This window comes from Daphnia pulex, chromosome 8 (genome assembly GCF_021134715.1).
Source record: "Daphnia pulex isolate KAP4 chromosome 8, ASM2113471v1".
NCBI lineage: Eukaryota > Metazoa > Arthropoda > Branchiopoda > Diplostraca > Daphniidae > Daphnia > Daphnia pulex.
In genome coordinates this window covers 3,836,582-3,974,718 of record NC_060024.1, presented here as the reverse complement: position 1 = coordinate 3,974,718, position 138,137 = coordinate 3,836,582, and the positions used below count along the sequence as shown (strand labels likewise).

Genomic DNA, 138,137 nt, shown 5'->3' with positions numbered 1-138,137 from the left:
ACAATTCAATTATGCTAAAGGAAAATCTTGTTCTTGAAATGATGCAGTTGTGGAAATGCAAAATTGCTGGAGTGAAAGCGGTGTTGGTAGATAAATGGGCTCAAGCTAACTTTTCTTCGGCTATTATGGGAAAAGGGCAAATAGCTGTAACTTGTGAAAGTATTGTCGCAGGTAATTTCATCTAAGTATTTTGTAAATCTTCTGAAGTTTAATTTATTTTTTATTTGAAAGGAGTCCATCACATCTCCTTTGACATGTCTTCAACGGAAAACGTGGCTAGTCACCTAGTCAGGAATTACTTGGCTGTTGTCGGAACATAGGTAATGCAAAAGACTATTTCATCTTAACTAGGTTTTTATCTCGATCGTTTTTCAATTTTATTTAGATCCGCAGTTAATTCAACTTGGAGAAATAATTTTTTTTTGTTATTTACTGTACGTCTCGCTTCTATTGCTTCGGAGAAGTGTTTTTTTTTGTTATTGGATGTTTACGTGTCGAATTTCAATACCACATATTTCAATATTATTCAAATAAAAATGATTTATTTGAATAATTGATAGGAAATTCCTACCTGGACCCAAATTTACCCTATACAAAAGAAAAATTGAAAAAGGATTTAAGCCAATGCAAATGCAACCCAAACAACAGCGAAAGTGGTTTGGTTTCATTTCGTAGCCATTGATCTTTTTTCGTTAATTTGTTTGTTGGAGTTGAAAGTGTCAAGTTGAATTCCCCTGAATTCTGGAATCCAGATGTAAGCAGCTGCTCAAGTTAAACGAGCAAAACGAGTCATATTGTTCTCAGGTCGTATGAGAAGTATATTTAAATCGAATCCTTTCGCTGAATTTCACCGTGGAAGGAGGAAGGAGGAACATCGACTAGTTATAAGAGAAGACTCTAGTGTATCCTTTCTAAAAACTAAAAAGTTATCAGATTTCGGGAACGGCACTTAAGAACCAGCATTGCCAGTTCTAGAAAAAAACAGCTGTTTAGAAACCATATAATCAGCTATGTTTTGGTTTTCTCTGCCCCTTTTTTGTTTTCATCAGCTGTCAGTTTCCCTTGTTTCTAAACAGCATTCCTTCAATTAGTGCCTCGAACGTCGACATTTCAATTTTAAATTTCTACATTATGACTTGGAGAATATCTTTCCATGATAATTTTAAAATGTGGCCCTATAAATAAACTGTGTTTCAAATACCCTTACATGTAAATGTGCCATAAGAGCTCTTGAAACCGAGAGAACCGACGGTGGCGCCGTAGTGGCCTGCCTCAGCATACGCTTCAGTTTCATTGTATTGCGTGACTCCACCATTCTTCTTATCCACCATGGCCAAACTATGCATGTAAATTAAGTTTATGATTGACTTAGTTTATGTAGTAAAAAAAAAATCTAAATATTGCAGTAATTCCCACGATAAAAATGATTATAAACTATACCCAATTTAAGCGCCTTAAAAACTTTGGAAGCATGTACTACGGGGACGAATTATTTATTTTAAAAAAATTTTTGATACTAACTACTACAGTATATATTTACAATAAAACATAAAAAAATCGAAAATCGGCGAGATGGCCGTAATTGTCATTGGTTGATTTCATATGGAATGACCCATTATTGAACGAGCTAATGACATATGTGGGATCATCTATGCAGGACCCAAATTCACGTACGCGACAATTAGCTTAAAAAAGCCTTTTTATTTTTTCCCCGTTTCCCAAGCTTAAGTTAGCTTACATTAGCTTATATTTCATATAGTAGCCCAAGAGTAAGGCTTGTTTTGCTTGAAGTAGCTAGATTTTTTTATTCCGTCGATGATATTTTCTTTCAAGCTTTATTAAGTTGAAAATTACTGATATTTTCCAAGCAGCCTCCATTCTTTTTTTTAGTAAGCTTGAACTTACTTTTACGTTTTCTTCCTTGGTTTTGATTCACCTTAAAGTTACTTGAAATAATAAAAGTAATGAAAATAAAAGCTTGGGAAAGCTTTCGTTTTATCATCTAGGGAAAAAATAAGCTGAAAACAGCTAACATTTTCTTTTTGATTTTATACTTTATAATTCTGAATAAATGTTATGTTAAAGTAAGATTATTCTATGCTATGATTAGAAAAGTAACGATTATATAAGCTGAAAACAGCTAACTTTTTTCCTAATTAATAAGTAATTTGACCCTCCAGGACTTGTGGTTTGAAGCAGTATTCATATTACCAACGGCAACAGTATTTTCGCTTGATTGCACAACCTCCCCTGTGGAACGTCTCTGCCACTCGCATCCAGCTCTTTAAATACTTTTTCCTTCACGCCAATGTCGAGTAGCTGGATATTCATCAAAACGATCTCAGCGAACTGGGCAAGCGGCAACTACTTCCAGTTCCCGTTGGCCAATTTTCATGCTATTGGCGCCAGCTCCAACCAGCTGGTGGAATTTACAGGTTAAAGCCACCAAATGTAATGTAACAGAATTAAATAGACATCATTCTTTTTTAATCACATTTTTAGGCTAGGTTTGTCATTTCTGATTCCTCCTGAAGCCAAACGTAGCGATCCGCTCTGCCAGATATGTAAACCACCGGGAATCGGTCTCAAATCAAAAGGAGGGTAGCATGGTTCAATTGATATCCTACGTTGTTTAATCATATTTGTGTGTGGGTAGGTTGCAGTTATCATACATGTCATTTCATACTTATCGTGGATCACTGGAGTCGTGGGATCTAGAGTCTGGATATCAGTCATGCTCTGGAGAGTCAAGACGATCAATAATGTCAAAAAATTTTACATTGCTCATATTGTGTTTTATTTTTTATTTAATTAAATTTTGTATTTTGTATCGGTGTAAAAAAAATACAATTGTTTCAATCAATATTTCGTCCAATCTCCGTTTACTTCAGTCAAGCAAAGTTCAAGTTGAAGCCGGTTATCCATAGAATTGCAAAGTGTTTGCCAATAATTCGTCTCCCGAGTTGACGCCAAATTTCCGTAACGTTTTCTCGTAGTATTATGTGTGTGGCAACATGCTGAGAACCCATGGATGTCACCATCTCGGCCCATAAATTTTCAATTAAGCTTAGTTAAACTCCTTTTGGAACCAGGATAAAACGTCAAATTTCCCCAATTGAAATTCAAATCCCTCTTCTTCGAACCAGGCTTGCACCAAATAAGTGGTATGAATTGGTGATCTATCCTGGACAAATGAATAGGATTCTCTTCCGTTGGTCTAAAAACGAGCCCAGGCATAAGGGAACAAATGTTCTACAAGAATGTTTACGTATTTTCCGCAGTGAGTCGGCTCTGAATGTGGTAAAGGGATCCAGCAACTGAAAACCAGCCCCATACAATCCGGTAGATTTTTTGCCACTTTTTTCAGTTAGATGGGTATGGCCAGGATGGTATCTTGTTCCATTAGTGCAGTTTACGAACGAATTTTTAGATTCCTTTTACCTAGAAAAAACGAATATTGTTTTTAATAAAATATAAAGTGAATTTAAGACATCAAATTTCACCCAAATGTCTTTTCGTCGCTAAATATAACTGAGTTCCAGCATCGCTGATTTCTGAAAGCATACTCTTCTGTGAATGCCAACATTATTTGTTTTTGACCGGTGGTGAGATATTCTTTTCGGTCACGGAGCTCTTCCGTATAGACTCCTGCTTTATTTAATCTCTGGGAAACAATAGGGAGAGAAATCGGCAATTGGTTTACATGTATAACAAAAATAATGCTACAAATATGGGAATCACTATATTGCTATATTGTCATATATGGCTACAGTGCAGTCATTATAACTAGTAACAGTTAATGAATTATATTTATCTTTAATTTCTTGCAATAATGTGATAGGCCGCTCTCTTACAGCTTGGAATATGGGCCTGTCTTGAACGGGAGTGGTGTGGAAGTGGCCATCAGCGGGTAGTTGAAACATATTTCTTTTATGAATCCTAAGAGATAACTGTCTTTTCTTCCACTTCTATTCTAAGATCCTTGGTCTATAGACTATGAAAACTTTAAAATCATGATAGTTGCATATTATAACGAATGTTACCATTCCCACCCCGAAAATTCATAATTCAAAAATTAAATAAACCATTCCTCTTTTGGTCAAGCGCTGAGCCCAGAAAACCCTTACCCAGCCCTGCGTTACATGAGCGCTATAAGGATATCTTGGCGACCGTCACCAATCTTTTTTCTCCGAACCTCACCCAGCCTTTTTTTCTGCAGACAATTTATCATTTCTATAAGGCACATAACCCCCGGAAATTTCGTAAGTAATCGAAAAAAGATCATTTCTGCCTGAACAGGAATCCTGCGAAGACATCTTCTTAGAAGAAATGGCAACATTTTCAACAGGTACGAATAAGCGAAGTGCTTTTCTTTCGCCACGGAACATTCCTGTCGTTCTTGGGACGACGCAATTTTCTCCGACATCTTAACATTCAGGTAAAAGTTGTTTTATTTATTTTTTTTACTCTCCCCATTTTATTTCCCATCGCTATTCACCAGGCTAATAAATAATGTATTTCTCGGGTTCATTAAGCGCATGACTTAACCCAACACAACATTCGGGAGCATACACGTTTTGGCCTGGTTTTCCATTCATGACACATCCACCACAGGTTCGTTGCCAACAGTGTTTGTGCCTTTACAACATCGTCGTTGAGTGTTAAAAAAATGGAAAGCAACTTCAACATTAAAGAAATAAGGGGGTCCTACAAATCCAGCCATCTTTCCCCGTTCCTCACTGTATGGCGAAACATGGAGGCAACAACTACATTTCAATGCATCCAACAATGAGATCTGTAAGAGCTGTGGAACCTAGTTGAGATGGTGTGGAAGACTAGGAGCGAAATACCCCACTATTTGAGATGTGCAATCTTAAATCTGAAGAGAAAAATGCCGGCCATCGTTGCTATAAGTGGCAAAAAACGGAAAATTACTACAATCAGGTTCCTCATTACTAAAATTTGTGTTTGTCGTATTTTTTAGATTGAAGGCGCATTCCGTTTTATGTTTTTTTTATTTCAGTAGATCGTAGATACATTTTGAAAATTACACATTTGTATTACAAGAAAACAAGAAATACCATGTAATTAGTGAGTAAAATATTAGAGGATTTTTAATATAACAAAATATTTGATTCAGATCAGCAATATAGGAATCGGTCGCGGATCTTGCCGATGGGTCGGATGAAACCGATTATTCTCCGATCAGCGTAATGGCCATAGTTAAACCACTGAAATCTTGAGAGGCTATGTATATGATCCTGCCATTTTCTCTATGTTATTAAAATAATCAACCGATAGAGATACGGGTGTTGAGCACTTCATGAAGCCGACCATTGATTCACGCTACCATGGGGATGGAACATAACTTCAACGTGGCAAAATAGAAATTGATTACTAAGATAAATGCATTCTAGATTGGCGATAAAGTAAGATGTCCACCTCAAAGATTTAAGTTATTTGGGTCCTCTATAGATGATCATAGATAGATCATGAGCTCGTTCAATTAACAACCGTAATTAGAGTCATGTATGAAAATTTTCAATATATTTAACAATAAAAAGGTTGAAAGAAATGTAGATGAATTTTTATTCAATAATGTGTCCTTACTTTAGGATAAAAAAAGGAGACCAATAGTCACTTTATCCAACAAAATATTTTGGAGGTAATAATTGAGGGAGGTCATGAATACCCATATCCACTAAAACATTGCTTATTTTTTATGGCCTTTTCGAAGAGCCCGTCCAATACTTGACCCTATTTTCGGGAAATTGACCTTATCTTCAACTTGTCAAAAATGATATGACTTAAAAATGTAGGTATGTAGTTTTATAATGTGACTTTACATTGGCACATGTAAAGTTAGATAGATACCCAATTGATGTTGTCCAAATAAAGATTGGTTCTGCATAACAAGTTCAACTCCAAGTGTGAGCAATACTGTTGTTCACTTCATGAGCTCGACCAATATTTCAGCCTACTACTGTGTCATTGATCATAGCTCAATCTAGCAAAGAGAAAATTGGTTAAACAAATGTCGAGGGAGTATTACTGAGTAATCCAGCCTCACATTTGCAGTTAGAGTGAAATTGATCCCCATATGATGTTGTCCTCCTGAAGACTTAACTAATGTGGGTCCTGCAAAGGCACTTGGCACAGACACTTTTTGTGATAAAGTCGGGTCTTGAAAGCCAGCACTGTCCATAGTTGTTTCAGATTTGAATTTTGGTTTAAGATTCAATCTGCAGTCTTGAAATCTGCTATCCACATCTTCCAATAACTTTTTTTAGTTTCTAGTAGCACACACATTAGATATTATGGCAGAAACTTTAATAAAGCTTTCTCAAAATTCTCAGGGTTCACTTAAAACTGAAAACAAAACAATCGAAGCGGGCAACACACCACAAACTGACTACAATCAAACACTATGTCCGGTTGGGTTCACATCATGGCTTACATGAGGCTGCCAACGCCTACACGAAACGGAAAAAGATCCCACTTAGGATCATCGAAACCCACAGCAAAATGTGCCATAAGGGTCCGTGAGGGAGTTTACGTGAGGGTCAGCTGTAACACTTCTCGCAATGCAATCTGCCATTCCAAATCATTTAATAATGTTTGCAATATATTTCTCCTGTGACAGATGAATTGATTTCTTCTCGTGGTTTTTTTTCTGACACCAATGCCAATGTAACAATTCACGTCACCAGATTCAGGCTAAGAACGGAGGAAGAGATGAAAGAGAGACAATTAACGCCTTGTTAAAAAAATGACTGAAAGGTCATTCTGCCATGGCCTACTTAACTTCTAGGCCAGCGGTAGAGCTATATTCCCTTAGTCTAACTGACCCCCCTCCATCCCTTTCTGTCAACCTAGACGTTGCACAGCACAGCTAGTGGTGAGATCACCTACTGCATGATTTTGTTCTTCATGTAAACAATGCTTCAACAATGAAAGACCGTTAGCTATTGGATAGTTGTCATTTAAAGTCATGTGTGTCAGTGTAGGGAATTTATTGTGGATTATACCTAAAATGTGGGTAAAAAAAACGTTTTCACTCAAATCTTGTAATGTTTACTTTTTTTGCATAGTTATTGAAACAACAAAAAAGAAAGAACTTTAAAGATGTGTTCAAGCACGAAGGGTTTTCATCCTTTGATTTTTATTTGATCGATGAACATCTGCAGGTCTGAAATCCCCCTCTTCAATTAAACATTGACTGAGGGGTAAAAATGTGAGAAATTTATCAAAAATGCATTCAATAAACTCGTCGTTTGTTTCCCCGGGTTATGCAAGCTCACACAGGTGTTAATCACGGCCTTCGCTTCGGAAAAAGAAACTTATTTAAGTCAACTTTTACTTGAGAACATTTGACAAGCATCGGTGGCAATGATTTTTAAAATTTGTAAACTGTCTACAGTCGACATGAATTGAATATATTATGAATTCATCTCTTGGGTAGATCAGGCCTCCTCGATATAATATTGCAAATATTTAATATTATTGGTTAATGTTATATGTTACCTTGATTTCTGATTAGGGCAAGGAATGGTGACATGGATTAAGGTTTCCCTTATCGATCCCTGCATTCTTTAAAAAAACCATATTCCTTCAAAATATAAGGAAGAAGCCAATAAAGTATGCTACTGATGATGCCTCCAACTCAAAGTCAGGCAATCCTAATAAAGTTTAAATACGGGTATCAATAATATTTTAAATGTTTGTTATAGGCATATAACATTATAACTTAGTTGCCAGTAAAAGCAATTCGTCCAAAACCAGCATATAAGAAGACGGTAAAAAAAAATAATAGTAAACTTGCTCGTTTTTTAGTAATTCTGTTTTCCATCAACAGTTTGTATGCTTTTGGTTTTTCTCGTTCAAGCAAGACGTTGCCTTCTATGGAGCAATAGGTAATTACGGTCATTATTATTCGCTCGAAGCTGGTAATCACACTGTATGCATCACCTTGAAAGTTACCACCCATCATTTAACGCATTTCACCAAAAAGCATCCCGATTGCATCATTTTTAAATTTCCTGGTGAGTATATACTCAAATCCTTGCCTCTGTAAATGCTTTACTGTCGCTACCATCGAAAAAGTTGTGAATCTAAAAGCCTCGTATTTTCCTTAGTGTATCTTTTTTTCTTTAACTGTTTCACTTTAGCTTTTCCTTCTTTCGTTTTCTTTTTCGGAATGACCGCTTTTTCTTTATCTAATGCGTCATTCCAGTTACTTGGATAGGTTAGAAATGTATTCTCAAGAAAGTCAAATTTAGGGTCTTCTTAAAAACGTTTTTTTTCCAATCACTTCATCACTCCTTATTTAAGATTGCAGGTGTCATGGGCTTTCTAATAATTTCAAAATTCCGTGAACATTCTCAAATTTTTTACTTCAAATAATTTCGTGTGCGAGACATCTTACGCATAATTCAAGGAAATCCACGCGCGACACCATCAACAACAAAAGTTTTCGTTCTCCAGAACGTGTTGCACACGTTGTCTGGGCTCAAAATAAACGAAATAGCCAAATCAGCAGTCGTGTGGTTAAAACGCCCATTAACTCGTGGAAGGCACTGTCCACTCGTCACTTTCTGAAATTATTTCACTCCCTGCTGAAATGTGCGAGTGTCCACTGTGAATTCGCCGTCCAAATCTTTTAGTTACACGATTTATTCTCTTCGGTGTGAGCCGCAAAGTTACGCCCTCGCCGTACGCTGCTCCGTCTTTGACTTTTTGGAACCCACAATTGTGTGAATCAGTGGAAGAGTGAGAACATGTTGTGATTGGTCAGTTAAAGCAATTCATTTAGTAATCGACACTTGTGCTGCTGGTCCAAAGATCAGAACAGCTTTTTTTTCAAATGAAGAATTTGTATATCTTAGCAACTCTAATTTTCATGAGTTTATTTTCTTTTCACTCTTCTTCCCAGTTAATTATGTTGGATCTTAGATCAGCTGCAGATAACACTTTCCCAAGGACGAACTTTTATTGAGTTGAAATGCAGCAAACAAATCACCTAAGGAAGTTATTTCTCTCATTGGGCTAGCTGTTTCCGCATCATTCATGTCATCCACTTTAAGTTCTTCTTTGCCGAACAGAAAAACGGGATTTTGGCGGCGCGGAATTTATATGACGGTAAAATTCTTCTTTTCTTTCTTGGTGGATCGGAGCTGCCATCTTTAGTTCTGAATCCGCCTCTTTCACAACTAATTTTTTCTTCAATAGATAGCCCATCGTGGTCACAATGGCACCTCAAACAACGGTTGCATGTGGAACATGGCTTTACGCGACACCGGCACATAGACATAAGTCGTGCCTGTAAGTTTCTTGAGCAGGCAAATTGCTCTACATCATTGTATTTTAAATTGACGGAAGGTATACCAAAAAGCACGCCTTTCCCCCTTTTTACATTACTTTTGCGCTTTTTCATTCTCTTCTTCCCTTACTTTCTCTCTTTCATTTTTCCCACCAGAATGAACCAAAATTTGAGGAACAGTGTGCTTCCTAAGCTATACCTTCCATCAAGTTTAATTAAAATGACATAAAGAAGTTTGCCTGATTAAGAAACTTACAGGCATGACTGTATGTTATAGCGAGACTTATCAAGGTAGTGTACTGAACCTTCTGCACCTTTTTTACATCCATTTAAAAACCAAGTTCATTGTTGACATCAAATTAAATCAACGTCACATAAGAGATTATCAGTATCTAATTTACAAAGAATTAAAACTTTTCTCTCCCCCCTCCAGGTAAAGAGATTACAGCACTTTCAACTTTTTCAACCCGTCTGTTGTAAAGGCAACCGGCTATCCATATTGTTGACCCAGTTTCTCTGTAGGCGAAAATGTTTGCAATTGCTGTAGATGTTCCTGAAATAAATTGTGGTTCAAACTCAAAATGTGTCCTTCTCGGTTGACTGCCCAATGGTCACTGCTTCTGTTGATTTCATCTATTATTATTGTAATATGTAAATAAAGAATTGGCTAATGGTTAGATGTGGATGAATAGAAGTCTCAACAATAACATTTACAAAATTCATTTGAAATGTATTCTTCTTAGTTGACAGCCAACGGCCTCTACTGTTGTTTCTGTAATCTATTTTAGACAATGGGAATAAAGAATTAGCCTACTGATTACACAAATAGAGGTGAAGGAATAGAAAATTTAAACACAAAATTTACATGAAAAATGCATTGGAAAATAAGTGTAAGTGTAAGTAAGTAAGTAAGCTAGCTAACTTATTACCAACATTTTCCATAAATGGACTGTCCCATTCATTTCGTATTATCCATTTCCGGGTACTTTCTTGTTGCCAACTTAACAGCAGAAGAGCTGTGTCAATGATCGAAACACGTTTCATCAAAGAAGTTGAGTCCGTCCAGTATTCCATCGAAGGAGTAGTGGCAGACAACGGTAAAATGCAAATCCACACAAAAATGTTTTAAATACTAAACCCCGACGGTAATCTTAGAAAAAAAGGTTAAAATGCTAAACTCTGACGGTAATCAAAGTCATTGTCCCATCCCGTCAGTGGGCGAACAAAAATTGTTCGCTAATAAGAAGGTTAAATCCGAAAGTTAACTTGACGATTTCAATCAAACTTCCCTTTTTGCTCTGACAAATATCTTCCAGATCTGTAAATATAAACCTGTATACATTATTATAAAACAGAAAACATTTATCCAAATGTGGTTAAATACTTTGGTTTGTTTTTAAAGATTTCTTTTTCCTTTGATTTGGTAAATTTCGTTGGAGTGCGATCCATTTTGATTTCTACCCAGATTTTAAATATCAGTTATTAACTAATAAGGTGTTTCCAATGTAAAACTGTAGTAATGAAATTCGCAAATATATAACAGTGGCCAAAAAATGCGTAAGTCATACAATAGCAACGTACGTAAACTTGCGTAACGTACGTAAATGTGAACACTCAACGTAAGAAATACGCATAAAAACGTAACACAACGTAACGAAAACGCATGTTTGTAATAAAGTAACGTTAGGTAATAAGCAGAAAAACGGCTTAGTGTGAACGAAGCTTTAAGGTGCGTTCACACTGGCAGGAACGCAATTTTACGGAGCAAATACCACTTGGTGTGACGAAGAAATCTGCAACACAACATCAGGTGGTTGAAACCCTCAAAGCAATTCCTTTTTTGTAGCAATGCAGTTTATTTCGTTGCGGGCTTTATTCCAAAAACTCTTCATAGGAAAAACTTGTTTTACAGGAAGCAACGGAATAGGAGTGAAAACAAAGTCAATCGTTTGAAGCAAGAAACGCAAGATTTAGAATCAATGTACGTGTTTTTCAGAGATTCTTTTGTTAAAGAGTTATATATGGAATTTTCTGACTGTTGACTTGACTGGCTAATTATGTAAAAACTTGCCTGTTAAAAAAATAGCAATAATTTGTTTGAAATATACAAATTATAGCCAAATTTAAAAGAAGGTTATTTTGAATTGTTGCAATATTGAAGATATCGAAGCGTAATACAATGCTCTCGCTTGCAACATTCGTAAAAAATAGAAGGAAGGATTCCAGTTGTAGAGGAGTTAGGTCGCCTATCTCAAACAAAATAGTTCTCTGTTCACTAGACACTTCAGGATCTGCCAAACAAAATGAGGAGTTTATTCACAGAGGCTTAGTAATGAAAATTACTTACTAATTATCAGTTTTAAAAGAGACTTTTCTCTTTTGGAAACCGTTTATCCTTAAAAACTGATGCCTTTTTTATGCAAATATTTTCTACTCGATATACTGACAAATAAGTACTTTCTCTATCTTTCTGATTTTTAGAGGAATAAATGGTTCGGTAAAAATGGTTAATACACCTACCAGTACGATTAGCGGAAGACCAAAATTACAAGTGTAAGTACACATTAGTAAGTGGACTGGCACACCTGTGTACACTAAAATCTTCTATATCTGCTTTTTTTTACAGGAATACACAGTAAGACATGTTTTTGTAAACTTTAGCCAATTGTAATCAAAATTTAAGCCAATCTTAAATCAGCTTTTTTAGAAACTCTCATTCATCGGAAGAAATTCCAATTTCTTAATCGAGCCTTCGGTCAATAAAAACATTTAGAATTACTTGCACAATATTTCAGAATAGGTCTGGCACAGTTTTTCAATTCCTTTGCATACCTCGGTATCATTGAATTCATTTGCTTACATTTCATTAATTGTACACCCGTGGAAGCTCTCGGGCGACTTTACCGCTTGCAGTGATTTTCGGCAGAAACAGTCGAGCTTCTTTTGGAGGGATTGCGGCCCAACACTGAGTAAACTTATGAATTCGATGCGTTTGTGCATGGAATTGTAAAAATCTCTTGTCAGCGGATTTAATGAAAATTTCGAAATTGTTATCGAATTTGTTGGTCGCTAGGAAAGCGTATAGTTCTATTAACTAAAATTTAATCCATGACTGTTGAATCTGTAGAGGGGGTGACGATCGAAGAGCACCTATTTTTGGTGATGAGATTAATCAAAGGTTAAAGTAATAATAAAAAACTTCATCTATCTGTAAAGTATCTAGTAATGTGGAATCCCGAATGGTTTTTTTTTCCTTGTTGGGTGAAAATAATTTATTTCCACTTCTGGAGCTTGCAAAGAAATTGACCACGATTGAGTGCGTCTTGAAATTGATTTTCTTCGTACGTGCGGTCCATTTTTCGTACTAACTACGCCCCTCAAAATACAATGTGCCAGCCTTTAAGAGCCCTTTTCGGGAAAAAACATTGAAAATCCACTACTGTGTCCAGAAGAATTCATTAAGAGTTTTGTGAGGGCAAGAGCAGAGACTTTGGGTGAGCCCAAAGACGCCACACAAGCCAGTAGCAGCTAACACGATTACGAGATGGATTAAAATGGATACAACAGAGTCCAGGATTGACATGAATTCCCTTTCAGCCCAATGCACGAGGAGTGCGGCAGCGTTTCAAGCGGCCCGGGATGGATGGCCAATAGAGAACATTTTAAATTAATTCGAAGTTGTGCAGAATCAACCTTTAAGCGATTTATAATATTAGCGTTACTTGACGGCTTTTGCACTAGCTGACGACTTCTCGAGCTGCCAAGCAGCACGAGAAGTTGTATTGCGTTGAAAAAAAACCCCGTCCCAGTCCAAGTACCAGTCACGCCTGTCCCAGTTTTTACAGCACATGTGAATGAGGTATTTTTTTTCCAATATTTAAATCCAAGATGTTAATTTGTAATTTTTTTATTATTAATTGTTTAATAACACACCCAACTGTGTGTGTATATATTCAAAAGTGTCTATTTTAGTTGGGATTCACATTGTTTTGTTACATAGACCTTGGCTCCTAGGTCCCGAAACAGCTGTTCCTTTCTTCTTCTTCTTTCTAGTTGATACAAAGAAAATTGGCCGAGCTTCGAGTACACTATACACCTTCTTTATAGACTTTATAGACGAACACGTAAAGGAATGGGACGTGGAGCGTAACAAAGTGATCGATCAAGCCTTCAGTCAATTTCTATTGCCGCAGCTGGAGAAAGAATTGAGAGTCAAGCTGTTGAACGAAGCCCGAGAAATTTGTTGTCAGAGCTTGCTGCCAACAATTAAACAACAGGCTCAAGGTAAGTTTTATCCTGAAACAAATATTCTTTATATTTCATTAACAAAGTTTTTACAATTATTTTATAGGTGGCCCCTTACTGGTAATTTTGGCAATTTTCAGCTACCAAGATTAGATCTATCTGAAAGGCAGGTCCTTTTTGTTTCTGAGGCGTTTAATCCTGGTAAATTCTTCGGGCAATTTTCAACTATCGGCACAGAAGAACCACTTTCTGGTGGTCTTCAGGGGATGGGAGGTGAGCTAAACGACGCGTATTCAAAACTGGAAAAGCCACCAAAGTTGTATCAGACAAACGAACAAAGGCTGCTGGGCTACTACGGAGATGATGATGGTGGTAAGTTAAAAAAACCTCTTAGCGTAAGATTTTTATTATTAATTAACAATTGTCATTTTACATAGATCAATACTATCGTGTCCGGATAGTCCAAGAAGCTGGACCCGTAGTCAAGATTTTATTAGTTGACTACGGGTCAACAGAGTTGGTAAAGCGCGACACCATTATCGCACCGTTATCATCTTTGATTCGCTTTAACCAGCCTCCATTTAGGAATCCATATGAATCCATATGAATGGAATCCATATGGCATTCCATGTATCCTCAAAGATGTCACAAATGTTCCAGTACAGAGATGGAAACTTATAATCGAAGGCAGTTGGTTGACGTTCAATATTGGACAACTTCAAAATGGTAGATATCCTGCCAATTTCGATGGTACAAGTGCAAATGGAAAGGTTGCCAAGATTGGTGAGATTTGATTGAGACTACGATTGATTGAGAGGTTACTGACATCTTCTTTATTTTATTTTCTCCTTCATTATGTTTTACGGCTGCCACAGTTGACTTGGTTTCGGCGTGCGACATGGTAGCCAGTTGTTCATCATCACCAGCGCCCAAGAGGCCCGTTAGGAAATGTACAATTAAATCATGCTCCCCCACCAGTGCTGCAACCGCGCCTTGGTGGAGAAATTGTAAACGTCAGGGAGCGAAAGACGTATTTTTCAATCATTACCTGCAAGTGGCACCCAAGTATTCAAATACACACGATGGATAAAACTCCTTTCTCCATCGTTCGTCGTTTACCATACCAAGTAATTCATGTTTTATTAACCTTTCCTTCCTAAATAACTTGTTTTAATTTTATTTTTTTTTCAAGGTTTGCCGGCACTTGATTTCAGCATCGTATGCCGTGAAATTTCGTATGGAAAAGATAGGTGTGCCTCTATGGTTTACCAGAGACTAATTAAACTTGGCTGGATGACAGAAAAAGGAGGGTAAGTTTTTTAAAGCTAAATTTTTCTTCGTCATTATTAATATTTTTTTTTTGTTTTTATTCAGTTGTGGGCCAAAATTCATTGTTGCCAAAAACGCCATGGAGTGTGAACGGATGCTTTCCCTTGGCGGCTTCCAATATGCAATCTCAAAGTCTTATGTAGTGCAGGAATGCAAAAAAAAATTAGAATTTCTGAAAGCGAAATATCTTGGAGAAACCATAACGAAGACTTTTTCAAGTGTCAACTTTATGCTAAATGTGGTAAGTTATTCATTAGAATTGAGTATTTGATAAATAAATTTAAAAAAAAATTATTTACAGTTGGTTCAATTGAGGCCACCAGTATGAATTCGAAAGTTGATGCCAACCTTTTGGCCTACCTGAAATTGGCACAAGAGCTTTTCCGCAAAAAAACTATGCATCATTTCAATCATTACTTGGCAGAGGCTGCTCGTAAAAAAGCAATTCGGATGAATCTCCAAGTGAAGCAGAATGCTGCTACACTTGGAGATGGTTAGTAAAGTTTTTTTTTTTTAGTTTTTTTTTTGTTTCAAAATACCTCCTTGAATTAACCATGAAGAGAACATCTCAATTTTTTTTAGTTAATATCCCATTAACTGTGAACAATGTTTGTTTGTGAGTGCGGAAGCTAGGGCGACAATTGATGATATAGAATGTTAAAACCAAAACCCCCGGAATAATTCGAGGCAACCTCTTAATAACCTTAATACTAGTCCTATTCCGACAAAAAGTCAAAAATATAATGAAGGTTACAAATTGGGGAAAGAACTAAAAAAAAGCAGAAAAAGAAGAAAGAGTCGAAAAGGCATCCCCAAAAAAATCAACCTAACCGTAGTCAGTAGGAGGAATTCCGGCGCGGCAGGCAGAGGGAGAGGTACAGAGCCAGCCACACCGTCGATACTTTTCCATACCTTTCCACCAATAAGGGGTTTAAAGGCGAGAACAAAATCGTGCTACCTTTCATCTTTGATGTCAGTGTCTCGAATGACTGCGATGAAAGGGGTAATGGTAGAAAGGGTTATTATTTTCAAAGAGACAAAGACTTAAAACCAATTTGGCAACTATACCTCCTTTGTGTGAAAATACAAAGGCGCCATAATATTCAAACAATAACAAAGGAGGATAAAACAGTTTCTCTCTTTTTTGTCTTCCAGTGGAATTTTGAACATAAACAAAATAAAAGTATGGCAACCCTGAAAATCGTGCGACGCTGATTTGCGTTGTCATTTAACGAACCCCAGCCGTTATTGTATAACGAGCTTCTCTGACGACTACTAGATGGCGCCACCGCTTGGATTTGCCCGGACATCCTTGAGCCCGTCCCGTAAAAAAATGCCACACTTTTGGGGTTTTTAGTTTTTACGCTTCAACCCGGGCATCAGTGACCCGGGATTTCATGTCCCGGGTTAAAGCCGTAGTTTATGACTTTTGGAAGTGAGTGAAGTACGTGTATAGCCACCATATTCGATCTATACCATGCTTTCTTAATCTCAATACTTTTTGTTTTGTTCATCGAATAAATGGACATTTAGTCGCATTTAGTTATTGAAATCTGTATTTTAAGCCGAACAACATGATTGGCATCAACAAAAACAAACACAATCACCCGTACCCGTCACACCTATATAAATTCAACTTTTTTCGAAATAGGAAAAAAGAAAATAGACGATCCTTTTTTCTTTTAACATCAAACGCGACAACGTCCTATAATTTCCTTGGATTGGAGTCGGAGTATTAGTTAATAGAGTTGGCTAACGTCCGAAGTTGTAAGTTCGCTGAAATCTTTGAAAAAAATTGGACGTTAACTAGTAACAGATTTTTCATGGCGGCTTACGGAGTTTCGCCCGTTTCAGTTAATTAGTTTTAATTTTTTCCATTGAAATTTCCGTCAGTTCCTTTGAGAATTGGATTACACAATTCCTTTGAAATTATTCCTAAACAAAAGATAACACTACTCTAATTATTTTTTGTGATAAACCAGATATAATAAGCTTTCTACTCTGAAAAAATTAAAGAATTTCGTTTGTCGATAATTCCGATTTTTAAAGTTGAAAAACGTCGTTTTGACAAAAAACGCATTTTTTGTACTTTTAAAATTAAAAAATAATATTTTTAACTTAAGCTACGAGTTTGAAATTTTTACCACACATTACTAATAGCCTCGTTGACATTTACAGTAATGATACTGACCAAATTTTTTATCTAATCAAAAACAGTTGTTTTTTTCACTTTTTAAGTTTTGCGCCAACAAGTGGCGCAACCTTTATAGGTATAGGTATAGAACGCCAGATGGCGAAGTTCAACCCTCAATTTTTCGCCTGATTGGCTCTTGCCCGGGAGAAGGATAGGGAATTTTGCAGCTTCTCTCGCCGTCATACCAGGGGGGGTATGGAGAGATCTCTCCATACCCATGGTCATACTCATATGGCAACATCCAAGTTTACAGGCCTTAACCATAGAGTAGACCATGCACCTAAGTCGCACACCTAATGTTTGACATAACTTTTTTAATGTTTCGATATGTTTTAATTGATTTTGATAAGTATTAATTTTAATTAATATATTATTCCAAGTAAAAAATAGGTATAACTTAAACGAAAAACGAAGCGTAAGAGGGGGTAGTTTGTTCTAACTGGTTTATAGATTTATCTGTAACTATAACTAATTATTTCATATTGCTAATGTTAATAATACATTTTGCTGTAACTTAAGCTAAAAAGATAGTGCGACGTGGGCGACCTAAGTCGCACCCCTCATGAATGACAGATAACTGTTGAATGTTTTTATATTTCTATATGTTTTAATTTAATTTTAATTAGTATAGGCCTACTATTTAAAGTAAAATTATCACAATAACTTACACGAAAAACGAAGCACACGATTCACCATACCAAATCAGATTCACACATATGAATTTTATTTTTCTTTTCCTTCTTTATATTTTTAATATTTTGCTTTATATTATTTCCTACGGAAACCTCGCACACCGGGACGGGATGACAACATCATTATACAGTCAAGTGGACTTTAAAAAGATTCAAACGTTCGCGCCAGGCGAACGCGCCATTTTTTTTCAAAATCACTCTAGGAAAAAATTCTTTAATAGTTATGAATCGAAAAAGCCTAGTGGCGATCAAATCCTTGAGATGGTCGCCACAGGCTTTGGTCGTTTTCATATTGATTCACCCTCCTGCACATTTCCAATCAAGCTTCTAATTTTTTTTTATGAGCCCTGTAGTTTGTAAAGGAAAATGATACCCAAAGATAGAGCGCGCTTTAAATTTTGATATTAACAATATCAACTTTCGACGTTTACCTTAGTATGATTAAATCGATTTTTAAAAACTAATAAAATTTTTTTCCCAATTATTCATTGAAAAAATATTCAAGAGTTACATTTTTAAAATGTTATAATCTTTTTTCGAACTTTCAACATGAAACTTAGAATAGACGACGAAAGGATGCTGAGTTGCCTTCTCGATTATGGACAACATGCCTGAAATTATCACAGCCCTCTTATGGAGATTCATTTTCTATTTTAAAAATAATACAAAGTGAAAGAAAAAGTTTTTTTTGTGTGGGCTGTTGAATTTAGGGTTTGATTAGTTTAGGGCTGTGATAATGTCAGGTATGTTGTCCCTAATCGAGAAGGCAATTCAGCATCCTTTCGTCGTCTATACACCCGAAGGGTTTATTTCTTCAGCTGTTGAACTTATAAGTGCAACGAGACAGATCAAATCAACAAATGTTTTGCCCGCTACATATTCTTCTTCGTGGTAATTCTGGTTTCGTCATAAGCCATGCAAACCGGTCAGAAATGAAGAATATCATTTTGAAATCGTTTTCTATATTTAGGTCGCGGTCTATAATAATAAATCGCAAGGAAGTTCTGCCTATGGTAGACTCCGTCCGAATTTAGTCCTTTCCCCGATTTCTTATTTTAAAACGACCTTCCAGAAAAAAGAATATTTCTTTTTCACCACTTGAGTGAAAGGTGCTCGCAGATACATACTACATGCTAGGTGTGTGCCGGTGTATGCTACCTATAGCTTGATAACTGGAATCTTAAATCACTAGTTTTTTTACGGTCATATTTGGGAATCCATGAAGAAAAATCAAACAGTAATTCTGATGGATATTTAGATTTCCTTTAGTTATATGTATCTTCCTCGAATTGACATGTACACTGACGGGTATTTTTAGTCAGTCAAGATATACACAGACGGCTGAACCAAATGGCCGACGATCAGTATATATGAATCTGTAGTTTTCTAAACAGCTTCTACTTCTCCATCATCTTTACAATATTCAAGCAGCAACCTTTTGGCATTGCTGGCGTTCGGCAAAACGTTTCATGCGATCTTCGATCTCGGGGCGGAAGTGTCGGATCAGACCTTGCACGGGCCAGGCAGCACCGTCTCCCAAAGCGCAAATAGTGTGACCTTCAATTTGCTTGCTAAGTTCCCACAGCATATCGATTTCTTCTGGTTTGGCGTTACCCTCAACTAAATTTCACAAAAATTCACCGAGATTAATACGATTGTTCACGAATAGGACGATATGTTATTGGGCAATAGCTTACCAAATCGATACATGATTTTATTCATCCAACCGGTGCCTTCGCGGCATGGAGTGCACTGTCCACAAGATTCATGTTTGTAGAATTCAATAAGACGAGCGATGGCTCGGATGACGTCAGTCTGCTTGTTCATTACAATTAAGGCAGCTGTGCCTAAACCAGTTTGTGCAGCGACCAGGGCGTCAAAATCCATTAGAACATCATCACAAACTCTGAAAATTAGTTTAAAAAAACATCAACTGAAATTTCTTGTAAAAAAGGAACAATAAAAAAAAACATACTTGCGCGGAATCATCGGGGTGGAACTGCCTCCGGGGATTACAGCCAATAAGTTGTCCCATCCGCCAACCACTCCCCGAGCATGTCGCTCGATCAACTCTCTCAGCGGAATAGACATTTCCTCCTCGACAGTACACGGGTTGTTGACATGACCCGAGATGTTGAAAAGCTTCGTACCAGAATTTCTGGGGCGACCGAAACCCACAAACCAATCACCTCCACGACGGCAGATCGTCTAATTCAATTTGTTAATGAGTTCAGTTGCACGAAACTACACCTAACTAGATAAAATTTGAATACCGGGGCGACTGCAACGGTCTCTACGTTAGCGACGGTAGTTGGGCAGCCGAAAACGCCAATATCAGCTGGGAAAGGGGGCTTCAGACGTGGTTTACCTTGCTTGCCTTCAATGGACTCGATCAAAGCAGTCTCCTCGCCGCAAATGTAAGCACCTACAGTAAACAGAACTGATCTGAAAATATCTGAACTTTGGTCAGCTGTGTTCAAAATATATACCTGCGCCGCGGTGAACAAAAACATCGAAATCGTAACCGGATCCGCAGGCATTTTTGCCGATTAATCCTTGTTTGTACGCCTCATGGATTGCCACCTGAACGTTGGTTCCTTCGTTGTAAAACTCTCCTCGAATGTAGATGTAGGCAGCGCGGGCTCCCATTGCTCGACCGGCAATGAGACATCCTTCGATGAGCTTGTGAGGATCGTGGCGCATGATCTCACGATCTTTGCAAGTGCCTGGCTCGCCTTCGTCGGCGTTAACCACAAGATAGCGAGGCCGGCCGTCTGAAGGCTTGTTCATGAAACTCCACTTCATGCCACTGGGAAATCCAGCACCACCACGTCCACGTAGGCCAGATTTCTTTACTTCATCTGTTGGAACAAGTTAAAGAAATGAAATTAAATCTACATTACAAAATGGAAAACAAATGTATCCCAAGGTTGCACCTGAATTTAAAAAGAAATTACTTACTGAGAATCCAATCAACTCCCTTCAACAAAATTTCCTTTGTCTTGTACCAGTCTCCTCTTTTCATGGCACCTGACAGCCTCCAGTCATGTCGACCATAAAGATTAGTGAAAATGCGGTCTTCATCTTTAAGTGGTCCAAACTTTGTCTGCATACCAGGAACAGCAAAATGTGATTACATGATCATTAAATAAGATTTAGACATTGGTCATTCTTACTCACCTTGGCAGGAGGAGCAGCAGTAGTGGTATTAAATCGAGTAGAGACAATGCTCAGTGACTGTACACCTGAAATAAATAATTGCACAAATAAACATCCATTACGTAAGGGCTTGGGGCAAAAATATTCATCGGAGTCGAGAGACAAATACGTAATAAAAACATTTTTTAAAATAACCGTAAAATCTTTGCTTGGAAATTTAAAGAAACATTGTAACTTACTGAGGTTCGGTCTTGTAAATAGGCTCAACTTTGTTAAAGCCATAGCGACAAAAAGTTTTTACTTTTACCAAAATCCGAGTTGTTGGACTCTTGGTTGGAGAAGACTGTCGACTGCAGAGCTACGGTGAGCTACTGCCAGTGTTGTCGTTTACCACTAGATGGAAAAGAGATTAAGTTGCTGTAACTCGTCACCAGAAGGAGACGCACTATTTATTTTTAGTTTTCTTTTTCTTTACTTTGCCTTTGCCTTTTGCGATTCGGCTTCAGCATACCTTCAGGTATTGACGTCATCAACTATCAAGTTTTTCGCGAATAAAAGCACTTAGAGAAGAGCGATGATATGTAAATGACGACATTGACGAGGTTGATCAGTCTTGGTACCAATCGGATCCAAGGATAAATAACTGGATAGAGCAACAAGTTATTCAGGTATATATGAGTTAAATTCAAATAGTAATTCACTTAAACTTTTTTATTACGTAATAATATACAATCATCATCTTATGATGGAAGCATTACAAAAATATCCGTTTTAACTTGGAAAGTGATGTCTTTTGGTAGATTCGAAATTCCTATAAACTCATGGCGACACTAGATGTCGCGGTAAAAAGGGGGCGTTTTCTTTCTCTCGTAGCCCGGAGCCATGAATTTTTCTTTTTCAAAGCAACCGATTCACATTTGAGGTGTTGCACACACAAACATATTCTCATCCTCAAGCAGCTCTCTCAGTATACATCGTCAACCGAGTCACAAAGAGTCTCGCGTTTGTGTTTGTGTCGTCTTGAGTGCATCGATATTTCCGTCACAATAATTCAGAGATAGAAATCAACTGTTGCATTCATTGTTTTCACGTGGCGCTGTGTGTAAGTAAAATAGCCATTTCCTAGTCGTTCGTTTAAGGTTGAGAAATCGGCCAGTTGGTCATGGGGGCTGCGAAAGTTAGTTGTTAGTTTCATCAGTGTAGCAAAGCAGCAGCCAAGCGTGCTGAAGGACCCCCCCAATTGTTTGTGTTTTTTCGTCCTTTTGAATTGAAGGTGGTGTGTGTGTGTGTGTACGTAACATACGTGTTGTGTTACCGCCCCGAATCTTTTATTTTATTTGAGTTAGTGGCTTCACATTTATATATATTTCCACGTACATCTGACCCGACCCTAGCTCTCTGGTCGGGTAATCGTAAAAGGATTTACAATGTGGTATCGAGATTCACACGCCATCCTCCCTTAATTCCAAATTCCCTACGAACAAAGGATATCTATCATTTCCCATTTTCCCGTTGTTACTTTTATTGAACGAAAAATAATAACGATAGTACTTCTATTGGCCAGTTTTTATTTTTCTTGGATTTCATAAAAAAAAGAGGGTTTAGAAAGTTATGCAGGTACTGTAGATTGATCGATGATGGCGTGACTTGAGAGTCATTGTATGCCTTTTCAACAACAACCTAGAATTGCATCGAAGGAAATTGGAATGTTTTGAAATTGTTGAATTGAAAATTCCAAATCTCCTTGACATGTTTTTTTTTAAATATCATTAGACACGACTATTTGATGGTCAAACTTCGGAAATCCTGCTGTAGATTCATTTTCTTAAATATATCCTTGCACATGGGGGGTTTCACCTCTAAATTTCCCCGGCTGTCATCTAGTGTGTGTGTCGCAATAGGTTGACTAACGCGTCGTCCTGTTGCGCAGCCATTAAGAGTCGGTGACGTCAGTTTGTCTTAATTCAGACAACTGGTGGCTGCCTTCCAACTTGTATTAACCGTCTTGTCCATTATTGATTACAGCTCTAAGCTTCTCCCATTTCGTCCGTCCAAGAAGCGGTGATATCCGGATAGTACATAAAGAAAAATCCCATCTCCATTTAAAAGTTATACAATGCCGCTCGATTGCGGAGCCACCGTGGTGAAATACGTTCTGTGTCTGTTCAACTTTGCCCTTTTCGTGAGTATTGGTTTGGAAACGTGACTCGAGTGCGAGATTTAAACAAGTTTTGGGTTTTTTTTTGTCTTGTTGTAGTGGGGAGGAGCGGCCGTTTTAGGTATTGGAATTTGGTTAGCCGCCGACCAGAGTTCGTTTCTCACTCTGATCAAATTTACTCAAGCTGAAAATGTGCAGGTACCAAAATACACATTCTTTTTATTACGTCACGGACAGATGCGCATCTGTGTATTTATTTTTTTATTTTTTGTGTCGCACAGAATTTGGTACAACCAGCAGTTATCACCCAAAGTGCCTATTTGCTGATTGCTGCTGGAGCTTTTATCTTCATCGTCAGTTTCCTGGGCTACTGCGGCGCTGTCAAAGAATCTCGGGTTCTTCTCGGACTGGTAAGAATCTGATTGATGAATTGTAATCTTTATATTTATCCTTCTATTTCTGTCATTTTAGTACGGCGCCTTCGTCTTTGTGATTGTGGCCTTGGAGATTACCGCAGGAAGTCTGGCAGCGACTTACCAACAGGAGGTAACATATCACTGGCTCTCCCATTTTCTGTTTTAATTATTTTCAGCTTATTGAATCAATTCACTATGGGGGATAGGCTGAAAAGGAAATCAAAACCTACATGATGACGGCACTGAAAGACCATTACAACACCCAACAGGAAGCAGATGCCTTGACGACTTCATGGAACTTGATGCAAGTACGACAAATCTTTCCGCGGGGCGTTTCATTCACGAATTTCGTTTTTTTTTTATTTTTTTCTTTTTTTGTGGTTTGGATTAAGGGTCAACTGTCGTGTTGCGGAGTCAACAATTTCACCGACTTTGCCGGCACTCCGTGGATGAAAAACAGAACGTCTGGACATTTGTTGCCCGTTTCCTGCTGTAAACTCCGTGGCAAGTTGATTGATTTTCAGCCGGAAGATCAACGATGTATGACCAGCCCCACTGATGATAATTCATATCGTATGAAGGTATAAGATCATAAATAATTATTATTCCATTGTTTCATATATTTATTACTGACCATTTTTGTATTTTTCTTTCTTATTTCAGGGATGTTACTCCCGTATAATCGAGTACTTCCATTCTCATATGGAAATTGTTATCGGCGTTGGTGTCGGACTGGGTGTGACTCAAATTTTGGGCATCGTCTTCGCCTTTTGTTTATGTCAGGCTATTGATAATGATTTCATCAAGTAAAAAAAGAAAGTACCTAAGCTTAAATATCTCTCCTTCATGACGCAGTTATTCTCATAAGATTCCCGCCTTGTTTTTGTTTTATTAAGAACGTAAGCCATCACATTTTGAAACTATGTAATTCAGTGTCTAGGATTAATCGGGACCAACTAAGATCTGAAATCACTATGAAAAAAAAGTATGTTGTTCATTAAGCTTTCACTTTATATTTCTCTGCTGTTGTTTATTGCGAGACATGATGATTCGACGAACAAGTGCCTATTCCATCTCAAAGAGTCGCACACATTGTATAATAATAATAGTGCCTTATATCATGATCACGTTAATAATATTTTTTTTTTTTTTTACTCTCGAAAGAATCATTTCAGAAATAAAAAGAAAAGACGAATTTATCAAACATTTCGAGATTGAAGTTTCCCTAGTTTTAATTATTTTTTTTTGTTTGTTTAAATTATGCGATGAGCTTCTTTTTCAAATCCAGTTTTCAAAGACGTCGGAAAAGTTAATAAACTGGACCAGTGACGGCGGGAAAAGTAGTTTGGAAGCGACTACGCCACTTTTCTCTTTGGCGTAATCACGGAATGCTGAGCGGGCCAGCCAGGTCAGACGGGGACAAGCGTTAGCCGTGGTCAACAATAACTGAAGGATCTGGGCGTCGCGGACTTCGGCCAACAAGTGAGGCTGGCGGATCCACGACTGGGGGTCTCGAAGCGTCTGGTAAGCTCCGGCGGCCAGCAGAGCTTGAACCAGACGGAGATTGCCGTCACGGGCGGCGTGAAACAGCGGAGGTAATCCGAGCCGATCCACCGTATCCGGTCGAGCTTGGAAACGCAATAGTAAAATGGCACTGGATTCATCTCTCTCCTGGACAACCGTGTGCAAAGCAGTTTGACCTAAATAGGAATATGTATTTTTATCAGAATTTAGGTTTCCGGTTAAACAAGAAATAATTAGGTTTCAAATTTCTTCTTCAAAAACGTCTGGCCTGATTTTCTTTTCAAATCTCGATTTTGATTCGCAGAAATAATGACCTCGATATATCGTTATCAGACAAATTTAATGGAATTTGACAGTGTTAAACTCATCTTCTGTCGTGACTAATTTCCTTGCGGGGAAAACGATTGCGGTGGATTTCCGACCACAATGTTTGACCTTCAATTTCTTTTTTCAAAAAAATTTCAACTGATTTCGCTTTTTTCTCGGTTATCTCAAGATAAATATTGAGCTGTTGATAAATATACCCAAGGGCGTCGGTTGATCCAGCTGACATCCAGCTTGGGCGAGTAACGAGACGATTTCCACTCGTGACGTCGACGTGTGGCGAACGGCTAGATGCAGAGGTGTCAGACCGGCTTGGTTGGAGGCGTTGACGGCCGCTCCGGATGCGATGAGAGCCTTCATCAATGGCGGATCAGCTGTTAAATGCAAAGCCGTGTTTCCCAGCGAATCCACTGCTCTCGCATTGGCCCCGTATCGCAGCAGTTGTTGCGCTGTCGCCGAGCTTGAAGGATTTTGGCACGCTAATAATAGATAAAATGAGAATAAATCTTGTTTTGTTTTTATCCTTTTTTAGAAATGTGCTGTCAAACCCAAGAGTAATGGAGTCCTTCCGTCCTGGTCGAGCGGATCGACTGCCGCTTGATGCTGGAGAAGAAGTAAAGCCATTTCGGGAGAAGAATGTTGAGCCGCCCAATGCAATGGCGTTCGTTTCTGTTCATCGAGAGCACGAACGCTGGCTTTGTTCCTCAAAAGGTGTTGGAGGAGTCCCTTCAAAGAGAAAGAATGATTAATTTGATTGAATTTGGTTGGTCTATAAAATTGTTATTTTAATTTTACCAATTGTCCTCTGCTGGCAGCCAGATGAAGAGCTGTCTGACCTCGGGTATCTGATTGGTTCACCGAACATCCCCAGTCGAGCAACAAACGAACTGGTTCATAATATAAGCGACAAAAGTAAACAAAAGATCCGTTAGGTTTTTCCGTGTGCTAATGCTAACCGGTTTATATGGAAATTCCCTTGGTTCTCTTTTGCATAAATTAGGGATAAGAATATAATACATACCGAGATCTAAACTGTCACGTTCGACACAAAGACAAAGTGCAGGTCGCCGATGACTGCCGAAATTGAATCGTGCGTCGCAGTCAACGCCATCTGCCAAGAGTTCCTTGGCTCTCATGACGTCATCCTTCTGGATGGCCACCAACAGTTGCGATTGCAGATTCCACCAGGCCACTCCCATTTTCTGTCGATGCAAATGCAAACAAAAATTATAGAATAATCTGAATGGTAAAATACTGAAACATGAAAATTCCGTAAGATGATGATGAAAAACTGGATTTTTTCGCTTCTTTGTTTCATGGGGGGAACTTGGCGAGGTCATCGCCATGATTGCATCCATCACGATTTGCAGGTTTCCCCTCTTAAGGGCAACAAGGGTCGATGACCTTTTTTTAAAAATACGGTAATTTCCAAGTGGCTTCTGATGAAAAATATTGACCTGTGCCAATTCATTTGTCGCTAAACCCTGATTTACCGTATTTGTCCTGGATATTCTAATCTTTACCAAGAAAATTGCCAAAAATGGTTTTGAACGTATTTTCAAACTGACGCGCGCTCACGAATTTGAACCCGCGCAAAAAGAAATCCAACTACGATCGGTTGCCCGAGGGCGAAAATGAGTTCGACCTTGAGAGAGTATATGTATTATCCGTCCTGCTGTTCTTGTGTTGTTTTCTTCTTCAGCAGGGGAGGAGGAGACTTCAAGTTTTCAATCTCAAGGACGACATGCGCTCGCGGTGGAGCACAGCGGGTTCTCGACCACCCTTCTGGTTTCGTTCAAATGTAATTTTTCGTCTTTTTTAAATTAACATATACTACAGACCAAAACTGCGCTAAACTTGTCGGAATTCTTTCTCTGGTTTGGTGTTGGTAAAATTGCTCATTTGAGTCGAGGGGTCACAGGGGCACACATCTTCAACACGAGAGATCGTTAGGTCAATGACCACGGACCCATCAATGAAATAAATACACTCAATTAACGACTGTTATCGCCACGGAATCATATGATTATCGCGCAGCCGACATAAGGGCCAAGAGGACATAATTTGTGTACTCACCCAAGATAATAGACGTTCCGATAAATCAACACCGCGAACGTACAAGTGTGTAAGGCTTATAATAAAGCAAGAGGACTGCTTCTTAGTAAATAAGCACGACGAACTGACTTTTGGACTTTTTATGTCGACTAAGGAGAGCCGACCATGGGGTCAAAATTTTACAAAGCCATCTGCATTCAAAATTTGTAAATTCTCACTTTTTCTTCTAACAAAAAAACAATCGAGGAAAGAGTCACCTGGCGGTGGAACTTTGCAACGCCAAGACACTCCGGATGACAGATCCGTCTTAACTTGATTTGCGCTGCTGGTTTATTATCTCTGCTTTATTACTCATCAGTCGATTTCCGTGTTTTCCTATTTTACTTATTCATTGTTTATCCCACAGTACGAGTAATACAGTGTCATTTTTACCATGGGTATCTTTTCTGGTAGTTCGCCATTTGATCTGGATGTCGGTAAGGCCATCGTTTACTTACGTTATTTGAGAAATAGGACAAGCAATTGAATGAATACCTCATTTGGTATTCTTGCATTGCTTCATCCTCATCGAAATTTTACTCACGATTCTTTACCCCTTATAGAAAAGGCAACCGATGAAAAGAATATGAGTGAGAATTGGGAAACAATTCTTGATGTCTGTGACAAAGTAAAAGCGATAACTACTGGACCTAAAGATTGTTTGAGAGCCATTATCAAACGATTGTATCATCAAAATCCACATGTTGCCAAGCAGGCTGTCAAAGTAAAGCTTTTTTTTTTAAATATATTTCTCAATATGTGGTAATTAATTTTTCAATAATTTTTAGCTTTTGGATGCCTGTGTGAGCAACTGCCATAAACCATTCCATTTAGAGATAGCGTCAAGAGATTCCGAACAAGAGTTGTACAAGCTTATCAAAAATAAATTACACCCCCAAGTAGCTTCCCAATTAAAACAGTGTTTAAAGAAGTGGGCAGAGGGTGATTTCAAAACCGATTCTCAACTCAGTCTTATACCTGCTTTATATAATCGTTTGAGGCAGGAAGGTGTTGATTTTACAGAGACAACTGAACCAGTGAGTGCACTACATGGTTAGTTAGTTTTATAAGATATTAATAATTTGATTTAATTATCAGGTTAAGAAAACAGTTGTAAACAATAAAGATGTGGCAGCCAGAGAAGAGGAGGATATTGCAAAGGGTATTCCAATTTAATTCACAATAATTTGAACCTTAAACAATAATTTGATCCTATTTTATATTTTATGTAGCAATTGCACTGTCACTGAAAGAGGCAGAAGTGACCACAAAAGTTTCTTCGTCCTTGTATCCATCGATGACGACATCAGCCCCAATTTCACCTGTGAAAGAACGGGAGCGACGTAAAGTGCGTGCATTATATGATTTTGAGGCTGCTGAAGATAACGAGTTGACATTCAAAGCTGGGGAGATCAGTAATTTTGAATATATTTTTACTTAACCGTATTGCTGACTAATTAAACATAATCTTTTTAGTTCACGTAATCGATGATTCAGACCCTAATTGGTGGAAGGGGTCCAATCAAAGAGGAGAAGGTCTTTTCCCGGCTAATTTCGTGTCGACTGATTTGGAAGCTGAACCAGAAGTGATGGTGGCAAGAGACACGTCTAAGCGAGTCCAGTTTAACGAGCAAGTTGTAGTGGCCACTCTCGAAGAGACGGCCAGCAGTGAAGCAGAAGTCGAAATCGATGAAGCTAAAATTGATCGAATGCTTCATGCTCTTCACGAAGCAGATCCTACAGGGGAACGCAACGATCCGGAAGAGTTGAAAATGCTAGAAGGTATAATTATTTCTATAGTTTCAATATAAACCAAAGTTCTGATGTTGTGAAAATGTTTATCTAAATATTTGGTTTTCATAGATCAATGTGGCGCTATGGGCCCATTAATTGATGCTGAACTGGAGAAACTTGATCGTCGTCACGCCCACTTAACCAAGTTGGGTAGTCATTTGATTGAATCACTGGACATGTATCGAAGTCTTATGCGAGAAATGCCGGCGCCTCCCCAAACCCATCCAAATATGAACATGGGAATGTCTGTCCCTGGCTACCAATATCCTGGCGCAAACGTTGCACCCATTGGGCCTGTCGGAGGCATGAATGTATCCGGGAACATGAAGTACCCTTTTCCTCAACCTCAAGCACCTCCACAGAGTCCTTCTTTAGCTCCATTTGCTCCACCTGTTAGCCATTCTGCTACATTTCCTCCTAATCAAGTCCCCAATCCAATGCCTTATGGAGTGGTTAATATGGGCCAACAACCTTTTGTTAACCCATATTCTGGCCATCCTCAGAATTTCTAATTTGTATTCTAGCTGCGCAATTGTACAGTTACAATTTCATTCTCCTTGTTGTAACCCCCTTTCTCCTTAGAGTTCAATTCTTCCAACGTTTCGGTTGTTAAATGTCTTACAATTTCATCATCCTTTACCTACAACCTCATTTAGTTACTCTACGTTGGTTAAAACAATAAATTTCGCAGAACTTTCCGTTTGATGCCCTTAAAGCTGTTATTTTTTATTTCCACAAGTTACGCAATAGTAATTGCAGATTTCTCAGTGATGTTGCTTGAAACAATTTAAATCTTGTTAAAGGCAGCAATATCAACAGACTGGACTAAATCTTCAATTTCTTGGATAGTTTCAGTCAGCCAGTCAACAGACACTTTATCATCTTCGACGACTGTGGAAATCTGGAGTTTCTTGATTCCATATGCCAGTGGAACCAACTTGGCTGCAAATTAAATAAAAGTTAAACATTGCAGAGGATAGTGTCGAAACTGACTAATTTGACTTACAAGTGCCCCAAAGGAGGCCATCGGACGTAATTTCACGCACACGACGCTCCATTTCAGCCATATCGGTTTCGTCATCCCACGGTTTAACATCCAAAATGATGTTGGATTTGGCAATCAGAGCAGGTTCTGTTAGGGAATATGAAAAATAAATGTAGTAAGATACAATTATTATGAAATGGACAATTCTATTACTTGTAGATTTTTTAGCAGCATATGCTGCAACACGTTCCTGTTTGATTCTTTCAGCATCCTCATCTTCTTCATCAGATCCAAACAGATCAACATCATCATCGTCATCATCATCAGGTTTTGCTGCTGCTTTAGCTGGAGGTGCTGGTTGAGGAGCACTAGGTTTTGGTGCTTGAACTGCTGCTCCAGGTTTCGAGCTTTCCAAACTCTTGACCCTGGACTCCAAACTCAGCACCAATGAACGGAGATCATCGGTAACTTTTTTCAAATCTTTATTTTCCTGCTCCAGTTGTTGGAGTCGACTGGTCACATTAGATGGAATGGCAGAACCAGAGGAAGGTAAATCCTCAACCTGTACATGAAATCAATTTCAATTTTCTATTACCATGTTAAAAATAGTTGAACTTACAGCAGCAAGTGAGCTTTTAATCTGATCCCTGGCTTTCATTATTTCAGCAACAACTGAACAGGATGCTGGTCCTGTTGAACCCTGAATTTGATGATTCAAACATTTAAGAAATATTCAACTAAAAGGTAAAATTAACATACCTTTGCCAAGATTTCTTGGAACTGACGTTCCGCATCTTCATAACGAAACTTCTCATACCAGACTGTTTCGCGAGACAATGCTTCATTTACAGCGCTGTTCACCATTTTTAATCTAAAATATACGAAAATAAGGCATATAAATGAATAAACGAAACATTTTCTTCTTTGATTTCTAGTCACCTGTTATACAATGGAGCAAGATCGAACGTTCAGTAACCAAGAGGGGTGACAGCTGAGCAGAACAGTGAGCAGTGAGCAGTTAGGTGAGCAGAATGAGCTCCACGTTGAGGCAGGAAAACAACGATGCCAAGCTGTAATTTTTTATTGAGAGTTGTATTTGTATCTTTCTGCTTTTCTAATTTAAAAAATGATTGACAACAGGGTTCAACATTTCAATTAATCAGTAATATTTAAAAAAAAAAAAAATTATTAAAATATACAATACAGTGCAGATATATAAAGCGAAAATTGCCCGCGAAAATTGTTATTACTCAAACTGAAACATGGTGTATACGTACAGACTACAGCTACAGCGGCTACAGCCAGAGTCTTCCTGGATTACTCTGCTACAGCATAGATAATCGGCATGGATACCGGTACCAGCATAATCGCCAGTGTCTGATCTAGAAGTCCATAATTTCCGGGGGCTTCCTTGTCTTCCGTACGGTACTCAAGAAACCTGATTTTTGCATGTGGCATGTGGGGCCTTCCTTGGTCGCATCAAACATACGTTCCGTGTTCCGTCCAAGGTTTTAGCCGCGATTGGGTCCTGAAAAATGTAACCGAAGGTTTAAAAAAAAATTAGCAAAATATCTTTTTTTTTATTGCAAATTTGAAATTTCACAAAGATAATTTAAAAGTTAATGCGATGATTCAGCGTATATACTATGAATGATATTAAATTACAATTAAATGTTTATTGCATATAGGGTGGCAAATATATCTACTGGAATGGGAGCACATCCGGCGACTTCGAGTACGGCTGGGTTCGCTTCCTTCAACACTTGTTCACCTACACGTTCCACGACCTGGTTTTCGGCTGCCGCTTGAACCGGACCAGCGGCAAGGTCATCACGGCAAACCAATGCGGTTTCTCCAAAATCGAGCAGCAACGGATCAGGACCCCGCTGAAGAAAGGATTCCACTCTTTACTCTTTGAACATTATCGTCGCGGCCGTTGTTATCGGGATCGCTACGAAATAAGACTTTGAATTTGAATATAACCAACGATACTATTATGAATTTGGAATTGAGAATGATTTCAAAAAATAAGAAATAATAGGATTATATAGTCATTATATTAGGCGTTGCTGCTGGACATAGGCCTACCATCATACCATAGCACACCGAATAACGGCCGAATAAGGAATAACATGTCAAACGCATTATGTAAAATGGATATAAAAATATAACAAATATATAATTTTTATTTAATTTTCTTTGACCCGTGTTACACATAACTGATTACGAAAAAAAAATCCGCTATATAAATATACGGCACGACGGAAATCAAATAGAATCCAATTTATTAAACGCTGCTGCTACACAACGACACCAATACACCCGAATAGTACGAAAGGGATCATGACAGAATGACGGATCCCCATAAGTAACTCCGTTTATAAGTTTAAAAAATATTTTTCTGCTCATAAGTAAAAAAATTCAAATATCTTATTTGCCACAAATAAAAATTGTCATAAGTAAATATATTTAGAGGTATACCAACAGTAGCCTACCTACCTAAAGTTTGGGAACGCGCGAGTGCGCGAGAGAGAACCTTATGGGGAAAGGCGTTTTTTCTCGGTGTTCCCAAAAATGAAATTTTCGTCGGATTACGACGAATTTTTTTTTGGTCGTAGCCATTATGGATAGCATTAAGCTGAATTTTTTTTCAGATTTTTCCTATCAAGGGAAGGGTAGGTTTAAAATGGATACCAAAGTTTGGGAACACTCAATATAGAGCTCCATGCAAAATAGAGTACTTTGAAGGTGTATAACTACAGAACGGGTTAAGGTAGGAAGATTTTTCGCGTCATATTTAATCTAGTCAATTGTAAATTGAAAGTCTAGTCTAGGCACTCTAGACAGAGAAGGCTATCTGCCATGGCAACAGCAAGCACTGCTGTGATCAAAAAGGACATAATTGCTGCTGTGAAAAAAAACGAAGCAAATGTACCAATCAATGTTTATGCCGAATTAAAAAAAAACTGACTTATACCTTTGACCTCGTGATAGCTTTGTATTTTACCATTCCGATTTCTCTTCTTTTTATCACGAAAAAGAACTGAAATAATGTCTTTAATCTGTAACCTTTCTGTTTAATTTTCTGTATTGTAACACTTGTCTTTAAATTGAATATTACAGAGAATTTCATGCGTTATAGAAAATTTTCAGCGTGAAAATTGGTTTTGTAGAAATTTAAGGGGATTTACTCGATTTACAGGGATTTTAAAGAATTTTTGGGTAAAAAGTAAAAAATGTGTTTAGGGATATTTCTGGGGATTTTTCATTTTGTTTTTAGGGTTTTTCCCCCTGATCTGGCAACTTCTAGAGGCGCCTGTTTTTTAGAAGTGGAAGCACTGCCTGTGGGAAAATATAACTGTTTGGCTATAGGTAAACATTTGTTTAGTAGGCTATTAGCAAACCCCTCTTATGAGAGAGTAGGCAATTTTACACGACTAATCCAATCAAACGCAATAAATAATTCAGTAGTCTAGATCATCAGGTTGGTCGAAGCAGATATGGAAATTGTTCAACTAGGGTTGATTACCCAAATGCAATAGGACATTAGTGGCATTCCGATCATTTTCTGGCACGGGTCTATGTCCATTGAAACGTGAGCGGCAGACTAGGCATCTAGTTGCCCTAGACAACTCAAATGTTTCCACACACATAAAGCAGAAAATGTGTCTGCAAGGTGTGATAACTGTGTTAGGCACTTGGAGCCAACACACTGGGCAGAGACCCTCGTGATTTACTTCGGGAAATAGTTGAATGGGAACTTCCAGGTTTCTATCCGCTGCTTCTCCATCCGCCAAATTATCTTCATCTTCGGAATCGACATCTAGGAGTAGACGGCGGTTTTGTTGAAATCTCGCCATGATACGAGCTCGTCGATTAATAAAGTTGGCTTCTTGAGCAGCAAAAAACCGTTGAAATTAATTACCGACGACATCTCCATCTCTGGAAGAATCATCTGAATCCAAAAAAGGCGGCATTGGGACAGGCTGATCCACAACACGATCTGGGTCAGGCGGCTGATCCGCAACACGAGCCGGTACGGTTGGCTGATCCACAACATGAGCCGGACCACGCGCCTCCCCCCAAGAGGAGGGTGGCAACGGGGTCAGGGGTCGTCCCCTTACTACAGGTAGTACTGGCTGAGCATTTCCGACTCTTACTTACCTTCATTACCTTCATTTCTTGGGGCTCCACGATTAAGGGGGGGGGGGCTTTTTTAATGCAGTTTATCAACGTACCTCCTTGAGAGTGAAACGGCCATCGGCTTTGAAGACCAACAATTTCTTCACTAAATCAGTGGCCTCGCTGGAGATGTTGCTAAAGGCTTCCGGATGAAAGTTGATTTGGACGGCTTGGAGAGTGCCTCGGTTGGTTTCTCCCCTGAAAGGCGAAATGCCCGAGAGGAAGAAGGAGGTAATGACACCGAAGGACGAGATGTTGGTCGGGAAACTGACTAATTCGTCGTTATCAGTCTCAGGAGCCGCAAATTCCGGTATTCCGTAATCGAGGGACGCCAATTTTTTGGAGTAGATGCGACGGGCCAGTCCAAAGTATCCAATATTTAGCTTATCGTCATCGGGGCGTGACAGGAAAAAGTAACCGGGCGTCAATCCCCGATGGGAGATTCCGTGGCTGTGCATATGACCAAGTCCTTCCAACACTTGGCGGATGTAGTAGGCGATATCGTTTTCGGTGACGTGCGGCCGTCGAGTGACAGCATCCACCAAATCACCTCCACCGGCCAACTCGGAGACGAGTGTCAGCGAATCTTTGGTCTCGTAGGCGTCGATGAGACGGACCAGTCGCTGGTGACTCAACCTGTTCATGATTTCTAATTCGCCCGTCATGCGAGAACGAAATTCCGGTCCAGTTCCGGTAATGATTTTCGACGCGAAACTGCGAACAGTGGATCGCTTCACACTATGGTATGTCACATCCTGCATACCACGGCCCAGCTCGTAATAATCGCCAAAGATGCGGTTGTTGTCCACCTGTCTGGTCTTGACGTTTCGTCCCCTGTGATAGGTGCGGTAGGTGAACTCGAACTCGTCCTCGTTGTCCTCCACGTGAATCATGGCTGACGCCGAAACAGCTCCGGCCGGATTACGAGTCACAAGCGAGTAGAGTCCTTCGTCCTTGCTGATGACGTCGTCGATTACCAAAATGTACGAGTCGGGACTCCTGAAAATCAAAATAAATTAAAATAATACGGGAGCGGAAGGATCAATTTTGAAATCGAGATAAAACTACCTCGCATACTGGGTAGCCAGTGATGCGACAATGAATCTGACCGGGTTCGCGGGTGACGAAGATGTTTGGATGGGAAACCGTTGTAATCCTCTTCGTCACTGGAAGGAGGTCGTGTAGGTGATGCAGGAGGAGTGGTCGCCTTGATGGGTGATGAAGGCGGAGTGGTTGCTTTGCCGGGTGATGAAGGAGGAGTGGTCGCCTTGGTTGGTTGTATTTCCTTGTGTGGAGGGTTGCTACTAGCTGATCCGGTGGAAGCGGAGGAAGAGGCGGGAGCGCTGTCCTTTTGTTGTTGTTGTGCTTCCGCCCGTGTTGTGTTGTTGGGGTTTCGGTTCCAATGTCTCGGGACTTGGGGGTTGTTCTGGAGCCGGAGGGCGTAGACGTCGTTGTCCAGTCGGGTGGCGTCCAGTCCTCCGGGGGATGGTGACCTCCACCCTTTGTCACAGAGGAGTGAGTGATAACTGGCTTCCACGTAGGTGTAGGATATCCACTGGGTGTCGTCCTCTGGGAAAGGTTGGAAGTAGCCCCAGGTCCTATCCTTGATGTGGTTGTAGAGGCGAGAACAGCCTAGTCCGCTTTTGTGGGTGTTGGAGGCGTAGATACGTCTGAAGATAGCGGGTTTCCAGTTTGTCGCGATCTTGATGTAATCAGGGTTCTTGGTGTCTGGTCTGCCCTGTACTTGGTAGAAATAGGCGTAGTCGCTGCGGTTGTTAATGTGTAGACGGATGATGATTTTTTCACCGTTCCTCTGGGCAACGGTGGAAGTTAGAGCCCAGTCGGGCATGGATCTGGGGATCACAAAAATATCTGCGGGGAAGACACTTTGCAAATGGCGATACTGCGAGAATAAGGAAGTACCCATAGAGCGACATCGATCGTAGTCAAGTGTCGCTGCGGAAGAAAAAGAAGATCGTTATGTTGTGCAGAGTGGCTTGGAGGTGACCGTGGTGACCTTCGAAAGTGCTGCTAACGATGTGTGTCTCGTGCAGTTGGACCGGGAAAATTGCTGACAGGTAGCTGCTTCAAACCGGAGGTGGACCTTGTGGGCTGCTCTCCACAGGTTCCAGGTACGTCTGTGTTGGGTTGCTGTGTCGATGAGACGGCTGCTAATAAGGGTGGACCAGCCACGGCCCAGTCGATCGGGTTTGCGGAATACAAAAGAGGAAACAAAACGACAGGACACTGGCGTCGAATTACACGTGACCAGGTAGTAGTAATGGACATGTTCGTGTAATGTTTTTTGTTGCATAAGTCGCTGCTCGTTGGCCGCTGTCTGTTGTTCAATTTCGCTGCTTTTCTCTTGCCACAGCTCAGCATCTTCAAGGATTTTTTTTTGCAACGCCTCAGATTTAATCTTCTCTTCTTGAAGTTTCGCCATCTGACTTTTGATTTTGGACTGCTGAAGTCCCAAAAGATCAAACTGCTGCCTTAAATCTTTGATTTCCATCTTTTTCTTCTCTTCTTCTTTTTTTCTTGCCTCTTCTGACTCGGCCGATGTCTTGAAACTTTCAATTTTGTCTGTAGGGCTCTGGAATGTCACTACATATCCCTCCATTGGGCGGTTCTTGTAGCGTACGTCGCTACTTGAATATTCTACACCTGAAAAAAATGAAAAAAAAATTTTCTTTTCAATTTCTAATATCAATTAAATAAATGAAAATGTTACCATTTGTTGCTGTGGTGGAAACAACAGTTAGCTGCTCAGCAGCAACTGGAAGTTGTTCCTTTTGGCGGAAAATGTATCCAGGAACTTTTCCGCTACGATAGAGGGTTTCAAACATTTTCAGATACGCATCTGTGACGGCGTAGTCCTTTATCGAATCTATGATGGTGATCTTGTATTCTGTAAAATAAAAATAAGACATTAATACAAAAAATGTAAAAATAAATAAATAAAAAATATTTGAACATACTTAATCCATATGGGAGGTACACCAGCAGTGTACATGCATGCTGGTATCCTTTGGGATACGTAAACTCATTTTTTTTCCACTTGTTTTTTGTGATGAGTTTGTCCAATTCCACTTGACCAACGTGGGGGTATACCCCACCCCCCGGGTGCAAATTTTGCTTGATGAAAAGTTGGTACTCATCAAAATCTCTTCCAGGGAGATAATTCCTGAATGTAGAATAGAAAAGAAATATATAATTTAATTTAAGAATGTAATATAAATAAATTAAATTAATATAATTTAATTAAATATAATATAATTTAAGAATTTAAAAAAAAATTACCAAGTCATTATCTCTTCCTCTAACAGGAACTTGACATAGTGTTTGACGCATAAATCTTTTGCCTCGTCTTCTTTTTCGTGTATGGCAGATTGATTCCTCCACGGATCTCCTATAAAAATAAATAATAATTAAAGCTAATTATATTTTTTTAAAAATTGTAGGTTTAATTACCGAAAATCGTCATCAATACACGCCATTGTTTGTGTATTTTCGCTGTGAAAAGCGATAACAGTTTTTAAAGTTTTCCACTTCAAAATTCGTCGAAATTTGTAATGCCTCTGGTGGCGACAGTGCAAGTGTTTAGTAAAAAGTACAAATTTTGAAGTGGAAAACTTTGAGGTCTTCCCACCTCCCATTCTGGGTAGCCAGTGATGCGACAATGAATCTGACCGGTTTCGCGGGTGACGCAGATGTTCTCTTTCGTTCGGACGATGAAGCGCGGATGTTCAGCTACATCTAGTTTAATCTGCTGCCTGGCCTCACCAAACGGATTGATGGCAACCGCCTCGTACGTGCCGGCATCTCTGTTTAGCATGCGGTTAACGAACAGCGTCAGCGGGCCGTTGCGCGAATAACAGAAGTCGTAACGGCCGCTCATTTCGATGGGCTCGTCGCTGTGGAAGAATTGGACGGTTTGTTTCGGGTACCCGTAAACGAACCAGAAGAGCGAAGCACACTGGTTCTTGATTCGGTATTGGGCGTCCGTTTCCTATTCACCATAAATCAAATCAATGATTTAATTGTGAATTACAAATGCAATGCGTTAATTTTACATGGCGCAAAAAGCGAGGGGCGTGAGTGTATCCGTCGTGAGAAGGAGGATCAAGATTAAAGTTTTTGGGTAAGTAGCAGCAACTTTCAGGATTGTAAGTGACGTCCGAGGGGCTGTTTATAAATTACGTAGTACGTTTTAGGGGGGGGGGGTCTGACGAAATACTACGGTTTGCTTCGGGGGGAGGGGGGTGTTTCCATATTTACTACGTAGTGTAAAAAAAAAAAAATCTGGAAAAAAATGTTAACTCTGCTGCAGTAGCCGGGCAGGATAGGGGTGGAGCTTCCAGACAGGTCTAGACATGATGGGGAAATCCCTATTGAATGGCAAATTAGGAAATTTGATGTCTCATTTCATCCCAGTTGTTGTTCGCCCCGACCTTGGTCAACAATGTCTCAGCCTAATATTTACCAACAATTATTTCAGGCAGATTGTAAAGCTTATCCAGACAAGAAAAAAGAAACTTGCCAAAAAGAACTTTACAAAGAATGGGAGTCAATAAAATTAAGTTCAGAAAATATACCGTTGGTGATAAAACCAAAAGCTGAAGAATATCTTAAAAATCTTACTGCTATTGCTGCGAAAAAGAGAGGTGAACTAATGCAATTTTTCGCCAACTCATCGACATCGCATTTAAAAACCAAAACAGCGATCGAAAGCCCACAAGAACTAGAATTTCAACCTGATTCGGATCAGTTTCGCGAGCCTGTATCGACGGACTCTGAAACAGAGGAGAGCATTTCTTCAAAAAGTACCAGTTCTGCGAAGACGCCTGCCCAAGAAGCAACTAAAAATGAAATTGACCTATTAAATGGGGATTTGGTTGGTCTTTATAATCGAAAAAAATGGACATGCTAACTGTAGAAGAACAGGCAATACTCAAGTCTAAGAAGAGAAAGCTGGAAGAATGTAAAAAAAAGCTTAAAAATTTACAAGATCACCAACAAAATCAAAAAAGGTTCCGTGATTATCGTCGAGAAGCTCTTATTTCAGCTGTTGTTGCTGTAGCGGATATTCAGGTCCAACTTGTGTCGCCATCCGCTCCGGCAAACATTGTTCATCAACTGCTTTAATTCATTGTATGGACTTTGAACGATTACTGAACCTCCCTGAATTCAATTCTATAACAAAAAGTTCAGTTGATAAAGTGAAGCCGATTGTTATGTTCTCAGGTATAAATCAAATTTAAATGTAATTTCTAACACCTTCTATACAACTATTTTCTTTCTACCTAGTTGATGGGGGTCCCGACGAAAATCCTCGTTACAACAAAGTTATTGAAGTTGCTATACATCACTTTCTGCCACATGATCTTGATGCAATTTTCATCTTTACAAATGCACCAGGTAATATCGACTTTCTAATAACCCTATCGGATGAGATTTTTTATATACACATATACAAAACGCTTTTTCATTTATATGTTTTCACATAAAAGGCAGGAGTGCCCATAATCGAACAAAACGGAGAATGGCCCCTTTAAGTCGTCCACTATCTGGGTTAATTCTTCCGCATAATCACTAGGGGACCACCTCGACGAAGCTGGTAATACCATCGATGTGGCACTTGAAAAACAAAACTTTAAAAAATCTGGGACTACTCTAGCAGAGGTATGGAGCGAAGTAGTATTCGATGGCTATCCTTGTGTTGCTGAATATGTGGATCTGGATTATTATGCACTCAGTCAAGATCAGCTCAATGTAAAAGATCAGTATTGGTTTTCGGAGCATGTTCGCACTAGCCAGTACTTTACGCAAATTGTTAAGTGTAAAAATCTAATTTGTTGTAACGAGCCGAGAAGCTCATACTTGGCCGTTGTTCCTACGCGGTTTATTCCTCCTCCGATTCCGTTGATCCAAACTAACAAAGGAATAAAAGCTCCCGATCGAAGTGGCTTTGAAAGTCACGTCTTTCCATCTTTATTTTTATCGCTTCATCTTTCACGTGACTTATTGCCTTCTTCAACTAAAGAATTCCTAACGCCCCCTTATAATCTGTACACACCCTCAGTTCAGTCACAGCTATCGGATAGAATTTGCCAAATATGTTCGCTTTATTTCGCATCAAAAGTTATGCTGAAGAGTCATATGATCGTTCACAAAAAGAAGACTCAAAGCGAAAACGCAGTCGTTGAGAAAGAGATCATTGTCTCAAGAACTAGACCTGTTCGCATCGCAGCGATGCGACAGAGAGAGATGATGGATATTATTGTATCAGATGACATTAATGGCTCCAAAGGAGAGGGCGCAGAATGGATTGACAAAGACGAATTGGATATTTCTGGAATCCCACAATTTGTCGAAAAGCCCTCAATCTTGTCGTGCCCAGTTGTGACGCTTGAAGAGCATTTTTCTAATCCGTGGGAGAACGATGAGTGAATTTAAAAAAAAATTATCCTGCTGGAATTGTTTGTAACACAGTAACTGCCAATCAATCAATATTTCTGATGTTGTATGTAAAACTTATAAAGTTTTTCAAATACAGTTTTTTAACCAATTTATATCAGACTTTTTATGTTGGGATTTTTAGGGGGGGGGGTCTTCGCGTTTACTACGTAACTAGAGGGGAGGTGGTACGAAACACACAAAAAAAGCTACTACGTAATTTATGAACAGCCCCTGACGGGCATCGGCTCGGGCTTGTCACGGCTGGTGGAATTGTAGGGCGAAGGATCCGATACTCCGTACTGATTCGACGCGAATGCGGAATCGGTAATTTGGGTACGGATACAAATTGCGGACCTCACAGCTACATACTTTGATTCCCGATTGAACTTGATGGAAACAAATGGATAAATAAGTGAAAATAATGAACATTCATTCCAATTGATATTATTGTATTATTTATTATTTATATATTTATTATTTATACAAATTGAAATTACCTTTTGCCAGTTGCCATCTGGGCATTCGCACATTTCCACGTGATAAGTGACGGGAATGCGCGGGCCAATGGACACCGAAGTCTTCCAGAAGAGGGTCAGGTAGCGGTCGTGGATCAAATGGATGATGGGGCGATCCGGCTGAGGCACAGGAACGCCGATGTTGAGGAATTTGTCGAAATCGGCGTAATGATCGCCGACCGACTTTTTGGGTCAGCTGTCGAGAGTGTCGAAACTCTATTTGACCGAGCAAGTCACTTTGCCCGAACGGTGAGTGAATATAGGAATATTCGTCGACATCCGCTACCTCCACGAACTTGATGGTCAAGCGGAGAAGTTCATTGCCCTCTTATTCCATCTTCATCCGCCCGCCGGCCGTCAACTTCTGTACGTTGCGTAACCATTCGTGCTCGGACTCGGGGAATTCAGAAGCGCAGGCCGTAAACTTATTCGTTCGTCATTCCTTCGTAGACTTCGCAGTCACCGATGCGTTTCAAGAATGAGGAGCCTCCTCCTTTTCCTTCTTCTCGATCTTGTCCACCACTTCCAGTTGGACCTCGCAAAGGTCCTTACCTTCCGGATTGGTTAGGATGCGGACATAGCGACCGGCCCGATTAGGAGCGCAGTTGCGAACATAAAAAAACGCACATGTCTCCGTCTCGTTTGATCATGTACTTTTCCGACTCGGCAATTTCTTCTCCGTTGAAAGTACAGGCGACGGTTGGTTTGGCCAGGCCACTGATCTTGGCCATGAACTTGCAGTCGTAGCCGGGCAGTTGTTGCAGATCGAAGAACCTTTGCATGGACGAAGGAGCTGAAAAGATCTTCTTGACGGTGACTTCCCCTTTCGACTCGGACGTGCCCAGCTCGTTGGACACGCTGATTTCGTAGTCGCTCTCACCTACCCTCACCTAGAGTATCCTGTAAAAAAATCGCGGCAGGCCAACTAAGGCATTTAAAAGAAAATTAACTTAACATAGACATCTAGTTGCGATAGCAGAAACCTTATTTAAATCTTGCCCGGTAAAATACTATTAGTGGTGGAGCAACACATAAGAATAAGAAGAAATCGTTTTTTATGTTTGAGTGAATAATTATGAAAGCAATAACGGAAAAAAATAAATAAAATAATAATGAATTGAAAAATATGAGAACTAATTATTTTGGTTTATTTTTAACAAAATGTCCGCACATACATCAGGAATAGAAAAAATTGTATTGTTAAGACATCTTTTACTTATAATTGTAATCCAGTTATCATTAATCGTATCCCAGAGGCTATTAATGGTGGCTCTTCAAATCACACGATGATTCAGTTAATCCAGCAAGGCATTCCATATCTTCTTCATTGGGAAAATGTTCTGAACTGGTTCTGGCCAGGGAATAAGTTTAAGGCTGGTTTGGGAATCAAACCAAAGCCTCACAGCTTCGCAATAGTCTCTTTTACCACATTGAGCGAAACGCCAGCCTTTTTCTTTTGGTTCCCAGACAACCAGAGATTCTGAAAGGTGGGATAGATTTTTGATGTAGGTTTGCGCATCTAGGTGTAGACCGTCAACTTTTCTTACGAAGCATGGGCCATCGGTCGAGATGCATCCTAGGACGGAAACACAGAACTCAGTTTGCTGCATTTACCGGCATTCAAATATGAAACCGTCTGCGGCAATGCTAAATTAATTGAATATGAAATGTTTGTCTTGACAACAGATTATGAAATTGAACATATTATCTCAAATGTTGCTCGTAAAAAAATTACATCCGTTCACGCATCCAAATAGGAGTCGACATGGGCAACAGCAAAATCAATGCGTGTGTGTTCGTCATTCATTATTTATCAACGATGAAAAATGAAATGATGCACCCATATAATTTGTTCTCTCCTTTTATAGAGCGCAATTGTGCCAATTTTCCATTGACGAGATCAGTCCATTCGGTTTTATTTAAATGTGACCCCCCTCTTATGATAGTGAATTAACGAATTATGCGAGATGTTTCAGCGTCACAGGGAAATCATCTGTCACTGCAGGATAAAGGAGTAATCGTTGGCATGCACCAGTTAAGAACTCCAGAGACTGATATTGCTGAGGTCGTTGGTTGCCATCGGGAAACAGTGCGAAGATGGATTCAACGATATGAAGAAACGCTGGATGTGACGAGACGGTTATAGGATCAGGTCGACCTGGTAAAACATCCCCGTTGGATGACGCAAGGTTATTGGCAGCTGTAAGAGCAAAACCAATAACAAGCTTACAAGAATTAAAAGGTTCGAAAATTGTACTTTATAAAAAATCAATTTTGGTTTTATTATAAATTTACGACAAAGATGTATACCAATTGCCAATTGATGTTACTACAATTTTCCGCCGACTACAAAAGGAGGGATTGCACTGCAGAGTAGCAGCCAAAAAAGAATTTCTTACCAATGCGCAGAAGGAACAGAGGATGGCTTTTGCAACGGCATATACCGACAAAGACGAGCAATGGTGGCAGTCAGTCATCTTTAGTGATGAAAAAGCTTTCGGGTGGGATTTGATTTTATTACATTTGAAATGGTTATTTATATATTATTTTATATGTAACTATATTTATATATATATTTATATATTTTATATGTATTATGTGTTGTTCCATACTCTGCACAGATCGCATGAGTGTGGCCGTCCGTTCGTTATTCGAACAAACGGAACCCGATTTGTTCCAGGACATACATTTTCCGTCAAGCGGAGTGGCCGGAAGTCGATACCTGTATGGGGATAGTTCTCTTTCGATGGAGCGGGGGCTATCCATCATATCAATAGACGTCTCACAGCAGAAAAATATATCAGAGTTCTTGAAGATCACCTTTTGCCTTCCGCTTGGGCTCGATTTGGTTCTACAGCGGACGATCCAGTACCCTTTGTGCAAAACAAATCTTCAATCCATGTGAGCCACATAGTTATGGTGTGGCAAATTTTCATTGTAGATCTTGAATTTTTATCAGAAACGAGTTGGAAAGTATTCACTTTGAATCAGATTGTATTTTTACGGGAAAAAGTGTCTCATGATACCCAAGTTTTACAACTCGAATGTGATAATCAGAAAACAGCTCATAAAGATTTAATTTCTACATGTTTTTATCGTCAATTGTCGATGCATTTTTAACTAAGTGTTTCATGAACGATCTCATGCACGTATCTAATGAATGAGTTTTGAACAGGGAAATTTCCCATTTACTTAAATACCAGATCTCCACAACCACAACCATGTCATTTTGCAGTAACTACCTAAGGTTTTCGCACAGCTGAGAAAAGCTAATGGAATTTTTTTAAAATCGTCGAATATGAAGTTTCCTTTCCGAGTAAATGGTAGTACTAATTTGGCTTTCTTTTACGGGAAGGAAAATAGGGCTAGGTGAGACAATTAGGGCTAAAATAAGAAAATCGTTAGCTTTATAACCTCATGCATAATTTAGACCACCACGCCATATAAAAAATATCTTTAAATTTTTTTTTATAATGGAAGTTTTTTCCTACGTTATTCCCACTTTGTTTCCCTCCAGTAGTAGTTGCCGATTTTTTTAAATACAGACAAGCCTCATATAAATATTAGGGGCAGGGGAAGAAAAATAAAGGGCTGATATTTGGAAAATCGGCAACTACGGGAGGGGGTTCTACGCAGAAGAAGGTACTCCTGGCCGGTAAAAAGCATTTCAGAATTCAGATGCTAGAGAGCTATGTTACCAACTCTAATCTCTGTGCGTAGTCAGAATTCGCCAGTTCACTTTATCTATTGCTAACCAAAGAATTTATTGGCCGTCTGTTATGTTGCAATTAAAAAAATTGTTTCCATGCCATCATTGAAAAATTTATGAAAGACATAAAGTACTTAAACTACCGGAATTAAAATTAATATGTCAGAAATAGGCAAAGTTACCATTTTTGGCTACATCTCAATCATATTGCCTTTCACAGAAATTACAGAAATGTATGTTGCATGTTTTTTTTTTCGATTAGGTTTTTTTATAGTTATATTATTTTAAACATTTGAAAGTTTTTTATGATGGACCGATTTGATGAAAGGACTTGTTGGATTTTAAGTATAGATGAGGGTTACAATTGAAACACACCAGAAGAACTAACTAGACCTTCCAACTAGAGGATGACCGATATAGAATCATCTGGACAAGCGAATAGATTGTCTTTAAAGGCCATTTATCCTCGCCACATAATAGGAAAGTCCAGCAGCAGACTAACCAATGATTTCAGTTAAGGATAATCTGCATCCGGCACTTTGGTCAGTTAACATTTTATTCCTTTCACTTTAATTGTTGTGTTTGTGTCTTGATAAAAGAAACTAAAAAGAAACGATTGTTGAAATGATTTACAGACTCCAGTAGCCACATTGTAGATTATCATCGATTGGCGGATCAATTCGAAATTATTCATGGTCCTGAATTTCAACCGATTGTTGTCTTGGCCCGACTTTTACCTGAACAAATATTGTTACTCACAGGAAAGATTTTGGAAAATGGAAAAACAGATTCGCAGGGATATGCTTCCTCTAGTGATGATAAAAAGATCACTCTTTTATCACTCCATGAGGATGTTTTCCGAAAAATACTCAGATATTTGTCTTATGATGAAATTGCCAATTTGAGACTGGTATGAAATTGATTGTTTGTCAATTTTACATCGAAATACTTAACTTCTGTTCTTGTTACTCTGAAGTAATTGATTATCATCACTTTCGCTGTCCACTGCTCCCTTCTATTTAAATTATTTAAAAAAGTTAAGCATGGAAAAACAAAAATATTAAATAGGCAAACAGACCTGCACGCTTTTTCTTGCCGGGTTCTTGTTTTGGGGAATTGATACGGTAGTGACTTTTTTGGATTGGAAGACAGTCTCTTCCCTTTACCCTGGTATCTCGACGTTGTTGGTGTATCATAATCCACATCCGAAGGAATTTGGCTGCTTGTTTGTAACGTAGCATTATCCAAAATTTCATCCAGATCGATTATATCATCACTTTCGCTGTCCACTGCTCCCTTCTATTTAAATTATTTAAAAAAGTTAAGCATGGAAAAACAAAAATATTAAATAAAAAGAAGACCTGTGCTTCAGCAACATATAGTTTAATATCTTTATCAAACTCATTGTATTTTTTGTATTGCACATGTTTTTGCTGTTGCGTCGGATTTATAAAGATTTCGCTGCAGTATTGACAAAAGAGCAATCTGTTCATTAACTGTTCCTTGCGAGCAACTGCTATTATTTTGGAAATTTTTCCTCTTTCGAATTGCGATTCGAATTTATTAATCAACTCCGGATCTAAATTCTTCAAATGATCTAAACAAAGAAACAAGAAACAAAATTTGTAAGATCAGATCGCCATTTATTCGACATTTCATCGAGTTATTATGACTCTCTACGCAATCATTATTGCCAGCCCAAATCCCAACGATTACAAAAAGGATTCAAACATATTTGATCCAGAGCAAGCAAAAAAGCTCTGCGAGTTGTTTGCGTCAAGTGAAATCATATCGAAAAACCATCCCGAATTATTTAAAGAAGCGGCTAAACTCAGAAACGAGTTGGTGGGGCCAACTAAATCAGACAAATTTAACTGCGATTGCTACGAGGACTACCTGGAATTATTACTGAAAATATCACGAACGATCGGAGCCGACAAAGAGCTCATTGGGGATATTGAAATGTATCTGAAACCGTTCCGTCCGGAACAAACCGAAACCGGCGATGGAAGAATTGACACGGGAGAATCTGAACTGGGAAATGAGCCCAGAAAATGGCAAGAAACTTTTCTTGATTTAAAACATTCACCAGAGGATAAGAGATTTGGCTACGAATTGAAAAAATTGCAGAACCGCGAAGAAATGAAGAATCATTTTAGTTAATACCGTCAAGTTACGTATTCAAATGCCACGGACTTTTATCAAGTGCGAATTCAATCAAATGACCAACAGACTGGCCAAGGACTCTGGCTTTGGACATTTAGACAACCCACTATAGAAAACATCAGAATTGAAAGCTTCTAGTACACCAGAAAACGCCCAATCTCGGAAATAGAAATAAAAAGAATCTAGAGACGAGTGTTCCAGCCGACAGTACATGGCCTCTAAAAGGTCAAATAAGTCTCCGTCGTCACAAATGGAAAGTGCTAAATTAATACCCCTACAGTGCCTAGGGAATTCTGGCTAAATAACAAAAACAAGTAGATTCCCGGGATAATGGACGCCCACCGCCAACAGAGCGGTACTCCGTGAGCCATCCATGAACAGAATAACAAGAAGAAAGAATTCGGGGGGAAGGAATAGCAAAATAATAAATAACTTGTTTTGGAGAATAGCATGAACATACCAATGTGGTCCTGGCGTTTTTCTCGTAATTCCGCAATCTCTTGTAGCTTTTCATTCCGCCTTTGGGTGGCAGAAATTTCAGTGCATTTTGCAAGAAGAATACACATAGGTAGAAAATCCTTATCTGTGCTCTATGATAAGAAAAAAAAATTATAAAAAAAAGGATTCTGGATAGACTACAACTACTTACCACCAAGTAGTCAAACAAACTCCTATTTTGAGGATTTGCTATGGTAATTCCTGCCGCTTTCAACCCATCTGATTTAGATAATTCCATTACAAAAGCCCCCCATGGAGTGTAATGTTTGATTGCTAAAATCCGTTGTCTGAGAATATATATAGAGTAATCTATCTCGAAGATGGATTTGTAGATAGCAACAATCTAAGAAAAAAAAATTAATTACAAATTCTCAAAAAAAAGGAAAAAACAACCTACATTTTTGGGAAGTTTTTTAAAGGCAGTGCGGTGAATATAGCAAACTTCTTGCATATATTCTTTTTGAAATTTTAACGCACAATCTTTTGAGATTTGCTTATACATAACTGAACCGAAGACAACTTCTCGACACTCGACTCGACACTCGACACGACAGGAGACCTAACGCCAGGACACTGAACCATAAAAACGAAAATGTTTCAGTTAACGTGAGCTTGTTGTAATCAAAATTCAATTTCACTTGGTGGATACAAGAAATCATGAAACCGTTCCTACAGACGAAATGTTGAATCTGTCAGATCCTTGGTAATACAAAATCTTTTTTTATTGTCACTTCTCAACGAAAAGTATTCTCAGTACAAATGGCGACAGACATGATTGACAAAACGTCAGGTTGAGGAAGGGTGCGGCGTTGTCGATTTTTAGTTTACATTTGAAATTCAGCTGCACCTGGCTTGGACAACCAGTACAGACTGAAAACGAGTCTGTACAAAAAAAAACTGGCACCTAACCCTACTGCCCTTGTACCCATCATCATCTCTTATTTTATTCCCTCCCCCTTATTTCCAATAGCGGAAAATCAAGCACGCCAACAGACAACGGACTAAATAACATCATCGACAGAATAGCAAATGATAATCCTTAATGATCATAAATAATTGCCGATGGGCAGGACTCACCCGTCAAACAGAAGGTGGCGTAAACAGAGTAGCAAGAATTCTTCAGCAGAAAATCGTCGCTACAACCACAAATCCACGAAGACGACGAGGATGACGTGTTGGTGTTGGCCGGCTCTTCCGTCCGCGATGTACAGTAGCGTATAGAGCAAGACGAATTCGGTTGGTTAGTGCTCGTTGGCGGGGCGGTCGATGCTCCTGCAAAAATTTCAAAATGAATCAAATAAGACGCCGAATTCATTGCAATCAAAAAATGGCGAACGCATTTCCCTGAATAGGTTTGTTTTTATGTGCTTATAATATTACAATACTCATGACAGTCATAATTCTCTCTGTCTCTCAACTGTGTCGGACGGGACGGGATTTGCTGCCGCCGCACCACCAGATGGGCGTTGGGTGGGTTAGGTCGACCGGACGGAAGTGCGTCCTGTCTAAGGGATTTGCAGCGGCGGATGATGTCACGCGGCCATCCATCTCGACGGATGAGTATTCATCGACCTTTCTCTCTCTCTCTCTCTCTCTCTCTCTCTCTCTCTCTACCGCCTTTCCCTGTGTCTATCTGACTTCCTCTTCATCCCGCGCGCCCGAATAATCTTAACCTTTAAGGACTAGTCGAAAGGAGTCGAGCTGGCGGAGAGGTATCAAGAATACTTAAGTCCTCGGTTCCTCTCTCTTTCTCTCTCTTGAAAAAGTTTTTTTTTCTTTTCTTGCTGGTATACGAGGCTCTAGAAAACTGTTTCATCTCTCCCTACGCGTGTGGGGTCTCTATCGGTCGATCAACAACCGACACAAAAGTCGCCCCCACCATACAACATTGGGTCTTGCGCTAAGCAGACAGAGAACGTCGTCTAACAGAGCCAAGAGACATAAAACAGAGAAACACACGGGCAAAAACCTTATTAAATTTTCCCTCTCTTTCGTTGCGTGCCATCTTGAGAATCGCATAACGAGGACGTGAAACACGACATCATCGATCAATTTTGGTCTCTCTCGCTGGGTGTTGGGTTGATAGTTGAAAATCTTTTTTGTTTTTTGTTTGTCGGTCCTGGAGATGTTCGACGTCATTAATCACTGAGTGTTGCTCGTCTGTTTGTTTTTGCTCTCTAAACGCACGACATTCCAGAGCTGACGACTGTTAAAGAGAGTCCAACCCGGGCCATCTTTAGCGACTTTGTCTACTCTCTACAGCGACAAGCAGCGCAAAGCAAATAGTCGACCGGCATTCCAGCAACGCACCGAAATGCCGGTGCCAGAGAGTTGCTATATACTCGCTCCAAAGTGGAGTTTCAAATAGGTCGGGAATGAGGTAGTGAACAGTTTGCACATTGTCCAACTAGTTCCACATGCGGCAATAATATTCCGGAATGCTATACAGCATAGCAGCAGCATCGACAACTTGGAGGGAAAAAAGAAAAACAGAAAACACATCAAACTGATTTGCTGTTGCCATAATATCTGAGAGGATTCTGTTACTTGGAATCACTCTCACATATTAAAATGCTTTCCTGTTATGCACGGCGGCGATTTACTTGTACGCCGCCACATCTGATAGAGTTATAGGATCACAGTTAAGTGTAGATCTGTTTGCCTCCTTGTGATGGATAGCCTTCACTCTCCCCTCTGGCTCTCGCTTCTCCCTTTTCACGCCATGAATGAATCATAGTACTACATCTATGGGTTACATGACGTTCCTGTAAATGTAGAAATTGTACGTCTTCTTCTTCTGACTGTGTCCACACATTTCAAAACCCTCCGATAAATCCAACCCCTTTCTGAAACCAAAGTCCGGCTTCGCTTCCCCCCTCCACTCTAACTCTACCAGCTACTAACCTTCTTTTCGATGGCACAAATGTGTGATCTCTTTGAGCCTTTGGGGCTAGGCATTTCGCTGTCCAACTGGCCCCATCATCCCGCATTATCTCCGTAAATGTAGTCATCACCCATCGATCGCCAGATATTCAAGAGCCTCTTCTTCTTCCTATTTCTTTCCTTCTTTCTTTCTTACATTAGACGTTTGGACGTTACAAGCCATCGGGATATGTGATGTATATAAGTGGGCAGCTAGATGCGTCATCACTACCATCATCACTTGTATGACAGCACACACTTGATCGGTTGCCGTTGTCCATCCGGACAGAATAAAAAAGGAATGACATTTTTTGTTGTGTGTGTATGTGTGGAAGAAGCGGGTACTTCCGACATTTAACCGAGTCACGTAAAGTTGTCACGTGGTGATCATATTTTCATGAATGTGAAAATATGTCCCATCTGTCTTTTGAGCAGTCACCAAATGGATTGCCTCTCATCCGGAATGATGACCCCCCACCATCCCGCCCATCTACAAGTCACGTCCGTCAAGTGCGGATGTGGAGGGAGCACGAAGCTCGGTTATAAGACGCATCGCTAGATGGCTGCATTTCGCAGTAATTGCAAGCAATATTTGTTTTAAAATCAACAAAACGGAGAGAAATTCAGTCGAATTCTTGTAGTAGAATTCCATTGAAACTCAGCGATCAAAATGCAATTGGAGAGAATTTCAAAATGGTCAAGTTAATTTACCCACCGCTAGATGACAGCTACATTCAGTCAACTAGCGCTGCGAGTAAATTAAACCGAAATCCAAAAATAGACCACACGCAAACGTTTAAAACATGTTTTTGTTTTTTTTTAGTTTTCATCAATTAGGTTGGGCGTCACTTCAATGAAGTGTGCTAAAAAATTTTGAATAAAGGCTTCTTATCTGTTCAACGATATCACAATCGTTGTCTCAAAGAGCTGAAAGTCAATATTTTATTCGAATAATGAGGAATTGAAATGGGTAGTTGGAAATACAGCATCTACCCTGCAAAATTTCCTTGGATGCAGAGTTGCCGTTCGATTGCCAGTTCTTCGATCGATTGATTGGATCACTAGCGCTTGTGTCACGAAGCAAAAAGAGACTTGTGACATTCTATTGAAATGGGGTCTTTCTTTTTTCTTTTTTTAACAAAAGGTATTTTATTTTATTTATATTTTATATCTTTTTTTCTTACGCATTATTTCACAACTAAACTGTCGGTGCGGATGACCACGGGTCCGGATATCGTTGCCACCAATTTCACCTTCTTTGACTGCACCACGTACACGTCATGCACGGAATGCAATTCCTCGTCCTACCCCTGACACTGGTGCGTCGACGGACATCGATGCACTTACGACACGGCCGAAAATTGCCACAACAACATCCTCGTCACCGGCGTCAACGTGAGTCCATCATCGGATCCATCATCGAAAGTTGAAATGGAATCCCACAGAATGAAGAAAAAAAGTTATTTGACATATAAATGAAATAATTGGCGAACAGAGTATAACTTGGACTTCTTTGGGTATAACAGGAGTGAAACTTGGACGAGATATATATAGGGATAAATCTCATCTGAAAATTAAACAAACTAAGAACCAAATCGCGCGGACGCTTAAAGTTCAAATGGAACCACAAAGAAAGACAAATAAAATTAATATCTGACCAATAAATGAAATAATTGGCGAATAAAGTATTGTTCTTGGACGCGATAAATTTTGGGTTTGAAAAAAGAACTGGCAAGTGAATATCGGACAAGGAAAACACTTTACACCTTGAAGTTAACATAGGAGGGTTGACTATTGCTAGTTATTTTTAAAAATTACATAGACGAGACTGTTGCTAGGGCGCTTGTCGTGCGACGAGTTCGTATTAGCTATGCATTTATGCGACGTTGTACGAGCTGGAGAATTGCCAGATACATTACCGCAAGAACTCGTGCCGCCAACGTTTCGTCGTCCTTGTTTAGTGAATGCGGCATCCGGTTCGCTAACCAGTCCAAAAGGACCATCAACACCCGAGTCCAATGTACAAGGTTTGATCGCCACGTCACCACCACCTACCGACGACATGAAAATGATGTCTCCAGTTTCTTTCGAAGACAAGCGAAAAGAGAATTTCGATAAAGGTGTGTTTTTCCATTAAATTGGGAACGTAGCAAGACTTAAAGATTGTGGAATATCTGGTTGGTTGTAGGGCAAGCTGAGCTTGATAAAAGAAGAAAAGCTTTGGCTGAACAGCAGCGTCGTGAGCAAGAAGAAAAAGAGAGAAAGGAGCGCGAAGAATATGAAAGAAAAGAGAAGTTGCGGCTGGAACAAGAACGCCGCCAACAAGCCGAACTGGAGAAGAAGTTGGTCAAACAACGCGAAATAGAAATGGTGAGTTGGTTGTTTTTCAAAGAAGAAACGTGCTAAACTAAGCAGCAACAGCAGCAGCAGGAGCAGCAACAGCAGAGCACCTTTTTGTGCCCTAATTCAAGCACAACTCTTAGGTACAGCCTGGGATTTTCGCTTAAAAATATCTCGCACCATCCGTGTTGATGTATCTTTTACAAAAGAAATTAAAAAACAAAAACAAATTGTTTAAATTTTTCATTTATTGACTTACGGTTGCAAGCTGCAGAGAGAAATCCATGAACCATTGGTTCTTTGCAGTCTGGAACGCCAGTAAATGTGCAGGTTTCAATGGTTTCAAGCAATTCTTCACCGCTACACATAGTGAAGTTTGGCAAGACACCACCTAAACTTTTCCGATGGTGATGGAATTATGTCGACTCCATAAGCCATGTAAATGACATCACTAGGTGGTATGCCAGACAACTCCAGATCTTTCAAATTACAAGCCTATTAAAAAGGCAAAAATTAAAGAAATGATTTTGATGAATATAGACTAATTTTGAAATGCTTGAGGTTTTCGGAAATATACTGCAAATACGGGGGGGGGATTAAATAGAACATTTTATACAGTTATTATAATCATTGTTATAATCATTAATGGCTGCTGATTTGCGTTGGCAAAAAAGAGGGACGACGACAAATAATAAAGAAAGAAAAATAAATTCCCAATCAAAGTTCAAGACATAGTAGTACGGCAGGAGTAGTAGTGGTTGCGTTACTACTAGCTTAATCTCTAGTGCTAATTGGGAGTTGTAAGACGAGTATCGTGGATTGAGAGGAGGGCTACAAATCATCCAGATGCAAATGAGCTACGCCAAAAGTGGTTGTCCCAACGGATTACGCATAAATGAACAAGCTCAATTGTCCTAGATTGGATTAAAAGGCGACACCACCGAATCTCCAATGTATTTCGAGTGTCTTTTACCCACACTGCCGTGTCACTTATCCCCCAAAGTAAGCTAATAAATGCGGGAGAGAAGGGGGGAGGTAAATTTTCAAACGGGACGCAACTCAAACGGGACTAATTTTTAACGTGAGTTATCGCGAAAAAAGGGAGACACATTGGCCCGTAAGCCGCCGTGTTAGAAGCGCGGAAACACTCGCCGTGTTTCCAAACTTTGTGAGAGGACTGTACCTTTTTGCAAACTTCACACACGAATATGCGCAAGGTTGGACGATTGGCAACTATCAATGTTCCAATCACCTTGGCCATCACTAGAGTATCTAAAATAAAAGTTTAAATTACAAAACCTACCTCTGGCATATTTTTCTTCAATTTCTTAGCACACACTGCCAGGTTCTTCAGTTGCATATTTAGCTGCTTGCTTGATGGTGTGCAGCTGCTATTCTTCATTTGCTGGGTGTGTTTTGCTAAAGGTAAGTTAGAAAGGTTAAGAATAAGCGTTTGCGTCCTGCGTTTTAGAGGTGGGCCACGGAGGCCAAACTTTAAACGTGAATAACTCGTAAAGTAAATTTTTCCCAGGTACAGTATGATTGGGGATATTTTTAATTTTTTTTTCTCTTATTTTTATAATGTTTTATTATACTTTTATTTTTTTTCGCCATCCCCTATTGCACTGAAATCACTGAAGGTACTTGTGCTCAGTAAAATTATTAAGCAGCCATTGAATCGATTTCTGAAACTTGGACACCATCAAAAGACCTAAATGATACAAAAAATAGAGGCAGCATTTTTCTTGTGTAAAGACAAAAATGCTTCCTGGCATATACCATGCTCTGTTGATCTAAGTATCTAATCTTAGTATCTAATGCTCTGCATGGTTTTTATTAAAGGCGTATTTTAAAAATTCAGCTTTGATTTCTTAATATTATCCACAGTAATCTTATAGCTTATTACTAACACTCACAGAATTTAATGAGAAACAAAATGTTTGGTAGGATTTGTCGTGTTGGAACCACTTTTCCACGTCATTTTCCAGTTTTGGATGAAAGTATCCTGTTTTTCGAATCTCTGATTACTCGATTGGAGTGGGATTGTATCTGTAAATAATGGCATAATAGGAACATGTTATTTATGTGTAGATTGCTTCGTCTATGTAGTTAGTAATAGTTAATCAAATAACTATTTGACATACAATTTGAAATGTAATGTTTTTTTTTTATAATAGTGGTTTTAATCACAAAATAACTTGTGAATGATAATTCTTATTTTTTTATGTATCAGCATTCATAGGTTATAGAGTTGTACTTGATTTTCATACATACTGTGCGTTTAAAAATTGCTTAGCTTACTAGCAATCGACATTTATTTTACCTTGTTTGATATCTATTACAATTCATTTAGCAGTTACGTACTTTCTGTTCAATCATGATAAAAGTACTTAATGGGAAACCTACTGTGTATCCAGTTGCTGTTCACTTTTTTGTTAATAATGATGCAAGAACTGATTTTTAAGAAATAAAAAGTAATGTTGGAGGCAACAAGTTTGAAACATTTATTGACAGGGGTATTATAAGTTTGATTTTGTGTATATTTTGATGATTTTTTCATTTAATTGTGCATTACAGTTAATAGCTCAATGGCATTATGCGGTGAAATTCCAAAATCTGATTTAGTGATTCTAAGAGAAAAATGTCGACAACATATCATGGTCTATATTATTTAAAAAGAAACTCTATTTCACTGAAGACACAAGGATTAAAGATATTGAAACAAGTCAAACTAATGAGGGTTTATCGGGAGCAAAAATTGAGGCATTGGGACAAGTTGATGAGCTAAAGGACTTGGTCAGAAAACTTGTTTGTTGCTGTTCAGCAAGTTTTTTAAGAATTTGTTTTTAATTTTTAACACAGACTTTTTTGTAGAAGATTATACATTTGTATAATGTTTGTATTCATGCATTTTCCCATTTCCCATTTTCCGCTCCAATCCCTTTGTTTTCTCTCGCGCCAAAGAAAAAACAAAGGGATGGGAGCGGAAAAAAGGGGAATTCTACTCTTTCATTTTTTAATTTAAAATTCAACTTAGATAATATCAATCAAAAAAATTTAAAATCCAACCTGATATCCATCACTTGTAGTGATGGATCAAGAGAGAGAGAGATAGCACAGGAAGGATATGTCTTGGAAGGAAGGAAGGTGTCTTGGTCTAGTAGTACTAGACAATCACAGGATGTCCGGGATGTAGTGGAGGTTGTGTGTTGAACCATGACATCCGGTAAAGGAAGATAAAGAGTGGGAGAGGTGAATCGTCACACTCCTCCCCTTCTCGGTGTAGATTTCGATTCAGGAAATGTTCGCCCTCACCTCACAACAAAACGAGGGAACGGTTGCTCTTCTAGACGTAAGAGTGGAAGTTAGAAAAATTCCAGCAAGGGTAAAAAGGCGAGAAGGCCAAGTGGAATACGCAACGTCAACAAGGTACCACCAAGATCACGTTATTTTTGACGGCCTATCGGAACTGGAAGGGAACAGGGTACAAAACAAAACCCCCACCGAACGAGAAGAACTAAACGAAGAAATCGCCGACCAATCCAGCTCCGAAGAAGAGGAAGCAGACCAAAATGAGAATCCATCAAGAGAGCCCACGTCAGAGGACAGCGATGCCACCCAGGACAACGAGGACTTACCGTATTATTCGCCAGAAAATCGCCCACCGCCATACTCCCGATCGAAACTGCGAGATTTGCCTTCCCCAACACCACCAGGGTCAAGTCAGATGAAAGACACTCACGCAACACCGTTAGTCTTCCGCAGAGAAGAAGAATACCAACGTCATCGTCAAAAGCTGATTAGAAAATACAACCGCGCTTGCATGAACTTGTACCATAAGTACGAGTTCCAAGCCCGGAAATTGCGGCGCGCAAGAAGACAACATTATTAAACTAACGTTCGTTTTGATCACATAAAGGCAAGAAAACAATATTTTTTAACAACTACACATTTATTGTCCGTAACAAATCCAATTATTATTCACGTATGTAATCCATCATTTTGACCGCACCAAGTAAAGACCACTTTACAATTTTATATATGGGTAATGGTCTATTTTACTTTAACTAACTAGTAGCAGTAATGAAGTAGCAGCAATGATCCGGTGTCCGATTCCGGTGTCCGGGAGAGGTTAATCGTCACATATTCCATATGCCCCCAGCATGACCATAAACAAATTCCACAAAACAAAAACGAAAATTTAAGTAAATATTCTGGAATGGATCATGATTACATCATCCCGGGTTGTTGGCTTGGGTGGTTTGAATCCAAGTGACGTAAGTCGAGACTCGGGTGTAGACGCCGGCATATTTAGGATCAGCGCAACCGACTCCGAAGGAGGTGATGCCAACTACAACTCCATTAACAATAACGGGACCCCCACTGTCACCCTAATATGGATGCAATTCTAAAATTTAGAGTCAAATGATCATCAATAATTTTACGTAAAAAGACTCACCTGGCAAGTGTCGTATCAGAACATGTTAGCCCCCACGAATGTTGTTCCATATTGAACAGCACATATCGAATTGTCCAGGATGGTGACGTTAGCTTTGAGCAACGTCGACGAAATGCTGCCACCTTTTTCATTTGGATCAAATAATTTATTTTCCAATAAGCTACAATAAGGTACAAATTGATTTACCGAATTACCGTGTTTTTACATCCAGTAATGGTGGCCGACATTTTAGTGTAAGTGCTGAAAGCTCGAAAAACGGCAGCGGGTTTCTTGGTGGTTTTGACGGTAACGGGTTTCTTGGTGGTTTTGACGGTAACGGGTTTCTTGGTGGTTTTGACGGTAGCGGGTCTATTGGTGGTTTTGACGGTAACGGGTTTTTGGGTGGTGGTTGGACACGTGCACGAACAGGCTGGAGCTTTAGTTGTAATTGGTTTAGCAGTGGTTTTCGTGGTGGGTTTAACAGTTGTTGGTTTTAATGTGGTTGCTGCTGCTTGATTACTTGGAAGATTAAGGAAAGAGCTGTTGGCAGCAACTGGTGAACTCAGAACCAACAGAGCGACGTCGTTATTCTGTAGATGATTATTCGTTGTATAATCATTAGCAATTGACAAAAAATTATTAGCAACAATTAGCAATTGAAAAGGAACTTTCTAAAGAATGCGACTGAGCTTGAAGTTGAACCAATTGACGAAAATTTCTGTAAATTGGTCGTTTACTCACATAGAATTGTTTATTGAATCTTGGATGAATGATTAATTTCTTGACTCCTTTGGTGACATAATTAGGCCCACCACCGTCCATCAACAACGTGTTGATCAGCAAGTAGAAGCCGGCCACGTCTGTCTGACTAAAGCTGATGGCACGGCGATAATTAAATAATCAAAAGGCGTTAAACACGATTACCAGCAGTAGGTCTCTGAAATTCTTACAATGCTAAACAATGAGAAGCCGTCAGAACGTGGGAACGGCCAATTAAAGAACCACCACAAAGGTATCCGTTCAAGCGCAAAACCACCTAAAAACACACACTTTTTTAGCAACAAAACAGTTTCTGATCAATGAAAAAAAAAGCAATTTGAGTTACCACATAAGGAAATTCGCCTTCGGCAGCAGGTGTTCCGCCGAAGATTGAAATAGTTGGTGGGTTAAACGGAGGGAATAAAGATTTATAATGGGCGGACCAGACAAGACAATAAAGCAAAGCTAGAGCCTGTCAGTTCAAACAATACAAATTTAAATGTTGCTAGCATCATAGAGAAAAGCCGTGAAAACTTGAGGGACAAAAAGGAAATGAATTTGCAATTATACCGACAGCGTTCAGGCATTATGAGTATAAGTTGCTAAGGAGTGGACCTGAATGATGGTCGTCAGAGAAGGTGCTAGTTCAAATGTTCATTAAAGGGAAAGGAACGGGAGCTTTAAATTTTAAAATTCTCAACAGTTGGTGATGACGTGTACATCTATACAAACTAGCTTATCATGGTAAGGGCGAAAAAAAGTAAAACCGTTGGCGTGATAATTGTGTCGCAGCAGGCTTGACGCTACAACAGCTTTTCAGATTTACTAACGCTTTCATTAAACAACCAATTGAAAGAACAGTGCTCATTCAAAGTGGGAGGGCTCGGTAAAAAAATGGGCAGAGACATTTGAATAACTGAGTGTTTTATTATCAAAATAATAAGCCGTGTTGCAAAAGAGATCTATTCCACTTCAGAACAGCTAGCGACGCTTTAAAAATTAAATTCCAACTTACCGAATAAATGGACAAATAAGGCTCCACTTGGCATCCGATTGAGAAAAATTCAAAATTGGGCAAGTGTTATTTTAAAAAATCTTTAGGTTTGAATCCAACTAAAACAAAGAGCACGAAACAGTTTGATTTTGTTTCGAATAAGAATGTCTCTTTGGCAGACGGAACTCGACCAAACGTTCAGCCCCAACTCATTTATTAACCAGAGCAGACAGACTTATTTAGCCGCAGACATGGATCTTTTTGTTTTGTCCTTGCCCAAGGCAATAATACGGAAGAAAGAAATGGGTGACCTAATAAACCCAAAGGTGAAAAAACCTGAAAGATAAAGAAAAATAAAGGCGTGGTCTGATTCATTTGGTAGACAATGTTACATCACGTATAGTACGGCGTACGCGTTCGTGTACCGGCTCAGAGATTCTGTTGCGCTGAATGATTCACGCAACACTGAATTCATACCGGGCGATTACCTCTTCCGCATGAACGAACACAAACCAGCTGTGCAGATCACAGCTTTCAGTTTGAACCAAGGGAATAATAGCGGCAGACATATACGAGTGGGAAGAGGTGGGCGTTAGCTGAAGATTTATATAGTATAATCAAATAATAATGTATATTCATTTATATGAATTATTTTTTGATTTGAATTAATTTTAATTGATATGAAATAATAAAGAATCAAACTAAATATCTGCGACTACCGTATTCAGGATTCCTTTGGCGACTACAGACAAAATTTAGCGGCTCGGAATTTCACAATAATTTCGTTATTATACTTGACCAATCAAATGTTGTATTGCGCTCTAGGTGACAAACATGTATGCGTTTAATAACCAATAACAAGTCATCCATTTGAAAATGAAACTCACGAATGACGTCCAAATACAAATATAGACATGAAATTTTTTTTTAAAGGTTTTGAATTATTTTTATCCTGGATTGCTGGTCTGGGTTGTTTGAATCCAGCCAACATAAGTGGTGATTCGGTTATAGATTCCGACCGATTCCGGCATAATCAGGATCGGCACAGCCATAACCCAAGTCGGTGGTGCCCATCAGGACTCCCTTGACAATAATCGGTCCTCCGTGGTCACCCTATTAATATAATTGATTTTCAGATTCAAAACAGAAATCCCAGAGGAGCAGCAGTATGCAGTATTCTCTCGAAAGAAATCTTCATCTGGCAGGTATCTTTGCCGGTGTGGATGCGCACAATATGGCGTTTCCGTAGAAGTCGCTGCCGTATTGACTAGTGCAAATTGAATTGTCCTGGATGGTGACGTTGGCTTTCAACAGTTTCTGTGAAACCGACCAACCTTCAAAGTGGATTCTTTTTAAAAAGTCACGTCAAGAATCCAAATTAAACGCAGCAACTAAATGACTGACCATAAGATGTTGTACCCCATCCAGCGATGACGGCATTCATGTTGACGTAACCACTCAGAGCTCGGACTGCAGTCCGATTCCGGTTCTTGGCTGCTGGTCTTCCCGTTGGCCACTTTGGACTTAGCAGTTGGGGAGCACGTACATGAACAAAAGGGCGTGGTCATTTTGGTTGTGGCTGGATTTTTCGTGGTCACTGCTGTTGCTGACGGCAAGAGAATGGTGCTCACATTAGACCGTTTGATTAAAGACCAGCAAGGTGAGGTTGTTTTCCTGTTTGAATTACGCACAAATGAAATCCTGTCAATCACTTTTGATTGCTAATATAGTTTTGATAGAAAATCGTATAGGAGTTGTCAGCTCGATGCATGCGCATTCACACTTTCACAGCAGCTACAAACTACAACTGTTAAGTAAGTCACGGTTAATCTTAGCTTACACTCATTATTTTTCAAAAGGAATTTCACTGTGATCAGTTCTCACTATTCAACAGTTTTAGGGAGATCATTTTTCCAATACCATACGCTTAGACGTAGTGTCACAACCTAAAAAAGGGTGAGCAAATAAAATGTATTTGCAAACGACTTCACAAAGGAGATTTTTTAATTGCAGGATGTCCCAAATCTTTCCCATTTTACCCTTCTCGGGTTCATTTTTGAAGTAAACGGGGAAAATGATTTCAGTTGAATAGTGTAAAAGTAAACACAATAAGCCAGTGTCTTCTCCTATAACCACTGTTTTCTTGATTTTAGATTTGGTGATTGCTGTTTGAACAATAAGTAAATCTGCATCTCCTTGTGCATGTATGATTTGATATCCTTTTTGCTCTAAATGGTTTCCAAGCCGCTTAATGAATCTAGATTTATTGCCTTGACAGGACAAAAATTCATCTTTAGTCGTCGTTAATTTCATTGAAGGAGTGAATAACACTTCCCTTCCAGAAATTCTTGATCTTTTTAAATGAGCCATATCTTTCGATGACGCATTTTCGTAGCCATCAAAAACAATTGCTGAAATTCCATACTTATTTCCGAGGTATGAGGAATAATTATTAAATATTTCTTCAAATGTTTCTTTCTTCTGCCAAGGGATTTTATGCAACAGACTCCCACCGTCGACTACGAACATTGAATTTGAAATTTCATTGTCGTGCAGTTTACTTTCGGGATCATATTAGACATCTTAGCAATACCTTTCGCCAATTCGTGTTTTTCCGAAAACGCAGCATACAGTTGTTATCGAACAACGATATCGGATGGGAACATAGTTCATCATATTTAAAGTAATCAGCTTCGTCGCTAACTGTTCTTCTTGCTATCGTAACTAGTCTTTGAAAGAGCAGTGCAGGATCTATATTTAGTTGCTTTCGGTCGCTTGATTGACATTTTGATGTCATCAGTATGCACTGATTAGCCTTTCTTGGTGTGTATTCGGCAACACTCTTCCCAGCCATGTCTTCAACGATTTTAGATCCTACAGCTTTTTCGTCATTGACGTTAACGTTTAATCCAGCTGAGACGCCAGTGGATATGCTTTGTAATAATTTCGGGTCTACCTTAAAAGATGAAGATTTTTCGAGGAACTTGATTACTTTTTGTGTATCACTGCAATCTCTGTGTTGTCTCAAATTGCCGAACTCTTTATGTTGGTCACTTGTACTGTGTTGTTGTCCAGTTAAATTGATTAATAGGGAAGAAATTGTTGAAGTTATAGGTTTGCACATAACCCAAACGTGCCTTTGAATTTCAGTTATTCCGGTTCTCCTCGTAAAACCTCCTATCAGTCAATAAAAAATGACATTAAAACACGGTATTATTGGTCAATTTCAGTTATATACCTGAAGTTTTCATCGAGCGCATGAACACCTGATCTATTACTAAATCAGCCGACAGCCCCGCCCAAAATCTGTCTGAACATCTTATTACATGAAGTCCAGACAGAAACAATTTTTCAACATTTGGATTGGTTTTCCCAAGTGCAATCATTTCTTGAACGTACAAGTAGCCAGACTTTAAATAGTTATTATGGCCAGATGCTGCAAAGTAAGGTAATATGTCCAGCACAGTTTGCAGATGCAATTTCCAATTGCCTGTTCTCTCTGCTTTAATGAATTGTCTCACTAGTCGTACCATTTCCATATATTGTAACCAGTGCTGTGCAGTCTTTGCTTCTTGTAGTGCTGCTACATTACGTTTTTGAATATGTTGAAGTTTTTTCCAAGCCGATGAGGATTCCAGTTGTGCTGAATCACCCATTTTCCCTTCTAACATATCATCAAACAGCGCTCTCAATTCTGCGGAATCAGTTTTGGGAAATTTATCTGTTGATGCGGTATCACTAGTAAATTCATTTAATCCCATCTGTTTCGAAATATTATATTAAATTAATGAAATGCGTCACTATAGTTTACAGAAAGGTACCTCAGTCTCGCTAATTTCCAATGATTCATTTTGATGTAAGGACAACGTGTAGAGCAGATTCAACAATTATGTGACCACGTATAGCTCTAGTGATCGCTTTACCAGACAACAGATGAGGAGTAGTATTCTCCGCATAAATCAAATCTAGGACTTCACGAAGTCCACTTCCATCCATGAAATGGCCAATGCTAGATAAAAAAAACTCATTTGTGTATGAAACCCGCCAAGTTTGTTGATTATGTTTCTCGTCGGGCACTGCAAGCTTGAATTTTCTATGATCAGCATCGCTTTCCACCAAAGCTGCTGATCAAAAGTAACAATTGGTGTGAACCCGTATCTTACTCCTTGGCTTGCTATAAAACATAGCGTCGAGTAGATTGTTGTATCATCACTCGCTGATAGATCAATCATTGGAAGAAAAACGATGTCTGATACACTCGGATGATTTCTGATCATCATAGCACTTTGCATCGTACCATGCCACCCTGGTCTTGGCTGCTTAAGGAACCATGATGCAAGCCACAATTTGTCAAATAGCTCATCGATATCTACCATTTGTTCCCAGTTCAATTTCTGATACGTTATTCTTGAAAGAACTCTTTTGTCAATAAAATGTGGTATTATTTGCATTTCACCTGCGTTCTTGATACTGTTATCATCAACCTATTTATAATGAAATTGTTAAAACTTAAAAATTTCGTCGCTTCATACCCACAAATTAATATACCTTATTTCTGGGAACGGTAAATGTTACCCTTCCTGCACTTGGTGTAATTGCAGCAATGATTGCCATTCCATGGAAGGTGTCCTTCCCATCAAGTGTGCATGAGTTATAATCCGCATTATCAGCTACGTGTTGCACAAATGACTTTTTTTTAACGGAAAGCACTGTATTACTCATTAATGCAGCATTTCTCTCAAATCGAACTACTTCGGAATACGATGAGCAAATTCCAAGTGCATGGAGTTCCTCAACCAAAATTTTAGAGGAATACTGACTATGCACTTGAACTCCCAGACCAATCTGCAAAATTAAAAAAAAAAAAATTAGTAATGTATGATAAATTTGTAACTTTATTAAAGCACATCTGTAAAGGGGCAATCATACTGCGCGGTCTTGCCGCTTGCATAATTGATTTTCCGATAGACATTATTTTTTTTTTGCTGGAATTCGCAGTTAACAGTTCATCAAGTAAAATTTGTAATTTGATGGAACAAACGGACAAAGATTCGGCTTGGCTGGACAAGCTTTCTCCTATTTCGTAGCTATCCATAGAGAATTTCATTCGTAATATGTCAGATCTAAGAATTTTAGCTCCCACTTTGAGGATGTTAATTTCATCTTCTTCGGCACATGTAGAATTATAATTCGCATGATAATCCTTCAATATGGAAGCTGCTGTTTGGTAAATAGTATAAATAGTAAAAAAAGTAAACACAACATCAGCAATACCATTTCCTGATGACATTACAATTAGACTGTCTCCATATTTTTCCATTAGTTTGGCCTTCATGAATTTACAGCTGTATGGTTCCACACCGAAAGTTGACATGAGTTCACATAGCTGTAACATTGTGTAACTTTCCATTTCTTCATTATTTTCCATATGTTCACACATGTTATTGAATGCTTCTTGTTTCAGTAAATCCTCTGGTCGTCCTATTCTTCTTCTTTTATCAACCATGAAGTCTTGTGAGCCTATTGGGCATACACAACTTGGTTTCTTTTTGTTTGTTCTGAAATTGACATCACATATATGATGGTAGGAAACAGCTTCATTATCTAATTTACTAATTCCAGTTATTCTAGCTATGACCTCACTTGACCATGAATCTTTTCTGTATTCAGTTATTTTCATTAAACTTTGTAAAGTTTCTATTTTATTTACACCGTGAATATCATTTAAGTCTATTTTAGAGATTACTAGATGGAACCCACATAACAAACAGATATCTTCAGTTGGATAGTTTGATCTGGTTCTTTTCAATACTGTTTGTTCAACACTGTTTTCTTGTTTACTTATCCACCTTGCGATTTTTTCTTTACTCAAGTAATTTTTCCTGCACTTTCAATGTACAAATATTCCATCGCTGAAGTGAATACAGCGATCATTTTCTGATCTACAAACTGCAGCATGTTTTAGAGATTCAATTCCTTTTTTACCAACGGGTACTAAATCACCTTCTGAAGTACTGCACAAAATACATGAAACACACGAAATTTTGTGTAACATTCATGGTTTACTTTTTGAAATGAGACATACACTGTGTTGTAAACAGAACGATGACAACGCTCGTGTTGGGAATTGTTGTAAACTTACTTTTAATAAGACTAAGTTTAAATATGAATAACTAAAGAAAAAGTCCATAATTCAACGATCGATTCTTATACTCTAGGATTAGGTAGGTATTTTTTTTATTATTATTAAATAGGGCGTAACTCGGATGCCGAGTATTGCCCTGTGTATTGGCATCCACGAAATAAATAATTACAGAATGTACACGCAGGGATAAAATCAAGAATACGCAATAAAACAGTTTTTAAAAAAAGGGGAAACTGGGCCTGCCGTCATCTCTGAGGCAGGTGTACACAGGACACCCAATGCTCATTTTTGTTGAAATACCTTCCCGGCTTGGTAGAACCTTCAAGACCACCGGCCGACGGTCGCCGGTATAGCTACTAATGAAGCACAGGGGCCCTGGACACAGTTCCCAGAGTACGGCCTGGAATTCTGACGGCTGAGAGGGGAGGGGAGGGGGTGGGTGACTAGAGGAGAGCAGCAAGAGAACACCCGAAAGTAAGGACTAGGTGTAGGCAGAAAACATCGCTCAACTCATAGAGGCGCAGCGCTTCCAGAGAGAGAGAAAGAATCTGTCACCTCGTCATCTGTGATTACGACCACCTTCTGGGATCGCATGAATTAACAGGTAATACATGGCCAGGCGGGGGAGCGTATTGGATCATACTGTCCGAAAGTTGCACACAACTCTAGTGGACTGGATTCAAATTTAGGCGTTTTGTTTTGTGCACAAAGCTGACCAGGGCGTTCCAGAGAGGGACGTGTTGGGGAAAATAATAGAGCGGAAAAGGCCAGCCGACTGAGTTGGGCATGCTTTCGAAAGCGACGGCCAGAGTTGTGAGACGCACCTGGTCAAACCGGGGACATTCGAAGAGAAAATGATCGATTGATTCGACTGCATGCCCACATAGACATGCCGAGGTTTCGGAGAAGCCAAAGCGGTTTTGGTGGCCATTGAGGGCACAGTGACCAGAAATAAGTTGGTACACACTGACGCTGGGACGAAGATTAAGAAGGGCTGAGGCAGAGCAGACTGTAGGGATAAATAGGCGTGTAGCTGAACCCTTTGTCGACGAGATCCATTCTTCATTCCAGTGACTATAGAGGCTATCAGAGATGCAGTTTACTATCGAAGCCCTGTCAAGACAGGTAACATAGGGGAGTGGATGGGGTATAGCTTCTGATAGGGTGGCCCAGATCTTGGCCAGCTGAAAGCCGGGCGAGAGAGCGTCGGCGGAGAGGATGAGATGACATGAATTGCCAACACTCAAGATTTTCTTGAACAAGTTTGCTTCAGCTGAGGAAATAGCAGTATTTGGGTATAAAAAGGCAGGAGCACACTGACTGGGGAGGAAGATTTCGAAGGAATTAAAACTAAGGCGTTGGCTGAGAATAACGTCTAAAGCCTTGGTAAGTGCAGAATACACGGTACCGCGAAAGGGAGTTGAACGCGGAAGAGAGCAGTTGTGGATGAATCGGACACGTTCAGCGTCTGACGCTACAACACAGAATTTGGGAGCTTCCTTCTGGCAGGTGGCCCATAAGGCAAGCCTGAGAACTTTTTGATGTGATGCTATCAACGGGACTAAGGCTCCAGATACAGAAGAAATTATTGGTTTGATACTCCATGGGGGGTTACCGGCATCGAAAAACGAGCTAGTAGGCTGGATTTCCGGACAGCACAGGACTGACGGAACACGGGACACAAGAGTTTTTAGAGACCAGGAAGAGAAACATTCACCAGATTTAGTAGAAAAATATCTGAGGCCTGCAAGTTTCATAAGTTTTAGGTCCAGAGGAAGAAGGTTGGCTAAAACAAATAAGGATTCCGTTGGGGCTGTTTTAAATGACCGGGTGATCAGCTGAGCGGCAAAGCGCTGGAAGGATCTTAAGGACTTTACACCAGCTTTCGTTTTGAGAGCGGATAGCCAGACGGAGCAGCCGTACGAGATTACGGGTTCAACGATAGACAGGTACAAAAACCTGAGTCGTTTACCGTCGTATCCAAAGGATTGGTGGAGACAACTATTAGCCATGAGGAGTGCTCTTTTCGCAGACGTACATTTCGCCTTTAGATGTTCTTTCCACTTTAAATTGGCTTCCACAATAAACCCGAGAAAATGAACGGAAGGGGACGGGGGTATAATGACGCTGTTGACGACGATATGAATGTTCGTCCAGGTAGAGCGTTTACGGGAGAACAAGACAAACACCGTTTTTAGTGCTTTCAAGGACAGTTTCTTGGAGCTAAGCCACTCCCCCACCTTATCACAGACAATTTGAAGATTATGAGTGGCAATGTCCGGATCTTTGTGATAGGTAACGATGGTGATGTCGTCAGCGTAAGCTATGAATCTGACGGGGAAGTCAAAGGATAGGCGGAGTAGGTCGTCGATCAGAATATTCCACAGAAAAGGAGAAAGTACTCCCCCTTGGGGACAGCCTAGTGAGACCGATTTCAAGAGAGTAGCATTTTGCACAGAGAAGACAGCCGTTCTGCTGGTAAAGAAACTATGGACCAATTTTAAAAGATAGGTAGGGCAAGAACGTATGGCCAAAGCGGCAATGATCGCCGGATGCCACGCGGAGTCAAAAGCGCTTTTAATGTCAAGGAAGGCCGCTGCGCTTACTTTTTTCTCTTCAAAACCAGATTCAACAAAAGAGATGAGCGAGTGGGCTGCTGTTTCAGTGGACCTTCCTTCCCTAAATCCATGCTGGAAGTCGCTTATCCAATTTAATGAACGACTGTACCAGATAAGACGCCCAAGAATTACTTTTTCAAGGAGCTTGGCCAGATTAGAGATAAGACTGATAGGCCTAAAGCTGTTGAGAGTTGAATAGTCGGGCTTGTTTGGTTTCCCAATAACTACAACCTTAGAGAGTTTCCAGTTGATGGGAAAGAATGAGAGCAAAAGGCAAGCATTGAGAATCTTGAAGAGAAGCGACTTTATCACAGGAAGGCTACAAAGAAGGAGGTCAGCAGAGATACCGTCATAGCCAGGAGCAGACTTTTTGTTAAGTGTTTTAGAAGCTGATTCGAATTCCCAGTCAGATATAGGTGGAACCGCCGAGTCAGAGAGATTTAGAGCAGAATTAGCAGAATCAAGAATAGCAGAGTGGTCAATGTCCGATGGTTGTTCGACAGGAAAGAAGTGTTCAGCGAACGCTTTGGTGATGATGGAGGGATCAGTTGTTGCGGCTCCATTGACAGTAAGCTCAGAGGGTACAGGGATGGATTTTGATTTCCCAGAGAAAGAGGCAAGAATCTTGAACGTATCGCCGGGCGACGCCCGTGCTCGAAAGTCAGCCCATGCTTTGCTTTTGGCTAGCCGCAGGGCACGTTGATAGTTAGCCTTGGAACGGCGATACAGACTCTCATCACTATAAAGCTTCGATCGCGACCAAGCTGTATAAGAGGACCGTGCTTTGGAACGGAGAGCACAAAGCTCATGAGACCACCAGGGCATGGTCTTAGAGGGAGAGACTGGAGGATTTTTTACTTTGGCACGTCTAGCACAGTTGACCATGGTCGAAGAGAGCCGTTCAATTTGGCGGTCAATGGAGTCAGGTGACGACAGAGAGAGAGAATGAGGCTCCCATTTGTTGAGAGTTAGGGCAAGGCAGTTCAGATATGATCGTTGGTTAATGTGAAAGAGGGAAGGGGCCTTATTAGCGGCTGGACTTTTGAGCAAAGGAGTAATTCCACTAATCACAACCTCAAAATAGATATATGGGTGATCAGAAAGGGAGGGCATGGCTAGATAGGACCAGCGAAGGATATTGACACGATCGCCAGCAAGAGTGACATCGATAAAAGAGGTCCCCCCAGGAACAAAATCAAGGTCAGCGCAAGGTTTGTTGACAATATTTAGTTTATGGTGGAGAATAAGCGCTTCCAGATCAGAGCCCCGGGAATCGGTACCATTGCTGTTCCACAATAAGTTTTTCGCGTTAGAGTCTACGCACGCGTGATCGGCAGAGAGTTGATGGAACGGCGAGAAGCCGGGCGGAATATTAGCAAGAACCGGAGGGGACACAGAATAAGCGTAAGGTTCTTGGACAAGAGCAACAAGGTATTAGGTATTAGATTTATATAGCGCTTTTTACATTACTTGATCAAAGGCGCTTCAGTTTATCGAGATGTGTTACACATCATAGTATATTTAACGTCATGATTCTTGAAAGCAATCAAGAAATCTGTGTTGTGCTGCCATTCGAGGCGCTCGAAACACGTTTATTGACGGGTTCAGCTGGGGATCGAAACCAGAACCTCATTGCCTTTTTCCAGAGCGTTGACGCACTATTCCACTTCACCCCACATCCCACATTCCCATCAGGATGTTCTTTATTTTTTAATAAACATAGAAAAAATTTAGGTCCTATAGTTTATAAGTTATCGTCACTTTACTTAGGGAATATCGGGCATAAGAGTCCGTGTTAAACCTTTTTGGCGGCACTGTAAATTTTTTTTTAATTTAACAACTTCTAAATTATACAACTAGAATACCGTTCAACAGAAAACATTTATATTTGGTAATATGATGTAGCCTATCACAAGGTATCATTTCATGACTTTTTTTTCTTTTAAATATTTTAAATTCGGTATTAAATTAATAGTTAAATGAAATTTTTTTATTTAAATTCAATATTTTTAATAGTAAATATAATTATTTCTTCGGAGGGTTTTGAACAAGTATTTATTACCTTGATAGTAATAAAGCTCATTAAAAAATCAATTCTTGCAATTTGTTCTAGGTTAACATAGCCTTTTGGCATAACTTTACTCCACTATAAATAAAAACTGTTCACATAAAAACATAGGCCAGTCATTTGCCTACATTATCCACCAAAATTTCTATTTTTAAGTATAATAGTTTAGACGATATTTACATTTTAGTGTAGAACGGTCTTTCGGGGTAGTTTTGCACTGGGATTTTGTTCTATCTTAACGAGAGACTTCAGTTCCACCTACATTTTTTCCCTATCTCGCCCCATATAAAAGTTGTAATTCTTTCCCTATAAGAGAACTTTTTCCAGTTTTAAAGATATCATTTCCAAAATTTGTTTGGGGTTTAACTACATTACCATCTTCATTTCCTGATTTTTTCATAATTTTTTATTCTTCCTATCCCTCTTTTTATACCCTGTCTAACATGGTACAGGCGTCTGTCCAATATTACCCCGGCCTGGTAAAAAAATACGAAAAAATTCAAACCTCAATAACTATTATACTCTTAAAGGTACGTAACTGAACAAAATCTTGTTTCGGTGTCCAGACGTTTCGGCACCAATAATTTGCTTAAATGAAAAAAGACAAATTCGGCACTGAGTTAGACACATTCGGCACTGATATGTGTAGATGACTATTACGCATTCGGCACTAAGATTGGATGATTCGGCACCGTTGCATATGCTGCCATTCCTCTGTTACATTGTTCTCGAGATAAAAGACGTTTCGGCACTGTCAAAGCTGATGTCCAGCTGACTTTACATCATACCTATTTATATTATAGTATTTATATTACATCATACTATATTTTTATTTCTTCTTTGAAGATGTTCAACCTTTCTTATTGATCTCGTCCAAGAGCGCAAGTTTGGCGCAAGTTTGAAATTTCAGAGATGTATAAAGAAATGCTCCTTCAAGGCCATAAACTTAGGAGAGAGCGCAAGACGTACACGGCCCTCAATGAAAAACTTTTTAAATTATGGGAAGATCACAGGAAAAACGTAATTTCTTCTGAATCTCTTTTACTGTCTTGTGCAAAATTGTACTCTGATTTTAATTTAAAAAAAATCAAACCCCACCCTGACGATGATCGTTGCTGTGAACTAGAAGATTAAAATAAATTTGTAAATTTCTTTTGTAAAAGCTAAGCTAAGCTTATTTGGCTAAATAAAAATGTGGTACTTCTTGTTCTATCAATACAATCAATACGTAAATTTTGAGTCTTTATTACAGTGCCGAATATGTATTTTCCAGTGCCGAATGTACTTTTGACAGTGCCGAAAACGTTATTTATTTCGGAAATTCAGTGAAGCCTATATCCTTGCAACGCGATTTTCAACCCACGGTCCCAGATTTCTCAGTCTTCGCCGAAACCTGAAAATGGAATTACTTGGGATACCACTACACTGCGACTGTGACTTCGGGGTGTTATGTTATTGTAACTGTCTCTGCGTTGTGTAAAATAAAGCAGTTTTCATTCTAATTTTACGAAATTTGCTCTAGAGACCATGAATCGGAAGGATTCTCGAATTGTGAACTTCCTCGAAAGCCCCATTGTTTACACCATTGTTATTGTGACTAGTTTTCAACCTCCTTTGCATGGCTGAAACCTCAATGAGGAGGAAGGAGTTCAGGGGTATGCAAGTAGCAGGAAAGACCTGGACAGTTTACTGGACAACAAAAGGTCAACAGCACACAAGGTATTGATTTAATAATAACTTTTAGTGGCTTAAAATTCTATTTTGACTGTATTTTCTGAAGCCATTGTGGAACGGTGGGAGAGGTCTGTGAGGGACGACCAAGAGGAATTAGAAAGAGCCAAACAGGCAGAAGAAAAACAATTGAGTGAAATTGGTAAAGAAATTAAGAAGGTGGAAGAAATGAAATCGATGCGAATGTGTCAAAAGAACGACCTAGACAATATGCATGAAGGTATGGCCTTGGTATAATCCGTTCTGTCTGTTAATTTAAAAATGTTATGTAACAACATTATTTGTATTTTTAATATCAAGGCTTGACGAGATATGGGAGCAGTAACAAAAGACCTGCTGAACATTCAGAAGTCTATAACTAGTTTAGAAGCGAATATTGAAAAAAAGAAGTGAAAGGCACAGCATTTTAAATAAATCAAAGGTAACCATTTAATTTGTTTTAATTGATCTTATTCAGTTTCTTTAATTATTTTTGTTTCCCAAATAGATGGAAGATATCGTTATTCCGATGTCGCTTGGTAACATGGAAGACATTGGGCAAGATAGTAATATGCTACCGGAAGTATGAATAGCGAGTATGTCACAACCAGTGGTAGCGATTCAGTTAGCATTCCACAAAAATCTCAATAGATATATGAGAGAGAAGAAAGGTAAGTTGCCTGCACAACATTCGGGTGCAATTTCCGCTTTATTCTCTTTGTTTTTGATCTTATTTAGAATTGTTGTCGACTATTCTAATCTACCTGACAAGTATAAAAATCTTCTTGTATCGGATGAAATACGCCGTGAAGGTGATCTCCTAGAACGTCGCGTGAACGAGTTGAGCCGTACAGTTCAGCATATTTAAGCCCCTAATATGCGGGTACGTTGTTTTTTCTTACATTTTTCCGTGATCAACTTCTTGCTATGTTCATCTTTAGGCTGTGGAAAAATTAGACTTGGCAGGAGAAAAACTACAAGGGACCAACACAGAGTTTGAAAGACTCGCGCCAAAACCAAGAAAGCTCAACAGGCATTTGAAAGAGTAAAACAAGAGCACTTTGATCTCTTTATGTCTTGTTTGAACACGATTTGAATAAAATCGATGGCATTTATAATGTAAGCTTAAACCATTAATTTTTTAAAAGTCACCATACTTACCATTTTTTAAATTTTTGCCCGTCAGTCGTTGGCGAGGAACAATTCTGCTCAAGCCGTTTACCCCAGCCGTCAGAGCGCCCCTATCGGCCTGACGGTGCAATAGCGCAAAACCTCATTCGAGCTGCACCGTCAGCCTGACGGTGCAATAGAATTTTCGCCTACGCCGGATCTATGCAGACGCACCTACCCCCTATCACATCACAACACTGCCTAATTCCAGAATTCTTCCAAGAAAGCTCTGTGACTTAGCCGAAGGCCAACGCTTGCAACGCGAGCCCTAGTTATTTTTTCAGCGTTGCCACAGAGCTAAGCTCCAACCACTACAGACTCCCTTTTAGTCCCAATTAACCCCACATTAACGTCCCAAATATCCCCCCTAAAACGCTTTTGGGAAAACTTGAATTATTAAACACATGTTTGAAGTAAGAAATTTTATTTTTGGGGGGATTTAAGATAAAAGCTGTATCTAAACTTTCGCTATTTCACTTTATTTTTTTAAAAAATTTATAAATTTTTAGTAAAGTGAGAAAAGGAACGTATGAAAAAAAATGGGGCCTTTCCAATTTTCCCTTTTCTTCCCTTGGGCCGATTCTCTGAAGATTTGGTCGAGAAAACAGTAAACAACAGGGGAAACATTTAAATTTAACAGATTTTATTTTAAATAGGTTACCAAAATTGTTACTAAAATGTAGCTTGTTCAATTACCTTTCACATTAAATTATTCCAAGTTGTCTTCTGTTAACTGGGAACGTTTCACGAATATTTTTTCGTGACACCCGGCGATAACCTCTTTTTCCCCTATTCGAATATCACTCAAGAGAAACACGAACAAGAGGGAAGCATAGCGGATTCCACAGGAGTGCGTTCACAAACCAGGGGGGTACACGTCATGATCTTTCTCTATTTTAGATCCTCTTATTCTGTTTCAGTTTTTTAGAATAAATTCCTATTCTGGTTTGAATGATTTCTTCGTAGCTAGCTTTATTACCAGCGGCTTCATTCCATAATAAGCCGAAATTATTGCGGAAATTCTCCGCGCCCGTCACGTCTTGTCACAAAGTACACAAACTATTCTCATAGGTATAGTTTCCATCGAGTTCCATGGCATGTATTGATTTAAAACGTGTTTTCTTTTACATTTTTTTTTTTGAATTCAAAATTCGTCCTTGGTGAGAAGCAATCGATTTTGAACTTTCATGCGGTCCCAGAATGCCAATCGTCGTTCGAAAGGCATTTTGTCATTGACAAAGGTCGGTTGACTGTTGATGTTCAAGTAGCGCGTCTTTCCTTGCTCGACCGGCAGCCACTGGTCGTCAACGTGGTGACTTCGAGGAGCCCTGCATTGAATTTGAATATTTCAGTCCGGTATAGGATATATACTATAATCTAAATCTAATATATACCCATCTTTGGCAAAGGACGTCCATAAGTCGAGAAGAGTTTCCGACACTTTGACATCGTCTGGAGTGCTGATGAGAGGCAGGTATCCAGCGGTGAACATCAGAAATAGCTCGTCGGCGTGACACACTCCTAAAAGTACAGCATATTAATGCACGTTTTAATTAGTTAGAAAATAATGACTGAAGTACCGAAATCCATTTCGGGTGTAATTCCGACGAGTTGGGGAAACGAAAACTGTCCGCGATGCGTGTAGAAATAATAAAAGGTCGGGTAATCGTTGAACTGGCTGAAAAGGTTGACGGAGTCGTCGGTGCATTTGAACAACCCGTAATCTGAAATGATCTATACACATCCGATTCAATTAAATAATCAAAAACATAAGCGCATAGAAATTAACATGACACAACCTGTTCGATCTGTTCCATTTGGTCTTCGTAATTTTGTTGTTTGTCCAAGTATTGATCGTGGACCAGTTGGGCCATTTCGAGGCCGTCGGGCCGTTTTTCCATGTTGATCAAGAAGCTGAGCGTGCGGATGGGATCGTCTTTAAAGGCCTGCATGACTCGATTCCCACTGAGAAAGAAGGCTGCATGGCAATAATGGACATAATTCAATAAATTAATTTCACCAGCAGAAAATTGTGTCAAGATCAAATTGATTACACGAAGAGACGAGAGCTCCTTCATTGCGCACGACTCCGAGAATCAGCGGCACTTGGTTGAACTTTTTCTCCATGATGAGTTTCTCCGGCCGGGCCGGAACGAACGGCAATTTCCTTTCGCGATCAATCCGTGGCACGAAGGCCATTGGAAACATTCCGAATCCCTGTTTTAATATAGAAAAGAGAATAAATATTAATTACATAACACTTCTGCAATTATTTCATCAATACTAATTCCGGCAAGGCGATGTTCCGTCGGATTCCGACAATATCCTCGGCACTGCGCGTCCTCAGACATTGGAGTAACTCGCTGGAAGTGGCCGTCGGGCAATCCAGATGCTCGGCCAGGATTTTCGTGTATTCGCCGACGGGTGTGTCCAACACCCACGGACATTTCGCTGTCCCCGATTGAATGATGGCTCGATGAAAAAAGCCTTTTTTGAAAATTAGAATTGTTACGTTTAATCGAATTAAATTATTCCGGAGTTGGTAATCACCTTTGGAATATGGAGAGAGGACGTGAAAGTCGACGCTGGCACCACCTGCGCTCTCGCCAAATATGGTTATCGAGTTTGGATCGCCACCAAAGTGGCCAACATGATCGCGCACCCATCTTGATAATAATAAAAATTCAATTCACATCAAATAAAACCAAGCGCGAGCTTTGAAATAAATTTGGCGGAAAATTATACCGCAAGGCCAACGACTGGTCGAGAAGTCCGTAATTTCCTGGGGCATCGACGTCTTCGGTGCTGAGAAAACCTGGAAATTTTTTTCAAAGAATGTTAAAAACTCGATAGACAGCTCCGGATGTATTTATCTAAAATTCCAATTTAAAAATTGCGATACTCACCGAGAGGTCCCAGTCGGTAGTTGAAAGTCACCAGGACGACGTCACGATCGAGGATGTAACCGGGTCCGAACCTGTCGTTCTCACCGTTGCCGCTTCCCATGTAGAAAGCCCCGCCATGAATCCACACCATCACCGGGAGAAGATGACGATCGCTGCCGGCCGTCTTCAGCTATAAATTTGAAATTAAAAAGCGCGGGATTTAATTTAAATTTGAAAATCAGGACAACCTGGGGGGAAAAAAAAACATGTTGGCCTATTTTTACTTGCGGTGTGTAGACGTTCAGGTAGAGACAATCTTCCTGTCCGTGGACAAAACCATCGGCCATGATGGAATTGAATTGCGTACAAATGGGCCCTTCGCGACTGGCGTCCAGCACTTCATCCCAGGACTTGGCTGGAATAGGATCCTTTTTTGTATAAGGAATGCAATTTAGAGCTCATGTTTTTACAATGAAATGAATTGAATATACTTACTTTGAAGCGGAGATCTCCAACAGGTGGCAGCGCATACGGAATGGCTCTGAAGGCGTGAAACTTTTGACCGGACGCCGACGACAATTGGGAACCGACTAACCGGCCCAGCGTCGGAATGTCAACCACCGGCTGCTGCTGCTGCTCTCCGGCAGATGAAAAATTTGAAAGAATCGCCATGAGAAGCGTGATGAATAGGGACTGAAATTTAAGCGCTCTCATTTCTTCTTACCTTATTTTACAGTTGAATCAAAACAATTGAATCAAACAAATTTTCGCTTGTAAAATAATAAATGAGCGAGTGTGGGAAAAACTCGTTGGGCGTGTGGGCTAAGCAGTGCACACTGTGCGCTGTATCCAAGACGAAACTGCCCTTGACGGGACCTTCGATAAACGCCCCGCAACAACCAGACGATAAAAGTCTTTTATTTATTTATTTATCTTTTATTAAAAGATAAATGAACATTTTGATAATTTGGGTTTTGTTTTGATGGGATAACAATTCACGGGGAACGAGCTATTGCCGTGCTAGGTTTGACATAAAAGGACTTCGGAGCGGGCGTGGGAACTTCAACGGCGAGCGATAACGCAATTACGTAACAAATAAAGCGCGCTAAACTGTAAACTACATTGCCATGTTGTCAATTAATCCTCCTTTAAGTAATATTTATTTAACAAAATTGACACTGCAATAACTCTCTAAATCGATTAATTCAATGACGCAACAGTCGATACAGATTTATTTTCTCTCAGTAAAAAATTCTACATTTTAGGAAATTGTTTGATATATTTAGTACCCTAATAGAACCGTTTCGTGCTGCATTGACACGTATTTTATACAGCCCCACTTTGAGTTGATTACAATTCTTCTTTGACTGATGGGACATTAGAATAAGAATTTAATAACGAACGCCAAAAGTCGAGTCCTGATTGAAACGGCATCTCGCCGTTAATTAAAACCGGACTCTCCAAATTGATTTGGAGGTAACGGGGCTGTGGCTGAGTCGTCGGAAGCCAATGGCCGATCACTTCCTCGCTTTGCGGTACTCTATGAATGCCAATATTTTAAAATGTAGTTGAAGTAAAATAATTAAATTGACTTATACCCATTGGCTGCGAAAGAAGTCCACAAATCGAGCAGCATTTTCGAGGCTTTAATGTCGTTGGCATCGGTCATTGGTGGAATGAAATTGCTGGTGAACATCAACATGAGTTCGTCAGAGTGACTCACACCTGGCAAATAACAAGGATATTATTTATAAATCATTTAATAATTTTTGTGTTTCAATTCACCAAAATCTATGTCGTCGGGCACGCCCAACATTTGGGTAATGGAATGTTAGCCCTTGTGCGCATAGTTGTAGTAGTAAACCGGCTGGCCGTTGTATTGGCTGAAAACTTTGACCGAATCGTCGATGCATTTGAAGAAACCGACATCCGATGCCATCTGGCCATTTGAAATGAACGAAAATAATTCATTTCTAGGAGTCATTTGCTACTTTTTAAAATGTCAAACCTTTCCGTATTGTGCCACAAAGTCGTCGTCGCTTTCCGAGGTGCCGAAATAGTGATCGTACGCCTTCTGAGCTATTTCGCGCCCGTTCTTTTGCTTTTCCATGCCCATGGCATGAGCCAGACAATTGAGCGGATCTTTTTTTAAAACTGCCAGATTTTTGCCGTCGATTGAGGCCAGACCTTGTCGTTCAGATCATTTATCAAAGTAAATGGAAAAAATAATTTAAATAAATAAATAATAAATAAATAAAAGATTCAATAAATAATAATAATTTTGAAAATATTGATAATAAATACAGTAAATAAAATGTTTTACTTGCAGAGAAAAGAGATCCCTCGTCTTTAGTCAGGCCAACAATCATTGGCACTTGATTGAACTGTTTGCGTGACACAAGTACTTCCGGATCGTCCGGAAGGAATGGCGAGTCTCGCTCGGAGTCGATGCGCGGTCCGAAAGCGACGGGGACCAAACTCAATGCCTTTCGTTTATAGAAATGATTAATACAAAATGTTAAACTGTCGGAAACAATATTTTTCATTGAATTTCTACGTACAATTGGGATCACTAATTTTCTCTTGAATTCCAGAATTTTGGAAGCTTCCGTGTTTCTCAGGCAGGCTAGTAACTCCCGAGAGTTTGATGTTGGGCAATTCAAATCTTCGGCTAGAAGTCGCGTGTATTCCCCGACACTTCTTTGGATGGCCCACGGACAACCGGGGGCTCCAGATTGAGAAATGGCGCGATGGAATAACCCTATAAAATTATTTTTAATAGAAAATTAATAATTCATCATTTTAAAAAATCTGTATCAGGCGATTATTTCGTATAGGAGAGAAGATATCGGTAATAAATTAGAAGATTATAAAATAATTTCTACAATAATTTTGCCTTTGGAATGTGGTGACAGTACTTGAAACTGGACGCTGGCGCCGCCAGCGCTTTCTCCGAAAATGGTAATCGAGTCTGGATTGCCTCCAAAATTGGCGATGTGATCTTTCACCCACCTGTCCGAATAACGTAAAATCCGCGAGTAGCCATACATTTAAGTCAATTAAAACATGAATTATGCTGTTCGATTTTTTTTTCAATGTTTCAATTTTATCGTACTTAATTGCCAGTGTCTGATCGAGGAGTCCATAATTTCCGGGGGCTTCCTTGTCTTCCGTACTCAAGAAACCTGATTTAAAATAAAATAGTAATTCATAGAACTAATTCATTTTCATTTTTTTAGTCTATTATTTAATTTACCAAAAGGTCCAACACGGTAATTGATTGTCACAAGGACGACGTCTCGATCGAGAATTTTTCCCGGACCATAAAAATCCGTTTCAAAATTGCCACTGCCCGCCGAAAAACCACCGCCGTGAATCCAGACCATGACCGGCAAGGCTTTTTCAATTGCATCATTTATCTATTACAGCATTACAAATCAAAATGAATCAATTCGATCAATTCCGTTGATCCGTTATAAAATTTGATTTGACCAATTTGATTTAATACCTTGTGGGTGTAGACATTCAGCACCAGGCAATCTTCTTGGCCGACCTGGGTGAGACCGGTAAGCAAGTCGTTTTGGAGGCATGTGGGACCTTCCTTGGTCGCATCCAACACACGTCCTGTCCAAGGTTTAGCCGCAATTGGGTCCTGAAAAATGTACCCGAAAGTTTTTAAAAAAATTAGCAAAATATCTCTTTTTACAAATTATTATTGCAAATTTGACAAATATAATTTAAAAGTTATTCTATACGTACTCTGAAGCGCAGATTTCCAACGGGTGGCTCAGCGTAAGGAATGCTTCTGAAAGCGTGAAAATTTCGCCCGGATGACGACACCATTTGAGATCCACGAAGTTGGCCGAGGGCTGGAATATCCACGGTGGGTTCCTGTTGCGCTCGGCATTGTAAAATCACACAACAACAGCAGACAAACAGCAAACTCAAAATGCTACAGGATTTCATTTTTAGACTCTGATATATGTTTAGAGTTTAGACTATATATGCTGTGTCCCACCGAACGACGATTGACCTAACTGCTATCTTTATATAAGTGCTGCGTCGCCGTTCGAGTGTTACATCAATGTACCAGAAACTGAACCGCGTCACTAGCTGTGTAACGGCACAAGAGTTCCACTTTCATTTTTGAATGCTTGAGGGTCTACTTGTAATCCAATATCCTGAAGAGATAGCTATATAGTTGTATAATATAGCCGCTGTGAAGTGATATAAATCCATCTTCCTTTTTTGGACATTGTGGCTGAATGAGGAAGTTGTCTATTATACGTGTACATTGATTGTTCTTTAATTTTGTTTCAATGAAATAAAACATGTTGGAGTTTCAATAAATGTGACAGTAGCCTAGTTAAATAAATAACATTGGCCTGTAAATTTGAGGTTTTTATTTATTTATTATTTTATTAAATGAATTTTTTTTATTGTGCAAAAAGATGACGAATCCAGTCATTTATATCCCAATTAAATGAGTTCATGAGTTGCGATCGAAGGGGATAGGACGCTGACAATGGTTGCACTGAATTAAACTGAAAAAGATATAAATAATTTTACTATTATTAAAGAAAGTACAAATTCATTATCTGAAAATCTATTATATCATCTTGGACACCATTTTTATGTCAATTAAATATTTAAAAAAAAATGTGAATTTTGTTGTTTGTGAACAGCGGCATAAATTCATCGCCATGATCAGCCAAAACACCTTGCCTACTTGATACAATATTGTTTTAATTTGTGTCGTGATGACGCGATTGACGATTTACTGATGTTTATTCTCTCCCTCCGTCATTAGAACACGTTATAACACTGGTTGTATTTGTTATTTTGTTTTAGTGGACGAACGGTCGGGGGGACCGTTTCAGATTTTTTTGCCTCTCGATTCGTTATTTAAATAATTATTTGCAAAGTATTGCAGAATTTTCTGTTATTGATATTACGTATACATCGAATTCTGCGTGCAACATATTTGCCAACTACTAATTTATTACCAATCATTTTTCTTTTTGTCTACATTCGAAAAATAATGGGATAATAACTGCATGCTTATTAATAAAGGCAGTAAAAGTAGGCCTATCGTGCGTTAACAGGCATCACAGCTCCACTCGGACATCCATTACAATTCTTCTTTGACTGATGGGGCGTTAGAGTAGGGACCCAATAAAGAGCGCCAAAAGTCGAGTTTTGAATGAAACGGCATCTCGCCGTTGATTAGAGATGGACTCTCCAAGTCCATTTGGAGGTAGCGTGGCTGTTGGTGAGTCGTCGGAAGCCAATGGCCCATCACTTCCTCACTTTGCGGTACTCTATGAATGCAAATATGCGACAGAATGCAAATAATTAAACACAAGACGCAATCATTTGAATTAAAAACAATCGGAAGAATCAAATGCATAGCTTACCCGTTCGATGCAAACGATGTCCACAAATCGAGGAGCATCTTTGAGACTTTCATGTCATTGGGATCGGTCATCGGAGCAATCATTTTGCTATTAAACATCAACAAGAGTTCGTCGCCGTGGCTAGCGCCTATCATAGACATTTAGAGATTAATTAGTCTGCATCTCAAATTTAATTTAATTTAATATTTGAATCAAGTTACCGAAATCCATATCCGAAGGGCCATTAAACATTTTAACAAGGGAATTCTGACCGTGATGAGCATAGTGGTAGTAGTACACGGGGTGGTCGCTGTACTGGCGCAGTAATTTAACGGAGTCGTCGACGCATTTAAAGAAACCGATATCCGATGATAGCTTTGATTCAATGAAATAAAATTAGTCAAATTCTTAGCGTAAGAATTTGTTGTCAGTTCAGACCTCTCCGTATTGCGTCACCATGTCGTTATTTTCCTTGCTGACGAAATAGTGATCGTGGGCCTTCTGAGCGATTTCAAGTCCATCCTTGTGCTTTTCCATGCCAATCGCATAAAGCACACCAGTAACGGGATCCTTTTTGAACAATTCCAAAAGTTGGCCCCCGTCGGTAGCCAGACCTTTATTGACAAGTCATCAAATTGTTATGAACGTAACTGAAAATATAATAATTTTCTTTACAAAAATAAAAAAAAAGTTAGTACTTGCAGCAAAAAGACCCCCTTCATCTTTAGTGAGACCAGCAATAATTGGCACGTGATTGAACTGTTTGCTTGACATCAGGTTTTTCGGACTGTTCGGAAGGAATGGCGAGTCTCGCTCGGAGTCGATGCGCGGTCCGAAAGCGACGGGGTACAAACCCAATGCCTTTATTTCAAATTGTAATAAATTTTATTTAAAAATGCAACTCGTGAAATGTTAAAAAATAAATAAATAAATAAATTATTATTTTTATTACGATTGGGATCATTAGCTTTTTTCTAGATTCCATAATTTGTTTAGCGTCCGTATTTCTCAGACAGGCAAGCAACTCCCGAGAGTTTGATGTTGGGCAATTCAAATCTTCTGCCAGAATGCGAGTATATTCTCCAACACTGTGTTGTATTGCCCAAGGACAACCGGTGGCTCCAGATTGGGCGATAGCGCGATGGAACAATCCTAAAAATCAGATAAAAAATATTCAAAAATATAAGCTAATATTTCCAATGAATAATTAACAATAAATCATTAAAATTGAAGTTATGTACGGTTATGCCAATATATGGCGATAAAATATCGCAGCAAAAAATTTGAAGACAATCATTTTAACAATAATTTTGCCTTTTGAATGTGGTGACAGTACTTGGAACTGGACGCTTGCACCGCCAGCGCTCTCTCCGAAAATGGTAATCGAGTCTGGATTGCCTCCGAAATTAGCAATGTGATCTTTAACCCACCTGAAGATTAAGCATTTCAACAAATGAAAATTACGGAATTCAAAAATTAAAAAAGGTTAGATTTTAAAATCTGATTTGATACTTGATTGCCAGCGACTGATCGATGAGCCCATAATTTCCAGGGGCTTCCTTATCTTCCGTGCTCAAGAAACCTGAATTTTTTTTAAATTGTCGGTGAATTGATTGAGTTATTATTGAAGTTGATTGAATTACCAAAAGGTCCTAAACGGTAATTGATCGTCACAAGAACGACGTCTCGATCGAGAATGTGGCCAGGACCATAAAAATCTGTTTCCGAATTTCCACTTCCTGCAGTAAAGCCTCCGCCATGAATCCATACCATGACTGGCAAGGCATTTTCAATTGCATTACTCTATGCATCAGAAATAGGTAAGAATATCCCCGTTACAATGACTCGATATTGGGTTTAAAGCGGGGTTTATATTCATTATTTACGTTATGAGTGTAGACGTTTAGCACCAGGCAATCTTCTTGTCCAGCAGTGATACCGGAGAGCAAGTCATTTTGAAAACATGCCGGACCTTCCTTGGTTGCATCCAACACCCCTGTCCAAGGTTGAGCCGGAATTGGGTCCTGAAAAATGATATTTAAAAAATGAATTCGAATGTAGAACAAATAGTTAGTACCCTATGATCCACATTCTATTAGATCTAATCCATTTAAACGAAAAAGCTGTATGCTGTATGTTGTACTTTGACCGGGTTAGGTCACAGGTGGGCAAATTGTTGTGTCCTGGTTGTTGAAAATTTCTCAAGAAATAAAATCTGTAGAGTGCGTGAGGCTATTTAGCTAATAGGTTTCAGTTCCGCCTTTGGTTGATTATCTCTGCATTTTACGCTTGACGCATCGTGTGCTTTATAAGCATGTAAAAAAATTGTCAATCTCCATTAAAACATGTGTCAGCTGACCTTGAAACGAACCTCTTCAACGAATAAGACCATAGGAGGAATGCCTAAAAATATAAGAAGCGTGAATTAATTCTACCAGATGACGACACATAATCTAAGATCACAAAAGTCGTTTCATCATCCCCCCCCCCCCAAAAAAAAATGCAATTCACGATCTTACAGTCACGCGCAATGCGCAATTGCATCTATCAAACTAAATAAAAATCTCCATACTACCAACTACGTAATTATAATTTTTGAATTATACGGCTCTGACAAAAATAAAAATTCGTGAACTCTATCAAACATTTGGTTGATGTTTATTAGTATATTCCATCTGCACACTAATTCAAAACATAATTTTGTTTGTATTTATTAAATACAAACAAAATTATGTTAGTAATCATAGTAATCATAGAATTAAATACTATTTAATTCTATGATTACAACCGATAATAATCGAAATTCTACCTCAACAAAAAAAAATATTTTCTTTAATTAAAAAAAGATGTTGAATGAATTTTGATTTTCTTCTTATGGGTTATGGCTTATCAAACTATGCACGTGCACGTTCAAAAAGAAATCTCTGGTTTTGTAATCGCAAGCAACGTGAACTTTGAACGTGTTCTGTTTTCAAAACAAAACTTTTAGCATCTGATCAATGACCCTCTGAACGAAAACAAGCGATTCGTTTGACTGATATGCTGGATAGTGACAGCTTTTGAGCGCGGTTAATTTAAATCTTAGGGCGCGTTCAATTTAAATCCTAGCGCGCGTTTAAGTCGCACTCAATCTCATTTTTCTTAGAAGGGCAATGCCAAATTATTATATCCCTTGGGCAACACTTCCTCGAATTTCTCTGACCCTGAGGGGCTACCATAAAATTTCACGAACACACTGATGGACGCTTCAATGGACCTGCATGGGAAATTATACTTGCACCGACAATCAAAATAGCAAGCAGACCGTTGCGGTTACCCGCTGATCAAAACTTTATGTATTCTTTAAAATCCAATGCAAGGATTCAGCAAATTATGAACTGTTGAGATTAGAAACTATGGTGCAATACCTTTTAGTTTAGTTGAAACACTTTGGTGCTAAGAAAGAATGAACTGCATTCTTTGTTGAGACAAAAGAGAGTGAGTGAGTAGCAAGCAAGACGACACTAGTCTCGACTCAAGAAAAGGGGGGAGAACAAACGTTGACATACGTATCACACAATACGTTGAAGCAACATTGAAAGAAAACATTCTCAGAAGTAGAGAGAAGGTTAAAAAACAACACAACCCCTTAAACTGAACGGAGCGTGAGAAACGATAATTCAATGTTTGATTTAGACTAAATCCAATTTTTACTTTAGATTTCTTGGTTTTTGAACTTGGTTTGCGTTTGTTACATGCTGAGATTCGTGAAATTCACCTTGTTCGCGTTTACGCTCGTGACAATTGGCAAGAACATGATTATTTAAACCAGAGAAAGAACATAGGCTAAGTCTTGCGAATGTGAGTTGTGAGGACGTCGACGTTTGTGCTGCAATAAACAGAGCCATTTCACGTCCTGATTAGGCCTACTCTTGAGATTCGCGAATCGCGATGATCAAACATGGATTCAGCAAGTAAAATTTTGGCTATCATTTTTCTTTCTTGTTTGTTCAGTAGATTGTAAAAGTGCGTACACGTTGACTCTGTTTTTAATTCGTTTAGCTTTTTCTTCAACTTGGGACGTTTGACTCTTTTTCGGTCACCATATAGCACAGCAAGTGTGGGTGTGTTTGCTCTGTTGATCTTCCCTCGACATTAAATGTAGGGGCATTTGTTGTCATCCAGAATGTGTACTGGGCATTCAATGGTGCATTGAGTATTCCGTCCAACTTGGGCATTCAATGGTGTCATTGAGTATTCCGTTCAACTGGGGAACTTGTACAGATTATAAATACGACAGTGGTAAATAAACGTCAATCTCTGGGCCCATAACCTGTTGAGATTAGAAACTATGGTGCAATACCTTTTAGTTTAGTTGAAACACTTTGGTGCTAAGAAAGAATGAACTGCATTCTTTGTTGAGACAAAAGAGAGTGAGTGAGTAGCAAGCAAGACGACACTAGTCTCGACTCAAGAAAAGGGGGGAGAACAAACGTTGACATACGTATCACACAATACGTTGAAGCAACATTGAAAGAAAACATTCTCAGAAGTAGAGAGAAGGTTAAAAAACAACATGAACATACCCTGAAGCGCAGGTTTCCAACTGGTGGCTCGGCGTAGGGAATAGTTCTGAAAGCGTCAAACTTCCGACCGGATGATGACACCATTTGAGATCCTCGAAGTTGGCCGAGGGCTGGAATATTCACCGTGGGTTCCTGCTGATCCGCTCGGCATTGTAAAATCACACAGCAGACAGACAGCAAACTCACAATGCTACAGGCTTTCATTTCTAGACTGTATATAGACTTTTCCACAGGTTGTGTCTCTTTATATAGTCTTGTCCGCTTTTCCACTTTGTCTCGAATGGTTCACTAATAAGGAACTACATCCCGCGTAGTCCTAACCAGCAGTCAAAACAACAGCCGAATAAAGCTGTTTTCATTTTCGATTGCTCCAAAGTATACTGCTGCACAAGTGGTGTACAAAAACAGTCTGTTGATAGTATAAGGTCGATTTTTAATAAAAACCATGTAGTACTCGCTAAAAACTCGTCTCCTGCAGATGGCCGAATACTAGAAAATGTTTTGTACAGCCGACGTAAAACAGACCATTGCTAAACAAATGTCCTTAGACTTTTCGTCTGTCTTGTTTTGTCCCAAAAAATAAAGGCTAAATATAGCGTTATTTATTAGGAAGAAACCAAGAAAGAATCCTTGATGGTATTCGAACCAAACCCTGGCTAGACACCAGTCAAGACGATAAAACGCCCCCTAATTAAAATCCCCAGAAAACGGGTAAGAAAAAATCTGGTCTCAATGTTGGTTTTGTAAAAAAAAAAAAAAATAGGAACTGACGGTCAACTCTCAACGCCCTTTTTAAAAAAAACCGCGCACTTTTATTCCCTTATATTTTTAATGGCAATTTTCTTTTCTAATAATGCTTTGTAGGGATGAATAACTTTAATTTGAGTTTAAAACATAACACTGACAGAATTTAATAATTATAAACACTATAGCCGTAATTTCTTACATACGTTTAATAATACGTCACAAGACAAACAGCCATGAAGTATGAAGAGATTGATTTGACGTCACAATGACACATATAAAAATAAAAAAAAAATCACAAAATCAGTAAGACTTTCCATTCGATTAGCCTTATACGGCCTTATATGCATATGGGATAATAGCTACATGGCAGTCCAAGTTTCGTATACATTGCAACGTGTAAAGCTCCCCTCGGAATTGAAAAATGGATGGACTGTCAAACAGTTGGTTGATATTTTTATTATTCCATTCATACTATAAGTTACTAACATAATTTAGTTATATTATTATTTAACGATAATCGAAAAATAAAATAAAAATGATTGAATGAATTTTGATTTTCTTATTCTTTAGTGTTATAACCGAGTTACCACGGTTCATCAAACCATGCGCGTGCACGGACAAAAAAGAAATCTCTGGTTGTGTCAAGGGTTGTGTAATCGCGAGCAACGGGAACGTGTTTTGTTTTCAAAAACAGTACTTTCATTTCGATATCTCAATGGCCCTTTGCCTATAATCATAAGCAAGTGAGTTGTTTGATAGTTTAGCTGGAAGATAGTGACAGCATTTTGACTCTAGCATTTGGGATAATAATGCTATAAAGGCAAGCAAAGTTTCGTGCATTATTGAGACGCACATCAGCTCCCCTCGGAATTGATTACAACGAAAAGGGTGGTCAGTATGATGGCGATTTTCCCGTCCAAATTGCGGAGAAAATGTGTTATTCAACTTCCTGACTGCTACAGACAAAAGTTTCAATATTATTCGAAAATTCGTACAATTTCTAAACATAAAACAACGCAATTTAAATTACTTCGTTTTTTGTACTGTCTGAATGACATGCGTAATTTGTTAATTGTTATCCTCCGTGAGGAAGAACCGTTGGCTGAATTGTGGACAATGGAACGATACATTTTGGAAGAGTTGAATGTCCGTGCTTTAAAGCTAACTGCTAACCAGTAACCACCCATAAGGATATTTTTTTTTTTAATTCGAATATTTTATTGTATTTGTTTACATAATGAATGGCATGATAATGTCGCATTGAACAGCAAAGAAATAAAATGTTATTGGAGAAAGGTGATCACCTGATCGATAAAAGTTAAAGGTAAACATCATTTTCATCATTTTTTGAACTTGGCAACCCACCAACGGTTCGGCCCACGCACATAAAAAATCTCGAAGGCCGACACCCAGTGGCGTTTTAATAGGTTTAAGCCTTGAACGCTAGGTGGCTCCAAAGTTGATTGAAAAAAGAAAACGTAGAATTTTGGGGGGAAATTTAAATTTATAGTTTATATCTCGGACGAGAAGCCAAAAGAAAACAAAGTAGGCGGCGAAAAAATTTTGAAGGGAGGCATTTATTCCATTTAATTAGCGCTTAGCGGACGCGATCTCACCGCAATTATTTCGGTCTGGAATCAATCATTAATATAAGTCAAGTAGCCTACTGAATGACTAAATGTTCGTAATGCAAAAGAAAAAATCGATGTCCCAACTCTTGAGGCAGAGTTTTAAAAAAAATTAAACTCCGCTTTAGGTAAACAAAAACTAAAAAGTAACGTGTGACGAAAAGGGTGGTCAGTATGATGGCGATTTCCCCGTCCGAATTGCGGAGAAAATGTGTTATTGAACTTCCTGACAGCTACAGACAAAAGTTTCAATATTATTCGCAAACTCGTACAATTTCTACACATAAAACAACGCAATTTGAATTACTTGCGTAATTCATTAAGTGCGTGGCAGGGCCAACACACTAAATAAAAACCTCCTTCTTTTTTGTTTTGAAATAGCGAGGAGAGAGAGCATCCGCCGCTGTGTGTGTGCGTACTAAGTGTTGATATAACATATGTTATAGTTAATACAACACTTTTAACAACAATGTTGGGTGGATACACTGGGGATGCCAATACCCAATTCTAGCCAGGATATACAGATCTGAATCTAGCACAAATATCCCTCACATAGACGCACTTCTCAAGAGGTTGCCCATATGATGCACCCGGCGGTGTATCACGACAAGGACAACATAGTAGATTCAGGCGGAAACCATGCGTTATGATCACTGAAGATATTCGACTAGCCCGTATAGAGCCAGCACCCAACTTATGTAGCACACTTTCATTCAACACGACGGAACAAGGCATTCAACCCAACTGAATGAGTGCGCAAATAAAGGCACTTTGCTCTGTCAGAACAGCGCCAGTTTCCCATCATCCCGCATTTCATTCGCCTTTTGCGCTGAGGAATATTGGACCGATCCCAATATCGACGCAAACGTTTTTTGGTCTTAAATTGGCGGGAGATTTCAAATCGTCAAAAGCCCAGACCGATTACTTAAAACTGCTGGACGACATCACGACAACGACGCCCTTTATCTGAAATATTTCGACGTGCATGTTTTGTTTTCAAAAACAGAACTTTCATTTCGATATCTCAATGGTCCATTGCTCATAAACAAGTGAGTTGTTTGACAGATAAGCTGGAAGATAATTTAGCGACAGCATTTTGAATGGATGCTGCTGTAATTAAATCCTTGTGCGTTTCAGTTGCACTCTCATTTTTCTTGAAATTAAGCCAACTATAATTAAGTTCAACTAGGATCATTTGACATTTTCTACCGTGAATCTTACAAAAATGAATTTCAAAAATTCAATGCGATAATTCAGTAAATTATAAACTTACCCTGAAGCGCAGGTTTCCAACTGGTGGCTTGCTTCTGAAATGCTTCTGAAAGCGTCAAACTTCCGACCGGAGGACGACAACATTTGAGATCCTCGAAGTCCTCCAAGGGCTGGAATATTCACCGTGGGTTCCTGATCGTTCGCTTGACATTGTAAAATCACACAACAGACGGACAGCAAACACCAAATGCTAGCGCGGGATTTCATTCCAAGACTGTTTTATGGACTATCCCACAGCAGGTTGTGTGTCCGTCTCTTTATAGTCTTTTCCACTTTGTCTAGAATGGTTCACTATTAATAAGGAACTATAACCCGCGTCCTGCAGCAGTCAAAACAACAGCCGAATAGCTAAAGCTCTTTTCATTTTCGATTGCTTTAAAGTATACTGCTGGGCGAGCGGCGTACAAAAAACAGTCTATTGATGGTAAGAAGGAGTGAACGAGTTGGGATTTTTAATAATAATATTAAAAAATTGCAAAAACATGATTTCATACAAAAAAGATAGGCGACTATAGTAGGTACAACTCTCCCCTGTATCTGACGTAACAATAATGCCACAGGCACAAAAAAATCAGTATGACTCTCTTCATTCGATTAGTCTAGTATATGGCATAATAATGCTATAAAGGCAATTAAAGTTTCGTGCATTGAGACGCACATCAGCTCCCTTCGGAATTGATGATTACAATTCTTCTTTGACTGGGGCGTCAGAGTAGGGACCCAATAAAGAGCGCCAAAAGTCGAGTTTTGAATGGAACGGCATCTCGCCGTTGATTAGAGATGGACTCTCCAAGTCGATTTGGAGATAGCGGGGCTGTTGATGAGTCGTCGGAAGCCAATGGCCCATAATTTCCTCACTTTGCGGTACTCTATGAATGCAAATATGCGACAAAATGAAAATAATTAAACACAAGACGCTGAATCATTTGAATGAAAAACAATCGGAAGAATCAAATGCATAGCTTACCCGTTCGATGCAAACGATGTCCACAAATCGAGCAGCATTTTCGAGGCTTTAATGTCATTGGCATCGGTCATTGGTGGGTTCAAATTGCTGGTGAACATCAACAAGAGCTCATCGCCGTGGGCAACACCTGAACAATAATGTAAAAAATTTATCGTCAGCTCATCATCAGACTGGACACAGTTATTTTAATATGCGATTCAATTCACCAAAATCCAACTCCGGAGGCGCATTGAAAATTTTAGCAAGGTTATTCTGGCCCTTGTGAGCGTAGTGGTAGTAGTAAACGGGCTGGTCGCTGTACTGGCGCAGTAATTTAACGGAGTCATCGACGCATTTGAAGAAACCGATGTCAGACGTCAACTTTCATTTTTATTTTTAAATTAGGAAAATTTGGTAAAATTAGTAACACGTAAGAATTTGTTGTATAATATTTTAGACCTCTCCGTATTGTGTTATCATGTCGTTATTTTCCTTGCTGACGAAATAGTGATCGTGGGCCTTCTGAGCGATTTCAAGTCCGTTCTTGTGCTTTTCCATGCCGATTGCGTAAAGCACGGCATCAACGGGATCTTTTTTCAGCAGTTCCAAATTTTCGCCGTAAGGGCCAGCCAGACCTTATTGACATTTGAACAATGATCAAAATTATTTTTGAGTCTATAGGCCTACTAAATGAAACTAGGCAATAAATAAAATTTATACTTGCAGCAAAAAGGCCCCCTTCATCTTTAGTCAGACCAGCAATAATTGGCACGTGATTGAACTGTTTGCGTGACACAAGTACTTCCGGGCTATCCGGAAGGAACGGGAACTCTCGCTCGGAGTCGACGCGCGGTCCGAAAGCGACGGGGTACAACCCAAATGACTTGAATTTAAATAAGTGAAGACATTTTAGTTTTTCAATGCGCATTAGTACATCAATGTAAAAATGTAATTCTTATTTTTATTACGATTGGAATCATCAGCTTTTTTCTGGATTCCATAATTTGTTTAGCGTCTATATTTCTCAGGCAGGCCAGTAACTCCCGAGAGTTTGATGTTGGGCAATTCAAATCTTCGGCCAGAAGGCGAGTATATTCTCCAACACTTCTGTGTAATGCCCAAGGACAGCCGGTGGCTCCAGATTGGGCAATAGCGCGATGGAATAATCCTATACATATCAAAATCAATAAAATTCTAGCATTCAATTAGTGTTATATGGATGGTTATAGGCCTATTATGTAATGGATGGGGAAAATTGTACATTACATTACTACAAAATTTCATATTAGATCATAAAATAAGTTTTCAATTATCTTGCCTTTGGAATGTGGTGACAGTATTTGGAACTCTACGCTGGCGCTGCCAGCGCTTTCTCCAAAAATGGTAATCGAGTCTGGATTGCCTCCAAAATTGGCGATGTGTTCTTTCACCCACCTGAACAATAAGTAGTATAATTCCACAAATAAAAATTTTTGAATTGAAAAATGAAATTAGAATTGAAAAATCTGATTTGATACTTAATTGCCAGCGACTGATCCATGAGCGCATAATTTCCAGGGGCTTCCTTGTCTTCCGTACTCAAGAAACCTGATTTTTTATTTTTTTATTTTTGGTGAAATTGATTGATTTATTATTGGAGTGGATTGATTTACCAAAAAGTCCTAAACGGTAATTGAAGGTCACAAGGACGACGTCTCGATCGAGAATGTAACCAGGACCATAAAAATCCGTTTCGAAATTTCCGCTGCCCGTAGTAAAACCTCCACCGTGGATCCAGACCATGACCGGCAAGGCTTTTTCAATTGGGTTAATCTATGCATCAGAAATAGGTAAGAATATCCCCGTTACAATGACTCGATATTGGGTTTTTGAAAATCAGTTTATATATAGTATCTCCCGGCATTCATTATTTACGTTAGGAGTGTAGACATTTAGCACCAGGCAATCTTCTTGTCCAATGGTGACAACCTTGGAGAGCAAGTCATTTTGAAGACACGTGGGTCCTTCCTTATTGGTTGCATCCAACACACGTCCTGTCCAAGGTTTAGCTGGGAGTGGCTCCTATAAATATATACGATAAAATAAAGTTTTTTTTAAAAAAAGATTAATATTCCGAACAAAGAACAAGTATAGTTAGTAATACTAATAGCGTGCTATATTATAATAATGTTTCAAAGTTTCCATAATATTATTTATTCATTTGATTGACATATGGCTGTTGTCTTTTGACCAGGGTTGTTAACGATACTTTTAAATAATACCGGCGATATCGTTACCGCTACTCGGCATTTTCCCTATCGGCGATACCGCTACAGATACTGGTTTTCGAAAGTATCGCGATACCGATACCGATACCGATACCGATACTTTCCGGACAAATTTAGACTCGTAAAATTACAAATTTCAAGCAATATATTTTATCATGTGAATGCCAATTATAGATTACAACTAGATCTTGAAAAGGGAAGCATTTGATCTAAGAAAAACCAGCGATTCAAAACGTTGGTCACTTAGTTGAGTACGCATCGGAGTTAAGACTCTTCCACCAAGAGAAAAAAGACGCTCTACTGCGGCGCTTGATGGCAAACCAGTATTCAACTGAATAAATAATTTACGGATGTAGGGGAAAGAAGAATCAAGGCATCTGAGATCATTAGTAGTTTTGGATTTTAATATACAAATACTGACAGATACCTTCAAATGTTTTTTAAGATTATTTCTCGACACATCACTGCATGATAACAGGGCTTCTTTCCCTTCCTTATTTAAAACATTTGGTGGACACTTCATGCACTGGAATAAAGAGTTTCCACTTTTTGAGGCTGGGCCACGATATTTAAAAAAAGTTTCACAGACAAACATTCGCGACGTCATTTTTTGTTGTACGATAGACTATAATGACAGACTATAATGACAGACGAAGTATCGGTATCGGAGTATCGATCGATACCACCTCGATACCCTTCCGGTACCCTTTTTTTAAAAGTACCGCCGATACTGATCCGATACTGAGTACCGCTATCGGCGATACTATCGGTACCGATTCCGCTACCGATATTAACAACCCTGCTTTTTTTTTTTGTTGTTTTTAAGTTTTGACCCAGGATTTTGATTAAGAAATTTTATGTGAACAGCAACCAAGGGATATTCGTTAACTTTGATTATTTGTATTCAAAACAGAACTTTCATCTCATTGTCCTTTGATGAACGATAACAACTGAACTGTTTGACTGATAAGCCGTGATAATAAGCTGTGGATACATTGACAGAGTGCTATAAAATTGTGGTAAATTAATTACCTTGCATTAAGTTGCAAATTCACGTTTTCTTTTTTTATATAAGGCAAAGGTATACTGTATATGAGCTGAGCTATTCTAGTGAATTGCATGATCCCTTGGGGCATTTCTTTGAATGTATCTGACCTTGAATGCTAACCATGGCGCGAATTTTAACAAATAACTTGGCAACTATAGATCCTGTATGTGTACTGCCTATTTGAGTTAGACTAGCTGGGATAATTCTGTATTCTTTAATACTGCGTGAATCTTGAGCCAGTTTTAAATTTAATGCGATGATTCGGCAATTTAAAACATATACCCTGAAGCGCAGGTTTCCAACGGGTGGCTCGGCGTAGGGAATGCCTCTGAAAGCGTCAAACTTTCGACCGGAGAACGACACCATTTGAGATCCTCGAAGTTGGCCGAGGGCTGGAATATTCACGGTGGGTTCCTGTTCCGCTCGGCATTGTAAAATCACACAACAGACAGACAGCAAACTCAAAATGCTAGCGCAGGATTTCATTTCCAGACTGTGTTTAGACTATGTGTGTCCCACCAAATGTGTGACTGTTTTCTAAAGGTACTACGACGCTGCTATATAGAATGTTTCGCCAATAGATAAGGAACTATAGCTACAGTCCACGCTGTTCTAACAAGCCAAAGCCAAAGCAGAGATATCGGTTTTTATTTTCGAATGGTCGAGGGTATAAATAAAGACTGCTACACAAGCATTCCATAGCTACTATATAGCTTGAGCAGTTGCTATAACTGACAACTCAATTGTACGTGATTGATTCAATATATCCTTCTGATTTCGGTCCTTGTGTCTCAATGAGGAAGTTAATTGTCTTTATTCGCGAAGTTGTTTAATATCTTGTATATTATTTTTATCTAACCATCTCTCATCATTGCATTTGAGGATAAATAAATTATGAATGCGGTCCTTTTTTTTATAGTTGACGATGCAAAGATTACGAATCTAATAAATCATACCAAAAGGCGAGTTGCGATTCAAAGGGCATCGAATCATTAACTAGTTTAGGACTATGAGCGTTGATTTGGAGATAGCGGGCCTGTTTTTCCGTGGTCGGGAGCCAATCGCCCGGAACGAGATGGCTCTTCGGTACTCTACGATATTTTCAAGATTGAAAAAAAAAAATGATTCCGAAGTCTTAAAACTATCACGAAAATTACCCATCGGTTGCGAATGACGTCCACAGATCCACCAACATGTTGGACACTTTGATGTCGTGCGGATGCTTTGCTAAAGGCAAGCCTGTGCTCGTGAACAACAGCAATAATTCGTCTCCATGAACAACACCTTAATGTTGCAAAATATTCTCTATTTATTTTGTTTTTTGAATATAAGTCCTTAAGCATATGTATTAAGGCTACATACAATAAAGTGTGTTAAAAATAATACGTACCAAAGTCGAACTTAAACGGCAATTGCAACAAGTCACCATAGCCTAGTTTGTGTCTGTATCCGTAGCGATAGTAGTAGATTGGATGGGCACTGTATTTGCTCCATAATTTCACAGATTCGTCGATGGGTTTGAAGAAACCAAAATCCGACGTTAACTATACATGCATACAATTTAAAATGAAAATATTTGAAAGGATGTTTGATAATAAGCCTAGACTATGATAATGCACCGTCTTTTAACCTCTCCGTATTTGATAGCAATTTGCCAACTTCTCGTATTGTTAAAATACTCATGATATGCTTTCTGTGCTATTTCATATCCATCAATGCGTTTCTCCATGCCCAAGGTGTAACGAATACTTTTGATCTGATCTCTTTTATACGCCTTCAGATTGAATCCAGGGAATGATGCCAATGCTTAAACGAGAAATTAAAATCAAGTCTTGCAAAAGAAAATGTGGCAATAAATTTCAGCCCATAGATTTTTTTACTTGCACCAAATAATCCTCCTTCGCTTTCAGTTAGTCCAGCGATTAACGGCACATTGTTGAATTGTCCAAGAGTTATGAGTTTCTCCGGGTCATCAGGAAGAAACGGAGAGGTCCGTTCCTTATCGACTCGTGGTCCAAATGCAACCGGGTACACGCATAGAGCCTATGATGTTTATATAATCCTTTTTTTATGTTACACGTGCATAAGCAATGCGATGAATAATTTATGCTTAAATAAAATTAATACATACAAACCGCATCACGTTTTTTTTCCTATCCATTATAATTTGTCTTGCACTTCTCCTTCTTAGACATTGAAGCAATTGCCGAGAGTCTGAAGTTGGGCAATTCAAATTACTTGCCAAGCTGTTGGTGTATTCTCCTACAGTTTTCTGCAGCGCCCATGGGCATCTGGTGGACCCGGATTGGGCTATTGCTCTATGGAACAACCCTGTAGCGAAAATATTTAAAAAACAAAAGAAATTTTAGATTTTCAGAATGTTTTGAATCAATTTAGGAAAGTGAAAATAAAACCTTTTGAATGGGGTGACAGCATTTGGAACTCTACACTGGCGCCACCGGCGCTTTGCCCAAAAATAGTAACCGAGTCAGGATTACCACCAAAATAACGGATGTTATCTCTCACCCACCTTTCAAAAAATTTGAATCAATTACTATTAGAAGTGATTTCCTATGCTATATTCATAATTTGATTAATTTAGTGCCAAGTGAAATTTCAGAGCTTATTCTCTTACAATAGAGGAAAATGTGCTTTAGCACCAATATTTGAAAACCCAGTCAGACCATTACATTCAAATGCGATGTGAGCAGGTCTAGGATATGTCGCTATATATAATAAATATGGTCAAGAGTACAGCTATAATACCGGTTAATACGTTTTCTACGTACTTCAGACCTAAGGACTGGTCGAGAAGTCCATAGTTCCCTGGGGCTTCAGTATCTTCTGTGCTCAAGAAACCTGTTCGCATATATAAAGTCTAACTTTAATAAACATATACATATCATGCTAGAAGACACAGAATCGCTCTCTTCAGAGTTGCATTGATTACCAAAAGCCCCTAGACGGTAATTGAGGGTGACCAAGACGACATCTCGATTGAGTATGTAGCCAGGGGCAGGGCCAGCATTTCCATCGTATCCGCCGGAATTCCCACTGCCCATTGTGAAACCTCCTCCGTGAATCCACACCATGACCGGCAATGAAGCAGTATCAGTTGACGTAACCTCATCAATTCAATAATTGGCACTTTTAGTACATAGATTATTCATTGATTCTGAGCTTTCCCCATTTCTTACGACTGGTGTAAAGACATTCAGCTTCAGACAATCTTCATTTCCCATAATTTTGAACAGTATGCAATCGATCTGAACGCAAGGAGATCCTTCTTGGTTGGCGTTTAACACTCCCGTCCATGGTTTCACTGGAATGGGGTCCTTAATTAACAAAAACAAAAATAATAAAAGATTTGATCACAAGAGGTTTAGACGTAAGGTGAATTCAGGGAATAAAATGAATAACTGCCTACCCTGAAACGTAACTCTCCAACTGGCGGTAGGGCATAAGGAATGCCTCTGAAAGCGTGAAACTTCCGACCGGTCGTCGTCACTGCCACAAAACCGCGAAGTTGGCCAAGACTGGGGAGGTTCACGATAGGTCGCTCTTGTCTTATCGCTTGGCACAGTGATGACATCAAACAGCAGCAACAACAGTGGATCAAGATCAGGCACACACGGAATAATAAGCGTTCCATTTGACAGCGCCAGCTGATGTGGAGCTACCTATCACCAAGGGATGAATTTCACTTGTGGCCGAGAAATGATATACGCGGAGTATATCCTACATAGAATAATACCGTTATGTGACACGTATAGGATTGGATGATTCCAATAAACACCTTAATTTCACAAACCGGTTGATGCCTTCATTTTTTTGGCATCTTATATAAGTATAGTTGGCTCGCTTGTTTTGCTGTGTTTTTATATTCTCGCCGACGATGGATCAAAAGAAATAACAAGATCAAGACCTTAGGCTAATAGATATTTATTTGATTTTTTTTTGTTGTATAGCTAGAAAAAAGTTAGACGTTGTGATGGACAGATGGTTGAAATAATGCTGCGGTCCTTTTTACAAATTCAAAAAGTACTGTCGTCCAAAAAGTACATAACGCATTTTTAATAAAGTGTTTAGATATTTTTCTGCAGCAGCCGAATCAAAAGACGGTTTGGAATAGCGCTGTTGATGGCTTGGAAACAGACAAAACTCGGCCGGTTCAGTTTGAACTTCATCGTTTTTGTTTTTATCGTCGAAATCTGCATAATCTGGCTCCAATTCGCTGTTGGCGGTTTCTTCTGATTTGTACTGTTACTGAGTAGGATCGTAATAATACGCTTGGTTTTAATGTACTATATATTGCTACCAGCACCATATTTCCCCATGGTTTTATAATCAAAATAGCTGCCATCACCCACAGCGCTTTCGTGAGTATTGCTCTACTTGACCTGATGAAATTATGCCTTAGTTAATCAATAAAATAAAATGACGTTTTCACATTTCATAATATTGAATTGACCCATTTATCTGGGCGAATACGCGCGCACTTGTACATTTTCGCTTGGCATACAGCAATATCAAACAGCAATAATAAAAGTTAATTAAAATCAGGAAGAAGCTGCATGATCAAGCGCGTTCCATTTAATAGTGGAGCTTTGCAGCAAAGTGCTGGTGCAAATTTTCAATGGTTGGGAAAGGTTATATACGCGGAATATATGTGTTTTATAGTACCGTTATCATGTGAGGAGTGCTGCTGATGATTGAACCTATAACACGTTATAATATTACAAACAAGTTTATTATGCCATTACATTTTTTGCATCGCGCCATAGCTCGCTTTTGGTGCGGTTGTTGTCGGAATGAATAACGAACCATGCTGATTGAATAATGGAGCAGAAATAACATTTATTCTGCTGGTATTCGTCTTGATATAAGGAAATTGTTTCAATTCGTATGGCGTTGCATTTTTTTTTTTGGTTTATACTTGGTTTATACTTTTTGAAAAATGATAAGAACCAAGTTTAAAATTCACAATATGTTCGGCCATAATATAATTAATAAAACTAACATAACAATAATATCTCTCCCCTCGTTTAAGGTGGTTTAAGGGTACGTGCAATCCTCTTTTAGTAGCCTATGCAAAGATTACGAATCTAATAAATCATACCAGAAGGCGAGTTGCGATTCAAAGGGCATCGAATCATTAACTAGTTTAGGACTTTGGGCGTTGATTTGGAGATAGCGGGTCTGTTTTTCCGTGGTCGGGAGCCAATTGCCCGGAACGAGATTGCTCTTCGGTACTCTACGACGTTTTCAAGATTGAAAAAAAAATGATTCTGAAGTCTTAAAACTATATCAAGAAAATTACCCATCGGTTGCGAATGACGTCCACAGATCCACCAACATGATGGACACTTTGATGTCGCGCGGATGCTTTGCTAAGGGCGATCCTATGCTTGTAAACATCAGCAATAATTCATCGGTATGAACAACACCTTTAAAAATACAATGTAATAATAATAACGTAAAATAATTTATTAAAAGGAGATATGTTTCAGATTTTTGCCGTTTTAATTCGTCAGTTGAACTCGTTGTTTCACACCACACTATTTCATATAGATGACGTACCAAAGTCGATCTTAAAAGGCAATTCCAACAAATTAGCTAAGCCTAGTTTGTGTCGATATCCGTAGCGATAGTAGTAGATTGGATGGGCACTGTATTTGCTCAATAATTTCACAGATTCGTCGATGGGTTTGAAGAAACCAAAATCCGACGTTAACTACACAGCATTTCATTTTGAATAGGAATATTTGAAAGAATGTAAATATAAAACGTGATAGTTATAAAGTGCAATCACTGACTTTTTACCTCTGCATACTGGGTAGGAATTTTGCAACTTCTCTTATTGTTGCTGATAAAATACTCATGATATGCTTTCTGTGCTATTTCATATCCGTCCTCGCGTTTCTCCATGCCCAAGGTGTAACGAATACTTTTGATCTGATCTCTTTTATACGCCTTCAGATTGAATCCAGGGAATGATGCCAATGCTTAAACGAGAAATTAAAATCAAGTCTTGCAAAAGAAAATGTGGCAATAAATTTCAGCCCATAGATTTTTTTACTTGCACCAAATAATCCTCCTTCGCTTTCAGTTAGTCCAGCGATTAACGGCACATTGTTGAATTGTCCAAGAGTTATGAGTTTCTCCGGGTCATCAGGAAGAAACGGAGAGGTCCGTTCCTTATCGACTCGTGGTCCAAATGCAACCGGCCACAAACATAAAGCCTAAATGTTTAATCTGATGTCAGCGCGCGCAATAATCATTAAAACAAGATTGATACATACAAATCGCATTACGTATTTCTTCCTATCCATTATAATTTGTCTGGCACTTCTCCTTCTTAGACATTGAAGCAATTGCCGAGAGTCTGAAGTTGGGCAATTCAAATTGCTTGCCAGGCTGTGGGTGTATTCTCCCACAGTTTTCTGCAGCGCCCATGGGCATCTGGTGGACCCGGATTGGGCTATTGCTCTATGGAACAACCCTGTAGCGAAAATATTTAAAAAACAAAAGAAATTTTAGATTTTCAGAATGTTTTGAATCAATTTAGGAAAGTGAAAATAAAACCTTTAGAATGGGGTGACAGCATTTGGAACTCTACACTGGCGCCACCGGCGCTTTGCCCAAAAATAGTAACCGAATCAGGATTACCACCAAAATAACGGATGTTATCTCTCACCCACCTTTCAAAAAATTTAAATCAATAACTGGAAGTTTTTTCCTGCTATTATTTTTTATTTATAGTTAATTTTGCGCCAAGGTAAATAAATTTATGGGATTTTATTATCTTAAGGGAGAAGGTTTTAGCGCCAAATTTGAAAACTATTCGTTAATAGCCTATACGTATTTTACGTACCTCAGAGCTAAGGACTGGTCGAGAAGTCCATAGTTCCCTGGGGCTTCAGTATCATCTGTGCTCAAGAAACCTGTTCGTATAACGTCTATATTATAGCTATAATATAAAATATACATCTGTGATAAATATATAGGATCGCGCCCCGTATATAAGAAACATAATCATGCACTCAGTGCTACTGACATTTACCAAAAGCCCCTAAACGGTAATTGAGGGTGACCAAGACGACATCACGATTGAGTATGTAGCCAGGACCATATAAATCCGAGACAGATCCGGAATTTCCATTGCCTACTGTAAAACCTCCTCCGTGAATCCACACCATGACCGGCAAAGAAACAACATCAGTTGACGTAACCTGTAATATAATAAATAAATTCAAACTTGTACTATTTGACTCGATCATTTATGAACTTGCCAATTTTTGAATTTCTATAGATTTTATAAAATTCTCATTTCTTACGATTGCTGGTGTGTAGACATTCAGCACCAGACAATCTTCATTTCCAATCATCTTGAATAAAATGCTATCGAGCTGAACGCAAGGAGAGCCTTCGTGGATGGCGTTCAAGACTCCGGCCCATGGTTTGACAGGAATGGGGTCCTTTTCATTCATGGATACAAATGTTTTCTATATAATACTGTGTATATAAGGTACATAAGACTTACATTTTTAAATACCTACCTTGAAACGCAGCTCTCCGACCGGCGGCTGGGCATAAGGAATGCCTCTGAAAGCGTAAATTCCCTTATCAGTTGACGATTTTGTCTGTGATCCGAGGAGTAGACCAAGTTTGGGGATGTTCACCATTGGTCGCAACTGTATTATTAATTCCGCTTGGCATGGCTCAATCAAGCAGCAACAGTTAATTAAGATCAGGGAGATACTGACAAAGCGTTCCATTTGATAGTAGGGCTTTGCAGCAGAGTGATGAATCTCGCTGGTCGGGAAATGTTGCGCGGAATATCTTTACGGCGAACACAACATATATACTATATATAGCCTACAACAAATAAGCGACGAGGTGTGCATGAACTGCATAACACGTTATTCTATAGCACAAACCAGTTTTACTATCGTTTTTCTATGTGTTGAAATTTGAATCAAGCTATTAGATCGCTGTTTTTTTGGGTGTGTTTATTCTTGGAAATAATAAGCAAAACAAACAAATGATTGATGGGATCAAAAAATAAAATAATAACAAGATCAAATCCTTAGACAATATTCATCATTTTTTTCCGTTTTAGCAGCGAGACCAGTTATATACGCTGCCGTAAGCAGTAAGGGTTGAAATTGCAGAAAAAAGTATGCAAATTAAGGAAAGTCCTAAAGTATAATAACGGCTGTTGTAACGCCTCAAATAGATTTATAAAAATTAGATGAAAAAAACGTATTGTAGGCCTATAGATAACAACTCCAAGGTGCAATGCTATCGGTATTTCTTGAGATCATTCAGGGCGCGTAACAATCAGAAAAATACGCCCCGTGCTGTGTATGATGGTTATTGAGGCTCTACTAAGGAGTAGACGTTAAGTAGATGTTGGGCGATGGAGAGAGTGGGCAGCCGGAAAAGCGTTTCAATATTCTTCTTTGGCAGCTGCTGAACCAAAGCAGAGGCAACAACAGCTGATGCGAGAGCTGATGATGGTGGCTTGCTGATGGAATCAAATAACTCGGGCTCATCAGTTTGAACTTCATCGTTTCTATCGTCGAAATCTGCATAATCTGGCTCCAATTCGCTGTTGCTGGCCGTTTCTTCTGATTTGTAATACTCGGGTTGGTATTGATGCTGATGAGCGATGGGCTCGTAATAATTGGCCCTAATAGTGATGCTTTCACGATTGCCATGGTTATAATCAAAATAGCTGCTACCCATACCTTCGTGAGTGTCGCTCCACTTGATCTGATATAATATACGAAAAGTTATTATGAATATTGAAGTAATAAGATAATAAGACATAAGATTTAAAGTTAAACTTTTTTGCGGTTTCATAATACCTTGGCTAGGAAGTTGCCGTCTTTGACTAGCTGGTGGCGCGAAATCTGATGTTCGGGACTGCCACGATTGAAAGCAAATTCGTACTGATGCTCGGCTGGGATATTGACGTATTGGAAGTTATTGATTTGTCCTGTTGCTGGTATAGCTAATATAGCATTCGACTTTACAGGTAGCACCACCCTTGTCCAGCCGGCAACGCAAATGAAAACCTTTTCAATTATATCCAGAATATTTAACTAATATACACATACATAGAGTGCACGAAGCTATACATAGGCCTATATTATAAGAATAAAAAACTATATATTTAATTTTTAAAATCTATTGTATATCTAGACTAAATTTTTATATGTATAAAAATCGCGGATAATCCTTTCCATACTGTGCAAATAAACCAATATTTCCAGCATAACTTACCGAAATGTATTGGATATTCATGTCTGAATAGTGCTGCACGTGATGACGCTCCGAATTCAGACACTGCAATGCACTGTAAGAAAAACTACCACTCTCATATATTTATATATGGACAGGAGCCCATCACATAGCTCTGAATTCAAGAGAGCTTCTCAGTGAATAAAACAATGTACAGTATACTTCTCGGCTGCATTGTGCATGTATATTATAGGAGACCTCAAATAATATTTTCATGATTGACACAATGGATGGATGGATGGATTTACGGTAAAGTGTGGTTGGTTTTTCCTACCCCAATTAATCTAGTGTATGACGTTTACTGTAATACGTAGCCATCAACGTTATGTCATAATAACGGATAATAGGCCTATACCTGCATGTACTGTATCAGACAAAAAAAAGTCTTGGGACATATATTATAGACCTCATCGATATGGAAACATTTGTATATATATTCCTTTATATTATCTCGTATATAACGCCAATCTTATAAATTACATGCGATAGGCCTACTTTGCCTTTTAATTGTTTATGTGTTATAAATATTATCAAATGTATAAATAAATCACATATCATGAAAACTAAATCAATCATTCATGAAGCATTATTAGGATTAGGAAAACGAAAAAGAGTGTCGAAACTTGGCTGCTGCTGCTGAGTCGTATCTTGTGTGATGTCGTGTGTCGCAGCTGGCTTGCTATCATATGCAGGCTTAATAAAGCTAGGAGTATGATATTCGGGTGCTGCTGTGTATTCAGCCGAAGAGCTGCCGTGGTTGTAATCAAAATAATGACTACCTATTCCTTCATAACTATCGCTCCATTCGACCTAAGATCAAATTATGATGAATATATAACTGAAGATGCGTGATTTACGGTGATTTAGTAATATAACACAAATAATTCTATATAAATGTTCTATAAGGATAGTAAGATCTTAAATAGTAGATCATAAATATAGATAAACCTTAGAGCGGAAATTTCCATTTTTGAATTGCTCATGGCGCGATATTTGATGAGTGGGACTTCCGCGATTGAACCCGAATTCATACTGAAGGAATGCGGGGGAATTCAAATATTGAAAATATCCTTGCTGATCTTCTTGAGACTGCTGCTGTCGGATGTTTGACTGTGTTCCAGATGCTGTCAGGCTCGTCAGAAGTGAACACAACGTCTGTTTCATTCAGTATAGATTCAATAAATAGCCGAGTGTCAAACAACTAGCAGTTATTGACAATTTTGATTTATATTACTCACCAGTATTACATAATAGATGCTCATGATGATGTCAAATTGTTCTGCACTGTTAGAAGGATGATGTGTATAGTAAATAAAATCGGATAAGACAACGCCTTTATATATATGCGTGATGGCCTGTATATAACCCTAGGCCCTTGACCACGGCAGATGAAATATATAGCATGAAAATCGAGGGGTCTGTTAATATAATGGTTATTGGTGTGGTCTGGTTTATTCCCCATAGAGTCCAGTAATCGATTGATTGTATCATCTGACATGCCATTCTTCGTTCTTTTCCCCGCCATGCTAATGCGCATTATACATATATTTCGAGTTAGATATTCGAGTAACATTGTGGTCGTGGAATAGCGCGCAATTGAAAGATATGGTTGTGTGGTTTTGATGAACGTTTCAGTTCAATGAGAATAAAACCAAATTATATTACACGTGCGGTATAGATTGAACTTATTTTGCCATATATACACGCTATAGCCGACTAATATTGTATACGCATATGTCCGTTTTTTTTTCTTTTGGTTTTTTAGTTGGATTAGATGGAGAACAAGATACTGACCGTCTGATGCTGGCCAATCCTCGCGATTAAGAGCATATAATAACATTAGGTTTATTGTTTTTATTTTACTGCTACGGTGCTTGTTTCTAAACTAGGTCATAATGGATTATATGCATGGAAAGTCTCACACTACCTACTTGCTCAATTGAAGCGTATAGATACAGTATTAGACAAATGATTCTTTGTTAAATATTATACACAATGGAATATTATTTTAGTTAATATAATTGTATCGTTGATTTTTGTGAGTAAAATTAACGAGAAAAGTGATGGGGAACATTTAATTTTTATTTATCGTGTTTAGTCTAATCCAATTAGAATTTACTGCCAGTATAGTAATACAATAGGGCCTATAAAAAGCAAACTACGTGTTACAAGCTAATAATTAAAAACAGTTATAATATGTTAGAATAAATTAACTGGTTGATTTATGGAAAATGCTTAATAGTTTTGACTGAGCCTAACGTAGAGACATTCTTTCATGCTGATGAGAAAAGCGCGTCGTATAAGATTGATGGGAAACTCCGTGTTGGCTTCTAGAATCACAGAGGAAATGGAGGTCGGGCCCGGCACAATGTAGAAGATGGGAAGAATCAATTCCAACTTGACCCAGAATTTCCCGCGCTGTTTGAATATTTGTTGCAGGATAATCTTGTTGTTGTGCACGTCGGAGACAATGGGGATACCTGTCTCACCATAAGTCTTCTCGTCTTGGGAAAAATAAGTCCTTTGAAAAGTTGAGATCAAGGCCTCTCCTCTCTTGCGGGTTTCCGGGTCGTTTCTGATGTCAATCAGTTGGGCAACTGGTCCGGGATACGGATAATTAGACGAACCACACCTGGCGAATTCTCTCCTGAGACTGAATTCTTTTAAAAAAACAACAAATTATAGTTTAACTGTCCATCATTTATTATAAGGAATAATAAGTTATCATAATGAGAATATATTAGCCTATACTCTATATTGTATCAATAATCGATTAATTGTTTCATAAGATATTATATATATTAGGCTATATTATTCATTAGCTAAAATAAGTAAATGTGAAATCCTTACTCTGCTGATGGTGCTGTTGGTAAGCCTGACATTGGAAAATAAGGAAGCCAAAAATGGTACAGAGCTGGAGCAAGTAGAAGCGCATCATGCTGGACAAAATTAAAGCAATATTAAAGCCAGCAATGTGCTGATGCTGCAGCAAACACCAGTCGAATTATGCCTCTCTATGCTGAACATCCTCTCTTTTAAACTGCTTGTGGGGGTTAGGTCATCCGGTTTCATGGCATCCTTCCAATAATGCTCATCGGTATTCATTCCTATAAACAGTTGCTTCATTTTTTATTTTAGGTATTTCCCAAACCTTGTAACGGAATAAGTCGTTGCTCTTTCCTCATTCGAAGCAAACAGTTAAGGCTATATGTTTCGACGCTGTGGTGATTTTCCAAACTGTTGGCAAAGAAATTTAAAAACAATCGGAACATTATTCGAATAAACATGGAAGATTTCCCAAAATGTTACAGAAGAGTTGCGCTTTACTTTTTATGATTGTGTAATTCTAACTGGTTTCCTTGATGTGTAGGATTATACATTTTGATATACAACGAGTACGAGATTCAATATAATAAAGTGCTTCTTTATTTTCTGTCACAGCGTGCTGCTGTTAACGTTGATTCAATTCCTTATTATATTAATTCGACCTTGTCTTATTTGTATGAGAATTCCACCAATGTTTGTTCCCAGCATGACGAGAGGTATTATAATAACTAGCTAGTCAGTTCTCATGTGTGTTTGTGTCTGAGACAACCAATACATTTGCTGTATACTGGGTTATTCCCAACAGAAATCGACAGCTGATGCTGGAAAAATTCAGCTCACCATTGAAACAACGAAATTATGTGTGGGGTATTCTCAGAGTATAGTCATTGTTTATTGCCGCGCTGCTATAATATTTGAGATTTAAGAAATATACAACCATAGCATCGTATAAATATATATATATATCTTGAGTGGCTATAATACGTTTCCAGGTATACACATGCAGAATCTATATAACCTATATTCTATCACTATGTTGCGAAATTTTGGGAGGGGGTGGGGGAATTCCAATGGCCATTTTCAGGACTTTCTTTTGCAAATGTATCTATACACATAGAAAAGCAGGATGTCCAAGTATTTTATTGGACCATTAAATAGTATCTGGTGCATCATATCTTGTCTTTTCGTTATAAGGACATCACGCATTTCACTTTTTGGTTTCTTTTTGCACGATTATATTTGCTGGTAACTGTTTTTGCACCAGATGTATGTACCAGAGGCGGAAATACTTTCGTCGCCATTTTCCAAAAGTTTTGCAACATTTTGACTTTCCATATTGTTATTGCACCAAGTTTGATATATTGCCTTGAAAAAGACTATAGTATTATATATTACAAATATAAGAGAAAACTATGTTCAATGCCATCTTTATTTTTAGCCAATTTCTTCTAAGACGATACACGATAAATTTTTTATTCAGTAGTCGTGACATTGACAGTGCTGTCCGGACACAGGTTACGCATGTATATATAAGCCGGGGCTCATGTCAGACTTTCGTCACTTGTCATCCACAACAGTAGTAGCCATACCCTCCTGACTAAAGAATCAAAATATTGCAATCCAAGCAATAACTCTATATAAAAAATGTTGGATCATCTTTCAGCATTGTTTTATTCTGCGACCCATTCGTGGATTTACCTTCTTCTTCTAGCATCTACCATAATATTTTTAAACAATTACTCTCGACAATTGTAAGTCGTTTTCACACATTTTCATCACTCTCATCTTTTTTTGGGAATTTATTTGAACTATCCTATTCTTCCGATTCTTCCAGGTTTTTTTTTAAAGCGTATAATACCTTACTTGGCACTTATCATGTGACTTGTCGGGAATTGAAACAGGAACACTTTGATTCGATGAAGAATCACAAATCAGCAGATCCTCGATTGAGGGAAAAGGGAGGACTGAGGATCCTTGAAATCGGACCCGGTCCCGGTTACAATTACGAATTTTATCCGCCCAAAAGTGAAGTGACGGCCGTTGAAGTCAATCCGTTTTTCGAGGAGCAATTCTTCAAGAAACAGGCCGACCATCCGCACATCAACATGGACCGTTTCGTCGTCGGCTTTGCCGAGGACATGAAGGGCGTCCCGGACAACAGCGTTGACATCGTCGTCTCAACTATGGTCCTCTGCTCCGTCGGCAGTGTAGAGGGAGCCCTGAAAGAAATCCACCGGGTATTGGCTCCGGTAGGTTTATTTTAAATCGTTTAAAATAGAAATTTTTAAAAAATATCTTATAACCACAGGGCGGTAAATATTATTTTTGGGAGCACATCATTGAACATGAATACAGATTAGTCCGATACATTCAGAACATTGCTTCTCATCCGTTGTGCATGTACCAATTTGTCTTCGCTGGCTGTAAACTCAACCGGAAAAGCGACGAGGTTATCCAAAGGAACGACTTGGGATTCTCGCACATCGACCAGAAAAGATTCCGAACCCCCCAGAAGAGTGGACTGCACGCCATATGCATTTTTCATAGCTCTCATGTCAAAGGAATCGCCACAAAATAGCAGCAATCGCCTAAAAAGGGAGTCAAGCATTTTCCATTAAAATTCTTGATTCTTCACATTATTTTCTTTTTGAAATTAGCCTAGTTGTCGGATATACTTCACTGTTTCAATTTAGTTATTTTTTAAAATTTTTGTGTGGGTCATTTCGGGGATTCAAATTAGGAATTGGTAATCAACGGAGTTATCTCGGGTTTGCTTTGCATGTTCAAACGGTGCTTATAAAATATACCAAAATTATATATGACAGCCGAATCATACAAATTCTCTGCACCTCGGGCTTCAGAATACTGACCGCTATATTATATGAGAGGGCCTATAGCACGTCCCTCGGTCTAAAGTGAAGGCCAAGAACGCGTAGTTTCGGCTGTCATCCGCCAGAAGCGCGAGGGAGAGGTGATATAAAATGGCTGCTAGGCTGGGTGGGAAACTGCGAGGGGTAGTCGACTCGTGATTTGGGTGTACGAATATTTAAATAAAAATATATTTTTTCATATTTTCTGATATTTTTTATTTTTTCATATTTTTTTCAAATTTTTTATTATTTTTTCATATTTTATATTTTTTCGTATTTTCCCATATTTTTTGGTATTTTCCCATATTTTTCGGTATTTTTCCATATTTTTTCATATTTTTTCATATTTTCTCAAATTTTCTCCATATTTTTCCTTAACTTTTACTATTTTGTGCTAGAAAAGCAAGAAAACTAGCTGCAGCAATCCATATTTAACTCATTTATCTGAGTAGAATGGATTGAAATAGGGAAATGTAAAAAAATTGACAGCGTTCCCAAAATTGGGAAATTTCAGAATGTACTATGATTGAGGTTTTATTGCCAAATAAACATGTCAGTTGCATGACTGATGTTGTTATTAGGTAAGAACTGTCAATTTCAAGTTGTAATAGTCTATATATAGCCTGTAAATACTATTTTTTTAAATTTTCACGCTGTCACTTTTTTCGAGATTTTGTAAATATCTTTTTTTTTTCAAAATAATTTCAAATGGTATCGATTTTAAAGGAAAAACGCTGTTTTCGTAGCTAATGGAGCAGTTACACATCCTGCGTTGCCAGGTCTGGAAATCTCATTTGTGTCCAAATTGGCCAATGAGCGTAAAGCCTCTTTAAAACCCTGTACGATGATTGGCCATTTTGGACACAAATGATATTTCCAGACCTGGCAACGCAGGATGTGTAACTGCTCCATAGCTTTTGTTTCCCAGAAAATTCCCATAGGGCTGTTCGAAATATTTTTCACATTTCGCGGCATCCATCGCGGCAACGCAGCAGTCGTTGGAAGTTTTTATCTGCTAGAGAGCCTCGGGCATGGTGTATTAGTATGGTGGGGGAACTTATGGTTGGAATCGCCGAATCGGCTATCTCGGCTGAAGCCAGTGGTCACCTATGATCAGCGCTGCCTGGTGGACAATTGGGTGAACTATGAGCTATAAACGGTTTGAAAATTTTCTAAGTCCGATTCCACTTTGCTTATGTACTTATAAAGCTAAAATCGTAAAAAATGAGTCAATAACAGTAATTAAGTATTATTTTTCCAGCTTAAATTATTTCAAAATTAATAGACAACAAATATGAAAAAAAGAGAAATTTTGTAATTAGGGTTCGAACTATTCTTCCCTAGAGTTGTAGCTCGTAACGCTAACCACTGCGACAACCGGTTGAAGACTGCACTCGAAAATGTTAAATATATTTACTATTTTACAGACGAATTATTTTGCAAAAGAGGGGGTATTTTGGTTCATAGAGGGCACCGACAATAGGTGACCAGCCCTGCCATTGGCTGTTAAGAATTTTTACTTTTCACTAAGCTCCGCCTCTTGTCCGGAAACTGGCTTCATTCGAGATAGCCGATTCCAACAAAAGTTCCCCCACCAATATATAAAAAAAATTATAAAAAAATTGTTTTGATGTAATCAAGGAATGTATTAGGTATACACGAGTCAAATCATCAATAAGCATTCAGTAATATGCAGAATAAAAGAATTAATGTAAACGAGATGCAAAAAACTAAAACAAAACATTTGTCAATAACCGATGAAAAGGTAAACAAAACATTTAAGCAACGCATCTTGGGGATTCAAGCCTCGAAACAAACTCAGCAGTAGTGGAACTCATAGACGAACTAATTTTAAACACTCTTTCCTCAAAAAATTTATACATGGGTTTGATTAGTGAGGGATAATGCAATTGCAATAAGAAAAAGGATGAAAAAAGAATTTTGAATGCCGACGAAGACGAAATCCCACAAGGAATTATAATATCCTCAATAATGACGTTGTAAAACAACGGATCCTCGGGAGATCCAGAACACAATAAGAAGGGCTGCCTCGTGTTTTTAGAACGGGACTTGACAAATTCCTCCATTTCACGATTTGCCTAAAATATAAAAAAGTTCAATCATACTGTTCATCAGCGTATACAAATTTAAAGATTTATTACCGGGAGAAAAACAACTAGCTGCTCGGTTTTTGTTTCCACACAGCTATGTCGAATTTTTTTAATCTCAGGCATTATTTTAATGCAGATCAGAAGCGAACGAAGAAAATCTGTACCAAGAGAGATGTAGAGATAATTACGTTGTAACCGGTTCAAACTTAAAAAAGTGTTACCGTCATTGCATGATGGTAATGCGATGCCCTCAATCACAGCAAGTCTCTCCAAATTGCCCTTGTATCTATCAAGAAATTCGTGTTCTAGATCCTGTGCATTGGGATATTTCCGCATAAAGTCATCGAATATCTGTAAGGTTCAGTTTAGATCTGATATTAACAAATGCTTAGCCTTTCAAATGTAACAAACACTAATACCAGACGTTTGTTGTTACAATCGACCATCCTAGGATACTCCACAAGCAGAGAACTTGGATCTTTGTGTGTCGTTTTGATTTTATGTTGTCGGTAATGAAACGTTGCCTCCATTTCATCCGAAATTTGCTTTAGGTTGCTTGAAGTAGGAGGTAAACTTTTCAACAAACGAACCTACATTTAGGAAAATAAACAAAAATGTAGCCTTTATATAAATTTTTCTAAATTACTTTCACCATCACCTTGAATTCGATGGTCTCCAACTCCTGTGGTGTCAACTCCTTTGTAGTTGAAAAAAAACCCGGTGGAAATTTCCTGTGTGGACGTTTTTCTTGATTCCGTTTTCTTTTCCGGCACTCCGGGTGACTTTTTCGAATTGTTTTTACTGCATTTTCAAGAAACCCGCCTGATTTTGGATGGAAATAATGGGTGTGAATCAGACTTGATCCATCTTTTATACCTAAAGAAAAAGAATGATTAAACAGGACATTACACTGACGTTGAACAAAAAAAAAATTACCCAAAGTAGAAAAAGCAGCAACCAATGCTTCAGCTAGTGCATCTTTCTCAACAGTAGAGGGGAAAATTCCACACTGCTTCACCAACTCCGTGGCAATCAATGTAACTAGTAGTCGTCGTTCTGGTACACTAAATAGCTTGTCTTCTCTATCCAAATAGTCTTTGTACAAATCTTCTCCTTTTTGGGAAGACGTTACCATTTGTATGACATCAAATGTTGGCTAATACACAAAGACATTCGATTAGTTTTTGCACTTCACTATATTATATCAAAACATACCTTTTGACAGCCACGATAGGTAGCTAATGTTCTGGGTGAAGCTGATACTGGATTAGAAGCATCAAGTGAAGCCGTACCTGATGTTGATGTACTAGTGGTTAATGGGGCACCTGTTACCTGTGATGCACCCAACGATGATGTTGCTGCCAACGTTGATGAGACAAATGAAGTTGAAGCTTGAGGTTCCAATTGTGGAGGAGTTTGTGTGTTAAGAACTGGAACGGGAGGTGTTGCAACTGGACTGGGCACGAGTGTCTCTTGAAAAGATTTGATTAGAAGTTCAACCTTTTTCTTATGGCCCAACTTCAGGTTCATTTCCTTTAGATCGTCACTCGTTAAGGCAATCAGACTCGACCCATCTATGGCTTCTCCTGAAATACAAAAGACTATTAATATTCTTGTCTTATTTTGCCTTAAACTAACATGGACATGCAAAAAGGTAAACTTAAAAAGGTACATTTCAAACGAAACTTATTTTGGAATGCCTCGATGACTGACAGGTCAAATTTCTCCGTTCGCAGCTTTTCCAACACAGCTTCCACGTCCCAATTTAAAACAGCAGAGCTATAGCTCATCTGATTTGGCAGATAAGAGCTCTTCACTGAATTCTGAAACTGATACCGGAATATTTACATGATCTTCCCCAATTAATGAGGATGACTCTGGCAAAAATTGTATTCTGTGGAACTTCATTAAGAATTACACCTAAACAGATCATTCCGATAATCGTTTAAATTTTGAAAGAAATGACACAATTGTTTTACCGGATGTCGGACATTTCGGCACTTTTTTCGGCACCTTAGTTTTGCCCGTTTCGGCCCCTGTTAACTCCAATAGTATCCGTTTCGGCCCAATTTAGTTACCAAATTGAGACATTAGTAAGAATGTTTCTGTATGAAGATACGTCATATTTTTTAAAAACTAATATTTACCTAGCGGATTTGTAACATAGGTTGAGGTTCTAGCTCCTTGTTTGGCTGAGCATTGTGCATTTATCGCTAGTAGAAAAGCGAATGTTCCTCTTTCGCCTTCACCGTATTTCTTTCCAGCAGCATCTTTGTGAAGTCAATAGCATCTAAAGTTAGCAACTAAAAAATCAAAATTGTGCCTAAAAATTTGTTTACTGATAGCTGACATCGGTTCCATCAACAAAAAATTGACAGTTCCTGTTCTTTAGACAATCATAGTTACACACAATCACTTCAACACACAGTATATAAAGGTTTTTTGATCTAGCCATATAGGATAAATTCTCATTGGATGTTTGGCACTTCAACCAAAAAGAATCGGTTATTAAGAGTAAGTCTCTTCTCTTTGATCATTGCAGCTAGACGTGGTTCCTTTCTCTAAAACAGTGCAGTTAGACAAAGCACATAATACTTTTACAAAGAACCAAAAAATAAAAGATAATTACAAAGAGTGAATTTAACCATAAAATCAGTTACTATCATTGAAGACCTTTTCTTTTGTATGACAATCATCCTAGCTCCTTTTCTTTTGTAGCTACATTGAGAACAAATGTATAATCTACTGTAAAAAAGTGTGAGTTATAAATTAGAAACAAATAGAACAATAGCATAGACCAGTTAAGATCACTGTTAAAACATTTCATGACTTTTCTTAGCTCCCCCCCCAAATGAAAAAAATAACCTCAATTTATAGCATCTAAAATAATTTCATTACCTACCCTAAATTATATAAATAAAATGAGACTAGGTTTATGAAAATCAAGTGTGTATTGTATTTCAAACAGTATGGCATAATTAAATACTATGCCTTACAACAGTTTGCAAGCTGTACTTTGAAAAGTTCAAGGTTTTTAACGAATAGCTGAAGTATTTGAATTTTTTATTGCTTATCTTCAAAGCCAAGAATTTTAATTTTAATAAAAAACAAAGCACTTTTTACTAGGTGGCTATATGCAATGGAAAAAAACATAATAGGACGCAAACATGTTCAACAGTCAATTACACACAGAGTTGGATGATAGTAAAACTTGATTTTCAACAATAATGTAATGAATTCTTTATGTTCAGAATAAGTGGCGGACGATTTCTTGTTTCTTTTAGTACGGCATCTAGGCTGACAAATTCCTAAATATTTAATTCTTCGAAATATTGTAATTCAATAATTGTTTGAAGCGATTACCTTCTGTATGAAGAAGAAATATTTAATTACATAGTTGCAGCAACACCTTATATATTTTTGACTGTTGTCAAAAGTGGTAAAATTTCAAGTGCAATAGATGCTTGAGTCTCAGTAAATGGAAAACAAATAAGAAAAATTAGTATAAGGTTAAGATGAAATTAAAAATTGCAACCATTACTGAAGGAGTTTAATATGTAAGATTTATTTTACGTCTGAAAGACTTTCATTGCATCGTTTTCCGCGCTTTTTGTCTTTACTGCATACTTGAGAATCAGTGGTACATAAGTCATCCAGTTCTGTCGAAATTTTCCGCATATTACAGCGCACTTCATCATTTCAAAATCTCCTAGAAGCTGAAATTTTAAGAACAAAAAATGTAAGAGAGGAACAATTAAATGTAAAAAACTATTTACTCACATAATCCACTTGGTTCAATACTTGACAAGCAGTTTTTAGAACACGATCAACGTTATCAAATTTACTTGATATAATTTGTTTTTTTCGTCAATCAAAAGTTGATTTCCACAAACGTCTCACGCTTTGTTGGTCGCCAAAAATCTGACTTTCCTCAATCAGTTTGACCACACTGGCAAACCAAGTCGACAACTAAAATGAAAAAAATTACTACAACGGTAACTTGCAATTACAAATACCAGCATTTGTTGTTTCCCCTTTCTGGCCCATTTTCTGAAATACACTCACTGTGGTGGTAACGTAATAAAAAAAAATCCGAACAAAAAAATTCCATCTGTTGGGTATTTTAGGGGTTGGAAGGAATTTTTCTGTTCGGATTTTCTTGTAGGATACTGTACTTAATAAAAATACTTTTTTTAACTTTTGTTCTTACAAAGTTTACATACTACCAGTACTTAAAGTTTTATCATGCTTGTTCAAGTGTAAGTTCTTTTAAGAAATAGTTGTTTTTCTTCAGAAAATAATAATATTTCCGAATAAAAGCTTTTAAAACAAAGCTGTTTTTTTTGGAGGAAATTCGACCGAGTTATTTGAACGCTATTGCAAAATACGCAAATCACAATTACACTTAGCAAACCGTATTGAGCTGGATATCGAAAACGTAATAAATGCTTAGCAGCTGGAATGAAATTTGCCGCACCTTGGTAACCATGATGTTTTTGTAGTTCAGGGCTGTTCCACAAACAGTCAACATCGAATGTAGATAGCTGTTATCATAAAAAATAGGATCACGCTATTGCCAGACATCTCGGCAAAAACAAAATCGGCGAAGGCAACTCGGCCAAAAGTATTTTTATGTTTTTTTGTGGCCAAGTCGTCAAAAATTTGTACATAATTTTCTGGTCAATTCGGACATGGTCGAAACTGTAATATTAAAAAATAGGGCAACTCGGCCAAATACAGAAAATATTTTTTAGTATTATAATGAAAATGTAGTGAAAAAAATATGACGAGACTATAAGACGGGGGCAGTTAAAATGAATCAATCGAAATTGCTGTCGTCTGGTTCAAATATTTGGTCATCGACATTTTTTTAAAGAATAAAATTGGCACATTGATGCACTTTGGAAAGTTTTTCAAGCAACACCATAGTAAAAATTCGCATTTCATTATCGTTGTAAGATACCCACAAATAAAAAATTTAGAGTTCACGAGTGGGGAACCTACCCTCTGGCGACGTTATGCCCGACATTGAAATAATATATTTAAATTGAGATCCAGTGACGTCATGGTGCAACAATTCAATCAAAGAATACATGTTCATGCCACTTTGATTTAAGAGCCCTGCGAGTTTGTGCAATCTCGTATGCCAACCCTCTGTGTCGTTATTAGTTCTAATTTCTTGCATGAACACGGACCAAGTACTCAGAGGCCATTTGTTGTTTTCATCCAATAATACTTAACATATTTTAAAAACTTAACTAGCTTTTCTGCATCGCACCTTTTCAATTTGCGGTCTCTTCCTTGTTGAACGAGTGTTTTCCAGCACGATTAAATTTTTGGCTAGGTTATTAGTTTGAGGGACATTAATTGCTTACAAATGTCTCGTACTCATACATTTTCTTTATAAAGTTTTGTCATGCCAATGTTTTTCATTTTTCTAAGAAGACATTGCGACCAATGAAACCCACAACCCTTGATAGTCACCCCCGGAAGAACGTCCTGTACTGCCCGCCAAACAGCTTTCTCAAAATCGCCTACCACTTCTTGCATTTCAAATTTCTTGTTGAAAACATCACCTTTTATAAATTTCAGAACCGCTTTATAGTCCCCCTCTGTCCGTCTGCTCATGAGAACGTATAGCAAGAAGAATTGCTTTAACTCGTAATGCTTTTTCCTGGCATTCCAAACTTTGAGGAAGCCATGGATTGTCCAGAGCTGCATCATGGTTTTTTTTTACAAGTCTGAAGGTACCGTCAAGGTACCATCTCTTTATTCTCTTTAGCAATCGCAATTGTTTTCGTGTAGCGAATATCAAATGACGTTTTTCTCTCTCCTTAACACCGAAGCGCATATCACCGCGTAAAAAATTTTACGGAATGTTGGACATATCAAGATCAAAAAGCAAGTTTGTAGGGTTCTTTGGGTGTGTACTAGCCCTGGTACGATTTGAAATACCTTGTAGGTTAGTGCTGTTGCTGACACCTTTTTAAGATGGTTCCAAACGGTGGTTTACCAGAAAATAAAAGAAAAAATTGCTAATTTTTTGTTAACTAAACACAGCAGTTACGAAAAGAAGAAAATTACTTGTGTACATTCAAACAATTCTATGGCAGACGAAATCACTATTTTCGTTGAGCACAAGTTGTTAATCTCCTTCAATAAATTCATTATTCCTTTTTAGTCGTCACTGATAGACGGAACAACAGATGTTTGAAAAATTTAATCAATCAATCAATCAAGTAAGTAAAATGAACGTTTGAAATGCAACTAAAACTGTTCAAACTTTGCTTTCGTTCAAAAACGCTCTCGTTAATATTTGGCATCTTAACGAAATCTTCAAAAAACCTACAAATGTTGTAAAATAAGAAAATTAAAAGTGTGAAAGGCCTCGTTACATAACCTCTGGGAACTCCAAGTAAAAGGGAAACACTTTAAGGATTTCATCGGTTCGAAGCGTACAAGTCTTTTATGTTTATCAGCACCATAATTGGCAACTGAATAGGAGAAGCCGGTTTCTTGTGTTGTTTAGTAATGCTGTTAGACGTTGAAAGTCCAGCTTTGATTACGTGCCATGGATTCGAATCTTTCCACTTTCCTTTTTTCACTCACTTTAAGGTAAACCTTATCGTTGTTAATAAACTTTATAAATTTATTTTTCACTAAAAACTATAAAAGAAAAAATACCTGCTAGTAATGAAAAATCTGTAATTTTCATTAATTCTAACTTACAAAATGTTCTTCAGATTCTTCTTGCAAGTCTCTCAAACATGGATATTTGTTAACAACAATTTTTGCATAAGTTTTGTATACACCCTTTGGGATTTTGAACCCCTGATGAATTTTTAAAAGATGTTTTGCACAAACTAATAGAAATGGGCTTCTATGTAGCGTAAGGTTACCCTCTTTAATCGCTTCAGCAAGTTTTTAATTAATCTCAAAGTCCTCTGCTCCTTCATTCGGCAGAGTGACAAGGAATTTTTTATGTTGAACGCTTGATGTATGTGCTGTATGTCCACGCACAATCAATTGGATCTTGGCTAAGTGATTGAACTTCTAACACTGAAAAAAATTTTAATCATTGCTCTCTTCGAAATCTGCTTTAAATTTAAACAATTTACGTTTTTTGTTTAGCTGAATGTATTCTTCAACTGACTGACTAACTGGCACTGAAAATGTTTGAATATTGCAATTATAAGTCTGTTTACTTCAACAACTGGAGTAAAAAGAACTTACAGTCTTATATGTTGACTTCTTTTTCTGAATGGTTTATGATTTTGGAAGAAAGATGGACAGTTCTTTAGCAAAATCACAGCCTAAATTTGGGAAAATCGAAGTCAATATCGATACAAAAGATCGTCTTTTGTTACCACCATTGTCTCCTGGTTGCAGCAGGCAACGCCACCACAGCAACTATAGCAACAAAGCCGTCAACCCTCAACAAGGCTACCCTCGTCGTGATCAGAGCAGTTCCGGTGGATCCCAACAACAAAACGCTTGTATCCAGCCCATCCAAGCAGGATCCTACGACTTTCGCCGCAACAACGGCGCACCACATAATTTTAACGAACCCTGTAAATCCAACGGATGCTGGTTCAACAGGGGATGTGTCAACTTTTTCTTATTCTCTTTATACCCGAGTCACGTTAGCCCAGATTTTATTGGAGGAAGGATAAAGCATTATTGGAAGGTTTGGCGGCTCATATCTGCGGACCTCTGGATCCTGGGTGTCGTGAGTGAGAGTTTCAGGCTAAAATTTGAGTCTCCTCCTGTAGTGTGGGTTGTTACTCGCAATGTCGGGATGAGTGAGGTCAAGATAGCTATCGGTTGAGAGGAAACTATGGTACCCCTCCTTCAGAAGGGAGTTTTTTCAAATAAATACGTTTTCTTGGGTAAAATTTTTACAACGTCGGTTACGTATGACAGTATCTTCGTTCACTTTACGGCCAATGATAGGGATACAGTAAACTTTACAAGATAACTATAATATGATACAAACGCAAAGCTTATTTAATGCAGCATTTGAGGTAAAGATATTAGGTAAATACATTTCAAAGTGACTAAAATTGAAATGATCTTCACATCAGACATGAAGATGTATTTTTGGTTAACAAATTTAATCGTTAATCCTATCATATATTTGCTGACTGCAACTCGTAAAACAAGATTTATGTAAATGATGTCAAAATATTTAGTAAATCAAACATCATTTAGTAAATTTTACTCACTGTTAACGTTTGCTTCATTTGTAGATTCATTCACCATACACACCCAGAGTCAAAACATGGAATCCTCGTCATTCGTCACATATTTTCGTTCACTCAATGATTTTTTGAAATTGATAATGATGGATCAGATCTGGCAGGAAAGAGGCTAGATGAAGTCGTAACTCAAAGGAAAAAACTGTTTCAACACTTAAAAATATTATTGGAAGACACTTTAAAAGACGAAATGAGACTTACTCTGTTCAAGGAAATTTGTTTTCTATGAATTTTTATGAATTTTTTTATTTTTTTATATTATTACACAAATCTTATAAGGGAAAAAATTAATACCAAAGAGAAAAAAAAACCGTGGACAAATATCGAATGGTAAATTACTGGAATTCGTTGGATATCATCAGCAAAACAATCTCGATTGAAAAAGTCACACTGCCACGAGAGCATTAACACCACATTTTCTGTCATGGCAAGAAAACTTCAATGCTTCAATAATTAGCTTGATTCGTTATCCTAACGGAACTCAACACACGAAATACGTATTAGCCAGTGGTGTGGAATTAAATACGCCAAATCAGAAGCTCGAAATCTTAGGAAGCAACTGTGGAATCGATACTGGAACACAAAACAAGATAAATAATGTATTAAAATGACCAATTATTTTCATTAAAAAATGTTTTTCAGAGAAATTATATATGAGTTTTGTGTAGAAAATTGCGTATGGCTTGAGAGAGCCAGTAAAAGGAAGAGAACAGGTTTTTTCATGTTTTTATACTTACTTTTATAGTTGTGTTAATATTTCTAATCTAATTAAATAAAGAAGAAAGAAATCGACCGAGACAATTAAAATGAATTAGTATTTGATGAGAATCCTGAGAAGAAGAAAAAGAGAGAAGAGAAAGAAAGGAAAACCAGATATTGAAGTAGATAGCAAAAGAGTATGTGCTAAAAAAATTCTGAAACTATTACCATTTCTTAATATTATAGTTCAAACAGAAAAAGAAACAGTCGAAAGAGTGGAAAGAGAAAAGGACAGGAAAAATTAGAGGAAATCAGATTAAGAGACAGAAGAAGAAGAAGTCATCTGGGTAGATAACTGTCTTGTTATCAGTAACAACAAAAATATGGTAACTGAAATAATTGAATACTTGAGAAAAAATATTTGAAATGCGAAGCACTCCGGTACTTTGTTGGTTTATCCATTACTAGAAGCCGACCTGACAAAACTGACTCTGTACTTATCTCAGCCCGACTACATAAAAAAATTCTCAAACAGTTTTATATGACAGATTGCCGTACTAAAGGAACTCCAGCTCAACCTGGATGTCGGCTGACCTTCAATACAGATAAGGAATCCATAGGTAATGTGCAATACAGAGAAGAGATTGGAAGTTTGCTGTATTTGACAATATCTTCCTATCCAGACATAGCTTTCGCTATTGGCAAGGTGGCAAAATTCGCCGAAAACCCTCAACATCATCACAGTTCACCAAATATTTGCTTATCTCAAAGGCACGCAAGAGCACGGAATTCAGTTCGGCTCAAACAATGACAAACTCATGAGATATACCGTCTCAGATTTTGACGGAGACACCACTACTCGGCGATCAACCACATGATTCATTTTTCTTCTCAATGGAGGTCCAGTTGCCTGAACTAGTCGACGTCAGTCATGTATATCGTTATCTTCCACAGAAGAAGAGTTTGTCGCGGCCAGTGAAGCGTCCGAGGAAGCTGTCTGGCTCAAACGTTTGATGGAAAACGTAACACCGGAATGTAACAAGCCCATACCCCAGATGTGCGACAATCAATTCGCAATTCAACTCATCAAAAACCCTGTATTTCACCAAAGAACCAAACACATTGATGTGAGTTATTATTTTGTTCGGGAGCGCCAAGAAGCCGGGGACGTTGATGTTTATTATATCTTTACCAAAGATCATCTCGCGGATTCCCTCATAAAAGTACTACCGAATCTTCGATTATCCACGATTTTCGACAACTGATTGGAATCGTAACTGTCCCATTCAAGGCACAATAATTCTTTCTTTTGGAAATTTTTCTAGCTTGAATATACTCGTCACTGGAGGAATTATCTAATCTACTGTTTCTGAAGAATGGAAGAAAAAGAAAACTACACACTATATTAATTTTTATTCATTTATTTTTTTGTAATTATTGTGGACCCTTTATTTATTTATTATTTGTTTTGATGTCTGTGAGTCCCCCTTTTTATATCATGTTTGAGCATGGCCTACTTAACTTCTAGGCCGGCGTTCGAGCTATGTGCATCTTAGTGTAACTCCCATCCCCTTCTTTAAATCCAGCCGGAACACAGCACATCTAGCGGTCAGATTTCCAGCAAGGATATTTATATACAAGTAAATATCCATTCAAGCATGATACAAAATGAAATTCTAATTAGATATCAAATAATAATAAAAAAAAATTATCAAGTTTCATACATACAGTACCTGGGGTGTAAAAAAAAGAAAAAGAAAAAAACGGCAAAATTTTCCCCGAATGATGAGTCTCTCTAGTGGTAGGCATTGCAACTTCTTGTTCAGATACGGGAAATTCATCATGTAACCCACTTTCCATGTAGCAGCGAGATGATAAACGAAAAGTGACAGTCATACATAAGTCAGTGGAAGATGAAGATTGTCTTATCGGGAAATCAGCGATTGTGATTTCCATGTGATTCCATGATGCTCAGAATTGAAACACTATTGATGCAGCAGAATTCTGGATGATGTGAATTTCATAATCAAGACTAGTGTGCTGGCGAAGAAAACGTTTGATATTCCTAAAAAATAAATAATATTAAGTGTGAAACAAAATTAAAAAACAAATTATCGGACGTTGTTGAAGACAGTTTCTCTTAACTTAAAAAAACGTAGTAGGGATAGATTTTCCAGATCACGATCTAGTAAGTACTACCGAAAAAGCATTTGAAGTAGATTGTAATGTAGTAAGTGGAATAATAAACCAAGATCCATAAAGGGATCTATAATTCATTGTGGAGAGTGGCTCTATTCTCGATTTCTTTTTCAAGCTTCTCGATTTTCCTCATCATTAAACTTTTTCTGTTTTTATACAGATTGCTTCCTCTTCTAATTAAGCAAAAAATGATAATTTCAATTTGAGCGTTTGAGTCGCTGAGTCGAGATAAAGGAATGCATCAACATCCATCTCGAAAGCTTTGTCAAATTGGAAGGGGAAATTATCGTCTTTGTGTTGCTTGGACAGATTTTTATCTTGTAAGGAAAACAGAGCTGCAGAGCTATCTCTCTTTGTCGTTGACGCTTTTTGTCTGGACGACATTTTGGCTCTACAATCAGGGCAATGTTTATATCTAGAATCTATCTAGACAAGCTGGAGAGTGCAAGATTTTCAGAAAATAGATTGGCTTTGAGAATGGGTGGCGTTACTGAGCGCCAGGGAAGGAGGACCCCAGACGGAGGTATCTCCGCCTGGATCATCATCGTCCCCCATAAATCTGATGGAGGTGGAGAAGTAAGTGGCTAGCAGTTACGAGCAGAGCCCTTTAAAAGGGTATCAAGTATCGAGAAAGATTTTAAAACTCCTAAGAATAGGTTCTGCAATGAATAGAATAGTTCTTCTGATGATTGTCCCATTGATATTACGATGTTTATCCTTTATGTTTCGATTCAAACTTCTGGGGTCTTTACACGATAAAAAACATTCTTCACACAAAAAAATCCATCCAATAACACATTACACTAAAAAAATCCATCTCCTTGTTGCGTAATACCCTTACTTGTGTTTCCAATTGATGACATTTTTCCTAGACACAACAAAAATACTAAGAGAGGAACAATAATAGTTTTTGACATAGAAATCTTACCAATCATAGACGGACACTTTCGTCTTTTCCGTGCTCTCTCTCTTCCAACTCGGCCAATCTTCCATCTTTCCTTTTGAGCACTCCAACCTCCTCATTCAGCTCCTCCGCTTACCTTGTCTCTTTGCTGCTCCATGGTTTAAGTGTCGATGTTGCCGATTTTCCTCCTGATGAAGATGACATGCATATCATTGTCCAATAAAGCGATGAGCAGAGGGACGACTCCGGCGTCGACATCTTCTTGGAATACAACGTTAGGGCTTTCAGTGAGGCAATACAAGATAATTGCTTGATGTGATTAGGGCGAGTGGACTGTAAGTGGACACTCCTATTTGATTGACTTCATTGCGTAATTTTCCTGAAGATGCTCGACTAGGCCACGCTTATAATATAATACGGCGACGACTATGGAACTGTGGAACTATGGCCGTGTTGACTTCTTATCTTGTTCATCTTTTTCTATTAATAAAGAAAAGCTGTGTTAGATAAAATACTTTAAATGTGTAACCTGTGAAGAATCCTAACTAAAACATGTTCTGTTCCTCCGTTTGTACACATTAGACATAACTTCACAAAAAAAGCTCCGGTGTATACTTAAGATTTTTCTTTCTACAAACACAGTTGCTATTTTTAAAAGAAAAAACATCAAATCAAAAATTATTTTAATTACAACCTAGAATTTACGTACCGTCTATACACTCGTTTCCCATCATTCCTACACTGGCAATAAGGTTTGGTAAATGGGTGATTCTTGGGCGATGCGAGTTTTTTTTACGCTGGGGCCCTTTCTTTATTATCCAAGCGTCTAAAACCCCCAAAAAATATTGAGAATGCGTTTCTATTTTTGCAAAATTATTATCATACTCAAGTATTTCCATCATTAGCTCCACTTTCAGGTTTTCTGCTGGTCTCCCCTCATTCGCATTCCATCACGCAAGACCTAGCTGCATGTTCTTCTCTTCAGCCGTTGTTAGTTGTTTAGAAGAGGCAGAAACCTGTAGGTATAAATTTGCTTCAAAAACCTTGTATTATTTTGTGTTAAAAAACTAGACATGCATAACTTTAAATTGTAGATCTTTTAAGATCGAAAGAACCTGACAAGAACAAAGAGGAAATAAAGTTCTCTAACCAAAATCTGGAAAAACAGAAATGTAGGGAATAGCAAGTTTGTGAACATCAATCCAGGTTCTGAACTTACTTCAATGCTGAGGTGTTAATTTTTAGATGTATTAGAGGGCTCTTCTATTTGTATAAATCTGGGTCCGTACCCTAATCTGTTGAGGGACTGACTGAGTCGACCAAAACGAGTCGTCACCGATGGGGAAATGATTTGGGGATCAAGGACTACATGTTTTCGGAATTGTGCGTCTTTCTATTCATCAACTGAGTTTTAGCTGGTATTCCACTATCGAGTACAATTCACCAATTTAAAAATATTTAAACATAAGGATTTGTATCAATCTAATTTAACGCTGAAAAGACACGTATTCTTTCAGATTGAAACGGGAGAGCCGTATCTTCTTTTTATTATTTACCATGTGAATCAAGTGATTCCCGGCCATAACAGGGAAAAGGGGTTTTCGCCACAACCTCTAACCTATGCTCTGAAACACTGAAACACTGCTTCCGACAGGACAAGATCCTTGGGGAGAGAAAAAGAACAACAGTCTGTTATCTCTCCTCTTTGAACATCGAGACGTTTTCAGAATGAAAAAATGAGCCTCTCCTTGTTGAAGATTGTCTGCGTTTTTTGGAAAATGTTCTTGAAGATTTTATCCAAAAAGCTCCTGAATCAATTAAAAAACTGTTTAAGTAGCGAAAAGAGAGTGATTGGTTGGCTTTAGCGTCATGGGCTTTCATGCTTTTCTTCAAAGCAAGAATATGCCTGTTGAAAGTGTCACGGCGAAAACATGGAATAAAAGAATTTTCAAACAGATTAAAGGGCAGTCAGATTCGGCTTCCCGTAAATTATCAGGAAAGGGGAAGCTGTCAGGATGTTGATGCATGTGGGTTTGGAGAGCATTTTTCCAACAAAATCGCCATCGCTTCTACGGCTTCTATCTATAGTATCTGTTGGGGGAAATCTCCCGGAATTTAGCCTTTTTACAAGTAATGCGTATACCCACAAAACCTTGAGCTGATCTTTCCCGTAGGTGACCAGGAGCTGCCGGTGGGGCGGCAGGTTCTTCTTGGTGTTTTTTTTTGTGGGGTGTGTGTCGTCTGCCTAATGACTAAAAAGAAACAAGAACAGACGATGCTAGAAAAATAGGGGGGGGGGAGGCCCCCCTGTAAAATTTAAAAAAATATATAAATACCAAAAACCCTTCCCCACCCACCCAAAAGACTAAACCTTCCGACCAACTCCTCCCACCCTCCGAAAAATTTACCAATGTCCACCCCACCCTAAAAAAATTTATTCTATCCCACACACCCTCGCAAAAAAATCCGACCACTTTCCTATATCTAAACCGCTTAAAAACCATAAAAGTGGTTTAATAGACAGCGCTCACGACCCGCTGAAAATATCGGGATTATTTTTACATCAAACTGTTGGTCTCGACGAGTTGATGTTTGATAACACCAACCCTGAACGGACAAAATTTCAGTAAAAAATCCACGAAACCCGTAAATTGTCCAAAAACCCGTCCTAATAACACCCCCAGAACCGTTTTGTAAGCCAAGAGACAATCAATATATCAAAAAGCTCCTCGAGGAATGCGGTAAGGATCTCCCATAGGTTTGGTTGTCTTTTATCCAGCATGAAGGTTCTGTTCAACACATTCATTTTTTTACACCCCATGAAAAATATGTTTTCAAAACAGCCTTTGAGGTTGATCAACGGTGGCTTGTGGAGCAAGCGGGGGATCGCCTGCTCTTTGTCTGTCAGGCCCAGTCTTTGAATGTGTTCCTTCCAAGTAATTTCCACAAGCAAGCTCTTCATCAAATTCATTGGCTTGTCTGGCAGAAGAGGATTAAAATTGCTTATTATCTGCACTCAAAATCATTGCACAGGGCAGAAAATTCATACTTCTGATGATCCTCTTGTGATGCGAGACAAAGCGTCATGATGAAAGCAAGGAAGTTTCGTATATTTATTCGAATACACCTTGGCAAAAAGCTGTGCTTAGGGCAATTGCAAAATTACAAACTGAAGATTTAGTTGGTAAATCTTTTGAGATCCATTTATATCTGCAGAATTTTCCTAAAAAACCCTCTCTTAATATGATGAAATCTTATCTATGAGAAAAAATCTCTTTTAGAGGGAGGGGAGTTTAGCGATTTAGCTTTGATTGGTAATAAAAATGCTATTTTGATTTATCCGGGTATTGGTATGCCTTTTACCGAATGGGTATTGTGAATCTGAAGGAAGAAAAAGACCTGCTTTCGAGGGCTTCTTTGCTGCCCTCAAAATCCTGACATTCTTTTTAGCCTGGCATTGGCTTCTTACTTGGCTGAAGATCTTAGAATAGCGGGTCTCAGTATTCACAAGGCAATCGGTTGTAAGAAAAGAGAAAATTTTCTTTTGCTGAGAGCTGTTTCCCCATCTTTACAGCAACAGGATGTAAAAAACAATCAGAGCGCTATCTTGAGCAATTTAAGCAAAAGGTTGGGGGATAAAAAGCAAGATGTTTTGAATATTCAAGAGCGGATAGAAAAATGGCTTTCTGTTCATCAAAAAATTTCGAAAAGCAGGTTTAAGGGTTCCCACAAAAGAAGAATCAGGACGCTGCTGGAATTTTGCCTGCCTCTTCGCAAAAAGTAAAAAAAACACACACACAGGGGACGTTCAAAAATGACCCCCATTTTTTCTTTCGTCTTCAAACCATCCTAAAGGGTCAGCCTTTTCTCAAGAGAAGCCAAATCCCGTTTTTATCTTTGACTGTTTTGACTGTTGTCTTTTGACGATTAAAGAGGATATTCGAAATACAAAAGGGATGAATATCTTCAGCCTTCAAAATACTCTTAAAGTCTCTTTACAACCCGAATCTTTAAAGTATGACTATATGCTAACACACCAGGGGCGGCGGCTACTCTTACAAAAAGCATTGTGTGGCCTGTGATTTCTTATAAACTGAACATTATAAATTTACTTGATAATCGTGTGGAGATTTTAGGACGTCCCAGCACCATCAGTACATTTCCAAATACCAAAGACACTTTTTATTCTGGTATCACACTTTCTGCCGGCATTTTTGGAGGTTCTGGCGGAAGCTTGGAGAATATTTTTACGGGTACGATCTTGAGTATCACCCTTTCTAAGATTAAAGACAGCGTCGTGACTCTCAATATTGAACACGAAAGCTGTTTTCTCAAGCTTTGATGCGGGAAATTTGAATCCTCCAAGTGTTTTACAAATCAGGTCACTCAACTCTTAAAAACAAAAATGAGTACCACGCTTCAGTTGAAATACTATAAAACAGAAATGGTGGGAGGCGTTTACTCACGCACAACCCAATAAAGCAAGGATGGATTCCCCATTCTTCAAGAAATCCCTGTTGTCCAACTCTTAACCTCTCAAGAAAGCATTTTTCACGAAAAATTATCGGCGTTATTTTTGGTATCGCCTAGGTGAACTGACGATTTAAAGTCGTGACTAGAAAAAACCGTTACTGACTCCACAGAAAAGTTGCCTTCTTTGGGTGAATGGCTTGAACGGCAGACAAAAAGTAAAGATGCTCTCTTGACCTTAATCTTCAAAAATGTTCCTCTTCAGAATGCTCAGGAATTTTCCTAGAGAGGCGATACCCTTTCGATTAACGATTCCCCTCTGCATTCTCTCTACGATATAATCGTTCTTTCCCCCCTTATTGAGGTTTTTTTGACGTTTCTCCTCCTGGTCTAGAATTCAGGTATGATCTTTAGAAGCAATGGAGCGAGAAAAAATCCACACTTCTACGACTGTGTGAATTGAAGGACCTGTTGTTTTTTTAGAGATAAACTTGACCACGATAGAGGCTGTATCTCCCTTGAGAAGGGGAGGAGGGAAGAGTTATTTTTTTACCGGTTTTTTATGGGAGGGGGGAGGCATCGTATCGTAATCCGCCCTTCTCTTTATTGCGAGGTATTTATTAAAAAAATTAATGTCTTTAAATTTAAGGAATGCATTTCTATCACATTTCAACATTGTATTTCAGTCAAACATAGCTGTTTCCATGTTTTCTAAAACAATCAAGTGGATGGTAATCGAGTAAATCACTAACAAGACACAATCGAGTTTCTGACGGGATCTTAGGCTCGACGCAATTGCAGTACAACATGTCTTCAAAATGTTTTGTTATGTGGATTATTTAATGTAATACGGGCATATTAACACATTGACAAACAATCAAATCAATTTTTTCCAAAAACAAAATTTGGCCCATATCTTTCCCAACTATCAAAAAATTTCCCTTTTTATAGATTGCCCCACTTACAGTTATACAGCTTGATAGGGCTACTTCCGCTTGATCAGGGAAAGTAAGGTAAGGCTCAAAATCGATGTCGGGATATTTGTTGACATGGGTGTGAATAACTGAGGAAACCTCTACAGTATTTCTAAAATAATTAGACGATAACTGTAATTCCAATGCGGCATATTGATGCTTATATGCTATGGTAAACATCGGATTCATAAATTATTTATTACATGAGTTGGCTTTTAAAATTTCCCGTTCATTCTTTCGTAATTCATTGCCCAGTATTTTCTCATAAGGCCATTATTACGAACAATGGTTGCAAAATGCACTCAAAAAAATTTCCAATTCAAGTTTGCCTTTATTTTTTAAGAAAACAATATATAAAAAAATACACTTTTATCCCTGTTTGATCTTTTACAACCAGGATCCCAACAATATTTGAAACCCAAAAAAGCTCTGAAAAATTTTTTTTTAATACAAGCAATAAAGTTTAGAACGCAAAAATTAAAGAAGAGCAAGTGAGGTGAAGAAATTTTTATCTTTTGGCCTTGTTAATGCAAGGGTGTGTTGAACAAACAAATCATGACTCATCTCCAGTCATCCAATCTTCTGGTGCCGGTGCAATCTGCATATCGTCCAGATCATTCCACAGAAACAGCGCTGCTTCGAGTCATGAATGATCTGCTCATGGCCGTAGATGGAGGGAATGCTGCGATCCTCGCGCTGCTTGATCAAAGTACAGCGTTCGACCCGATCGACCATTCCATAATTCTTGATCGCCTGTCAGCTCATTTTGATATTTGTGGTTCAGCCCTTGCTTGGTTCAGTTCCTATCTTGCAAATCGCTCATAGTCTGTTCAAGTATTTGGTGTCACGTCTCCCCCGATTTTCTTAACTTGTGGGGTACCAAAAGGGTCAGCCCTAGACCTTGTTATGTTTACTTTGTACAACAGCCCAATACATGATATTGCCGTTTATCATGGTGTCAGCGACCAGTACTTTGCTAATGATGCTCAACAACACAAAACGTTCAAGTCGACTGTTGATGGCATGGAACCACGAATTGCATATGCTGCTTTGTCAAACTGTATTGGTAAGACAAAGCAATGGTTGTCAGCGAATCGGATGAAATTCAATGAAAGCAAGACTAATGCGCTCCTCGTACATGGAAACCATACGCCCCATGAACATCCACTAGTGGTTGCTGGTTGGTGGTATGCCAATTATTCCGTCTAAAAATATCTATAACCTTGGTGTAATTTTGAGTCTCATTTGACTATGGAGCCCCAAATTAATTCAATGTGATGCAGGGCATATTATCATATGCATCGTATTTCGCGAATTAGGACATTTCTTTCTGATTCTGCGACTGCTCAACTTGTACATGCTTTTGTTACATCTACATACCTAATAAAGTGAACGATACCGTAGCACCGTGGGGGTTAATCCTACAACAATTTTGTGTGTGTAAAAAATGTAGATCATCATTAGATCTACTCAGAAATAAAAGAAAAAAAATCTAGCCCAAGCCATTCGGGTAGTATTTGCACTTTTTCTAAGACACGTAGTGCCATAAGAATGCACTGAAAAAAGGGGGGTGTACCTAATAGTTTGGTGGGTACTGTATGTTAATGAATATACGCTGGTGGATCTACGATGAATATTCTTTATTTGATCCCATCCTAGATCCGAATAAATTTATACCTACGCTATACTACCGCCCCAATTGCGACCTGGATCTATTCATCCCATATTTATCTACATCTTACATAAAGAGGATGGGCCGTGTTAGTAGGGAAGTGTCTGCTGTGTGTCAAGTTATGGACTTTGCGATCAGTCATGGTCTATGAGGAGGTGGTACCGTCAACTTGTAGGATTTGGCCGTAAGGCCTCGTCACAGCTTTTTGAGGGGTTCTTCAAAATGAGATCCCCCGGGAAGAGGGGGAGAGAGGGAGAAGGAAAGTGCGGACGGAACAAAACGAAGGATCCTTGAAGCGATGGGCCATTCAGCTATCGAGCCTCTTCAGCACGTTCGCGTTGCTGAGCCTCTTCTCCACGTTGCTGAGCCTCTTCTCCACATTGCTGAGCCTCCTACCTTGAGTATTTCGTTTAAAACTGAAATAATGTATTTTACTACCTCTGAATAACATTAAAAATTATCTTTGCAGTTTAAGGACTTTTCTTTTCTCTCGCTTGGGATTAACTACTGATTTTTTTCTCGTTTATCTCATCTCTTTTCTTCAGTGCGTATAATTGCGCTTAAATATTCATTCACGAGAAAACTGTACTAAAAATTACTGTTTCTCATTTTCATACATTTAAATTCAGAAAACTTTGATCCCCGGGGAGTAACACATTCAACGACGTATTTTAAAAATGTTAGAACAATTCTTAACAATTGGGAAAGGATTGAAAAATGCTTGAACAGTCCACATCCTTGCAGTATTTAGTTCACCAGGATACTTGAATCTATCTAGTTGATACCATAATACTTGATAACATATATTTGAAGATGATCCATCGAATTATATGGACACATCTTTTTGCCTTAGGACATAAAAGAAGATGATCTAATTTAACAAAATAATTAGGCGATTCATATAAAAAAATATATACAAATACAGTTAATCTTTTTGTTTTGGCGTTAGAAGAAGGCGGATTCCATTACGGGGACGCAAGATTAGTTCGATCAAAAGAATTAATTCTTCCCTCTTGTCCAGTGCTTTTATATGGAAATTTCGAAATATGCTGCTCAAAATTACTTTTTCTTCCATCAAGGCGAATTTTTGGCCTTTATGAAGGGAAACAGCAATAATTATCTAATTATAACTACGGATTTTAACAGCTCTAATTTACCAATGCAATTGCGGGGTCCTGCGCTAAACGGAACGTAGGCATAAGGATGTCGTCCTCGACTGTTGGTTTCAAAAAAACGCTCAGGCTGATACAATTCAGGATCAGGAAAATTTTTCGGATCCCTATGTAGAATGTAAGTCATGAGACCCACTGTTGTGTTTGCTGGCAATGTGTAGCCATCTATATACGCCAAGATTTATTAGACAAACATATTCTAGGGTAAACCAAATACAATGTCGGTTACGTATGACGGTATCTTCGTTCAGTTTACGACCAATGATAGGGACGCTAGGGTATAAACGTAAAGCTTCCTTAATGCAGCATTCGAGGTATTTTAATTCACTTAGATCAGCCATCGTTGCCGGACGATCCGATCCTCCAAAAACGCGATCAAGTTCTTCATTTAATCTTTCCTGCACCCATTTTTCAAAATAGAGAATAAAACATTGAGAGAACAAACAAAACAACAATTTTATTTTATAATTATTTTTGACCTGCACTTGTGGATAGCTTCCTATTAGAAGTAACGACCAGTTGATAGCAGCGGTTGTTGTGTCATGACCCTTTGGAAATCGATTTCATTAAAAATATATTATATGCCTCGTTATATGGTTTTATTCATTTACCTCAAACATGAAGGTATCTACTTCTTCGCGAATATCAAGATCGCTTAGCACTTCTCCATTTTTCGATGCATCAAGAAGAAGATCTAAAAGTGCCAGACGTTTTTTTTCTGTAAAGACAATAATATAATGGGTTTTATTCAATTTCTTTTGAGAAAAATTCGATAAACTTACTTGCAACGAAACTGTCATCGTCTTGGTATTGAGTGGTAATTTTGTTGGTATTCTGTTCCATTCTTTCCATTTTACTTCTTCGGATTACCTGACGCATAAAATTTACCTTAAGTACATTATTCCAAAAAGTTTAACTAAAGCGTCAACTATAAGACCTTACGTCATCGGTAAAACTATGCAATACACAAAGAACTTTGCGTTGCTTTGAACTGTATTCGGACATTTGAAACAAAATGTTTGGTTGAATCCATGGTCGCGACTGCCTTGCAGCTACAATTTCGCTCATTCTTTCAACCAGTTAAAAATATCAAGATATTAAGCTACACCATAAATATAACATTTACTTATTTTAACGGTGATAAAAAATGAAGAAAGAGATTACGTGTAAACGGCTTTGACGTATTCACTGTCACTTTTTGCTTGGGCATCAACATTGCAACCCATCGCAGTATCTGCATGTTTTGAACGAAACAGGTGATAGTTAATAAAGTGATATACAAATATATGCGTACAAAAATGATGAACAAACCACATATGATGTCAAGAGTGCATCGCGTGATAAAAGGGTATACATCAATTTCATTTTTTAATTTAATTGCGTCGTGGAGCTGCTGTATCAAATTCTGACTCTGTTCATTAAATACTTGTACAAAATCTTCCAAAATTTTAAAATGGAAGGTTGGCGTCAGCATTTTTCGTCGTTCAAACCATTTTCTCCCTATTTGATCAAAATACCATTGTTTAAAAAAATAGTGCATAGTTTTTTTTTACTTTAGGCTATGTATACCTGTGCTTGTAAGTAAACCTGTGTTTAACCAAGGTTTTAGATAATTGTAGTCACGGCTTTTATCAATCAACTTTCTGCTGCTCAATATAACCTGGCAGTAGAAATTGAAGATTAACATAAAAATCATTCAAACATATAAATGTAAATAAACACTGATAAGATGTAATCTAATATTTGGTGAAGATAAAATAAAACACGCGGGATAACTGTCAAGATATTATGTAACCTCGAATGATTCGGCAGTAAATAAGATAAAAAATGGAAATGGTCCTGCCCATGAACGTAGAACTGGGTCTGAAGATTGCATAGCAGCTACATAGCCAGTCAAACGATTGAGAATTTCTACATTCACAAGAAAAATAAAAACTTCTAAATGCAATTACCAAATTGTATTTTAAGTAGCTTACCTTCGGGAGGGACAAGAAATGTGGGAGCATTTCCGATTATAGTAATTCCGCAAGGTAAACCTGGAATTCTGTTAATTCGTTTGACAAATATCACCCGTTTTATTAAAGCCACTAAAACAAAAATCGAGAAAATTGCCATCAGTGAGAACAAAGTCACATTGCTCGGGGTTGTAAACCACTCGAGAGCAAAATGAAGTGCTTGGATAGTCATGACCATAAAATAATGAAATGAAGCTAAAAATTTGGTTGAATAAAAAAACGGCTACAGATGCGCTTCGAGAAAATATCAATGTTTTTCGAACCACTGTTGACTTGGTTAACGGTCACTTAAATATTATCTTGTTCCACCATCACTCAACCAAGATAAACTAAATATAAAAATGAGTTTACTACTTTTCTATAGATATTTTTCACTCATTTATCGGGTGAGTAAAGTTGGGACCGAAGCGGTTGTTGCGCTTTGGTACAAAACCGCTAGGGTGCCAATCGTGACGCACGACAACGTCCTTGAATCGTTGTATACCCTTACCAAAAGTCGAATCTCTTCCATTGAAGTTGTTACGAACCTATCATCCAACCCTCGTCTCCCACAACTTCAAAGTTGTGTGGTTCGTCACCATTTCAATGGAATGAGTTGAATGAAAAAAAAGTTGAATGACTTTTGTGCAAAACTTCTGTTCGAGACAAATAATTATTTTTGGCTGAAATAATGATCATAATCTTCGCTATGGATTGCGGCTTTGACAGCAAGGCTAAATGTGTGAGAAAAACACGGAACATTTTTCAATTTCAAAATGTTTTTTTTTTTAAATTCCCGACAATGTATGGAGCATTTTCCTTAAAAACTACGACAATCTTGGACAAAAAAATCATAAAAGCCGAACGTATGCTAAAAAAAATATGATTGGAATAATCATCTACTATAATGAACATACCGTTTATGACCTCGAACATAACTTTTAAGACCTCGGTCAGATTTTTAGAAGCAGGAATAACCTCAAACCATATGAGGAGCAAGGACACGAGAGGTCATTTATACTTTCTCGACGTTGAGTTCTCAGTTATAGTCATGTATAACTGTCCATCGTTGAAGAGGTCCAGTAATCCATTATTTGTCTGAGATGATCCAGAAACAGTTTTTTTCTTCACCGTATAACATTTTCCGTAATTATTACGACAATCTTGGACAAATGAATCATATAAGCCTCTCCAAAAATATTATTGGAATAATTTGGATCACCTACTGCAATGAACATATCATTTATAACCTCGGTCAGATTTTCAGAAGTATGATTTCCTCAATATAACCTATATTATTAGCAAGGACACGCGAGATCGCCTTTCTCGTCGTTTATGTAGTGCGCAGTTACAGTGTTGTAACTGGCTATTGTCGACGAAATCCAACAATCCATTGTCAATGCTACACTATTTGTCTGAGATAACTCCACGAGCAGTTTGTGTTTTGCCTCACCGTATACCTGGCTATTTTGTTTTAAGAGTACTTCGGAAAGGAAGCGCAATACTCGGATCGTACTTATGTGATATAGTTCTTATTTACAATTTGATTCCAATCATATTTGTTTGAATCGGCAACCATTTCGCATAGAAAATTGCATTACTGAATTATTGTCTGTACGCTGATTGTCACCTTTTCTTGTTTTTGTTTTTTTTCTGAGCAGATGACCTTTTATGGCTTATTTTGCCTTATCTAATTTGTAGGTATTCTTCATCAGTATTACTTTATCAACTAAAACTGATGATACATCTCATGATGTCCACGGCCTGTAGACCAACCCGGATTGTGTGGTCCAGAATTCCCCGTATGGACCAGCAAAATGATTTGCATTTTAGAGATGGCCGAGTTTATCAGCTTCGTGTAGAGCTAGAATATCCTCTTTGATCTTTGATTGTATAGCATTATTATGGGTGCTTTATTAGTCCTTATTGCTCTGCACTTAGCAATCAAAACTTTTGCATTTGCTAAAAGGCTTTTGACAAATCTCTCTCATTTTCATTTGTTTGTCTTGTCGGTCTCGTCTGCATTGTTTATCAGTTGAACGCTTAATCTTTCTTTAATTTTAATCTTCTGAGTGCATGGTCGAGATATCTATTTGTAGTTTTCTTTATGAGGAAGTTTGGGTACTCTCGTGATGGGATCTAACGAATGGAACTTACCTTCGACATATCTAAAATTGTAAGCTAAGTGCTTTATCTTTTATTGGAAAGGATGTAGACTTTTAGAGACAATAAGGTGCTGAAATTTTACGTGAATAGCGGCCCCAAGTGTTTCACTCTGATGATTCGCTTTCTACATATTTTGTTTTGTAATAAAAAAAACTAATGTTTTCATGTTTTGATTGTATTGGCAGGTGCGACGTAGAGATGGCTCACCTGTTGCAGTTTGAATCCTCATTTGCTGCCCAGGTAGCAGTAGTGACAGATTATAAATGGAGCGACTGGCGCACTTAGGTCGGAGAGAGAACAAATCTGTGCCCAATTTTTCGTGGGGATTTCAACGATAACTAAGCTCAGAACAAGGTAAATATGGATTTAAACATTACGTACGATAGACGTGCACATTAGTGGTTTTTTAATAAGACGGGAAACACAAAACAGCTCTTGCGATAGCGTCGTTAATCGAATAATTATAATCCTGAACTTATTAAACTCATATTTCTATCATAATAAAAATTGGCAAATTAAATTTTATATTTATTTAATATAAGAGTATATAGACTAAATATTTCAATTAGAAAAAAGGCAGGTAGAAAATATTGATTCCCACAAAATATTTTTTTTCCTTTGTTATGGACTGCGAAACAGACTTACAGATCACATAACTGGGACGGGGAAACTAATTATCACATTATCCTAAAAAATTGTATGCTGCTCTAAGCTCTCTGTTTCTTACTAGAAATATGATAGGGCCGTAAACAGCGGGAGTCAAACTAATATCTTTCATGAAGGGTCCTAGTCCGGTAAAGTGACTGCATGCCAGTTTACCGGAAACAAGCCGACAAGCAAAGTAAGATGCGATAAAAATGAGAGCTATGCAGGGCATAACGCAGAGAGATGCCACCCCAATCACCAAAGTTCGTGTAGCTTTCAGTTCCATTTCGCTTAGTTTATCTCTATCGGCATGAATGCGCATCGGGGTAACGGCTGTGGCGTCATTGTTAACATTGGGGCTTTCATTTGAGGGATCTCTTTCATCCTGTGTCGCCGGAAGGGTTCGGGATTCACGTAGGAGAGCCTTTGTTTGTCGATAGATGATGACATTCAGCACGGTACACGATGTAAATAGAATAATTAAAACAACGCCATTGATTTTGGTGTGAACTAGCCATACTTCGCAACGTAGAATGCCCAGTCGGACGATGTAGACAAATTTCATGAGAAAAACCGTTAACAATGAACAGATGATAATTAAATAAACCGCTAATCGGTTCGTCATTTTCGCTCGATGCAACAGGGGGTGATTAATGGCTAAATATCTATCAGTCAGAGCCAAGAGCATGTTGGTTAGTAAGAGACCTTGCGGCGCAATAGAAACGGCGACATATACACGACACAGGGATTCTTCCGGGTACAGAGCCCAGTAAATGAGTTCGATTGCGGGCGGGATAAAGAACGACAAGTAGGACAAGATAATGGCCAGCAGGAAAAAGTTTCTTGGTCGGCATCGAAGACGGCGAAACCGAGTGATTGTGACAGCGATGGACGTGTTGAGAGGAATTCCGATGGAACAGCAGAGGCACTTGATAATTACAGAGACGATACCTAGATTGATAGGGTTGTGTATTTCTCCGTTTGAAGCGAGGACAACTTCACCTTGATGACTGCTGTTCATAATTCCCCACGGTCTAATTGCTGTCAATCGAATAAGGTGATCCTAAATAATTTTTACACGGTGCAGTTTAGGCATTTGGCCATACAATTACAATAATTAGCAGCCCTACCTTTTTGTTTTATAGTTCCCCCAATTAGATGTGGGAATTGCTATGTGAATGTGATGAAATGGATCGGGCTCTCATCTCAAAGGATGTGTTCCGATGTGTGTCGAAGCGGAAACTTTGCGGATCCCGTTTTATTGTATTCCTGTTGCATCTCCTCCCTTCCCTTTGAGTTTGCGCGTTAGAGCGAAAAAGCTTGTGGCAATTTTTGACATGCTTGAGCATTGAAATAAATAGTGAAAGAGGAGGTGTTCTTTCAGTAAATTGGACCCCGATTTTTAGGATTTTAGTCGCGAATGAACTGCACATTAACTTCGTCACTCTCATAGAGCGTGAGGGAGATTTTTCTCATAACGTTTACTACCAATCCTCATGCAATTGGATGAGGATGCAGGCAATAATAATATCAAATTAGTTGGATGTGATGTACGTTAGTACGTAACAAAAATATGGAATCTGATTTGCATTAATGCATAAGCATATGTGGTATCTATTGATCTTCCTGTCTCCGAGCTTTTCTCTTTTCCGTAGAGACGAGCCTCTTTTTAATCTTTGATGCCGAGTCTCATGCACTCATTCATTTTAAATGTCATGCTCGTATTGGGTTGAATTTCTGTGTGGCAGTTGATGATATAGTCACAGTGCATTATTTCCAATGGAATACAACTTTTGTATTTTTTATTTTTCTTGATGCAGGGAGGACCGCGATAAGACGGAGATGGAACAAGGCGAAATCTTTTGGCCAACTCCCCATTTCGAACGATTCCACGAAATGAATAAGCTCCACCCATAAGCAGTCAAAAGTATGTTGACCATCTAATACCATTTGAATCTTCTTCTCGTGTGAGGTTGTGTCGTAAAAAAATCGATGAACAGTTTGGTTGGGTGTGACTGGTTGAGTGTTTTTCAGCTAGTCTCATGCGCCGTTGGGAAAAAATATTATTTCTTTTATATTTTTTGGCGATAAGGGTTGATTAAAATAGTTAATTAATTGACGTCTGTACTGCAATGCGATGAATGGTGGTGCAGGATTCATAATTTCTCTGCTGGAAAGAGCTGTTTAC

The 138,137-nt window shown here is 38.6% G+C and overlaps 18 protein-coding genes and 1 long non-coding RNA gene across 34 annotated transcripts; 5 read left to right on the top strand and 14 right to left on the bottom strand.

The window, feature by feature from the left end:
* Positions 1-19,032: 19,032 nt before the first annotated feature.
* LOC124200823 (NADH dehydrogenase [ubiquinone] flavoprotein 1, mitochondrial-like) lies at positions 19,033-21,340 on the bottom strand. The gene is made up of 8 exons (XM_046597141.1): positions 21,178-21,340; positions 20,960-21,024; positions 20,741-20,885; positions 20,269-20,640; positions 20,053-20,204; positions 19,755-19,987; positions 19,477-19,685; positions 19,033-19,399 (listed from the first exon to the last, which is right to left on the bottom strand). The coding sequence occupies exons 1-8, from the start codon at positions 21,218-21,220 to the stop codon at positions 19,203-19,205; spliced, it is 1,416 nt and encodes a 471-aa protein (XP_046453097.1). The 5' UTR covers positions 21,221-21,340; the 3' UTR covers positions 19,033-19,202.
* A 94-nt stretch (positions 21,341-21,434) lies between these two features.
* On the top strand, positions 21,435-24,707 carry LOC124200825 (CD151 antigen-like). 6 transcript variants are annotated; one of them, XM_046597148.1, is made up of 8 exons: positions 21,435-21,606; positions 22,964-23,120; positions 23,196-23,294; positions 23,378-23,506; positions 23,568-23,642; positions 23,719-23,820; positions 23,905-24,093; positions 24,176-24,707. In XM_046597148.1, the coding sequence occupies exons 2-8, from the start codon at positions 23,055-23,057 to the stop codon at positions 24,320-24,322; spliced, it is 807 nt and encodes a 268-aa protein (XP_046453104.1). In that variant the 5' UTR covers positions 21,435-21,606; positions 22,964-23,054; the 3' UTR covers positions 24,323-24,707. The 6 variants fall into 6 exon arrangements, with proteins under 6 accessions (XP_046453104.1, XP_046453101.1, XP_046453102.1 ...); XM_046597146.1 differs by lacking the exon at positions 21,435-21,606 and adding an exon at positions 21,837-22,040; XM_046597147.1 differs by lacking the exon at positions 21,435-21,606 and adding an exon at positions 22,097-22,279.
* Positions 24,506-27,628, bottom strand: LOC124200824 (ankyrin-3-like). The gene is made up of 6 exons (XM_046597142.1): positions 27,437-27,628; positions 26,382-26,562; positions 26,156-26,247; positions 25,909-26,086; positions 25,561-25,839; positions 24,506-25,212 (listed from the first exon to the last, which is right to left on the bottom strand). The coding sequence occupies exons 2-6, from the start codon at positions 26,557-26,559 to the stop codon at positions 24,791-24,793; spliced, it is 1,149 nt and encodes a 382-aa protein (XP_046453098.1). The 5' UTR covers positions 26,560-26,562; positions 27,437-27,628; the 3' UTR covers positions 24,506-24,790.
* A 47-nt stretch (positions 27,629-27,675) lies between these two features.
* LOC124200822 (signal transducing adapter molecule 1-like) lies at positions 27,676-29,963 on the top strand. Its single transcript, XM_046597140.1, has 7 exons — positions 27,676-27,891; positions 28,018-28,178; positions 28,243-28,491; positions 28,553-28,616; positions 28,687-28,869; positions 28,931-29,236; positions 29,318-29,963. The coding sequence occupies exons 1-7, from the start codon at positions 27,849-27,851 to the stop codon at positions 29,758-29,760; spliced, it is 1,449 nt and encodes a 482-aa protein (XP_046453096.1). The 5' UTR covers positions 27,676-27,848; the 3' UTR covers positions 29,761-29,963.
* On the bottom strand, positions 29,949-31,314 carry LOC124200827 (elongation factor 1-delta-like). Its single transcript, XM_046597149.1, has 6 exons — positions 31,173-31,314; positions 30,993-31,104; positions 30,853-30,933; positions 30,447-30,795; positions 30,255-30,380; positions 29,949-30,190 (listed from the first exon to the last, which is right to left on the bottom strand). Exons 2-6 carry the CDS (start codon positions 31,095-31,097, stop codon positions 30,036-30,038), a joined length of 816 nt encoding a protein of 271 aa, XP_046453105.1. The 5' UTR covers positions 31,098-31,104; positions 31,173-31,314; the 3' UTR covers positions 29,949-30,035.
* A 14,471-nt stretch (positions 31,315-45,785) lies between these two features.
* On the bottom strand, positions 45,786-48,530 carry LOC124200358. Its single transcript, XM_046596567.1, has 6 exons — positions 48,160-48,530; positions 47,917-48,105; positions 47,725-47,854; positions 46,460-46,695; positions 46,177-46,397; positions 45,786-46,113 (listed from the first exon to the last, which is right to left on the bottom strand). The coding sequence occupies exons 1-6, from the start codon at positions 48,262-48,264 to the stop codon at positions 45,981-45,983; spliced, it is 1,014 nt and encodes a 337-aa protein (XP_046452523.1). The 5' UTR covers positions 48,265-48,530; the 3' UTR covers positions 45,786-45,980.
* Positions 48,531-52,554: 4,024 nt separating this feature from the next.
* Positions 52,555-53,090, top strand: LOC124200532 (intersectin-2-like). The gene is made up of 2 exons (XM_046596803.1): positions 52,555-52,804; positions 52,873-53,090. Exons 1-2 carry the CDS (start codon positions 52,555-52,557, stop codon positions 53,088-53,090), a joined length of 468 nt encoding a protein of 155 aa, XP_046452759.1.
* Positions 53,091-57,259: 4,169 nt separating this feature from the next.
* Positions 57,260-59,784, bottom strand: LOC124200531 (trypsin-like). Its single transcript, XM_046596802.1, has 6 exons — positions 59,704-59,784; positions 58,568-58,693; positions 58,413-58,498; positions 58,204-58,336; positions 57,678-58,052; positions 57,260-57,415 (listed from the first exon to the last, which is right to left on the bottom strand). Exons 1-6 carry the CDS (start codon positions 59,782-59,784, stop codon positions 57,260-57,262), a joined length of 957 nt encoding a protein of 318 aa, XP_046452758.1.
* Positions 59,785-71,470: 11,686 nt separating this feature from the next.
* Positions 71,471-73,878, top strand: LOC124200913. 2 transcript variants are annotated; one of them, XR_006877417.1, is made up of 7 exons: positions 71,471-71,765; positions 71,827-71,997; positions 72,078-72,198; positions 72,265-72,427; positions 72,495-72,639; positions 72,698-72,875; positions 72,943-73,878. It is a non-coding gene; the product is annotated as an uncharacterized LOC124200913 (long non-coding RNA). The 2 variants fall into 2 exon arrangements; XR_006877418.1 differs by having other exon boundaries at positions 71,827-72,008.
* A 131-nt stretch (positions 73,879-74,009) lies between these two features.
* Positions 74,010-76,672, bottom strand: LOC124200908 (venom carboxylesterase-6-like). 2 transcript variants are annotated; one of them, XM_046597273.1, is made up of 12 exons: positions 76,536-76,664; positions 76,307-76,444; positions 76,096-76,239; positions 75,833-76,001; positions 75,672-75,741; positions 75,477-75,592; positions 75,211-75,413; positions 74,981-75,143; positions 74,726-74,904; positions 74,507-74,660; positions 74,321-74,447; positions 74,010-74,254 (listed from the first exon to the last, which is right to left on the bottom strand). In XM_046597273.1, the coding sequence occupies exons 3-12, from the start codon at positions 76,156-76,158 to the stop codon at positions 74,071-74,073; spliced, it is 1,428 nt and encodes a 475-aa protein (XP_046453229.1). In that variant the 5' UTR covers positions 76,159-76,239; positions 76,307-76,444; positions 76,536-76,664; the 3' UTR covers positions 74,010-74,070. The 2 variants fall into 2 exon arrangements, with proteins under 2 accessions (XP_046453229.1, XP_046453228.1); XM_046597272.1 differs by having other exon boundaries at positions 76,307-76,672.
* Positions 76,673-77,428: 756 nt separating this feature from the next.
* LOC124200912 (esterase FE4-like) lies at positions 77,429-79,900 on the bottom strand. The gene is made up of 10 exons (XM_046597283.1): positions 79,571-79,900; positions 79,320-79,463; positions 79,068-79,230; positions 78,927-78,996; positions 78,708-78,823; positions 78,373-78,572; positions 78,135-78,297; positions 77,820-77,998; positions 77,597-77,750; positions 77,429-77,536 (listed from the first exon to the last, which is right to left on the bottom strand). The coding sequence occupies exons 1-9, from the start codon at positions 79,775-79,777 to the stop codon at positions 77,643-77,645; spliced, it is 1,350 nt and encodes a 449-aa protein (XP_046453239.1). The 5' UTR covers positions 79,778-79,900; the 3' UTR covers positions 77,429-77,536; positions 77,597-77,642.
* An 892-nt stretch (positions 79,901-80,792) lies between these two features.
* Positions 80,793-94,267, bottom strand: LOC124200909 (venom carboxylesterase-6-like). Of its 7 annotated transcripts, none has more exons than XM_046597280.1 (11): positions 93,963-94,223; positions 83,094-83,231; positions 82,851-83,010; positions 82,720-82,789; positions 82,522-82,637; positions 82,160-82,359; positions 81,906-82,068; positions 81,646-81,821; positions 81,429-81,582; positions 81,229-81,355; positions 80,793-81,132 (listed from the first exon to the last, which is right to left on the bottom strand). In XM_046597280.1, the coding sequence occupies exons 1-11, from the start codon at positions 94,164-94,166 to the stop codon at positions 80,943-80,945; spliced, it is 1,698 nt and encodes a 565-aa protein (XP_046453236.1). In that variant the 5' UTR covers positions 94,167-94,223; the 3' UTR covers positions 80,793-80,942. The 7 variants fall into 7 exon arrangements, with proteins under 7 accessions (XP_046453236.1, XP_046453230.1, XP_046453233.1 ...); XM_046597274.1 differs by lacking the exon at positions 83,094-83,231 and adding an exon at positions 92,280-92,426 and having other exon boundaries at positions 93,963-94,222; XM_046597277.1 differs by lacking the exons at positions 81,646-81,821; positions 81,906-82,068; positions 82,160-82,359; ... (2 more) ...; positions 82,851-83,010; positions 83,094-83,231 and adding exons at positions 90,825-91,000; positions 91,086-91,248; positions 91,334-91,533; ... (2 more) ...; positions 92,018-92,177; positions 92,280-92,426 and having other exon boundaries at positions 93,963-94,221.
* A 202-nt stretch (positions 94,268-94,469) lies between these two features.
* LOC124200911 (venom carboxylesterase-6-like) lies at positions 94,470-97,400 on the bottom strand. Its single transcript, XM_046597282.1, has 11 exons — positions 97,108-97,400; positions 96,878-97,015; positions 96,631-96,805; positions 96,470-96,539; positions 96,095-96,210; positions 95,812-96,011; positions 95,561-95,723; positions 95,311-95,486; positions 95,071-95,224; positions 94,838-94,964; positions 94,470-94,771 (listed from the first exon to the last, which is right to left on the bottom strand). The coding sequence occupies exons 1-11, from the start codon at positions 97,330-97,332 to the stop codon at positions 94,615-94,617; spliced, it is 1,701 nt and encodes a 566-aa protein (XP_046453238.1). The 5' UTR covers positions 97,333-97,400; the 3' UTR covers positions 94,470-94,614.
* A 2,103-nt stretch (positions 97,401-99,503) lies between these two features.
* Positions 99,504-101,365, bottom strand: LOC124200530 (esterase FE4-like; the record flags this gene model as incomplete). Its single annotated transcript, XM_046596801.1, has 8 exons — positions 101,240-101,365; positions 101,018-101,185; positions 100,744-100,912; positions 100,555-100,624; positions 100,266-100,381; positions 99,983-100,182; positions 99,760-99,922; positions 99,504-99,685 (listed from the first exon to the last, which is right to left on the bottom strand). Coding segments are annotated over exons 1-8 (1,194 nt in total), but the record flags the coding sequence as incomplete, so codon positions are not given.
* Positions 101,366-101,706: 341 nt separating this feature from the next.
* Positions 101,707-103,074, bottom strand: LOC124199521. The gene is made up of 3 exons (XM_046595351.1): positions 102,972-103,074; positions 102,554-102,763; positions 101,707-102,458 (listed from the first exon to the last, which is right to left on the bottom strand). The coding sequence occupies exons 1-3, from the start codon at positions 102,990-102,992 to the stop codon at positions 102,057-102,059; spliced, it is 633 nt and encodes a 210-aa protein (XP_046451307.1). The 5' UTR covers positions 102,993-103,074; the 3' UTR covers positions 101,707-102,056.
* Positions 103,075-105,050: 1,976 nt separating this feature from the next.
* LOC124199448 lies at positions 105,051-105,997 on the bottom strand. The gene is made up of 2 exons (XM_046595265.1): positions 105,840-105,997; positions 105,051-105,649 (listed from the first exon to the last, which is right to left on the bottom strand). Exons 1-2 carry the CDS (start codon positions 105,925-105,927, stop codon positions 105,225-105,227), a joined length of 513 nt encoding a protein of 170 aa, XP_046451221.1. The 5' UTR covers positions 105,928-105,997; the 3' UTR covers positions 105,051-105,224.
* A 1,374-nt stretch (positions 105,998-107,371) lies between these two features.
* LOC124199250 (methyltransferase-like protein 7A) lies at positions 107,372-108,639 on the top strand. The gene is made up of 3 exons (XM_046594997.1): positions 107,372-107,566; positions 107,650-108,064; positions 108,124-108,639. Exons 1-3 carry the CDS (start codon positions 107,460-107,462, stop codon positions 108,391-108,393), a joined length of 792 nt encoding a protein of 263 aa, XP_046450953.1. The 5' UTR covers positions 107,372-107,459; the 3' UTR covers positions 108,394-108,639.
* Positions 108,640-130,759: 22,120 nt separating this feature from the next.
* Positions 130,760-133,496, bottom strand: LOC124199704 (cytochrome P450 4c3-like). 3 transcript variants are annotated; one of them, XM_046595621.1, is made up of 13 exons: positions 133,121-133,496; positions 132,940-133,055; positions 132,714-132,804; positions 132,456-132,644; positions 132,309-132,378; positions 132,087-132,213; positions 131,927-132,014; positions 131,756-131,862; positions 131,624-131,692; positions 131,374-131,542; positions 131,130-131,309; positions 130,896-131,064; positions 130,760-130,820 (listed from the first exon to the last, which is right to left on the bottom strand). In XM_046595621.1, the coding sequence occupies exons 1-12, from the start codon at positions 133,335-133,337 to the stop codon at positions 130,898-130,900; spliced, it is 1,590 nt and encodes a 529-aa protein (XP_046451577.1). In that variant the 5' UTR covers positions 133,338-133,496; the 3' UTR covers positions 130,760-130,820; positions 130,896-130,897. The 3 variants fall into 3 exon arrangements, with proteins under 3 accessions (XP_046451577.1, XP_046451576.1, XP_046451578.1); XM_046595620.1 differs by having other exon boundaries at positions 130,760-131,064; XM_046595622.1 differs by lacking the exon at positions 132,940-133,055 and having other exon boundaries at positions 130,760-131,064.
* A 2,490-nt stretch (positions 133,497-135,986) lies between these two features.
* LOC124200529 (D(1) dopamine receptor-like) lies at positions 135,987-136,970 on the bottom strand. The gene has a single exon (XM_046596800.1). It carries the CDS (start codon positions 136,968-136,970, stop codon positions 135,987-135,989), a length of 984 nt encoding a protein of 327 aa, XP_046452756.1.
* Positions 136,971-138,137: the final 1,167 nt, after the last annotated feature.

Excerpts from the sequence above, each read along its gene's own strand:
- LOC124199521 (XM_046595351.1), bottom strand. The coding sequence starts at position 102,992 with ATGAATATCCAATACATTTCG. Across the intron at positions 102,764-102,971 it reads TGAATATCCAATACATTTCG|GTTTTCATTTGCGTTGCCGG; the intron begins GTAAGTTATGCT and ends ATAATTGAAAAG. Across the intron at positions 102,459-102,553 it reads ACGGCAACTTCCTAGCCAAG|ATCAAGTGGAGCGACACTCA; the intron begins GTATTATGAAAC and ends ATATTATATCAG.
- LOC124200827 (XM_046597149.1), bottom strand. The coding sequence starts at position 31,097 with ATGGTGAACAGCGCTGTAAATGAAGCATTGTCTCGCGAAACAGTCTGG. Across the intron at positions 30,796-30,852 it reads TTAAAAGCTCACTTGCTGCT|GTTGAGGATTTACCTTCCTC; the intron begins GTAAGTTCAACT and ends TTTCATGTACAG. Across the intron at positions 30,191-30,254 it reads TGGCCTCCTTTGGGGCACTT|CCAAGTTGGTTCCACTGGCA; the intron begins GTAAGTCAAATT and ends TTTAATTTGCAG.
- LOC124200532 (XM_046596803.1), top strand. The coding sequence starts at position 52,555 with ATGCATTTATGCGACGTTGTACGAGCTGGAGAATTGCCAGATACATTA. Across the intron at positions 52,805-52,872 it reads AAAAGAGAATTTCGATAAAG|GGCAAGCTGAGCTTGATAAA; the intron begins GTGTGTTTTTCC and ends GGTTGGTTGTAG.
- LOC124199250 (XM_046594997.1), top strand. The coding sequence starts at position 107,460 with ATGTTGGATCATCTTTCAGCATTGTTTTATTCTGCGACCCATTCGTGG. Across the intron at positions 107,567-107,649 it reads AACAATTACTCTCGACAATT|GTTTTTTTTTAAAGCGTATA; the intron begins GTAAGTCGTTTT and ends CGATTCTTCCAG. Across the intron at positions 108,065-108,123 it reads TCCACCGGGTATTGGCTCCG|GGCGGTAAATATTATTTTTG; the intron begins GTAGGTTTATTT and ends TTATAACCACAG.
- LOC124200822 (XM_046597140.1), top strand. The coding sequence starts at position 27,849 with ATGGGTATCTTTTCTGGTAGTTCGCCATTTGATCTGGATGTCG. Across the intron at positions 27,892-28,017 it reads GCCATTTGATCTGGATGTCG|AAAAGGCAACCGATGAAAAG; the intron begins GTAAGGCCATCG and ends TACCCCTTATAG. Across the intron at positions 28,870-28,930 it reads ATTCAAAGCTGGGGAGATCA|TTCACGTAATCGATGATTCA; the intron begins GTAATTTTGAAT and ends TAATCTTTTTAG.
- LOC124200825 (XM_046597145.1), top strand. The coding sequence starts at position 23,055 with ATGCCGCTCGATTGCGGAGCCACCGTGGTGAAATACGTTCTGTGTCTG. Across the intron at positions 23,121-23,195 it reads TGTTCAACTTTGCCCTTTTC|TGGGGAGGAGCGGCCGTTTT; the intron begins GTGAGTATTGGT and ends GTCTTGTTGTAG. Across the intron at positions 23,507-23,567 it reads CTCGGGTTCTTCTCGGACTG|TACGGCGCCTTCGTCTTTGT; the intron begins GTAAGAATCTGA and ends CTGTCATTTTAG.
- LOC124200531 (XM_046596802.1), bottom strand. The coding sequence starts at position 59,784 with ATGTCTGCCGCTATTATTCCCTTGGTTCAAACTGAAAGCTGTGATCTG. Across the intron at positions 58,694-59,703 it reads TGTTCGTTCATGCGGAAGAG|GCTCTAGCTTTGCTTTATTG; the intron begins GTAATCGCCCGG and ends TTGAACTGACAG. Across the intron at positions 58,337-58,412 it reads GCTTCTCATTGTTTAGCATT|CTTTAGTCAGACAGACGTGG; the intron begins GTAAGAATTTCA and ends CCGTGCCATCAG.
- LOC124200823 (XM_046597141.1), bottom strand. The coding sequence starts at position 21,220 with ATGGCTTTAACAAAGTTGAGCCTATTTACAAGACCGAACCTCA. Across the intron at positions 19,686-19,754 it reads ACCCCGATGATTCCGCGCAA|AGTTTGTGATGATGTTCTAA; the intron begins GTATGTTTTTTT and ends ACTAATTTTCAG. Across the intron at positions 19,400-19,476 it reads TAAAATCATGTATCGATTTG|TTGAGGGTAACGCCAAACCA; the intron begins GTAAGCTATTGC and ends TGTGAAATTTAG.
- LOC124200909 (XM_046597274.1), bottom strand. The coding sequence starts at position 94,166 with ATGAAATCCTGCGCTAGCATTTTGAGTTTGCTGTCTGTCTGTTGTGTG. Across the intron at positions 82,360-82,521 it reads ACTGTCACCACATTCAAAAG|GATTGTTCCATCGCGCTATC; the intron begins GCAAAATTATTG and ends TCTGATTTTTAG. Across the intron at positions 81,822-81,905 it reads AGGGGGTCTTTTTGCTGCAA|GTCTGGCTACCGACGGGGGC; the intron begins GTACTAACTTTT and ends TTGTCAATAAAG.
- LOC124200358 (XM_046596567.1), bottom strand. The coding sequence starts at position 48,264 with ATGTATAAGCAAATCTCAAAAGATTGTGCGTTAAAATTTCAAAAAGAA. Across the intron at positions 46,696-47,724 it reads AAAACGCCAGGACCACATTG|ATCATTTGAAGAATTTAGAT; the intron begins GTATGTTCATGC and ends TTCTTTGTTTAG. Across the intron at positions 46,114-46,176 it reads CGGCAAGAAAAAGCGTGCAG|AAGGGAGCAGTGGACAGCGA; the intron begins GTCTGTTTGCCT and ends TAATTTAAATAG.
- LOC124199704 (XM_046595620.1), bottom strand. The coding sequence starts at position 133,337 with ATGGTCATGACTATCCAAGCACTTCATTTTGCTCTCGAGTGGTTTACA. Across the intron at positions 132,645-132,713 it reads AGGTTTACTTACAAGCACAG|GGAGAAAATGGTTTGAACGA; the intron begins GTATACATAGCC and ends TTGATCAAATAG. Across the intron at positions 132,379-132,455 it reads CACTCTTGACATCATATGTG|ATACTGCGATGGGTTGCAAT; the intron begins GTTTGTTCATCA and ends CAAAACATGCAG.
- LOC124200824 (XM_046597142.1), bottom strand. The coding sequence starts at position 26,559 with ATGGGAGTGGCCTGGTGGAATCTGCAATCGCAACTGTTGGTGGCCATC. Across the intron at positions 26,248-26,381 it reads ACGTGACAGTTTAGATCTCG|TTCGTTTGTTGCTCGACTGG; the intron begins GTATGTATTATA and ends ATTATGAACCAG. Across the intron at positions 25,213-25,560 it reads GGATCAACCGACGCCCTTGG|GTCAAACTGCTTTGCACACG; the intron begins GTATATTTATCA and ends ATTCCTATTTAG.
- LOC124200912 (XM_046597283.1), bottom strand. The coding sequence starts at position 79,777 with ATGAAATCCTGTAGCATTTTGAGTTTGCTGTTTGTCTGCTGTTGTTGT. Across the intron at positions 79,231-79,319 it reads TGAATGTCTACACCCACAAG|ATAAATGATGCAATTGAAAA; the intron begins GTATTAAATCAA and ends ATGCTGTAATAG. Across the intron at positions 78,298-78,372 it reads GAAAATTAGTGATCCCAATT|GCATTGAGTTTGGTCCCCGT; the intron begins GTACGTAGAAAT and ends TATAAACGAAAG.
- LOC124200911 (XM_046597282.1), bottom strand. The coding sequence starts at position 97,332 with ATGGAACGCTTATTATTCCGTGTGTGCCTGATCTTGATCCACTGTTGT. Across the intron at positions 96,540-96,630 it reads TTACCGTCTAGGGGCTTTTG|GTTTCTTGAGCACAGAAGAT; the intron begins GTAATCAATGCA and ends ATATGCGAACAG. Across the intron at positions 95,724-95,811 it reads AAAAAAACGTGATGCGGTTT|GCTCTATGCGTGTACCCGGT; the intron begins GTATGTATTAAT and ends TAAACATCATAG.
- LOC124200529 (XM_046596800.1), bottom strand. The coding sequence starts at position 136,970 with ATGAACAGCAGTCATCAAGGTGAAGTTGTCCTCGCTTCAAACGGAGAA.
- LOC124199448 (XM_046595265.1), bottom strand. The coding sequence starts at position 105,927 with ATGATGCGCTTCTACTTGCTCCAGCTCTGTACCATTTTTGGCTTCCTT. Across the intron at positions 105,650-105,839 it reads CCAACAGCACCATCAGCAGA|AATTCAGTCTCAGGAGAGAA; the intron begins GTAAGGATTTCA and ends TTTTTTTAAAAG.
- LOC124200908 (XM_046597272.1), bottom strand. The coding sequence starts at position 76,525 with ATGAGAGCGCTTAAATTTCAGTCCCTATTCATCACGCTTCTCATGGCG. Across the intron at positions 75,593-75,671 it reads GACCAGTCGTTGGCCTTGCG|ATGGGTGCGCGATCATGTTG; the intron begins GTATAATTTTCC and ends ATTATTATCAAG. Across the intron at positions 74,905-74,980 it reads AGGAGCTCTCGTCTCTTCGT|CCTTCTTTCTCAGTGGGAAT; the intron begins GTAATCAATTTG and ends ATTGCCATGCAG.